Here is a 144179-nt window from a genome sequence, read left to right as displayed (position 1 = left end):
CCCCAGACAGCGCCCAGAAGCCAGCCTTAATGAGCTTTCTTCTCTTCAACCCTGAACACAACAGCCAGGAGTCTTTATGTTGCAACAGGAAGCAAGCCCAACCAACTCAATGAAGCAATTACTGTCCATCCTCAGAAATGAAAAGGCCAGGATAGGATATCCCCAGGACCCAGTTTCTCCATCTTGCCTCATGCTCCTTCTCCTTTGTGCTAACAAGAAAACCAAAAGACCTCATTTTCAAGGTCCTAGGGGCAGAGTATACTGTGGTCCTAATAAATCCAACCAATGTGGTGGTGGGGGGGGTTGTCTTTGGTTCTGATTGACCCATCCCTGTGACCCATGAAGGGAATCACAAAGGGGCTAAGGTGAAAGTTGAGTGTTCCATCTCTGGGGCAGGAATGTCATCTCAACCTGAAGCGAGGGACTGGCAAGTGTGGCAGGGATTGGGCATCCGGGAGTCGGGTGTTGTTAAGACTCTAAAAGGGTCTCCCACTTCCTCACCAGGTAGCCCCAGTGTGAATTTCCAGGAGGAATCACCAGGAAGGGCTGGAGAGATGGTTCAAGAACTAAGAGTGCTTGCTATTATTGCAGAGGTTCAAGTTCTCTTCCTAGCTTCCACATCTGGCAGCTTACAACTACCCATAACTTTAGCTCCAGGGAATTTGATGCCCTCTGCTGGTCTCCTTGGGCACCTGTACACACACACACACACACACACACACACACACACACACACACACACACGTGCGAGAGAGGGGGGATTAGGGAGGGAGAAGGGGGGAGAGAAATAAAATTAAATAAATAACTAAAAAAGACTCGCTGGAGAAAACTGTGGGTATTGGTGCAGGAACACCCAGCAGGCATTATGGCTCTGAGAAACCCCAAGAGGGTCTACCAGGGTAGCACTTGAATTGCACCCCCAAGCCTGGACAGGGGTTAGACTGTGGGGTGGAAGATCTGGGGAAAGAATATGAAGATCAGAAACAGCTGAAGCAAGGGCGGGGGGGGGGGGGTAGGAGACCGACTCAGGAGCACAGAGCCAAGTCTAGTGGTGATCCGGTGGCAGTCTGAGGAATTTGGACCGAATGGGGAGCTACTGAGCTTGTCTGAGTGAGAAAATGTTCTGAAAGGAGGAAGGAGACTGGTTGGTCTCTGCATGAGACAAAAGTGGGAAGGAAAGTAGAAAAACAACTCAGGCAGCATTAAGAATAGGGCCAGTGAGAAGGCTCAGTGGGTGCGGTACCTGCCACCACGCCTGATGATGTGACCCACGTGACCCCTGGGACCTATGTAGTAGCAGGAAAGAACTGATTCTTGTAAGTTGTGCTCTAATGTCCACCCACACGTCATGGCACACGCATGCATGCATGTGCACATACATACGAATGCATAGATAAAATAATGTAATAAAAATTTAGCCCAGCATGATGGTGCACACCTTTAATCCCAGTGTCTGGGAGGCAGAGTCAGGCGGATCTCTGTGAGTTAGAGGCCAGCTTGTCTACATAGTGAGCTTCAGGACAGTTAGAGCTATGTAGTGAGACCTTGTCTCAAAAACAAAAACAAAAAAATTAAAGAAGAGAAAGAAGGAATGTGGCAGGGGATATAACTCATTGGCAGAGTACCTGCTTAGCATGTGTAAGGCCCTGAATCCAATCTCCAGTATTGGCTGGGGGTGGAGTGGGAATGGGGCGTTGAGATGAGGTGAGATAAAGTAAAACCAGGCATAGCATAGTGGCAATTCCTATAAGCCAAGTACTCAGGCTAATGCAAGAGGATCCAATGCCAGCCTAAGCTACAAGTAAGACCCTGCCTCAACAAAAAGGAAATAAGCTAGCTTTGGCATCAGAGCAGCAAGGCAGTGGGGGGGGGGTCAAGAGGAGAAAGGACTAGGTGCTGGGTGGCTGACAGAGCTGCTCACAGAGACTGGACAGTTGGGAGGCAGGGTGCGCTTTCAGCAAAGACAGGGAGCTATGCCCTGAGGTGATGAAATGCCAGGGTTCAGGGGATTTCCAGCCTTCTAGAGAAATACTTTTGAGTCATCTGTTTTGTGTTTTGTTCCAAGATGTGGTTTCTCTGTGTGCCCCAGGCTGGCCTCGAACACACAGACATCCGCCTGCCTCTGCCTCTCAAGTACTGGGACTCAAGATGTGCACCACTACCACCCACCCCTTTGAGTCATGGGAAGAGGTCTGTAATGTAGAGGGCATGAGCGTCTATCACTCTTGCATAGCACTAGAGAAACCAGGAACATTAAACTGGTAGGCTTTTCTCTTCAATGGAAGGGATTTACATCTGTTTTCCACCCAGAATGCTGGCATTGGATGTAGAATAACCTGGCCTTTTACTATCTATAGAGCCAGACCTCACCTGAATCACCCATTCTTAGGGAAGAGGTCACATGTACTTTGCACAAAAAAAAAAAAAAAAAAAAGTCTTCTATTATGCTTACTCCAGACCCTTATCCTGAGTATTGTTTCAAGGTCAATAGAACCCATTTTTATGGAAGAGGTCAAAGGTGTTTTGCAAAGGAGTTTCCATGCAGTCAAGGCTTAAGCTTTGTTGTGATAATTGTTACAAGGAAACGTTTTTTTTCCAAAGTTGTAAGGTGCTTAAATATGTCAAAAGTGAACTGTTGGGGGGCCAGACTCTAGAAGTTTGAACCAACACCGGCTACATAAGTCCCGTTGAACTGGATTTTTCCTGCCTCACATGGGTCATTCCTCTGCCAGCCATAGCAGGGGCCTCCACAATGTAGGCCAGGCCTGCTTAGGTGGCCAGAGTAGAAGGTAAGGCAGATCTGCAAGGCTTGGACAGTGACTTGGGAGGTGTGGATCTTGGAGAATTGAGGAGTCCTAAGAAAGCCTCAAGTTTCTAGAGGAGGTAGCGGGGGATATTCCAGGGCAAAGACCCGAAGAGGAAGGATTGACCTTGTCAAGGGTGCAATCTCAGGTCAGAGCAGAGCATGGACGACAGGAGTTCTCCCCTGAGCAAGTCTCCTGGAAGCTGAGAAGGGAAGGACAGGAAGTCTTGCTCAAGGAACAAGGGAAAGTGGGTTCTGAACCCTGAAGCTGTATGGCCGGGCAACCTTGAACTCCACCCTGTGTCCTCCAGCTGTGGAGGACTCCGCTGCTTCAAAGATCTCTACACTCAGTCAGTAGAAGAAGGTGGCTAAGGATTCCACTCTGGATGCCTCACCATCCTGCAAGCATGCACCAATGTCTCCCTTTCCTGGAGCTCTATAACTCGTCAAAATGAAGACAGACATTGTCTATCTCAGTGAGACTGGATTCAGAGTCTCAAGTGCCACAGCCTAGATTTCCTGTCAAAATGCTGCCCTCCTTGAGACTTGGAGAAGCAGCTACCAGGCTCTGAAAGCCAGGGAAATGCTCACAGCATCTCTTCTGTGGTGTCTGTCTGTCTGTCTGTCTGTCTGTCTGACTGTCTGCCTGTCTTTCTATATGTGCAGTATGTGTGGGGGTAGTGTGTGGGACTGCCTAGAAGCCAGCACAGGAGGTCAACATCACAGTAGGTTCACATAGAAGCCACCTCAGCATCTCTGGGCACCTGGTTCCTCCCTCATAGGGCAACATATAGGCTGGGCACGTACCCAGAGAGTGCCACATGCCTGTCAGGCTGGGGCCTGTCACATGCCTCTTCAGAGACACTGCCAGAAGCCCTGCAGCTGGGTAAACCCAGAATAATGACTCAGGTGAGGGTGGGGGCTAGAGGGAGACTCCCCGGCAGGCCAGATTGCAATACCCCACCTGTCCTGGTTGGCCAAGAACCGAGGAGGGGGTAATGGGAAAATCTTTTTGGCATTCTGGCACTGAGGCTGTCCCAGGCAGCCCCAACAAGGAGTCAGCAACCCCATCCAGACAGTCTCCATCAGCAAAGCCATTCCATGGAGATATAGGGTCAGCCACACTCCAGGCTTGGTGGGTGATCTGCTTTTTAGCCTGACAGGATGAGGGGTATCAGTGGGGCCTGTTTCTTGTACTCTAGACCAATCCGGAGTCTGGTCCCAAGTTGTGTCTGGAAACTCCAGGGGACCCTAGGGAACTAGGAGCTAATAAAACTGCCTGTCAGAGACTCTGGAAACTACTCAATGATATCAGATGCCATTTGTTCAGTACATAAAAGCTTATAAAGCATGGTCACAACTGTCTTTCTGTGTAATCACCTTGTTGACCCTGCTGGAGAAGAAGAATGATTGGACCCACTTCACAGATAAGACAACAGAAAGCCTGGGATTTGTCCAAGGCCACATGAGGGTTAGAGGCAGAGCCGACCCAGGAACCCCACCCACTCCACAGAGCCTTCTTCTGCTCTGGACCTAGCCCAGGTGGGATATGCTACCAGGGGCTGGATGGGGATGGAGATAAAGGCTGGGGGCAAGGGGTGGGTGTTAGGAATAATGCGGCATGGGTTGGGACCACAGATAGTGGGTTCCTGGTCCTGCACTGGGACCACAAGGATCTCAGTCCAGGGCTGGTGATGGACGGGGAAACAGACACATGTAGATGTGACTCATTTTGAAAGTTTTATTGAGGGGGAGGTAAGAAAAGAGGTAAAGAAACACAAAGACCAAAAAAGAGAAGACAGAATCAGGAAAAGTCCTTTTTGCCCCAGGAAAGACAGAGGGAAACAGAATGTAAATGGGCAGGGGTCTTCTTCTTCTTCTTCTTTTTTTTTTAAGGGATCCTTTGCACCTGCATGCAGACTACGCAATCATGGAACCCTAGGCTGATCAGGGGACTGCCTGAGTGTATTCTGCCAGGTGGCAAGGGCAGGTCAGCATAATGCCAGAATCCTTACAGTGGGTCTAAAGACAGGGAGACTGGCGTGGGAACTGTAGCTCAAGAGGTGGGACACAGAGCCTGAAGACACCTGGCCTTACTTTCCTGTTACTAAAGGACCCCCCCATGTCTCCTGTCCCCTTCCAAAGAGTGGCAGGGACAGCTGGAGCCCACCAAGGAAGAAGAGAAAGGGGATCCCAGCTAAGCGCCTCAAGTCTGAACCCTACTGCAGCACCAGGGCCCCCTCCCTCTGTCCCCAGGCCCTCACCCCAGCTGCAGCAGGCTGAGGCTGCTGGGCATCTGGTACTGAGCCATGCAGGCCAGCCCTGGGAGGCAGGGCCCAAAGATAGGATCATGCTGCAGACCTATTCCTGCTCTGAGCACCCTCCTGGACCTATTCCAGCTGCCTTACCTCACTATATATCCACAGTGGGTCCCAAGGGTCTGAGATTTTTCTGAGAAGTTGGCCTTAAAAAAAAAAGGGGGGGGGATTTGTTTATTTTTGTTTTTTTTGTGTATGAATTTGTGCCTGCACACATACCATGTGCTTGCCTCATGCCCTCAGAGGCCAGAAAGAGGTGTCAGATCCCCCTGAAACTGGAGTTACAGACAGTCGTGAGCCACCATGTGGGTGTCAGGCACTGAATCTGGGTCTTGTGCCAGACTAGCACAAGTGCTCTTAACCACCCAGCCATTTCTCCAGCCCATGAATGGTTTTGTTTTGTTTTGCTTTGTTTTATGACAGTCTTATTCTGTAGCCTAGGGTGGCCTAGAACTCACTGTGTAGCCCAGGCTGGCCTCCAACTCCTAAAGATCCTTCTCCCTTCACTCATGCCTGCCAAATTCTGGGATTACAGGCATGACCCATCTTGCTGACTAGAAATCCTGCCTTTTAGTGACCTTCCCTCCCTCTCTCCTTCTCTCTCTTCCTCCCTCCCTTGGTCTCTGCTAGATCCTACCAGGTAGTTCACAATGTTCCAAATGGTCTCCAGCTTGCCTGCTGGAACATTCTTCCCAGTTTCTGCTGGTTATTTTGATTCTGTCCCTTGGGTTAGAAGAGGAAGGTGGGCTTTAGAGCTACATGCTCCTGGACACAAAGCCAGGCCCTGACACTAGCTCTGAGGTCTTGGGGAAACTGGTTCCAAATCCTATCTGAGCTCTTATTCCCTAAGCTGTAAAATGGGGATAATTAGTTACTAACTAGGCAATTTGCTGTGCTACTTAAAGTTAATACTACATGCACAAGGCTGAATCTAGCACAACCCTGTTAAATTATATTTATGAATATAATTATCTCAAATTATCCTTGAGTCACTGTCTCTCCCATCCTGGTATTAGAGGTTCCCCCACAGGAACCTCACCCTGCCCTTCTAGCCTGTCTCCCACCCTCCCTCCTTATGCCAGTCACTGCAGTCAGATTGGGTGACTTGCATCCCTACCACTCCCTCTGCCTACTCTCCATGGGGCCTTAACCCCGCAACCTGCTGCCCACAAGGGCTGCTCTCTGGTACCTGGCATCAGCTGCATCTTTCTGCCTGTACCTGGGTCTCTGTCACATTGCCTCAGAACACCTCAGTACTTTGCATAGGAGGGATTCCATTCAACTTTGGGTCCTTGATTCATATCTTTTAAAAATATCATAAGCTGGGGCTGGAGAGATGGCTTAGTGTTGCTCTTCTAGAGGACCTGAGTTTGAGTTCCATTCCCAGCACCCATGGCAGGTGGCTCACAACTGCCTGTAACTCTAGCTGCCGGCCAGAGCATCTCTGAGAACTATGCATTCATGTGCACATATTTAGACATATATAAAAATACAAACAAACAAAAGCCAGGTGTAGTGGCGCATGCCTTTAATCCCCACACTCAGGAGGCAGAGACACGTGGATTTCTGTGAGTTTGAGGCCAGCCTGGTCTACAGAGTGAGTTCCAGGGCAGCCCAGGACTACATAGTGAGACCCTGTCAATAAATCTTTAAAAAATTATAAGCCAACTCATCTCTGAGGCCCTGTTCATAGTCACTACTCATCCAGACCCCCAGCCCCCTGGGGAAGTGCCCAGAACTCAGAAGGCAGGGAATGCTGTGAGGCTCTCTTCCACCAGGAGGTAACACAGCCTGTGCCTCCCACCTACTTGGTCAACTTCTACTCCAGCCTCACAGCCAAAAGAACTAGCATTGGCTTTCAAGGAGGACCCAGACCCCCAACTGTGCACAGAGACAGATAAAATGAGGGAGCAGAGAGAAACCCAGCCAGCCCCTAGACTTAATCCAGCCTGACACGTTTGGCAGAAGCTGCTGCTGATTGTCCCTCAGGCTCTAGCAAGGCCAGCAGTGTGTTCCTTCCCCCACTCTTGGCTGACATGGAGAAGGAGAAGCCACCCACAGGCACCAATTTGTTAGGCAGACTCGGCCTTGGCCTCTGAGGCAGGAGCTGGGAGGAGAGTATGGGAAGTGAGAGAAAGATGCCCTGGCTGCTGGGCTGGGCTGTGAAGGCTACAGCAGCAGCAGTCTATTTGCTATAGCTCTCCCCACTAACACCTTCCAACCCCCTTTAGAGTCTCCGGGATGCCCCTCCGTGTCTTGCCTGGGCCACAAGCTCCTAGAGAATGGATGGGCTCTTAATAATCTGTCTGTGTGGACGAATGACAATTTGTACAGTCACTCCAAATGTATACAACATGGGTTCTTAACCTGTGGGTCAAGAACCCTTTGAGGTTTACGGAAGTCATCTAAGACCATCCCAAATATCAGATATTTACATTACAATTCATAACAGCAGCAAATTTACTAAGTTAGCAACAAAAATAATTTTATGGTTGGTGTCACTCCAACATGAGGGTGACAGCATTAGGAAGGTTGAGAACACCAGGAACCAGACCACACTAAGGCTGCACAACAGAAGAGGGGCCACCTTGGAGACCCTGGGCTTCCAAATACAGTCAGCTTTCCATAGCTGTGGTTTCTGCAGCCACAGAGTCAACTAATAATGGGTCAAAATCCTTCAAACAACAACAACAAAAAAAAAATGTGAGCCAGCAAAACAGCTCAATGAGTGTGTATGGCCTCAGGCAGTCCCTGCAACCTACACATAATTAAAAACAAGCTCAAAAGCTGGAGTGTGTGGTTTGAGTCTATAATTCTAGCAGTCTTACAGTCAAGTGGAGACAGAGGCAGGAGAACCCTCTGGAAACTAACCTGAGGGCAGGGCAACAGCAGCAAGAGAGGCCCTGCTTCAAAGACAAAAAGCTTGTAGAAGTTGTCCTGTGACCGCCACACTTGCAAAGTGTCACACACACACACACACACACACACACACACACACACACACACACACTGCTTTTAAAGCTGAGCTGTGGTGATGCACACCTTTAGTCACAGCACTCAGGAGGCAAAAGAAGCAGGTGGATCTCAGCCAGTTCGAGGCCAGCCTGGTCTACAAGCAAGTTCCAGGACTCTGTATTAAACAAGTACACAATTTCTTGTCATTATTCCCCCTGAGTATATGGAAATACTCTGTCTTTTCACGGAAAGACTGAACACCCATGTGTATATACCAAAAGACCACACAGATGTTTCTCACAATCCCCATGAGGTGGGGTCTTTGAGGGAAGATGCTGTGACCTAGATTTCCAAAGTTGGGTTGCTTTCAGAGGAAGGCCCCAGGCTCCTATAGTCACCCCAGAAGCCTCCTTCTGGTTTTAATGCAGAACCCTGCATCTCCCTGGTCCTTCAGAAACGTACAGGCCGGAGGTGCAAGTGGCAGACACACAGCCTGGAGGAGCCCACAGGTCGCATCCCAAGTTCTAGCCCTTCACACACTGGGAGGTATCCATAGAGACATAAAGCCCTGTGGGTCCTTATAGCTCCTGTATACAGCAGATGAAGACTGCTTGGGGCAACTTTAAAGACTACCTCTCCCCAGGTTGATGGAAAAGAACTATAGTTTGAATCTGATCAGCTTCAACCTGGTGATAGATAAAGGTCGCACGTGGAGAAGAGATGGACTAAAAGTTGTGGGCTTACTTTAGTGCAGGAAGAGGCTAAGGAACAGGCGGAAGGTGATGTGTGTGTGGGCCATACTGCGAGCGCAGGGGAGCAGGCCTGGACTGGGGGGGGGGGGAGGAGAGATTGTAGAGTTGAGGAAGAGTTGGCATGGGCGGAGAGGCCTGAGGGAGAAGGGAGGTTTGCGTGGGTGGGGGATGGAGGCTGCGTGCCAGGCACAGCAGAGAGAGCCAAGGACTAGGGTGGGAGTGAGGACCCTGGTGCTGACACCCCACATTCTGGACCAGGCTACAGCAGAGAAACCTTAGCCCGTGGGCCCGCCCCCTTCCCAATCCCCTGGTGCTAAAAAGCCCACGACATTTATGACTTCAGAAGGGTAAAGAGCCTGAGAAAAGAATTGCAGACCATATGGATTTGTTTCCTAGGATTTGTGTTTTTTTTTTTTTTTTTTTTTCCTTCTTCTTCAATACATCCAATTAGGCCGGGAAAAGCCATCGGCCTCTGCCTGTCTCGAAGTCCCTGGATTCAATTACTGCCTGGCCTCCATCAATGGGGCTGTGTTGCAGCCTTCCCTGCCCCCTCCATGCGTGGAGGTCAGGGGTGGGTCCCAGGAATGGTGGCCCCAGGGAAAAGTGGGGAATGGAATATACGATGAACAGGTAGTGGGAGACCCGGTCTCTCTATTCGGTTCTGACGAGCCGGTGATTTGAACCCTTAGTGGTTATCCCTGGCCCCTGGCTTCTGGCCCCAGGCAAGCTGAGGTCTAGGAACCCAACCTCCTTGGATTCCCCTCCTCTGTCTGCCAAGAAAAACTTTTCAGAAGGAAATCAAACTGTTGACCAAGTCAACAGATAGAATGAAGGTATTTTCAAACCCTTCCCCCCTTTCTTCCACAGCACAATGCATTTTCTATAATAAATCGAAACATCCCATGGAAAAGCTCTCACCTCTTCCCACCTGTGCGGAGTTCCGGAGTTCCTCTCTGAGAACTGGACCACACCCCCTACCTTCGCCCCACCCCCACCCTCCCCCCATCTATAAACACCCTCTACTTCCCTCACCCTATAAACACCTCCGAGCCTGCCCCTCTCAAACTTCCATCCATCGTCCATCCGCAGTCCCTTCTGCCTTGACAAACCTCAGATTCCAATAAAAGGGAGGTGCACCCCTCTCTCCCTGGAGCCCACAGCCCATGGTGCTACCCCTGCACTCCATCCAGGTTTCCTCTGCTAAACCAGCTGGCCTTCCTCCTCTTAGGATTCATTGGTGGCTTCTAGACCCTACCTTCTCAGCTTCCCTGTGACCCTAGTGGGCTAGATGCTGGGGGTGGCGGGGAGGGCAGGCAGTGAGGGTACATCTCAAGCCAGCAGGACATGAAATCAGCCCTCCACCTGCTCCTTTGCTCACAAGAGAAGTCAGGAGCTTCGGGGAGTCCTCCACCGCCCTTCCCCAGGAGCTGTTCCACTAGTAGTGATCGTGTACTATCCCCACACCAGTTGATCCCCAAGACACTACCTCTCCCTCAGACCTGACTTCCTTTAGGCTACCTTTGTATGCATGCCCAGCTTGTTAGGAGAACCAGTGCTCCCTCTTAAAACCAAACCAATGACAAAAAGAAGCCCCCCACCCCCCGCCTCTAAGCTCTGTGGTTGGCTTTTTATTTATTTGTTTGTTTGCTTGCATATTTATTTAATGTGCATTGGTGTTTGCCTGCTTGTGTGTCTGTGTGAGCTGCCATGTGGGTACCAGAAATTGAACCCATGTCCTCTGGAAGAGCAGCCAGCACTCTTCACCACTGAGCCATTTCTCCAGCCCCTAGCTTTTTATTTTTAATAACCTTTATTTTATTTTTACACAAGTGTTAGGGCCGTGGGGAATCTGGGCAGGAACCATGTCCTCATCTGTCCTTTGAAGATGTGACTTCCTTCAGGGTCAGCGTCTGGCCCCACGGGGCACTTTCCTCACAATCCACAAGCTTAGAGGGATGCATCCAGATCACCATGTTGCTTGTCAGCTGAGGCACTCAACAATTCCACCCAGGACTAGCCGGGCCAACGGGACTGTTGAAAGTACTTGCAGGAGCAGGGATGACTTAAAAGCCACTCCATCTCCAAAAAAGTCCACCCCTGGGGGTGGGGCCTGACTGTTTAATGCTAATTCAAGGTATGGAAGGGTCAAAGGAAGCTGGAAATGTCCATGGGTCCAAGTTTTAGGACAGATGCCAGATGGAAATCCAACACCTGTTGCTTAGAGATGGACAGTTGATAACAGCCAGGCTGGATGATAGAGGACTATGGTCCCAGGACTGACGCACTCATAAGGATGGACATTTAAGGCCAGACTCGACTACAGAGTGATTCAAGGCCCGCCTCCTTAACTAAGTAAACAATATTCACATGAGTGAATGCTGCTATTTACTTATTTTTAAAAGATGTGTCAGTTTTGTTATGTGGGTACCTAAGTACATGTATGTGTGTCACATTTGCAAAGTGCCCCCAGTTGCGTAAGAAGAGAGCTTTGGATCCCTGGAATTGGAGTTAGAGGTGAAAAGTTCTACACCCTGATAAGCCTCTCCACCAATGCAACAATCCTAATCAGACCAAACCAAACCAAAATTTTTTGAGCCCTCGTTTAATGTATACAACACTCCCAGATGATTTTCCAGCCCCCCAGAGAGAAAACGATAAGAGAAACCACCCATCTGTTTTTGGGGAGCAGTTCAAATACCTTGTGGGAGTGGTCTTGAGCATCTCTGGGGGAGGGGCCATCATTTGTCCGGTTTTCTGAGATGCAGCAGGGTTTGGAGAGAGATGAGATACTCTTTGGGTATATAGATACCAGGGCCTGAAGTGGTTGTAAGCTGTTCAATTTAGGTGCTGGGAACCAAATGCTCTTACAAGAACAGTAAGTGCTCTTAACCAGTGAGCCATCTCTCCAGCCTCCTAACTGGATCAATTCTCTCTCTCCTCTCTCTCTCTCTCTCTCTCTCTCTCTCTCTCTCTCTCTCTCTCTCTCTCTCTCTCTAAGACAGGGTTTCTCTGTGTATTTTTTCAGGCTTGTCTCAAACTCAGAGATCTGCCTGCCTCTGCCTCCTGGGTGCTGGGATTAAAGGCCACCAACAGCCAGCCCTGAATTAACTTTTGAACAAATATCAGAAGGCAAATGTTAGTGGCCTGGTGTCAAAATTACAGCTCCTGATAACCAGGAGGTCAGTATCCAGGGAGTCAGAGAAAAGGGACATGGGACCAGTAACTTCACCTCTGCAGTAAAGAATCAGGAGCCACCACCAAAGCAGAGCCTGGTGACACAGGTCTGTGATCCCAGCTAATGGGAAGGCCAAAGCTGGAGGATCACAAGTTCAGGGCCTGTCTGGGGTACATAGAAAATTCAAGGACAGCCTAGGCATCTTTATGAAATCTTGTTTCAAAACAAAAAGTAAAAAGAGAGCTTGGGCTACAACTCAGTTTTAGAGGACTTGCTTAGCCTGCATAAATCAAAACACATGGAAAAAATAGCATCCACGATGGGCTGAACAGGGAGTGGAGGGTCTTGTGTGAGACTTGATATTACAAGTAGAGCTATGAGCACTCGACTTCAGTCTCTGTTTGGGCATGCATGTTTTCTTAGGAATGGAACGGTTGTGTCATAGGTCTATGTTTAACTTGTAAGAAACTCTCCTCCAGAATGGTTGTACCATTTTATGTCCTTCCCCAATAGTGCATGGTAGTCCCAGCCCCCGACACCATTGCCATCACTCAGTGCAACGCATCCCTATTTTTGCCATTGACACTAGTACATAAACTGCGGCATCTCAGTGCAGATTTAATGAATATTTCCCTGTGACTAATGCTAGTTAAGCATCTTTACCTGTACCAGTTTGCCATCTGTGCATCTTCCTTAGCAAAACATTGACTCAGATCTTTGGCTCATTTACGTTTTCAGCACAAAGAATTAAATCTGAGCCCCAAGCATGTTAGGCAACTCCTCCAAGCCTGGGCTACATCTCCAGCAGATTTTTGCCCGCTTTTTGTTTGTTTTCTTCTGTAAAAATATTGTTTTGTTTTGTTTTTTTCTGAGCCAGGCATAGTGATGCATATCTATGTGAGCACTTGGAAGGTTGAGGCGTGAATTCAAAGTTATTCTTAGATACATAAGAAGTTAGGAACCAGCTTGGGCTATTCGAGACCCTATCTCAAGCAAAACAAAACAAAGAAGGCTTATTTTTCGGTCTGAATTTTTACTTTCCCCTCTATTTTTCTTAGGATATGATTGACAAAAATTGTATTTACAATGTATAACAATGATCTGTATAAAAACTAGAAAATGACTAAAACAATGAACACGTAGAACATTCATTAGTTTGTTGAATTTTCAGAGTTCTTCATATATTTATGGATATAAGTCCTACATGTGTGTAGTATTGCTGTCTATAGCTTCTTGTTTCTAAATTAAAAAAAAAATCCTCCTGGAACTTACTTTGTAGACCAGGCTGGCCTCTAACTCACCATGCCTGGACGATCATTTGGTTATATGACTGGATTCAGAGATGTTTTAGTTTATTTGTGGGATATGATTTATCATGATATTGCTTAAAATTTTTTTCAAGGGGGGGTCTCATACATCTCAGGCCATTCTTTGAACACATTATGCAGCCAAGGATGACCTTGAATTTCTGATCCTCCTGCCTCCACCTCCTGAGTGCTGAAATGTGCCTTCACGTGCAATTTATATAGTGCTGGGAATCAAAGCCCGGAGCTGCATGTTGATAGGTGAGCAGCCTACCAGAGAAACAGCATCCCCACCCCAACACTACTTAATTCTGTCCCTTAAATTTTCCACGATTGGATTGGGGCGTGGTGCTGTATACCTGTAATACCAATCCTGGAGGACACGGGGCTGGAAGATGACAAATGTAAAGTCTGCCTGGGCTACAGAGTGACACTCTGTCTCAAAAAGTCAAGACAGGAAAAACCGACATCCATGATTACCCATGAAAAGTGTCTTTAGAAGCTCTTTCGGTTGGCTCCCAAGGCCTCTCAGCGTGGCTGTGGGGCTTTGTGTCTGACTCAAGCACATACTTACCTCTGACACTACAGAAACTCCAGGACCATCTTTGTGTTCCCTGCTGAAGTCCTCAGCCCAGTCATTTTTCTAAGGGCTCCAGTTTCCTTTTGCTGAATTTATTATTAGAAAACAAGATGTAGGCATAAAATATGCTCATATCCCACAGAATATGAGGGCTCCTAGGCCTTAGCAGATAGAGTAAGAAAATGCAAGTGTGTATGTTAGTGTATGCAACATAGAGATGTATGTGGTAAATATGCCTGTGTGTAATCTGCATATAATCCACCGATCATTACTGCACAGTAAGAAACATGGTTCCTGCCATTTGCCAATCCCCTAACTATTTAGCTCGGGTTTGTTTGTAGGGCAGTATCAGGATGTTAGTCCACACCTCACAGCAAATGACTTCATCAGTGAAAGTGTAGCACCATGGGCAAGCTGCTGCCTTTATCTCATACGCACTGCTCATTTCCCAGGGCACGTGGATCCACACCTTTCCCCTCATTCTCCCCATTGAGGGCAGTTCGGATTTGTGATAGTTGGACTGCATCATCACATTCTGTTTCTCCCTTGTGGTCTCCAAACCCCTATATTTAGAAATATGCATTCTGGCAGGACAGTGGTGGCCCACACCTTTAATCCCAGAACTCCAGAGGCAGAGGCAGGAGGGTCTCTGTGAGTTCAGGGCCAGCCTGGTCTATATAGTGAGTTCCAGGACAGTCAGACAGTCAGGCCTATACAGAGATACCCTATCTCAAAAAAAAAAAAGAAAGAAAGAAAGAAAAGTAGGAGAGAAAAGCAAAAGGAAATACACATTTTGATCCCCCAGTGTCTTTTTATCACTGAATAATCTGAATGGTATTATAATATTTGCTGGATGAATATACCTGATTTGTTTATCCATTGCCTACAGAAACATCTTGGTTGCCTCCCATTCTTGACAATAGTTATAAAGTTGCTAAAAACATGTGCATTGAGGACATAAGTTTTCAAATCAGATGAGCAAACGCTTAGTATGATTTTAGGGTCCTTGTGTTAACATGAACAGCATCTACCCATCCCACACTGGGCACCAGCAACAAACGAGAGAAACCATTCCTTCCCAGGCTGGGTTGGTGAACCTGGGAGTTCATTGTCCTTCCTTTCAGAAGCACAGTTAAAGAGCTGCTTATGGGATCGTGGGTGATTACAACAGCTGTGTCACCAAATGCTCCACAGCTGCAGAGGTTAGCTTCCTATCTCTATACTTTATCACTTTCCCAGACCAGGTGAAACTATGGCAGAATTACACACAGCTGGGGTGGGGGTGGGGTGGGGTGGAGATGCTCAGGTGGAAGGGAGTGGCTGGGACCTTGCGGGGAGGGTCTAGTGATCCTTGATAGCCCCTTTCTGCAAGGGAATGTCAACAGACCTGACCTTGATCAGATGCTCTTACAGTAATCACAGCTGCTGGAATTAAGTTGGTAATAATGGAGACGGGGCTGGAGAGATGGCTCATTGGTTAAGAGCATCAGCTAAAGGATCCTGGTTCCGTTCCCAGCAACCACCCAACAGCTCACAGCTGCCTATAACTCCAGTTCCAGGGGATCTGGCACCCTCAAACAGACAGACATACATGCAGGCAAAACATCAACACACACACAGAGAAGAAAATAAATCTTAAAAAAAAAAAAAAAAAAAAAGGATAGTAATAATGGCTGTTGAGCTCATGTCGAGCTCATGTTGATCTCAGAGGGCAACACCCCTGGACAGTTCCGTATGTTAGATTTGTGTACAGCTACCAACCGTCTTCCGAAGTGTTTTCAGCACTTGCCATTCCCATCGGTGGTGAAGGAGCCCTTCCCTGCTCTGTGTCTCATTGCACTCGATATGGTCACTGCTTTCAGTTCCCGCCACTCACTGTTTAAAGTTCCACACCCCTGGCACACCCTGCTGAGTGCCGTCAGGAGTCTTTCTCCATCCCACCAGCCAGCTCTCAGATAATGACACAGAGACTTCTTATTAATTATGACAGCTTGGCCTATACCTTAGACTTGTCCCACTAGTGTTTATAACTTAACCCATTTATATTAATCTACATTTTGCCCTGTGACTTTTTACCTCTCTTCCATCTTGCACCTCCTGGTTCCTCTCTGAATCCTCTGGCCTCCCTGCCATGCTTAGATTCGTCTCCCTTTCTCCCTCTGCCTAACTTCTTCCTGCCTACCTGTTGGCTATTCAGCTCTTTATTAAATCCATGAGAAGGCGCCTGGGCAAAGACACATCTCCACAGTGTACAAAAGATTATTCCAGAACAGAGAGCTTCTGATGGTTATTTTCCATCTCTGCCGGTTCTCTAGGTGTCTTATTCAGATCTTTTACTTCTCTTTTCTGTCTTTGTGCATGTATGTGTATGCGTGTTTGTGTGTGGAGGATGTGGGTACACCACCCTGTGCTGAAGCTACAAACCCAGGATGCCCCGCTCTTCCAGCTTCAGGTTGCATAGTTAAGATCTTCCGAAGGTCTCTAGGCTCAACATGAGTCTCCCTTTACACTACGAGGGGGGTGGGGGACAGGTGAAGAGCGGTCTGTGCAAGAGAGATGGGGGCAGGCACCTGTGAAAAGGGAATGGAAGAGAAGTTACCTCAGAGGAGGGGCCATCCCATGGTCGGAAGACAAAAAAGAGGAGCTGGCGGGTCAGTGAAGAGCTGAGAAGTGGAAACCAAGGAGCCTCATGAGCTACCCCAGAACATAAGCGGGTACATGGTATGTGGGGGCCGAGCTGCGACTCCAACTCTGAACTGCTTGTGAGCCTGCCTGGTCTGCGTGCCTGGCACAAAAGATAGAGCCGAGCTAGGCTTGGCTACAGCCCACGCTTATAACCCAGGCTTGGGAGGCTGAAGCAGGAGGTTCCAGAATTCCAGGCTAGCCTGAGCCACAAGGCAAGGTCCTGTCTCAAAATAAACTAACGACAACAGCAAAGAAGCAACGAGCAAGCCATAAAGGAAGATGGAGGAAAAGAAGCAAAGGCGGTGGCGCTTGGTCCAGGGGGCGGTACCTGAGACCTCCCCACCCCTAGGGTCAGAAAAGGAAGGTGGGTGGGTCTCCCTTGGGTACACCCCTTCACAGGACTAAGGGAGGCTCTGCAGTGTGGGGGGTCTCAGTGTTCAGAGCCCTGCAGGATGCAATACCTGCTGGCTGCATTTGTACTCCTTGAGATTCTGGAAGATATCTGGGTGTAGTAGTGCACACCTTTAATCCCAGCAGAGGCAGGCGGATCTCTGAGTTTGAGGCCAACCTGGTCTACAGAGTGAGTTCCTGGACAGCCAGGACTGTTACACAGAGAAACCCTGTTTTGGAGCCCCACCCCGAAAACAAAACCAAAAGACAAACAAAATAAAACAAAAGATTCTGGGGTGGAGAGAATGCAGACTGCTGAGTTGGGAGGTGAGAAAGGGAGCATTCTCAGGTGATGATGTTACAATAGGTGGTCCAGGCTTACACTGCACCTTTCCCATAGGGCCACCAGGAGAGTGGAGAGCAGATACATAGGTTCCTGCTCTGAGAGCAGTGGGGACCTAGGAGGGAGGAAGGCCAGGGCTGGCGGAGGAGGGGAGCCCTCAGGTAGGCAGTCAGAAGTGAGCTTGGGGCTGGGAGGTGTCTGTCTATCGGCACTTTCAAGTCATCTCTTCTGAGGCCCCTTTCCATCCCAGATCTTATCTCTGGGTGCCTGTCCCTGGATGGAGCCTAGTCCTGCAGCACACAGTACCCTGGGAAAAGAAGAGGGGCAGATCAAAGGGCAAGCAGGCCTGGACCAGGGAACCTGAGATACTTTCTTTGTCTGCACCCTGGAGATCCCTGGCCTAGAAGGGGGTGGGGGGATGGGGGGGAAATGGAGCCTTGGGCCAGGGCCTGGGAGGGGAGGGGTCCTCACAGAAACCAAATCCTGTGCATTCACTGTGGACAAAGGAAGGTGTTGGAGAGGGGTCAGCCTCTTCTCTTCAGCTGCTTTAGCTGGAGGCTTCTGGCCAGGGACACCTGGGGCAGGCAAGATCCGGAGGAAGGGGTGGTTTGCACCTGTATTCATTGAAAACCCAGGGCAACTCATCAAACCTGCCTGTTAGCTGATTCTCAATTATACTTGGGGACTGAGGCTAAGAATAGGGTATGAAACACACACACACACACACACACACACCACACATACACACCACACCCCATACACACTACACACACACATATAGACATACACACACACATCCCCACATACATATAGACATATACACACACACACCACACACACACACCACACACACACATATAGACATATACGCACACCACACCCCATACACACAGACACACACACACACCACATACACATATATAGACATATATACACTCACCACACCACACACACACACATACCACACCCAATACACACACAGACACACACACATACCACACCCAATACACACACAGACACACACACACACACACACACATCACACCACCTAGCTCCATTCCCAGACATTGTAATCATCTCTGTGTCCTTGAAGAAGCTAGCAGGCCATTTGGATGTAACCCTATCCCATATTCTGGGCTCCCCCAAATCTGGACTCCCCCAGCTGCTGGCCTACCCTGGTGGCTGTGAACTCTTCCCCCACAGCTGGGCTAGGGCAAGAAGCAGAGAAGAGCTGAAGAGGGCAGCTGCTGTCTGGGCTCTCTAAGCTTCAGGTGGCGCCATCCCTGTAAGGGGGGTGATGAGGACAGGGGTGAAGTGTCATTTGGGACCTTGCAGTTGGCTCTGGGATTGGGGTGTGCTTGGAACAGGTTTAGCATTGTCTCTGTGTTGCCCTGGAGTCTGGGAATCCCAAACCCTGCGATCCGCAAATCACCACTAAGACTAGCTGGTGTCTGTACAAGTTAACTGGGTTAAACACTTCAGGTACCAGGCTGGGCCTTGTGTTGGAGATAGTGGGGAAGGGGTGGATAAAACTGGGAGGGGGCAGCATGGGCAGATTGGAGTTGAGTCTCCTGTTCTCTTTGGTCACTCTGTGACTCTGCTGTCCCCATGATCAGGTCTCTGGGACTGCCATTTTTTTAGGCTTCCCTGTGTCCACTGCTGAGTAAGCAATCCCAAAACCCCACCGTTCAAAATGACACCCATGTGACATGACAATCATACAGTTCCCTTGGATAAACAGATGAGGTCTCTATTCAGAGTACAGGTGTGGTGTTCAGGGTCCCCCTCCAAGGTCACGTGGTCATTGGCATATTTAGAATCTTCTGGATTCTAAGCCTAGAGCCTAGAGCTGCCCTTAGCTCTTAGGGACTAAGACCACACCTGTCCCTCGCCTTGAGGCATCTCTGGGCTCCCTCGAGCAGGGAGAGTTACTTATTCAGGCCCAGCAGGGGCACCTCTGATCTTAGGGAGAACCTCTGTCCTCTTCTTCACCTGGTGAAGTCAGGTCCACTCAGAGCCACCTCCTCTGATGACTTTGGACCCCATCTCACCATCACAGCCATCACCTGGGACACATTCCATTGCTGGAAGCAAGTTACAGGTTCTGTCACATCAAGGGGGAGGGGATTACATGAAGTTGTGACCCAGTAGAGGGTTACCTTAGTATCTATGCCACGCACCAAGGCCATTGTCACCTCTGGACAGCTCCTTCCACAGACTTCTGCACTCTTGGACTGAGAGACTGGCTGACATTATGATTCACCTCACCCCCAGGAGAAGGCTGGGTCTGGACAATCTCCTTCAGCTCAGACCCAGTAAAGGGTATTGAAGTACCCCAGGTACTGTGGAGCTATTCAGGAAACAGTGTCTGACCTCTGAGCTCTGGGGTCTCCCTTCTTTCTTATGGGGGAATCCAAGCCTCACCTACCTAAGTCACCTTTGGGCTCAGGGTGTAGTTCGGTGGGAGAGTGCTTGCCTGGTGTACAGGAGGTCATGGGTTCAATCCCCAGCAATATATACACAGACAGACATAGCACTTTAAGTTTGGTTGGGGTTGGGAGGGGAGAGAGCTAGTCCAGCAAAATGACAACTTAAGCATCTTACATCTGGGACACAGAGTCTACGATAACACTGAGGAGCAGGTAGGGGCATCAGGAAGGCGTGGACATTTGACCCTGAAGCAAATGATAATATCTCATCTCTAAGACTTCCCAAGAATCCTACCAAATGTTCCTTCTTCTACAACAACCTGAATACTGTGTTGCAGGGCGAAGGCTATGCTGAGTCATCAGAGAGGGGACTTGGGGATCTTAGAGATCATCCAGGGATGGAGGTTAGCAGCTACAGGTGGACTGGACACAAGAAAGGAAGGCAGGGTCTTGTAAACACGAAGAGCTGGGTATTGAACTCGGAGGCCTGCACAAAAGGAGTCAGTCTGAGTGAGGCTGTACCCCGTGGGTGGCACCCTGGAGTTTTTTTCCATGTGGTCAGTCTGGAAGCCGCTTCTTTCTTCGTTATTCTTATTTTCTTTCTCCAACAAGGGCCCCAGCATCTTCCCACAATCCATCATTTTGAAAGAAAAGCAATCACGGGTCCCCCTTCCCAGGAGCTGGCAGGATAACTGCATGTTTCCAGACTGCAGAAGTTCCTGGGTGGTTCACCTCACAGAGGGGAATTCAGGAGCCCAGGGGCCCTGTCTTACTGCCTCAATGGCCAGATGTCCTCACACCCCCACAGCGCCAGTCAGCCTCGCAGTTGGACTGGCTAGCCATGGATAGCTGAGGAAGAAGGGCAAGGAGGGGACATCTCAGAAAAATAAGCAGACTTGCAGAGGGTGGCTTAACCCTCTCTCTCCCAGTGTGGACCCAAGGAGTCCCCTGTAATACTTGTCATTCCCTGCCCCCACTGGGAGCGACCCTGGCAGACATCTCAGCAGGGACTACCCTGTTTGCTCAGGTTCATTCATTCATTCTCACAGAATCATAAGACACGGACCCCACCCCCACCCAGGGGCCTGCGTCTGGAGGTTGTTGTCTGGTCAATGGTTTCCCCTCTGATTTCCAATTCTCCTCAATTCTGAAACAGAAACAGGAAATGAATATGGTTGGAACCACAGGATAAATAGCTGTGGCAGGGTGTGGGAGAGACCCCAAAGGCAGCCCAGTTCCAGTCCCAGCTTCCCACTCATGTCCATGTCCCTGGACAAGGTGTCTGCTTTCTTATAAAATGACCATGAGCACACAGCTACCAACAAAGTGTCCTGGGAGCCTAAAGGGAGGTGACGGATACCTGCAGACATGCAGGAACTGCCCCTGAGCACTGCCAGCTGTGGCTGTGACAACAGGGTCACTCTGGCGTGTAACGGGGCCCAGCCATCTGGAGCTCGTGCTGAACACACAAGCAAATCACCAACAAGTCTGTCCTGATGTGAGGCGTGATAGGAGGGACCGGGCTGCAAAGGAGGCAGGGAAGGGAGGGCTGGGCTGTGTGTGGGGTCTGTTCCAGCTGAGTACAAGACCCTGTTCCAGAACCATGCAATCTGACACATGCTGAGAGATACACAGGATTAACAGCAGCACAGAGCAGGGGCCTTGGGCAGGCAAGGGACAAGAGGCATGGGATTGGGAGGATGGGTGGGGAAGTGCGTAGGACGAGAAGTAAGAGCTGGGAATGCCACATGGGGAACTGGGCACCCTCAAGGGCAGTAGGGAGCCATGGAAAGTGTGAGGCCCTGAAGAGAATGTTCAGCTGTGAGTTTGGAGGGGAGGAATCGGAAGGGCAAGTGTGTGAGGCCTGGAAGGGTAAAGAGACCCTGGTGACTGACCTACTGAAGACGACGGAACAGTACTCTCCCTGGATCTGGACTGCAGTTCTCAAACCACACGGTTCATTCCACATGGTTCGCGAACATCTGCCACAGGCTGGGCTCCACACACACTGAGTGCAAGGGGCAGTCTAGAACTCACCAGATGAGAGTCTCAGGGACCCCAGGCTACTGGAGACAGACCAACACCAACTGTCGAAAAGGCAGTGATGGCTATGGAAGAGTGAGCAGGGCTGTCCCCCTTGGGTCCCTGAGAACAGGGGCCATATTTCCCTTGCACAGTGGTGTTGCCTGAGGCCAGAGCTGGGCACACCCCACGAAGCTGAGCCCCTGAGAAGAAGGGACAGTTTCCTGATGCTGCTGGGGCTGAGGTCTTCACCAGGTCCTGTTTCTCATCAGCTCCCAAGGGGCCAGGACAAAAGCAAGCAGCTCTGTGGTCCCCAGCATTCCCCAGCCTCCTGTGTATCCTGCCAGGAGCCTGTGGCTCTGGGGAGTGGCCAGGGGATATCACCTCAGAAGCATCTCTCAGGGGTGGCTTCCCAACTGAGGATCCCTGAAGCTCTCACTATCCTCTCCCAATTCCAGCTGTGTCTATTGGCCCTGCCCCTCAGCTCACCCAGCTGCAAATGCCATGGTGACTGTTGACTGGCACCAGGGCCAGCACTGAGCCAGTTCACTCTTCTTGGAGAGTGAGCAGGAATAGGCCAGGGACCAGAAAACATGTAGGAGGGAGCCTAAGCCAGAGACGGGGACTCAGGCTTTGTTCTCACTTCCCGTGGGCCATTGACAAGCTATGTCCGTGCTATCAGTCTCAGTTTCCCCAAGCTATGATGGGCATGGGGTAGTCATTACAGCCTCTTCTGCATTTGATGTTTTTCTTGAATTTCAGCAGGGCCTTTAGTTAGGTCCTGGGTGAATCAGGGTATCTGTCTGCTGTCCCGGACCAAAGGACAGTACTGCCTTTAAAAGCTTCCTGTGTGGCCGTGGAGACAGCCATTGCTCTTGAGAACTCCAGTCTGAGGGAGTACACAGCTCCTGCCTGCTTCCAGGGGCCTCGAGTGAAGAAAAGAATTGCAGCCTCTGCCTGAGGGAAGAGAAATGCCACATGAAGAAACGGATCCCCAACTTTACAGGCCGCTGGACCCCCAGCTGTGTGTGAATCGGAAACCGGATTTACAGCATGGGGAGCAGAGCATGTGGGGTCTAGACACCAAGCGCACCGCCCCCCCCAAACCAGCGTGGGAACGTGGAACGAGGCCCTGCTAGAACTGGAGCCCATTTGCGGGCAGCTCTTCAGACGCTGCACCCAGGCCCTGGAGGCTGGGCATCAAGGCTTGGGGAGGGGAGGGTGTAGCTGCTGAACTCGCACCACGGACGATGTAGACTGCGGGTAAGGGCTGGCACGTGCACTGCCCGTGGAGCACGTGTGTTGGAGTCAGGCAGCGTCCTCCTTGGCACAGGCACAAACAATCGAGGGCACAGCCCTGGCCCCATGGCTGTGCTGAGCCATCGCAGGTCCTCTATAGACAGGGAGTCAGGGAGGGCGAGAAAGGTCCTCCATCTCCGTGCTCTGTGCTCTGAAAGCCTGCAAGCCCATCTCGGGGCCCTGTTTACCCTTGATCCCTCACCCTGGCGCCCCAACAACTGGGCCTGACTAGTGAATGTAGGCTTGGCCAGCTGTCACTGTGACATCCATTCTCCCCGGTAGAGTCTGGGAGCTCCTTTCCCCTCTTTCCACCCTCCCCCACCGCCACCTCACAGCTGGGAACCAGGCTTCGCAGCAGCTGGAATCCTCCCATGGGACCCCTGGGTCTTGTGAAGTTTTGAGACTGAGCCCACAGATTTTCTGCAGCTCTTGCCTCCAGGGCTCCAGGAAGATTTCCGAGGGCCCTGCTTATTTACATATCACTTACATCTGATTTGCATGTGTTTCCTAGTTGGCCATTTCTAGGCAACCCTAGAATTGTAAATGCACAGGATGCTGAACTTTTCTGGTCCTACCTTGAACAGAATGCCTCCTAAGATACCAGCCTCACACACACACACACACACAGTCTCACACTTCCTTTTGTACCATTGCAGACTATGCACGAACAGGTGCAGAGCACCCAGGTTTGTGCACATGTGAAAACAGGGTCACGGGCACCCACCTTTGCACTCATATGTCCCGTGGGTTTCTCACTTGTGCCAAGGCCTGTGGTCATATGTCTTCACACACACGTTTGTCTATGCCCAAACTCAGACATGAACCCAGAGTCTCTAGTGCATTTTGCACACACAAGTGAGCAGAGCGTGAGCATAGACATCTCGGAAGCCCACAGGCTTGTTGAGGTGATCTAAGCTGCAGCCCCTTCCCACCCCATCTGAGCAGTCCAGGCAGTGGCCATCCTGGGTGACAACAGATTCAATGGCTGCCCCAGTGGTGGGCGGACAGGGGGTCCCTGGAATTCCAGTCAGAGTGGCTGCCCTTGAATCAGAGGTTTGCTCACCTCCAGCCTGCACTCAGTTGTAACCCACTGTCCTCTCCTTCGAGTCCCCTTCAAACCCTCAAACACAACTTTTTATTGTTGTTAATTGAATCATGCATGTGGGGGTCAGAGGACAATGTTCTGGAGTTGGTCCTCTCCTCCCAACTTTGTGTGGGTTCTGGGCCTTGAACTTGGATTGTCGAGACTTTGTAACAAGAACCTTTGCCTACTGAACCATCTTGCTGGCCCCTAGGCTTGGGATTCTTATTTTATGTAGTATTTTATTTTTATTTTCTTTATATGTATTCATGTGCAGGTTTACCCAAAATCTCCACCAGATTTCTATATCCAAACCATAGCAGGGGCCTGCCTTCTGTGGAGAGCTCCCTGCTCCATCCACCTCCAGTTCTCGAACCTCTATACCTCATGTTCTTCCCTCTGGATTTCCTTTTGTGTCTCCTGGAAAACTCCTACACATCCTTCAAATCCCACTTCAGTGGGTTGACTCTCCCAGCCTTACCCACAAAACTCACTGTTGCTCAATCTGCATCCAAGTCAGGAGAATACAATGGGAGGCCCCTGCCCTCTCCCAGGGCTCGCAGGCTGTAGTCCTCCACTAATAAAGAAGAACACAATCTCCTGGCATTTGTACTTACAGGGCAAGCACTTGGTTTGCATGACACTGTGTTTATTTCTGGAGAAGAGCGTGGGCCAGACAATACTGCTTCCCTCCCTCTCTGCTGTGTGCCTTTGGGTAAGTGTCACAGCCTCTCTAGGCCTTGATTCCCTGCCCAGGGACTCACCAGATGAATTAAGAGGATTCAGTGAGCATTTTAGCATTTGTGATCTGAATTCTGGATGCTTGCTTTGTGCTGCACCTCAACACCCAGGGGCGATCTCTATCCACACAATGGGGCTAGAGCAGACCTGAGCTTGTGAATCAGTCTATGAGACACAGTCAGAGGAGCTTCCTTCCCCGACACCGCACAGACTCAGCCTTCACAGCTGCTCCATCATTCCACGGCTGTTGCCCTTTCTGCAGGTAGGGAATGTGAGGCTTGGAAGATATAGGGGCTTCCTGGCCACAGTTGTACAGTAAGCAAGTTTTTGTCAGAGTCATAACCACCGTGCCCTCCTGTCACCCAGGTCCAGGTCAGCATGGCCCTGGGCATGGTCTGATGCCTAACCCAGGACTTCCTGGTAGGGTCTGTCTGCACAGGTCCATGCCGCTCCCTCATCCATCTCATGTTTCAACAGCTTGTGATGTTGCCCATTGGTCTGCTCCTCACAGCTAACAGACAGAACTGCACAGAAGGGCAGAGGCAAGGGGAGCTCTTGTGGGTGTCTGTGCACTAGTCCAGGGTGCTGGTGGCTTGGCCCCTCCAACAGGTTATGTGTATAAGTTTTGCTTGCTCGCGTGCGCGCGTGTGTGTGTGTATGTGTGCGCGCGTGCGCGTGCGCATGGGAATAGAAGACATCGGAGTTCCTCTAACTGGAGTTACAGACAATTGTAAGTTCTGGGAATTGAACCCAGGTCCTCTAGAAGAGCAGTACCTGCTCTTAACCACTGAGCCATTCCTCCAGCCCCACCCCCACCCCCACCCCCACTCCCACCCCCACTCCCACCCCCACATCCATTCTGCTACAGACACTTTCTGCTCCACGTGCCACACAGCTGGGGATGCTGGCTGCTCTTCCTGGGAAGCTGGTCCTGGAACACCCTTCCCAGCTTCCCCAGTGGTCTGGCCTCACGCCCATGGATCTCCCACACTCTGACTCTGGGGAGCAGTCTAACACAGCCCTCAGTCCTTGGCAGAGAGAGGTGTGAGGCAGCAGAAGGTCAGGCGCTCAGGGTCACATGTGTTCCCTTGATATCTGGGCATCAGCCAGAGGTCTCCCCTCTAAGACACACAGCAAGGCTGAGAGCTCAACCATGAGGGAGAGGAGTCCCAGGCTGCTCTGCCGTTGTCCTGGTCCCACCAGTGTGCCCAGGGAACTCCAGGGAAGGTCACCAAAATAGTGAGAATGTCAGGAAGTACAAATTGGGCAACTGAGACGGGACAGAGCTTCCTTTGCCCTTGGGACAAAATAGATACCCAAGGGACAGGGATGTAGGTGCTTGTCTCGCACACAGGAATCCCCAGCACGGCATAAAATCGGATACTGTGGTGCAAGTCTGTGGTCCTAGCACTTGGGACAGATTATGGAGGCAGGAGTATCAGAAATTTGACAGTCACCCTCAGTCACATAACGAGTCCAAGGCCTGGACTACCTGAGACACTGTCTGAGAAGAGAACTCTGGGGAAGACAGAGATAGAGACAGAGAGAGAGACCCAAGACTCTGCCAGGCCTGGGACGGCAGAACCAATGAGTTGTGCGGTAGGGAAAGGGAGTTAGACAGGACCCGGAGCAAGAGGGCTGCAGGTTCGGAATGATCCAGCATATAACCTCTCCTAGACCAACTCTGGAATATTGGAAGGGACTGCAGTCACACTGGGAGGACTAGCCTTGGGCTCATCTGCCTAAGTAAGACAAAGCAGTAAGTTTTGAGCATCCAGGCAGGAGCCACTCTAGCCCGGTTCCTTTGCGCACTGTGTGTGTGTGTGGGGGGGGGGGGGGGGGGGGGGGGGGGGGGAGCTCTCATTTCAGCTGTCCTGCCACAGGAGAGGAGGTCGCAGTCTGGGCTGTGGACTAGAAGGCTTGGATAGGGGAGCCTCTAGGACAGAAGGGACTGTGATTGATCTCTGGGGGCTTCTACATTTCAGAAAACAGTCCACGAGACTTTTCAGCTGCTGCGAGAAAGATTATTGGATGAACGAACACCTAGAAACTGCGCCATGAGCAAAGACTGCAGAGCAGGGAGAGCCAGAGAGACCTGGCGGCGAAACTCCGCGAGGAGGCTGGGGCATGGAAGGAATGACTTCTGAACAGGCTCCTGACCTAGCTTCATCTCTTTGGCCCAGACACTGGAGTGCTGCTGGACTCCAGTTGCAACTGAGCGTGGAAGCAAAGATCCCGCGAGTAGGTAGTGTCGCGCCCAGACCGGAACAGAGCGATGCCGCGGTATCTCAGCGCCCCCTGCTGGCCAGAGGCGGAGCCTTGTACTGGTGAACCTCTGTAACAGCGCCCTTTAAGAAAGCATCCATGCTGGAAGACTCTTGGACTGTTGTACGGTTAACCCCCATTTTATAGCTGGGGAAATGAGATATGACTAACCTTAAAAGGCTCTGGGGACACGGACATGTATGTATACGTACCACGGGCTGTCCGCGTTTCAGTAGCGGTGTCCCGGGATGGAGGGTCCTTGCCACCTCCACAAGCCCCACCTCACTTCGCAATAAGCCCCCTGAAGTCCACTCCACAAACGCAGCTCCGACGGCTCTCAGTCTCAACCTCGCCTCTAACGCCGCTAGCATATTTCAGTCCCACAGTCTCAATTCCAACACCTCCCTGTCTCCTCACCCCTCCACTCTCCCACCCCCTCCAGCGCTCTACACTCCTCCAATCCCCGCCCTTCCCCACTCCCGCCTCAGACACCTGTACTCCTTCCTACTGCCTTCTTGTTTAGTCCCCAGGAAATGAAAACTTTAATTTCTTTTTTTATTAACTTTATTGGATTTTCTTTTTAATTATAAGCCAACGTAGTACATGCTCTTTTGCAATCACTTAACAAACTGGAGGAGTCTAAGAACAGAGTTGCTAGCTTCCCCACCCCACCCCGCCCCCTTTCCAGCTCACAGCAGAGAGCAGGCTGCCTCTGGGGGCTGTTCCACCAAGAGGCTCCCACCGCCCTCCACCGCAAATTCTCTGAGGAATCTGTGGGCAGATGGGTGGGGACGGAAGGGTCTGGGACAGGGGCTACTGCCTCAAGTGGGACTCTTTGAGAAAGAACATTTGACTGGAAGCTCAGTGGGTTGGAAGGCACAATGTTCTTCGATGGGCACAGGAAAGCCACTGAAGGCAGGGTAGAGACTTCTCTGGATCTGTTGCCTTGGACACTAGGGTATCCACTGTGTGGAGACTAGCTAGAAGTAGGCGCAGTGTGGCTGCCAAGTGACAAATGAGATGGATGGATATCGATCCCCTCTTTGTAAAAAAGACATGGTCTGGGACTTCCATCGCTCTCCTTTTGGCCTTTGATTTTCCGAAGCTTCCAGGTCCGGGTTTCCAGTTCCACCCCCCCCCCCCGAATGATCAGTGTTAGCTGTCAACTTGACAGGATCTAAAATCATTTGTGGGGACCTGGGGGTGCCCGAGGGAGGGAGGTGATTATCTTGATTTAGTAACTTGAGGTGAGAAGACCTGCCCACTGCGGGTGGGACCATTTCCTGGGATTCTGGACTGTCTAAAGAAAGGAGCCTAGCAGCAGCATCCCTTCATCCCTCCTCCTGGCTGTGGACAATGTGACAAGGTACATCAAGCTCCTGACTTCTACGGAGATGGACTATAGCTTGAACTGTGAGCTATAATAAACTTTTTCTCTATTAAGCTGCTTTTGCCAGAGTGTTTTCTTTAAATTACGATCTATTTACTTTCTGTATATTAGTGTTATGCCTCATGTATATGCACAGTGTTCCTGACGCCTGAGGAGATGGGAAGAGGGAAATAGATCCCCTGAACCTGGAGGGCAAGAGCCACAAGTGCCCTTAACCACTGCGCCATCTCTCCAGCCCCTACCAGGGAGCATAGCATCAGGAAAAGAAACAAAACAATCCCCAGAGTGAGCAATATTCACTCTCTGAGCCACCATCCCTGACTATTGGTTAGTCTCTGGACTCTTCCAATCTGAATGTAAACAACACATTACAGCGAGCAGTAAAATGAAAGTAGGGGAAGACTGGATCAGAACCCAGTGTAACCATAAATATCCGCACATGCATATTGACACCAGAAGTGCCTGGCTACATCAGTAAGTGGGGCAGAGTTCTAAACAAATGACACAGATGTCTTAAAGAGGGAGGAGTTTGCCATGCCCGCCCCTTACCCGTGAACTACAGATCCACCTTTTTCTCTAAACCAGAGGTTCTCAACCCATGGGTCACGAGCCCCATGGATTTGTGTAGTAGATATTTATATTATGATTCAGAACTGCAGCAAAATTACAGTTATGATATAGCAACTAAATAATTTTATGGTTGGGGGGTCATTATAACATGAGGAGAAATTGAGTATCGTTTGGAGGGAAGAGGGACTTCACAGTGAGGAAACCTGGCAAACTACCTCAGGTGACCATGTTCATATCACTCAGAGCTGAGGAAAGTGTGGCCCCTAGAAACAGTATGAGACAAATTCCCATCTCAAGTCAGGCCTAGTGATGCAGACAGACCTGTGATCTCAGCTGAGGCAGAAGGACTGCAAGTTCAAGGAGTGAGTTCAAGGCTAGCCTTGGCTACAGAGTGAGTTCAAGGCTAGCCTGAGCAACTTAGTAAGACACTACTATGTCAGAATAGAAAGCAAAAATATCAGAGACACAGTGACATGAACATTCATTAGATCAAGGAGGAAAGTGTAGGGAGAGGAGAAGGAGGGGTAATATCAGATATCAAATTCCAACACACACTCTCTTATGCACGCACATGCACAAACACACTCACAAGCACACACACAGGCACACGCGTGTGAGTGCACACATGCTCTAGTGCGTGCCCACACACACACACATGGCCTGAGCAACACACCTCAAACCATTAGATCATCAAAACGAAGGAAGATCTGAAAAACAGGCCTAGGTCAGCAAGAGGAGTGCCAGGAAATGAGTACCACATGTCACAGTGGGTCCTGGGACAGAAATAGGACACTAGGCACACACTATGAAAATTTAAACAAACTGTGGACTTTAATCGCCATATATCAACACTGGCTCATTGCTCATAGCAAATCAACCATGCCGATGTAAATGGTTCCTGGGGTGACGAGGCACACCAGGGAACAAGCTGTGCTAGCTGATCAGGGGTTTTATTATTTGTTCTTAGTTTTTTTTTTTTTTTTCTTCTCTAAGTGCAGAGCTGTTTGTTTTTGTTTTGTTTTAATAAAGTCCATTAATTTTTAAAATTAATTCATTTTTGGTCTTCCAAGAAAGAGACTCACTATGTAGCCCACACTGTCCTGGAACTTGCAATGACCCCCTTGGTCTGCTTCCTGAGTGCTCAGAAAAGAGGCTTGCTGGGCCACACCTGGCTGCCCACTCCTTTCTGAGATCCCCTCCTCTGACTCCTGGGGGGTGGAGCCCCCTCCTGCAGATCTGTATCCACTTGCCCCTCTGCCTGATTTTTATTTTTGCCTCTTATTGGTATATAGTTTATTCTTATAGAAATTATAGTAATTGTTTTTACATATATTGCAACCTATTGTTTTTTTATCCATGAAGCCTATGTCAAATACTTTTTCATAAACAAATTATCTTTCTCTCTCCTTCCTTCCACCATTCTCCCTCCGGCCCCTTTCCTTCCCTCCCTCTGTCTTCCTGTCTGTCTCAGCTTCGAAATTACCAGTCTTACTTAGGAAGAGAGTCTCAAAGACTGGAGAACTGGATCAGCCATTAAGATATTGGCTTTCTTTCAGAGGACCCAGGTTTAATCCCAGCACCCACATGGTGGCTCACAGCCACCTACAACTCCAGTTCCAGGCAATCTGATGCCCTCTATGGCCTCCACAGGAGCACAGTGGCACACAGAAACATGCAGGCAGGCGAAACACCCACACACATTTAAAGAAAGGAAGGAAGGAAGGAAGAAAGGAAGGGAGGAAGGGAAGAAGGAGGGAAGGAAAGACTTTAGTAACTGTGCTTTGTGACGCTCACCTGTAACCCTGAGCCTGGAAAGTGGAAGAGGATGGTCACACATTCAAGGCCATTCTCAAGTTCATAATGAATTTTACACCGTTCTGTAAATAAGATCCTGTCCCCAGAAACAAAACCAAAGGAAAGGTCTGGGGTGACAGCTCAGTTGGTAAAGAGCTTGCCTCAAAAGCAGGAGGCACCCAGGCGAAAAGCTGGACTTGGCGGCCTGCATGTGTAATTCCAGAGCTGGGAAGGCACAGACAGAGGACCCTAGGGATTCACTGGCCAGCCAGCCTGGTGCAATCAGCAAGCCTAGATCCCAGTGAAAGACCTGGTCTCAAAAGACAGGGCTCCTGAGGGATAATACCAGGTTGAACTCTGGCCCCTCACACATACTTCTGAATCCACACCCCAACATGCCCCACTCCTGAATCCACACCCCAACACACACCCTTGAGCCCACACCACAACATGCCCCCATTCCTGAATCCACACCCCAACACACACCCTTGAGCCCACACCACAACATGCCCCCACCTCTGAACCCACATTCCAACACACACACTCCTGAACCCACACCCCAACATGCCTCCCACTCCTGAACCCGCATCCCAACACACACACACACCTGAACCCACACCCCAACACACACATACACTCCTGAACCCACACCCCAACACACACATACACTCCTGAACCCACACCCCAACACACACAATTTTTAAAAAGTTATCTCATCCTGCAAGTTAAAGAATTAGTGTTCTGGGGGCTGAAGAGATGGCTCAGTGGTCAGGAGCACTGGCTACTCTTACAGAGGACCAAGGTTTGGGTCCCAGCACCCCCACGGCAACCCTCTATAACTCCATTTAGAGGGGAGTTGGCTTCCACTTCTGTCCTCCCTTACATACACACAGACAAAACATGCACACATAAAATAAGAATAAATAAACCTTTATGCAATTACTCCTAGATTTTCTTCTAATGTTTTTAGTTTCTTCTGATGCACTTAATTTTTCGCTTAGGTCGTTAAGTCCCCTTGGATCTGTTTTGTAGGTGGTGTCAGATGGTAGGAGGAAGCATTTGGCTTCGTTTCCTACCAGATGGATCACAATATGGCAGCCTTATTTACTAGACAAATTGATTTCCCCTAAACCAACCAGCATTTCCCCTTGACAGGTGATTCCCCGGGGAGACGGTCCTTCCTCAGTTTCCCATGCTGCCGTGAGAACTCAGCTCAGAAGTCCACACTCTCCTCCCCAACCACACAGATCTGGAACTCACCTCTCTTGCTGTGAATTCCCACGGAACTCACTCCTTCCTCCTGGTGTGGAGTGCCCTCATGGCCGAAGTTCACCACACAGCCCCTTCCTCTAGTAGAAGACCCCACGAGCAGCCATACTTGAGAGCAGGGACTCAGGTCCAATGGTGGGAGGCAGATCTTTCCATTTAAGAAAAGCCTTGGTTTGGGGGCTGCTGGTGAGATATGCCTGCTGTCAAGCCTGAAAGATTTATCATTTATTTATTTTTGTTTTTAATGTATTTTGCCTGCCTGTGTGTTTGCATGTGGATAACAGGTGCCCTGGAACAGGAGTTACAGACAGTTGTGAGCTGCCATGTGGGTGCTGAGAATTGAACCTGGGTCCTCTGGGAGGACAGCCAGTGCTCTCAACCACTGGGCCATCTCTCCAGTCCCCAGGTGTGATGACTTTAGCTCAGTCCCCTAGACAAGCTGTTCTTTGACCTTGACACTGCTGTCCCACACAAACGAGTAAGTAAATAAATAATAAATGACTAAATAAATGTAATTTTGAAATAAGCTGGTGGAATCCGACTAAAAGGAACCCAGGGCTTTTCTTTCTTAATTGCTTTTTAAACATTTTTATATTTTACTTTTGCCTGTGGGGTGCATAGGTGTGTGCTACCACATCTCTGTGGAGGCCAGAGGGTAACTTGAGGGGGTACATTCTCTCCTCCCACCAGGAGGGCTCTGGGATTGAACTCAGGTCCTCAGATTTGGTGGCAAGTGCCATCTCACCGGCCTAAGCATTTGTCGTTATTCGTCTTCTAGATGACTTCTGGTTTGGGGAGCAGGCTGAGATGGATCTCAGGGTAGTTTTTCTTAGTACCTCTCTGGTGGATGGTGATGTTGAACATGCGTTCATGCGTGCATCGGCCATTTGTAGTTCACCATCTGAGAACTGTCCGCTCGCTTTGTTAGCTTATTTTTTAAGTTGGAGCGTTCCCTTTTTTGCTGGTCTAGTTTTTTGATTTTTTTTTTTTTTTTTTTTTTGCATATTCTGGGTTCAAACCCTCTGTCATCTTTCCAGCTAACAGAGATCTCCTCCCATGTGTAGGCTCTCTCCACTCTTCTGTTTCATTCTCTGTATAGACAACTTTCATCTCACGGGCTCCCACTTGTCATTTGTCAATGCTGTTTCCTTCGCGCCTGGTCCTGGTTAGAAAACCCTCGCCTGTGCTAATAGATGGACGTGCTCCCCCTATTGCCTCCTCCAACAGTTCCAGAGTCTCTGTCTTACATTACCATCTTTGACCAATTGGAGCTGATTTTCATGTAGGCTGAGGTATAGGCAGCTAGCCTCAGTCAACATTTGGATACCTAGTTTTGCTAACAGCATTTGCTGAAGAAGCCGCCACTGTGCATTTTTAATATCTTTGTTAAGAATCAGGTGGCTCTGGCTGGGTGGGTTTATACCCGGCCCTCTGTTCTCTTCCACTGGTCTGTGTGTCTGTTTTTATGACAGTGCAGTGCTGTTTTTCTTACCACGGCTCTGTAGGACAACTTGCAGTCCAGTAAGTAGGCCCAGCACTTTGGAAATCAATATGACCCTCCCAAAGAAAATTAAAAATAGATCTACCAGCTATACCTTACCTTCGCCTTTACCCTCAAAGACTCCAAGCCAGCAAAGTGCAGAGATGTTTACACATCAATGTCTATTGCAGTCCTACTCACAATAGCTAAGTTACAGAGCCAGCCTAAGCATCCATCAACAGCCAGGCAGTGGTGGCACACGCCTTTAATCCCAGCACTGGGGAGGCAGAGGCAGGTGGCTCTCTGTGAGTTCGAGGCCAGCCTGGTTGATCTACAAAGCAAGTTCTAGGACAGGATCCAAAGCTACACAGAAAAACCTTGTGTCTTAACCTCTGAATGACCATAAACTCTCCTGTCTCGAAAGATTGTCTCAAAAAACAAAAACAAAACAAGCAACCAAACAAACAGAGGAATGAACAAAGACATTGTGGTTTATATACACAATAGAATTTTCTCAACCATTAAGAAGAATGGGGTTGTTTTCATTTTTTAAAAAATGGATATTAGATAGTCATATTAAATGAATTGTCAGCAGAGACAAATACCACATTTTCTAGCATTTGCAGCCTAAACTTTACAGGTGCATAAAATCACAGAAGTATAGCAGGGCTGGAGAGATGGCTCAGCCGTTAACGGCTAGGCTCACAACCAAAATTATAAGTATAGTTAACATGAAAGTAGAAATGAAACCATGTAAATGAGCAATGTTAGGTGATATTGAGACAGAATAGTGTATTGGAGGAAGGTGAGGAAATACTCAGGGTACGTTATATAATTATCTAATTATATGTTTGCATGAAAATAGACTTATGTAACCCTGTAATGAAATGTAAAGCCTTGGCAAGAGTCAAGTTCTCAACTAGATTTTGCCTCCAAAGGTGAGCAGGTGTGTGCCCATCAGCCAAGCAGAGGAAGAGGTCAGGTAGAGGGCACAGTGTGGCAACATCAGGGAGAGCCTGGTAGCGGTGGCGGCAGTGGCTCAGAGGCCAGGCAGAGGCAGTGAGGGGAAGGCAAGGCAAGCCTGAGATGTCCAGATGAACAGGGTCCGAGCATCCGGAAGCAAGTCACTGTGATGGAGACACACCTTTGGCGAATCCGGAGACTGAAGATAGACAGCCCACTCTGGATGGAACAGCAGGGTCTCCTGGGCTGGGGTTCCAGACTGAATAAAAAGGCAAAAAGGGAGCTGAGCACAGGCACCCTCTCTCTGGCTTCCTGACCGTGAAGGCAACACACCCAGCCCTCCCCCACCCCTGCCACAGCTAGGGCTTTCCCTGTTGCCACAGCTCCCCTACAGTGATGACCCCAGCTCTCAAACCCGAGCCAAAATAAGCCCTGAAGTAGCTTTTTGTTAAAGCTTTTGACAAAACAACAGGAAAAGTAATTAATACAGCAGCTAAAGATCTCCTGCTCCCCCCTCCCAGTAGCAGGGACTGCTGGGACATGCCACATGCTGCCTGCACATGTGTGTGCCCATGTGTATGTGTCTGTGTGTCCACCTGTTTTGTGTGTGCATGTGCTGGTGTGTGCCAGTGTGTGTGTGTGCCAGTGTGTGCCTCTGTGTGTGTATGTGTGCCAGTGTGTGCCTCTGTGTGTTTGTGTGTGCCAGTGTGTGTGTGTGCCAGTGTGTGCCAGTGTGTGTGCGCCTCTGAGTGTGTGTGCCTGTGTGTGTGCCTCTGTGTGTGTGTGTGCCTCTGTGTGTGTGTGCCTCTGTGTGTGTGTGTGCCTCTGTGTGTGTGTGTGCCTCTGTGTGTGTGTGTGCCTCTGAGTGTGTGTGCCTGTGTGTGTGCGCCTCTGAGTGTGTGTGCCTGTGTGTGTGTGTGTGTGCCTCTGTGTGTGTGTGTGCCTCTGTGTGTGTGTGTGCGTGCCTGTGTGTGTGTGCCAGTGTGTGTGTGCCTCTGTGTGTGTGTATGCCTCTGAGTGTGTGTGCCTCTGTGTGTGTGCCTCTGTGTATGTGTGTGCCTCTGTGTGTGTGTGTGCCTGTGTGTGTGTGCCAGTGTATGTGTGCCAGTGTGTGTGCCTCTGTGTGTGTGTGCCAGTGTGTGCGCACACGCATGCCCATACCGCCACGAACCTAGCACTTCTCCTTGAGTTAAGCACTGTTGTCCCCAGACAATGTTAATTATTTGTTTATTTTGTGGATCTCTGTTTTGATTGTTTACTCTTACTTGTTGAGATAGGGCCTCAGGAAGCCTGGGCTGGGCTCAAACTCCCAGTTTCGAATCAGCCTTCCAAGTACTGGGATTCTATCTTTCACCAGTATGCCCAGCCCCAAACAAATTACCTTTAACATACATAAAGACAAAATACCCATACACATTAAATAATTAATAAATGTCAATAAGTGGATAAAGAGATACCTTGTGTCATAAGTGGAAAAATCAATACCCCTTGCCATAAATAAAACAAATGTAAAACCTTAAGATATCCATTCTGTGGTGGAGAGATGGCTCAGTGATTAGAACGGGTACAGCTCTTAGCAGAGGACCAGAGTGGATCACATCTGTAACTCCAGCTACAGGGGATCTCACACCTCTGGCTCCCCCAGAAACCTGCACTCCCGTGCAGACACACCCACACACACATGTTTACACTTAGTTTTAAAAGAATAAAAATATGGTTCTTGGGCCTTTGTCTCATCCTTCCATGCCTTGGTGCTCTCATATGTAAAATGTGGCAGGAGTGGGCGGGACCTGTCTCTTTGGGTTGGACAGACAGATGAGAAAATGCAGACAGTGTTTACTAACGGCTTGGCAAGTTCCAGACATCAGGAAGACAACTACATGGGGCCTACCCCTCTGATTGCATTCCCAAACTCTGACTCCCTCTTGCTTGGGTTGGAAAAGGCTGGGGTGGGTGTGGGGGCAAACCAGGCAGTGCTTGCATGCGCGTGCACGCGCACACGCACACGCGCACACGCGTGCACACACACACACACGCCCCACCCTGTGAACAGCAGTGGAGTCCTGCAGCCTGCCCTGTCATGCATTGGATACAGGAGCTGGAAGGAGCAGAGACAAAGTTTTCATGGGGGTGAATACAGGCATCTTCAGGCCACTGGCCGTCAACCATGACATGCATGGCTTTCACCTCAATCTGGGAAAGTCAGTACTCACTAGAGAGGGGCTGGCTCAGCAGAGGAGTGTAAGACTCTGGCCTTCCACCAGCTGCAGGGCCCTGGCAGGTGGTGCCGACTTTGATTGAAATAGGTGTTGGTAACCATACTCCCATGGTGACCCAGGACCCATCAGAGACGGAAGAGCCAGGTCCAGCTGTCGGTGTCCTTCCTGCTGTCCCTTACTTAACCCTCTACTCATCCCTTAGGCCCCATGGCTGACACGCCAGGAAGCAGCCTGCACTGGGATTTTTACAGGCTGTGGCCATTCCTAAGCTTATCCACCTTTGTCTCACGTACTGTCACTGAGACCGTTAGGGGCTGTGTGCTAGATTTTTGACAACTTGACACAGAAGAGGGAAGCTCAAATGAGAAACCACTTCCACCAGGCTGGCCTGTAAGCATTTTCTTGACTCAATTTATGTAAGAGGGCTCACTATGGGTTGTGGTTGTGGGGTATAAGAAAAGATAGCTGAACACGAACCTGGGAAGCAAGCCAGTAAGCAGCATCCCTCCATGGTCTCTTCCCTGACTCCTCTCAGTGATGGACAGTGACCTGGGAAGGGTTACATAAAATAGACCTTTTCCTCCCCATATCGCTTTTTGATCATGGTGTGTATCATAGCAACAGAAAAACGAACTAGGATAGGCTGGTAATTGCCAGAAAGGGAACAATGATGACCCCCAAATAATTTATAGAGTCAAAAGTAGATATCCTTCCCTCTGAGGACCTAATGTCTCTGGCTACCACCCACAGCCAGCCCTGCTCCTTCCTGGGGTCCCTAACCCCTTCTGCCAGGTCTTAGATGGTATTTGGAATCCTATAGTCATAGATGTCATCTGCCCAGTAGAAGCCCCAGTCAAGGCTACTCTGGAGAGTCCTTGTGACCCCAGGATCCCGTGGAAGTGTCTGCTGCTTCCCTTGGCCATTATCCAAGGCTGCCTGCCCAGCAGGACCCCACCCAGAAGGGCCTCTCAGCTTGCTGGCAAAAGCGTGCAGATGATGGCACAGTTATTCTTCCTTTGGTCGCCAGGCGTCGCTACAAGCCTGGATATGGAAGGTGCAGCCAGGCGTGTCAGCTCTCCTGGGGAGTGGCCCCCGGAATTATAGAAGCTCCTAGACAGGCCTGCCAGGTGATAAGAATTGATCTGTGGTAAAAGCTACCACTTGGGGTTCTTGCAGTAAGGTTCAGCGGGGGTCCTAACAGCCTCGTGCCCCTGAGTTCCGGCTGGCGTGGCTGCAACCCACAAGGAAAACCCCACGACGACCCTGGAAATTAGATTTGCTATAGGACCCTGGGAGCCCCATGTCCTCTCCATGCAAAAGGAGTAAAATTCCTCTCTTCAGGCGACCCTTTCCACAATGAGAAGCCTGAGGCTTTGTGCGCCCCGAGATATACGGTTGGATCCGTCCATCATCTTCCCAACAGACAGCCATTGACAGCGTTGCCTCCATCATGAGCACCTCAGTGACATTTGGGATTTTGTGCTCGGATGACAAATCAGAATAGTACAATAGCTAGCACTCATTGAGCTCTTGTCTGCCTGACGTAGTTACTACCACCATGAAGAACACAGAAGTGAAATAACCTGCCCAAGATGGTGAATAAATCCAGGCTAGGGACCAAGCGATCTGTCTTTGGAGCTCAGGTTTACAGCACCCCCATCCTACCATTTTGGGGGGCATGTAGGGCACAGGAGTTCGACCTGCCTTCACCAACTATGTGATGGCCGTTCATTTTTTAATGTGTGAGGGGCACTAGACTGGCAATACACCGCAGCGGGAGGCAAGGGGGCCTTGCCTTTCCCAAATTTCCCACCAGGTGGCGCACAACGACACACGCATCCTCGCACCACACCCGCGCTCAGTCTCATCATCGCCCCCTGTAAGGCTCTCATTAACCACAGTGACTTGGGTCCAGCCGACAGGTGGCTGAGGGGGTTGCCACTGACCTGGTGCCAGATGTTGGCTCCTCTCCAGATGCCTATTTTATCCTCTTCACCTCCCAAGATGCTGGAATGAAACGGGAAGGATCCCCGGCACTCCTTTTGTTCAGTTTACAAAGCACCTTCACCAGCTACATCCAGACAAAGACCCGGAGAGAGGACGGCTGAAGCGCTCCACATCCTCAAGAAGCTGAGATCTAGGAAGAGAAGAGACCGACCAAGATGGCGAGGGGTGGGATCTGACCTAGACACCTAAGCAGAGCAAACAGACTTTGCTTTATTCCAGGGGAAGGTCCCTTTGGCTGGTGAAGGCTTGTGAGGCACTTGAAGTAACCCCCCAACCCTGGAGCCCAAGGCATGCACAGTTTGGGACCTTACAGCCTCCCTGGGGCATTCCAAGTGGAAGGCCCGCTGAGGTCCTCTCTCTCCTCGTTACTTCCTGCACAGCGGCCACCGTGGGCCCATTGTGTGCCTGCCCTGGCGCTCTGCCCTTTGTGAGCAATGCCCGCTCTCACTCTGGTGAACACTAGTCTGCTTGCTGCAGTCTGACCTCCACTGTCGTTTTCACAGTACCCGAGTTCCAAATACCTGCAGGCACATCGCATCCCACACCTGTTCCCTAGGACACAGAGCCGGGGGCCAATTCTGACATCTGTCATTGCATTGGACTCCTCCATCCTTCCCCTTGGACACTTTTTCAGAGCCAACCTCTCTTGTCCCCACTCCCCCTTTCCTCACTGACCTAATTCAGGCTACTACCACCTCCTGGCCCCCACATTCACCCCAGCTCTCAGCTCCGCCCTTACAAAGACCAGGGTGCTCTTCAGGGTGCTGTCTCCAGAGTGTAAAGCCAAGAAGAGTATTCACGAGCCACCCACTGAGACCCCAGAGGTCTGCACTCACATCCCAGCTACAACCTGTCCCTGTCGCCCTTCCCTGAGCTCCCTCTTCCTGTCTGCTACACACTTGCCTCCTCCAGTCTCTCCCTTCTTGAAGCTCCCTATACTCAGGAGGTTAATCCTCTATCCCTTTGCCTAGAGGCCCCACCCCTACCCTCTGACAGCCCCAGGCCCCCTCATCCTTTGGACCACGGTTAATTATGACCCTTCTCTCTTCCTGTCCCTTGGAAGTCGTTCTGTGCCAGCTTCTCAGAGCCTGGGCCTTCCCCTCTTATGTCTCCCATGTCTCCCTCCCAGCTCACATTCTCCATGTAAATGAGAACTGCAATCTCCTGTCCAGACCCATACTGCACACCAGCCAGGACCTGACATAAAAGTAGACACTTGATAACTATTCACGGAACAAATGACTCTTTCATCCGGGCCCCTCAGCACCCCACTCCTGGGCTGTCTTTCATCTGCGGCTTTACCATTTCTGCTTCATCTGCCTAGAAGGTTCTCTCCTACCACGCCACATATCATTTCCCACTCATCTCTCTGGGATTCATGTTCAGCCCCCCTATTTAAGTTTGGTTTCTTTTCCCCCTGGGTCTCCCCAATACATAGCTCTCTATCCCAGCTCTTTAAAATTGCAAATTGCCAGCTAAACGGGAGAGATTATCGCCAATTATGAGCTAGCCTCCCCTCTCCCTCAGACCACTACAGACAGTGGTTTAAGGGCAGCCACTGATGACGGCCTTTCAAACAGTCAGGAACTCCATCTCTGGCTCGTTGGCAGAGCACACTCGGGCCCACGGTGCTGCTTTGCTGGGGCTGCACTGGGGAGGCAAGGAGGAAACAGCACACAGAGGACTTTTCCAGAAGCAGACAAGAGCACAGGGAGGTGAGGAGCAAATGCTGGACCAGGAGCATTTGTGTGCAGAGAGAGGGTGCTGGGGGCTGCAGGCCTTGGCCACTCAGCCACTCTCCCTTCGTTGAGTACCTACTGTGTGCAAGGAATGCAACGGGAAGGACTAGGAGCACACAGAGATGTGGTCCTGGGTGAAAGATACACATTGGGAACGGCCACCTATGTCACCTCCACGGTGCTAGCTAGGTGCACAGGGAGCACTGTGTCAGCTGACAGGCTTCCGATGCCTCAGGGGTCACTTTTCTCCTCCCCTTCCCAGCATTCCTTTGCTCTTTTGTGCTGTGGCTCATTCCCTCCTTTCCAGCATTCTGCATAACAGAGTTTTTGCTTTCTCTCTCTCCTTTTAGACAGGGTTTTACTACATAGACCAGACTGGCCTCAGTCACATAGAGACCTGCCTGTGTCGCCCTCCCAAGCGCCTGCACTATTGCACCCAGTCTTCCTTCCTACTTGAGATATGGTCTTGGGTAGCTAGGGCTGGCTTCAAAATCACTACGCAGGGGTTGGAGAGTTAGGCTGGGTGGCATCTGACTTTAATCCCAGCACTGGAGAAGTCAAGGCAGGAGGATCTCAGAGGGTTTGAGGCTAGTCTTCGTCTACATAACCAGTTCCAGGTCAGCCACAGCTACATTGTGAGACCTTGTCTCAAAAGTCAAAACCAAAACAAGACCAAAAAAAAAAAAAAAAAAAAAAAAAAAACAGCAAAAAGAGCACTAAAGGCAGAGGCAGGCAGATCTCTGTGAGTTCGAGGCCAACCTGGTCTACAGAACAAGTTCTAGGACAGGCTGCAAAGCTACACAGAGAAACCGTCTCAAAAAACAAAACAAAACAAAAACAACAACATTGGTTGCTCTTCCACAGGACTCAAGTTCAATTCAATTCCCACAGCAGCCTACAGCTGTCTGGACTCCAGTTCCAGGGATCAAACACCCTCTTCTGGTCTCTACACTAGGCAAACAGGTAGTGAGCAGACAGATATACATGCAGGCAAATGTGAACAACAAAATTAAAAAAAAAATCACCATGTAGCTGAGGGTAGCCTTAGACATCTGATCTGTCTGCTTCCACCTCCCAAGTGCCGGAATTACAGCTGTGTGTACCACCGTGCCTTGTTTATGGAGTGCTAGAGATGGAACCTGGAGTTTTACATATGCTAGGCAAGCATTTACCAACAGAGTTCCATCCATATTTTTAGATGGTTAGAGGCCACTTTACTCTGTCTGTGTCCCCTGGTTGGGGGTTAAAGGCTTGTAAAAATATACAGTATTGGGTTCCTAGTCCCCCAATGAGGAGACTTGGGGCCAGCATGAAGGCTGTCACTCTGCCCTTCTGCTTGGCACAATCAGGTGGGAGAGTCCCTGTTCCTTCAGCTTCCAGCAGGGGCCTCATGGCCCACTTTGCTCCTGATTGCCTCCTCTGCCCATGAGCACCTGGGAATTTATCTTCCTTTGCCTACTTTTTAAAGGTCAGGCTGCCAGGGACTCCTGTGCCTTACAACTTCTCCAGTACCCTCCACCCCCCAGGACAGACCTTCCGGTACCCTTCGATGACGAGGCATTCTGCTCTGTCCACCAGGGCACCACCCCCACCCTTATCCAGCAACCTGGCACCTATGCCCCTCCCTGCACCCAGCACCCCAGCAACAGCCAAAGCCTGGCTGGTTTTGTTTTCCAGGCTTGCCAGCTGATGTCTTCAGGCCCCCGACCCTGATCTTTTAATTGCTTCCCCTCCCCCTCCTCTTTCTAGTGAATTCAACAAAAGCTGTCCAAAATGCAAGCTGGACTGTAACCAGTCCTTTAAAAACCTTCCCAGGTCCCCCACAAACATGGATCGAGACCCCTTCAGCTGACAGGTAAGCCCCCTATGGCAGATGCCGGCCTCTGGTCTTAACCTGGAAGAGGCACTCTCAGAGAACAGCAAGCTGCTCTCATTGCTAACTTCCTGCACCCCCTGCCAGGGATAGCCCTTGACAGACCTACCTCTCCTGACCTCCTAGACATGACTGCCCTTAGAAAGTCAGCCCTGACCTTCCTGTCCCTCCCCCACCTTCCCTGGTGCATCCTCAAGGCTTTATGGGGACTGTGTCATTGCACTCACCGCAGTGAGTTATAATGATCGATTTTCACACACAGGGCGAGGAGATCCTTGAGGGCAGGGATGGTGTCCCATTCATCTCTGTAGCCCAGGCTCTGGCCTGGTGCCTGGTACCGAGGACAGGCCCCACCAGTGGCTGATGGATGAAGGCAAAGAAGAAAGTTGGAGGAAGTGGGAGCCAGGACTGTCCAAGAGGGGAGTGAGGGCAAGCCTGGCAGGAAGAACAGCCACAAATGTGTGGGCAGTGCAAAAGCGAGCCCTTCCATTTACTTCACTCCCACGATGCCCGCGAGCCATGCTGCCTGCTCAGGGTTTATACATTGTGTCTCCTCTAAATGACAGATCTGGAAACTGACATCAGAAGAGGGAAGAACCTATCCAAGGTCATACAGTGTGTAGGGGGCTGGAGTGGGGTCTGAAAACAGTAGTCCTACTGCTGGGCCACACTGCTGTTCTGGGGGTAGAACTTGGAATGGGCAAGGAGTGGACCCAGCTACACTACACCTCTGCCCAGCTGAGAGCGGGAACTAGCTGCCCACGCTCAGACTGACAGCATCTTCCTCCCAGCTGGACCAGAGGCTCCAAGGCCACACAAAAATTTACCTGCTTCCCCCCCCTCCACACCACCCCCGGCTTTGGGAATCACACACACACACACACACACACACACACACACACACACACACACACATGCAAACGGCCTAGGGCACCCCGGAGACAAGGGGCTCATCCAGACTACCTCCTTCTGCAGTCTCTCCCTCTTTGCACTTGGCCCAGGCTGATATTAAGATTCATCTGCATTCCTAGCACAACGCCTGGCAGATGGTGGGGGAGGAGGCTGGGTGTGAGCTGGGGGCTGCAGCCAGGGACCACACTGGATCTCAGAGGGGCCCCAGGAGAGTGTGGAGAGCCCACCACCAGCCCAGCCCTACGCTAGGGCCACTCCAAATGCCTCCAATGGGTCGGAGGATGTGACCTTTTGTTTTTCTCAAGACTAAAGGAGTCCTAGAGAGGTAGGAAGGAGGTCCATCCTTTAATGGTGGGAGTGATGGAAAGTGACTCTGTACCATCGGGAATCTCTTGTCTAGGTCAGTCCCTCCTTGCTCTGGAGATCTGAACAGACCAGAGCAACCTGGGACCCTACTGGGGTGGGCCCCTACTCAGCCTGGTGAGCACCTGTGTCGCAGAGAATGGGGAGGGAAGCCTCTGAGAGGTCTTGTTCATCCCATTCACATCTCTATTTCTCGCGAGGCAAACCCTTACCCCAACCCCAGAATCCAGTCAGGCCCCTACTGGTCTCTCTTCAGGCCAGGGCCTCAACCAAACGCTTCATGAGGAAGAAAACGAACAGCCGTGCTAAGAAAAGGGGCGCGAGCTAGACACTTAGAAGAACTTCCCTCAGCACCCTCAAGTCTTTCAGGAACCAGCAGCTGTGAGCTGCTGTTGATATCATTGCACCCTTAAAATGGATTTGGACAGAATTAATTTCTTTCCAAATTCCAGGACTTCTAGGGGTAGGTGTAGGTAGGGCGACAGATCCCCGATGCCCTCTACAGAAAATAAGGCGCGCTGCCAGAAGGGCGAAAAAGCTGGTGTCCCCATCGGCTGTCTTCCAGCCTCTCGCCTCCTCTCCCAGAGCTCCTCCGCCCACCTCCTGTCCCCTACGCTGGAAAGTCGGCGTCCCAGGTCCCTAGGCTGCGGGCCGGCAGGGGAGGAGTTAACTCCGGAGGTACCGACTGGGCTCACGGTACCTGCCGCCGCCGCCGCCGCCGCCAGTGGGAGGGACGAGGAAGCGGGAGCCGCCTGGGCGCCAGGAGCGCTCCAGTCTGGCGGGGCGCAGCGCGGGGAGCGGGCGGCCGCGACTCGGCTTGGCCCGGGGCGTCCGCCAGGGGGCGCGCCACGTCGGGGCGGGAGGGGCCGTCTGGTCTGGGGAATTAGCACCGGGGACGGACGCGCGCGCAGGTCCCCAGCACATCTGGGCGAGAGCCGAGCCTCTGGAAGCGAGCGGGGCGCCGAGCGCCTGTCTGGAGAGGCAGAGCCACCGCGCAGCCAGAGCTCCTTCGAGACGCTCCGGGCTCACATCTGGGACTGGGAGAAGGGACCGCGCGGCGCGCAGCTGGACGCGGGGAGGGGGCGGCGGCTACACAGCTGGACCGAAGGGGGCGGGGTCGGTCCCAGCGACCGGCATAGGGGAGGGCCGCGAGCCACCGGGGACGGGAGCATGGGACAGCGCGCCTGAAGGAGCAGTCCAGGGAAGAGGGGGACTGGGACCCCGAAAAGAAAAGAGAGACGGGTGAGAGCGGAGGAGGAAGATGCAACTGACCCGCTGCTGCTTCGTGTTTCTAGTGCAGGGCAGCCTCTATCTGGTGAGTGGTCCGCGGGGAGCGGCGCAGGGCGGGGGCCAGAGGATGGGGAGAGCGCGGGAAGCTGCGGAGCCCTGAAACTTTCTCCCTCCCCCCCTTACCCTGACATCCCGGGGATACGGGCGAACGCTGGAGGCTGGGGGAGAGGGCGGGTCCGAGGCCGGAGGCCGGACAGGAAGGGTTAATAGGGGCGGGGAGGAGGGTGCTTGGCTGGCCCACCCACTCCGCGGCTGATGGCGGGAGGTGTGAGCGACACTAGGGGAAAGGCCCCTCGGAGCTGAGTCGCCAAGGATTACCCGACCTCTCCTAGCATCCCAGGACGCGCGGAACGGGGGTGGGGCAGGTGACCTGCCCGCTCAGGGGACGCAGGCTTCTCCTCTGACCTCTGGAGCCCAGAGAACCCCAAACTGTGGGCCCTGGCGCGCCAAGCCCGGGCGAACTGGGGGCGGCCCCCGCGTCCCTTCCTCCCGCCGTCCCTCCCGCTCCCTCCCTCCTCGCCTGTTGTTTTCCTCGCCTCTCCCGGCTGCGCGCAGCCCGAGCCCCACAGGACCTGGGCAGGCGGCTCCCGCCCCAGGCGCTCATAGCAGCTGAGCTGAGAGCCCAGAGCCCGCTCCCCCGCGGCTCAGGATGCCCTGGAACCCTATTCCGGACCCTACCCTAGAGCTTAACTCCCCCGCGACCCATGCCCGCCGCCCCACATCTGTCCTCGACCCCAATCCTGTCCTGGGGAAGCCTCAGCACCACGGAACTGCCCCCTTCCTCAAAACAATTCCCATTGACAGCAACCCTCCACCACTGCTGGGGAGGAAGCCTCCCCTGCCTGGCCCTTACCTGTGGCCCTGATCACTACTGAGCTATTGATTATCTCAACCACTCAATTAAACCCTACAGCCAGGTACGAACAAGTGGGCAGGCAACCTTGAACCCTAAGAGCCTCCCTTCCTGCCTATCCTGACCCTGGGGACACTGGGAACCTGGAAAGCAGGGCTAGCTTTAGCTTTGGGACAGATACTGGCTTGGTCACAGTACCCAGCCTTAGGCACAGCCAAGGCCAGAGCAAGAGGCATAAAGATGGAACCCTTTTGGAATCTCCCATCCCAGCTCCTCAGGAATCCCTCTGCCTCGCCCATGTCATCATCAGTCCAGATGTTGTAGTTGAGCTGTTGTCTCCTCGCTGGTGACACAGACACACTGGTAAGAACTTGGTCCCAGAAACTGAGCAAACACTTCCAGGCCATTGAGTCTAGGGAGTCAGGTAACCTCCCCTGCTGGCTCATTCTGCTCATTCTCCAGGAAGCCTCCCCAAGGTGTGGCCTGTCACCATAGCCGAGCCTGCCGAAGTGGAGAAAGCCCTGGCAGAGTTTGACAGGACATTCCAGGTGGAAACAGGGCTTCAGTTAAAGCCTTGTGCAAAGGGACATCTGGTCTGTGCCTTGTGATGGGGACAGTTGTGGCCTGTGTCTTGTGGTGATGTACCCTGCACACACACCCTGATGTCCTCACCTGTGAGGTGAGACTCACGAGAATTGGTCCCTCAACATACAAGTGCCCTCTTGGCTTGTCATCACCAGGGTTCCCCAGAGAAGGGTTTTGCTTCCATAAGCTGGCTATCCTGGGTGTGGCATTCACACCTGAGTCTCCTAAGTCTTAGCAAAACCTGAACCAAACTGGTACCTGCCTAGGACTGTCACAGGGTTCTGGACAGTCTTCTTTTATGTTCTATAGGTTGTCTTTGACTTTAAAGCCAGCAGTTATCCTAGGCTAGGAATGGTGTCTCAGCCAGAAGACTAAAATGTCTTAAACGGCATGAGATGTATGTGCATGTTGACACAAAGGAGTGCCTAAGGTAGGGATGGGGCTCCCTAAATAAATTGCAGCTCCACAACTCCAGATGAAGGACTCCCGGAGGACAGAAATGATGCCTCCCTTGTATCTTGGCCATTTCAAGGCTAGGGATTCTACCTTGCCTTCAGACTGGGGGCTTCTGCAAGACCAGAAGCTGAGCTCTGGCTAGGAGATTGTGGTGCATCTCAGCCCAGTCTACAAAGGGAGTTCCAGGACAGCCAGGACTGTTATGCACAGAAACCCTGTACTGAAAAACAAAACAAACAAACAAAACCAAAAAGAAGCTGAGCCCTTCCCACCTGGCTGGAGAAGAGAACTGTCCCTGATACCCTAGTCCATGAAGGGAGACACTTGCTGGCCATCGTAGGTTTTGAATAGCAGCCAGAGGCAGGGCAGTAAAGTAAGGACAGGAGGTGACTGATGTAATGGAGCATGGGAGTGGATGATGAGACAGAGAGCCAGTGTGTACACCTGACTACAGCACAAGGGAACAAGCAGGTCCCCCTTAGCCCTGCTCAGACAGGGACAGAGACTGTGCAGATGGTGATAGGGTGGTGGACCAGATCTCAAATCTCCTGGATCCTCTGAGGACAAAGCTCTAATTCTCTTTCCAAATCCCTCCATAGGTCATCTGTGGCCAAGATGATGGTCCCCCTGGCTCAGAGGACCCTGAGCATGACGACCATGAGGGCCAGCCTCGGCCTAGGGTACCTCGCAAGCGAGGTCACATCTCACCTAAGTCCCGCCCCTTGGCCAACTCCACCCTCCTAGGGCTGCTGGCCCCACCTGGGGAGGCTTGGGGTGTCCTTGGGCAGCCTCCCAACCGCCCCAAGCAAAGCTCCCTACCCTCGACCAAGGTGAAAAAAATATTTGGATGGGGTGATTTCTACTCCAACATCAAAACAGTTGCCCTGAACCTGCTGGTCACAGGGAAGATCGTGGACCACGGCAACGGAACCTTCAGCGTCCACTTCCGTCACAACGCCACAGGCCAGGGTAACATCTCCATCAGCCTTGTACCCCCCAGCAAAGCTGTAGAGTTTCACCAGGAACAGCAAATCTTCATCGAAGCCAAGGCCTCCAAAATCTTCAACTGCCGGATGGAGTGGGAGAAGGTAGAACGGGGCCGCCGGACCTCGCTCTGTACCCATGACCCAGCCAAGATCTGTTCCCGAGACCATGCTCAGAGCTCGGCCACCTGGAGCTGCTCCCAGCCCTTCAAAGTCGTGTGTGTGTACATTGCTTTCTACAGCACGGACTATAGACTGGTGCAGAAAGTGTGCCCAGATTACAACTACCACAGCGATACCCCCTACTACCCATCTGGGTGACCTAGATGGGCCACACCGGCCTGTGCAGGAGGCTGGCTGTCTGGACACTGGGCAGGGAAGGGATGGGTCTCAGGAAGGGAGGGGGTGGAGCGGACCAGAGGCCAGGTGGGCCAGGGCCAGGCCACGGGTGCTGAGGAAGGGTCCCCAGGGCTGGCCCCAACCTGAGGTGAGAATGTACTTGTTATGGAGGAGGAATGGGCTCTGGGCAGCCTTGCAGAGCTTTCCCAAAGCTGATGCTGGGCCCTGAGGCCCCTGGGCAGGCAGGCCACATGGACCAGATCAAGCCAAGGAGAAGACCTTAACCCTTGGCTCTCCTTGTCACTCAGAAAGAGGGCAATAGTTGACAAAGGGGTGTCGGACTGTGTAGGTCAGCTAGACAACGTAGGACAGACTGGCTCAGTGGCTTCCTCCATGGGGGCTGCCAGTGGGCAGCCCCCTTTTCGGCACTGAGACTGAAGTGAGCTCATCCCCATGCTCAGGTCTTTGCTGTCATGACTACCTGTCACCAGCCAGGCCACCCCTTTCCGAAATCCCCTCTCCCTCCAGCACTCTGCACTGCTTCACTCTCTTGCTGATGGCACACCATCCCGTCCTTCAGCCCAGACAGGACTATCATGCCCTCCTAGCATGAAGGGCATAAGCAGAGCCCTTCCTGTGTGCTGTGTGCCCACCTCTGCCCTAACCCTGCCGAGAGTGCTCCCAACAGCCAGCTCTTCATGTCAGACAGGCCATTCCCAAATAAGGGTGGGGACTCCTCCTCTGGGCCATGGGGCTGTCAGCAGAGTGGGGCTCAGAAGGCTGGAACTGTGCCCTAGTGTTGTCTGTGGGGGTGGGGGGAGGGGTGGGAAGTCTTGTGAAATGCCCTGTCACTTCTGTGTGCGTGCGTGCGGAGTCTTGTCCTTGGAGCAGGGAATAAAGATTTCCCAGGGCACCGTATTCTGAGTTATCCAGGGGAGAGGGACCTGGGCCCCTGTCAGACTAGCATTTTCCAAATAGGGGCCAAAACTGCAAACCTCTTGGAGCTGAGACTCCTTGAGGCTTTGGGGCTGCCTTCTCTCACATTCTTTGCAGGTAAACAAATCCGAGGGCCAGAGGCCCAATCAAACGCTTGGGGGTTGGGCATGGCACCTAAAGGGGCAGCTTTGGGGTGAGAGCCAGCAAAGGAGGTATGTACCAAAATCTTCCTCCCCCTAGTCCTCACTGAGTTGCCACCTCTGGCCCTGCAGGGGGCAGTGGAAGACGCCCAAGGGTGCTCCATCTCTGCCACTGGGTTGTTGTTGTTGTTTTTTATGGCCTGGTCAAGTTCACTGTCCTCAGCTGCCTCTTTCTGTCCCTTCCTCTGTACCATGCAGCGCTTGCACCCGTGAGAGTCACCCCGGGGCTGGTCCTCCAACAGCTTTTAGGGTCATCCCTAACTCAGCAGGAGTGAGTAGGGTCTGTATCTGGGCCCTGGGCCTGGGTGGATGCTGACAGACTTTGAGAACTGCCCAATGACCTCTAAGCAAACTTGGCTCCAGCTCCAGAGGATGAAGAGTCTCTGCCCTCTCCAGCTGTGACTCCCATCTGCCTCTTGGGGGAAAAGGAACAGACTAAGGTGGCATGGGGACAAAGTATGAGAGTAGCCACTTCGTCCTCCTTCTGGAGATGGTATCAGAATACAAGGATGTCCAGGCAAGGGCTTTGGGGATTCAGGGAAGCGAAGGGTGGAGCCCCATGATGATGTCCCCCCTGGAGGCCATTCCAGGTCTATTCTCTTTGGAGGTCAGCACTCCAAAGGTCCCTTTTGGAAGTGTAGCCATAATGTGAAGAGTCCTAGAGTGAGGGCTAGTGGCCTGACCACTTGCAGTCTTTGCCCTCCTGCCCACCAGCTCTGAGCCCAGATGGTTCCTGCTTATATACTGCAGCACACAGCCACCTGGTTGCAGCCCCTCTGTATGTGAAATGACCTAGAAAGCAAGATGGCTGTGGGCAGGGGCAAAGGGGGACACGCTCCCTTTCCAGCTATGCCCTGAATCATCCTGAAGCCATTTCTTCTGAGCAGACTCAAGACAGGCATGCCCCTACACAGCTTTCTCTCTCTGTACCAGTGACTACAGTCAGAGCTGCTTAGGGTTGCCCCCTCCCAGTCCTCCACCCCCACCAAGAGAAACCTTGGCTGCTTGAATCTAGAGGGTTTTCCCACCTGTACCTCTCATCAAACACTGTCCCAGGGCACCTGTGGGGTGTAGCCGCAGCAGCAGAAGAAACCGGAAGGCACCCCCATTCCCACCTCTGAGTGAACACTGAACTTGAGCGGGAACAGGGGCACTCTGACCTGCCCCTCCTACTCTTCTTCCCCTGTGGAGAGCCAGCTGCTGCCGACAGCTGGAGGGCCCGGCCTTTCTGGCACACGGTGCTGCCTGCACAGGGGGTGGGTTCATTTTAATAACTTCATTTCACCCTCGTGCACACTCTGCCTCCTCTTCCCTGCCTATCTGCCTTCCCCGGCAACCAGGCTGAGCTCGGATCAGATCTGGCTAACAAATGCCTTCCCAAATCCTAATTCCTTAGAGGAGCCCTCTGGTCTCTCTGTCTTTTCAGATAGTTTGTGAGCCCCCCCCCCTTGATCATCACAAGGGTGGCAGGTCCACCCAACTTCCCGGGATAAAAGGATACCCATCTCTACCCTTCTGAGAAGCAGCTATGGCATTCCCTGTAAGAGACTCGGACCTCAGGTCCCATAAAGCTCCCTGACCTCTCACTCTGGCCTTGGGAAGCACCCACAGGAGACTGATCTTTTTGAAGGAGCCCTTCAAGAGAAGTAGGTCAGGGTCCTTTGACTTCCCCACAGCACCTTGAGGTCAGTCTACAACCTTCCCAAAATGTTTGGGGACCATGCTTCTGGTCTGTCCTGCCCACCCCTCCCACCCACCCAACTAGTTAAGGGTCTTGTCTCTCCTATAGGGTGTAGCCCCTGGAGAAAGCCTACCAGACCAAGGAGATCTTCAAGGACTTGGCTTATGTGTCCCCACCAGAGTTTTGGGGGGCAGCACCTGGGGGGTAGGGTTGTACCTCCCTCAACAGACTGAACACTATTGAGGAAGAGCTGGGTGACAATTCAGACTGGGGTAAAGGCTGTGTCTCCCTCATCCGATTAGCATCCTCTGGAGGGCAAGAATTGTACTGTGGATGAAAACGAAGTCTTTTCCAAGTGCCAGGATACCAGGAGTTACTTTGCCCTTCAGTGCTACCTGGCTTCAGCGGTCTCTGTAACCTGTGAGCTAGAAGAGGCTCCATGGTCAGCAAGGCTCAGTCCTCCTCCTGGTGAGGCTTAAGGCAAAACTGAATGGGTTTCTGTCCCTCCTCCCTCTCCTTCATTCTCCTTCCCTAGATGAGCAAGCTGGAACTGAGTCACCCCCTTCCCCATCCTTGGCAGGAATGCTGATGACCTTGCATGTGGCAGGCTCCTGTGGCGAGGCCCATTGCTCAGAGATGCACAAGGTGGGTGGGTGGAGAGGGAAGCTGGAGGAAGGGGTTTGTGGGGGTGGAGACAGCTGAAGGTCACAGGGTGATCAGGGACTTGGATCATCGTGTGGGCATTTGCAATGGGTTGAGGGCGAGTCAATTGGAATTGATCCAATGTAATGGCTGGGGGTGGGAGAGAGAAATGTTACTTCCGAACACTTGTAATTCTGTGGTGCTGCCTGGAGAACCGGGGGCTGGGGTGACAGGTGACAGGAGACACCATCAGGCCACTAGGCAGAGGCAAGGTGGGATGGCATTGGCACCTGCCAACTATGCTAAAGTTCCAGAGTGGCAGCGGACAATATCCCCAAGACATAAGTGCCACCAGAGACCTTGATTCCTATTGACAAGCTTTAAAAGCTGGTCCAGAGAGTGCAGCTAAAGTTGCAGAGCTCAAGGCTTCTCAGTTCATTACCTCAGAGCTACCTGGCTAGGTGTCCCCAGGAGGAACGTGTTAATTCCTCCTGAACCACAGAGGCTTCCAAGGAAATGAAAACAGGGTGTGCAAGGAGCTCAAGCTGGTCTCCATTGTGGGATGGATAATCTGGATGATCTTGGATAAAGGACCACCTCTAAGCTCCTCTTTATTTGAATTTTGTTTTGTTGTTTGAGACAGGGTTTCTCTGTATGGCCCTGGTTGTCCTGGAACTCACTCTGTAGGCTGGCCTTGAACTCACAGAGATCTGCCTGCCTCTGCCTCCCAAATACTAGGATTAAAGGCATGTACCCCACTGCCTGGCTTGTTTGAGTATTTTGAGACAGGGTCTCACAATGTAACTTTGGCTGGCCTGGAACTTGCTGAGTAGACCAGACTGACCTTGAACTCAGAGATCCACCTGATTCTGCTTTCTTGTGTTACCTCGCTCAGAGTGCCTCCTTATTTGAAAAAGTGGATGCAACGTGACCAGCTGCCCCACACTCCTGATGCCATCCCTTCCCTGCCATGATGAACTGTGTCTCTTAAACTGTGAGCCAAAACAAACAAACAAACAAACAACCCCTTCCTTCATTTTTGTCAGTTTTTGTTGTTGTCATAGGAACAGGAGAACTGATATACTATCCATTTCCCCTTCCTTCTTAGTAATGGACACCCAGCTGCTTGACATAATCTACTTTTCTCTGCCTCCCCCCTCCCCCACTGCCTTTCACATGTGGTTATGCCACTGAGCTCTGGACAGTGATCTTTAGGCCAAGTGATTATCCAGTAAGTTTCCGTCATCTTAAGATAGAGGTGCTCATCCTTTGTTCCTCCTTTGTCCCACCATCCACTGGCCCTAGCTGCCCTTAGTCTACAGTGGAGATGTCAGGCAGAGGTAGAAGAGTGGTAAGCTGGATGACGATACGATCCCCGAGAGCCCGAAGCTCCTGCAGACTTCTGCATGCGAGAAAAAGGAAATCCCCACCCTCCTTATGCCTCTACTTCAGGCTTCTATTTCCTTTCCTCTTTTCTGAAGCGGGTTCTTGTGTAGCCCAGGCTAGCCTGGCCTGGCTGTATAGAAGTTGGCCTTGAACTCCCTCCAGTCCTCATGTCTGTTTCTCCGAGGGCTAGGATTACAGGCAGGTCCCAGCATGCCCAAGGGTCTCCATTTCTTGGAGCTGTATCTAGTGTCAGAGAACTTCAGTTCCTGTGGATTTGGTCTCCTCATCTGTAGAACTGAGACAAAGCCCGCACATCTCAACACATCTCAGAAATGTGTATAAGACTCCTGGGCAAGAAGGGAAGTGCCACTCTCCCCTCCCTGGCCTCATTTCTGGAGTGCCACAGTTGCTTCTGTTTTTTCAGGGAGCCCCAGGGAGCTTAGGGTTCTTTGCCCCTGTCTGAAGGGGTTCCAGGCTCCAAATTCAGTCCTCACTTGTCTAAGTCCCCATACACATTCTGATGTTGGTGACACACAATCCTCGTTAAGGGCCTGACTGATCCCAGCCAGATGGGATCCTAATTTAATTAAAACCCTTTAATTACCTGCAACAACACTGCTTTGGAAGTCCAAAGGCAGAAGGGGGTGGTGATGGGAGGGGGCACTGTTGACCGAGCAGAGGAGTGGCTAGCCTTTCAGCCCTCTGGGAACTGGCTTTGCCTCCTATGCCTCCCATCGTGGTGGCCACAGAGTGCACAGAATAGCCAGCACAGCCGGAATTCTGGCTTGGTCTATAGGGCACAGCTGAGACATTATGGGAAGTGGTTGTAGCAGAACAGATCCTTGGGAGACAGAGACCCAGGCTCTGAAGCCTGATGCTACCAGTGTTGGCTTTGAGCTGAGAGCAGGACCTGCTGTGTAGGCTGTTTACAGGACCCTGGCCCTGCCCAGGGCACTCTGGGTAGGAGAAAGCATGACTTGGCTTTCTTTCCAATGGTCTGGTTAAAGAAATAGGGGCACCTCTGCAGCTACCAAAGGAAAAATACAGGGTTTTCCTTGGTGTCATTGTCCTAGGTGTGGAATATGAAAAAGAGTCACTTAGGTGGGCTGTGGAGGGGTCATGTGGTTTGACGACTCCTTCCTGTGATGGCAGAATGAGTTTCAGCCAGGCCAGAGCCTGCCAAGCCCTGGCAAGGACAGACTGAAACCTAGACTCGTGAGCTGGGCTATTTATAGCCTTGTGGACATCATCCGTTAATACCCCTTCTGTTCTTTCTTCGTACTTATTCACTCAACAAATATTGTTTAATAAAGCCTCTCAAACTTCCAGCTGGTCTCCACTGGACCAGGAGACCCGGAGAAGAGGTGTTGGTTCACACTGGAGCCATCGCCTCAGAGGAAGTGCCCTATTGGGGTCAATGTGATGCCGGGGGCTGTAACAGAAATAGGAGTCCCAAGAAGCTGCAGCCTTTGTGTGTCTCCCTAAGAGTCCTCTCCTGATGTCCCAGAACCTGCTTCCTCTGCCATCTATCCCTTCTGTCCAGACTCTGAAGAGCCTGATCTGCATGGACATCCCTGATCGACTCAGCTGAGAGAGTGTGCACAGCCCTCTCTGCTATTGGCCTGGAGGCTCCCTGAGACAGGGGATGTGAGAGTCCACCTAAATGGTCTGAGTGGTACTCTCCCTGGAGTGTAATATGAAGCTACCCAAGCATTTTGGCATATCCAGGTCTGTGTGTGAGATCACGCCAGCTAGCTATGCCTGTGGATGCTGTCCATGTGAAGACCTTCATCCTCAGTAGGACAGAGAATGCACCTTTGTCACTCCTGCATCCCTATGAAGAGCCAAAGAGTGAGGGCAGCAGACAAAACACAACGTCAGTGCTGGCACACTTCCTGCCCATCCTTAGTGGATTACGTTGTAATCTCTAGAATGGTCTTAAAAACCCACCAGTTGGGGTGGGGGGGTGGCGCATGTCTTTAATCCCAGCACTCATGAGACAGAGGCAGGCAGATCTCTATGAGTTTAAGGCCAGCCTAATCTACAAACTGAGTTCCAGGACAGCCAGAGCTATCACACAGAGAAATCTTGTCTCAGAAACAAACAAACAAACAAACAAAACAGAAACACCACCACCACCACACCACCACCACCAGTTGGGGGCTGGAGAGATGGCTCAGAGGTTAAGAGCACTGGCTGATCTTTCAGAGGTCCTGAGTTTAATTTCCAGCAACTACATGGTAGCTCACAACTATCTATAATGTGTTCTGGCGCCCTCTTCTGGCATGCATTTCAGGCACACATGCAGGCAGAACACTGTGTACATAATCTTAAACAAACATAAAACAACCAGTGAGCTGTTGGGGGATGGTGATGGATGGGGTCCAGCCTAGGACCATCAGTGTAAGATAAGTAAATCTTCTGGTTCCTGCCAGACTCTATTCGAGGAAGCTTCACCTGGCCTCATTTTGTGGGTTGGGAAAGAACAGTCTCCAAGGTGCCAGGAAAGCTGAGCACTTCTCCCTGGAGTCAGGAGAAGGCTATGTAGAGCCAGCGCATGTCTGAAGGGAGCTGAGTTTCAGTCTTGTCAGGAGATTTTGATGTAGTTCCCTAGCCTCTCCGAGAGGGGGCAGTAATTCTCCCTCAACTACACCTCCTCACATGGTGGCTAGAAGGACTGACCCTACCAGGTGTGAGTGCCATGCCAACGTGGCCAGTTCTGAGTTGTCACTCAGCCACCCACCCGCAACTCATAAGCCTCTCGAGGGAGGAAGGATGGTGTCTCCTTTACTGGGCAGGCTGTGTAGCCCATCAACCGAGGATCAGTTTTGGAGCCAGGATGCCTGAACTCAAATTCTTTCTTGGGGTGCGGGGGCGGTTAAAACAGGGTTTCTCTGTGTAGCCCTGGCTGTCCTGGAACTTGCTCTGTAGACCAGGCTGGCCTCCAACTCAGAGATCGGCCTGCCTCTGCCTCCCAGGTGCTGGGGTTAGAGGTGTGAGCCTCCACTACCCGGCTTGGATTCAAATTCTTGTTCTGACACATCCACACTGCAGACCTCGGACAAGCTGGCAAACACCTTCGTATCTGCATTTCTTTGTTCATGAGATGGGGATGCTCCTTCCCTCTCAGAAGGTTGCTCTTAGAATGAATGAAGTGTCTGGAAATGTGTTTAGCACAGCTACACAGACTATAACAGACTCACTACAGCCATGATCCTGGACGAGAAGCTTGGAGGATGGTAGATGTGGGCTTTAACAGGCCTTGCTCCAGGAAGAATGTGCAAGAAAAAAAAAAAAATCTTAGGGCAGGTCAGAAGGCTGTTTTTTTTTTTTTTTTTTTTTTTTTTCTTTCTTTCTTTCTTTTTTTTTTTTTTTTTTTTTTTTTTACAAAAAATAGGGCCCTTGTTTGCATCCTGTAGCTCCATGGGTCCATCCCCTACTTCTGCTGCCTCTAGAGAAGCCCCATCCAGCATGAGCTGTATAACCCTCCAGGCCTCTACCCACAAAACAATACACAATGCTGAGGGTCTATTTAGGAGTCAACAACCGGAGTGCAGCGCCACGCTCTACTCCCCCCCACCCTCCCACCACACTCTAGGCCTGGGTGTCCTCCTACCCTACTTAGCCAGTCTCAACTTCACTCCAGGCCCCCAGCTGTGCCCTAGTCAGACCCAGACATTTTCCTTTCTCCTTGGCCACCTACATCATCTTCACCCACTTGGGAAAGAATGGTCTCCAAGGTGACCAAATCCTTTTCCTCTGGTCAGGACAAGGCTCTATCCAGCCAGCATGTTTGCAGCTAGTGCGTTACTACTAGCTCATCTGCTTGGATGGCCCCAGGGTCCCTAGCTGGTACCCTCTTCATGTATAAAACACAGCCCTGCCTTGGATAGGACCCTTGAGGGACAGGCCTGTCTGATTGGCCTAATGGTGAGTTCTCTGATGGGCCCTATGTGAGCCATTTCTCCTGCATCCTGGAAGGGCTGAGGACATGGGGTACACAGGAAGTCTCAACCATGGATGAGTCCTGGGATTAGTAGCTATGTGGATGCCTCCCATAGAGACAGAGAAACAACTAGAGGGGCTGTACTCCTCCAGGGTGTTTTTCTAGGACATGCCAGTGTTTTTGGCTAGGGGAAGCACCAAGTTGAGGTACACACGTGTAGAAAGGCACATAACTAGCCCATTTACTAGCCCTGGCAGCTCCCTGGCCTGGGATGGGGGGCTGCCGCCGCTCAGTCAAGCTCTGCCATCTGCCACATCTCCGTGGAGATCAGAACTGAAGGGCTCATTGGAGGCAGCGATTTTTTTCCTTTTTTTTTTTTTTTTTCAATGCAGCAGGATCAGGCTCAAGATGTCACTCTAGTGAGCGGGACCGGAGACGGGAGAGAAATGTCTAGGAAAACAGGGGAGAAATAAATGGAAGCTTCCATGCTCCAGAAGGAGGGAGGGACAGGGAACAGCAAAGACAGGAAAATGAGAAGCAAAGGGAGGAGGATCGTGCAGAGAAGGGCTTGATTTAGCACCCATCCTTCCTGGGCCGCTCCAAGGCAGCAGCCACCGCCCAGGAAGCAGGGCTCTCTGGGCGTCAAGCGACTTCCTCCTGCCAACCCTTATTTTTGTGCAACTACAGGCTGAAGTGGCTCTGTCCTGGCTCTTACCTCCTTCTGGAATGTCTGCTCTCCTGACCTTTGGAAATATCACGAGGACAATGAAGGTCATAGACAGAGAACCCAAAAGTGATCTCTAGGTGACCAAAGATGTCAATGCAGGCTTTTCCCTGGGCCTCCAGTGGCCTTCCTGCCTTGACACACCACAACAGTGAGACACAGGACACAGGCTAGCCAGGCACATCAAGACACTTTTTCTAGAGTGAATTCTGCTGTGGATGATTCCTGCACATCTGGGGGTGCTTGCTTGTCAGTGCCTCACTGTAGAATTGGGTTCTGAGATACCTTGGAAGGAAATGGACTCCAAAAGCCACGTCTGGCACAGGTTAGAAATGGAAACAATCATACAGAAACATCAATAACCCTGCCTGCGGTTTATCTTCCTGGAGGCTTTATTCAATGCCAAGTCCAGTGTTAGGGATGTGACTTTTATTTGCTTACTAACTCCTTAGGCATCTACCTGATATGTCTGTTATACAGGTAAGAAAGGAAGTGTTTACCCTGGTCTACACTCAGGCCAGTGTCACTTAAGGCCCAGATCCCATGTGGCATCACTCAGCAGTGCCAACTTCTTTTCCGCAGCTAGCTCAGACCTTCACTTAAGATGCCACTCTTCCCTGATTGTGGCCATTACCTCATTTCTACTTAACTATAAAAAGCACAGGTCAGGTGTGGTTGCATACTTTTAATCTCAGCACTCAAGAGGCAGAGGCAGGAGGGTCTCTGAGTCCTGGTCTACAGAGCGAGATCCAGGACATCAACAGCTACATAAAGAGACCCCACCTCCACCTCAAAAAAACACAAACAAACAAAACATGAAGTCAGTAGAAACACACAAACTTGCTTACCTTCTCACCAGAGGACAGGCCTGCTTGTGTCTGCATTGCCTGAGCCTGTGCCACCCAGCCCCCCCCCCCCCCGTAGGCTGTCCCCTCTCTACTGAGCTCAGTCGAGCTTCAGTGGTTTCCTCTCTGCTCGGTCACCCCACCACTCCCAGCTCTCAGAGATGACTCAGCAGTTACGAGAAAGTACTACTCTTGCAGAAGACCCAAGTTCAGTCCCTGGCACCCATGTCAGGCCATTCTCAACCACCGGTAACCAGCTCCAAGGGGACCAGCAACCTCAAGGCTACTGCTGCAGACACCTGTACTTATGTGTACACGGACCCCACTCCCAACACAATATGTAATTAAGAATGTGTAGTCACACTTTGACCGCATGAATGTCTGTGTATGTGTGTGCCACATGTCCAGAGAGGCTACACGAGGGCATCAGATCTCCTGGAACTGGAGTTATAGATGGTTGTGAGCTGCCATATGGGTGCAGGGAATTGAACCTAAATCCTCTAGAATAACGGCCAGTGCTTAACTGCTAAGCATCTCTCCATCCCTATACATAATTTTCAAAAATTAAGAATCTTTAAAACATGTTCTCATTCCTCAGAAAACACACGCAAGTGCGCGCGCGTGCGCGCGCACACACACACACACATACACACACACACACACACACAAAACCCATCACACCCTTATGTGCTCCTTTGCCTCTTTTATCCTTCCCATCACAGTCACACCTGGAAGATTTGTCTGGACACCCTGCCCATTATCTACCTGCCTCATTTGCAATCTTGCCCTGAAATGACCATAGTCACCAAGGATTGCTATGTTGCTAGTTCTTGTCTGCACACCACCAGCCAGCGGCCGTGCTGCTGCCAATTCTAATGAACATTTTTACTTTCTCTTGTTGGTACTTCAACATACCTTGTTAAGTTTTCTTCTGGTTATCATCACTTCTTCATTGGTGAATCTTCCTTTAATAAATTTTATTTTTATTTTTTGAGACAGGGTTTCTTTGTATAGCCTTAGCTGTACTGGAACTCATTCTGTAGACCAGGATGGCCTTGAACTCACAGAGATTCACCTGCCTCTGCCTCCTAAATGCTGGGATTAAAGATGTGCACCATTACCACCTGGCTGGTAAAATTTTTTAAGCAGTATTTTGTTAAAACTTTAAGCTCCCATGAGTGCAAGGAACAATTTTACTTGTGGCTGTGTGCCTAGACCAGCATGCTCCTTGGCATACTGTACGTTAGGTCTATAAGTGAGTTATTAGCAGTAAACAGAAACAGTATAAAGCCTTTAGAATAATTTTAATTATAAATATGTGTACAGGTATGTACACATGAATGCAGGTGCTCCGAGGCCAGAAAGAGGTGTTAGATCTTCTTGGAACTAGAGCCATAGGCAGTTGTGACCTGGGTGCTGGGATTCCACCTTGGGTCCTCTGCAAGAGCAGTAAAGCACTGACCCTCCTTTCCAGCTCCCAAAGATTTTCCTTTTCTTTTTGTTTATTTTTTGTGTGTGCATGTGTGTTTATATGCCATGGGTGTGAAGGGCCCCAAACAGGCCAGACGAGAACACTGGGCTCCCTGGGGCTGTAGTTTCTGGGGGTTGAGCTGCCTGAAAGGTGCTGGGAACCTGATGTGGGGTCTTCTGCATGGGCAGTACCTGCTCTTAACCAGAGCAATCATCCCAGCTTTTCTAAAAAGTGAGAACCCTGGGGACCACCCACTGACAGCCGCACATACTCAAATGCCCTTTCTTTTCTAGAGAACTTTGGAAGGATGCACAGTGGAGGCTGAGGCCCTGGAGAACTGCTGGTGATGGTGGGTAATTCCTGGGTGTTGATGCCTGCTCCAATCAACACAGATTTCTAGTACTGGTAAGAGACAGAAATAAAAATGTGTTAATTTACCCAGAGAGATCAAAACGTGTAACATGACTATTGGTTCATGTATCAATGTCAACAGATCTACAGATGAATAAAAACACACTATTTCATTTTGCCATTAAATTATGCAAGTGCATGTTAAATTTATTAATTTTTATTTTGTGGGAAAAGATTTTTGCCTGCACGTGTCTGTGCACCACAAGCATCTTGGTACCCAAGGAGGCTAGAAGACGGTGCTAGGAATTGAACCCAAGTCCTTTGGAAGAGCAACCAGTGCTAACTCCTAAGCCCTCTCTTTAGCCACAAATGCATTGTAAAGTACTGTGAGGCAATATGAAAAAACGAAAAACAAAAAAACAAACAAAACAAAACAAAACAAAACAAACAAACAAAAAAAACCCAGGCAAAGACATCTCAGAGGAAAATCTGAAACCACACCACTGATAAGCTAGAGCTGGTTCACACTGGCTTCTAGAGCCAACTGCTAAAATTCAGGAATCTTGAAAGCTAGCTGTAAAATTGTTAAATAGCCATTACTAAAAATTACAGTTGAGAGGTGGTGGTGCATGTCTTTAATCCCAGCACTTGAGATGCAGAGGCAGGCGGATCTCTCAGTTTGAGGCCAGTTGGTCTACAGAGTGAATTCCAGAACAGCCAGAACTACTGTTATACAGAGAAACCGTTTCAAAAAACCAAATAAATTCTACGATCTTACAATTAGCAAAGGTAGTAAGCACTCAAAATCTCACCCTAATCGTTTCACATCTAACTACTGTCTATGCTCACGAGGTTATTTTCATCTATGGTGTCTCCTACAGGGAGGGTCTAGGAAATGGCACATTGTGCATCTCTTCCCAATCCTCATTCAGTAAGGTCACCTTGAAGACGCGAAGTCAGTTGTGGTGAAAGCATCTGCACTGTGCAGACTGGCAAAGGGCTTCTGTATTTAGGAACCGAGTAACATGCTTTCAGTAGCATACCACTGGTCCATGAAAACATTTAAGGTGTAAAGAAACTTCTCCTTGAAAGATAGGCTTAAAAAGCACAGAGACTGGTCTTTAGGGAATCATTCTCAAAAGAGTGTAGACTGAAGCTGGCTGTTTTCTTCCTCAGCTGAAAGTTACAATTATTCTATGAACATGACTTTCACTACACCACAAATATTGGTCGGTGGCTAAAGTGTTCATGACATCAACCAACCAAGTGAACAACCTGTATACCATTACACACAAGAACAAATGTGCTCATTGACTTCCCTGAACTATGTTGTTAGGGGTTGGTTCTTTTCTTCTCACTGCCAACCTTGTGCCAAGAGTAGCTTGTGCTCAATTTGTTGATTTATCCCGTTAGTTAGCCTTGGCTTCTGCCTCCATCGTGATTGAAAATGCTTTAGGGTAATCACTGTCCTAATGTGTGCTTTCTAGTCCTTAGTTCCAAGGCCTCTCTGGTCTGATTCTGCCTCTACTAGACTTCATTGGTAGAGCAGACACTCTACCTTGGGAAGTGTGGGGAATCTCCGGTGTTATGCAAGCATCTGCTCTCTTAGAGGCCTAAGTTTTAGTCTCTGTCACTTTGGGCACATCTCCTCTTTCCTGGATGTCTGTTTTCTATGACATGAATGGATGAATTTCGTGGCCACCTCCTTCTTCAATTTGGGAAGAAGTAACCGTTAAAACCTCTTCTTTGAGCATTAGTGAACACATCCATGCTACTACCATCAGGCAAATGTGGTTTTTCATCATCTTTGGTTCATGGGTCTAAGCACCAAATATTCCATTGTCCTCTGTTGTTTCTTGGCTCTGGGCCAGGAGGTGTGACCTTGAGGAAGTGAGTGACATTTCCACCTTCCCAACTTACACAACTGGAATGAATGAGAGCCACACAAGACAAACCAGTAAGTACTCAGGATGACTTTGACATCTGTCAGCTGCAGGTACATTCCTATACTGGAGTGGCATGTACTTTATCTTCATAATGTCTTTCCCTAGAGTTGATCCCCTTCAACTCCTTAATCATTTCTGCCGCTTGTATTGAATTCCCTCAAGTCTAGAATTCTTTTTTCTCAGAGTGCAGAAATCAGCAAACAGTACTGCAGATGTCACCTCCTCCAGCATTACAGACAGGATTTGCAGAGGGGAGCACTCATTTCGCTAATGGCTTAAAGATCCCATCAGTCAACAATATTCAAGTTCTGTTCTCATCTGGAGGTCAGAGCTCCTGGTTTTCCCAGCTCATTATCCCAAAGACTGATCTTCCTACATTTTCTTTGTTGCTCACTGTATCCAGGAGGCATCCACACAACAGGTCAAAGGGCCCACAGTGGCACAGTGACCTCTGAAATTAAAAGCGGGAAAGTATAGCTACCTTGTGCATACACGCACACAGCAGGCCAACAATTCTTACCTGAATGCTAGGTTAGTGAGCCAGCCATCAGAAATGAATCTAAACGATGGAGGGCAGAGTACGATGAAAAGTCGTGAGACAAAGGAAACACACGGTCCAGGCTGATTAAAAAGATAATTAGTTGTGGAAAATAAGGTTGTGGAAAATAAGGTTTGTATTTAACAAAGGTATACCAAAACATGCACGGTAGTCATGCTGCATGTTGATTTAGTAGTTCTTTTATAGGAGTTGAAGGACCAGAACAAAGCACCAGTCGGTTTCAAGAGCAGCTCCACCCCCTCCCCAGTTTGTCGTTTGCCACATAGAAGCTGTTTTCCCTTCATCTGCACAGGCTCATCCAATATGGCGGCCCCATAACAGGCAGGAGCCACATTTTAAAAAAATTCTCAGAACACTGGTCCAGCCAGAGATCTTCTGGCCCGTCGTAGGATCTTCATGTTCCTGTCTGGAATTAAAAAGCGAAGCAAAACAGCAGTAGCTCTCAGAGCTCAAGGCCAGCAGCCTTATCAGTGAAAAGGGAAAGAGGGACATTTTTTCCCCTAAACTGTTCAACCCTACAAAGGTCTCCATGCTGCCTGATAACGACAGGTTTAATCTCCACACAGAAAATGGGAAATTTGCCCCCCTCCCCGTGGATGGCCAGAGATGAGGCAGGGGCTGACCACAGGGAGGTGGGGTGATGGGGACACTGCCAGATTCTCTATTTGGTCCCCAAACCACAACTCTGAAGGTTCTGCGGAACTACTTGCCTGAAATATTGTTTTGATAAATAAGCCATATCCTTGTGGAATTGCAATCTCCAACTGTTTCACTGGCACGGGCATCTCTGCAGTGACAGCACATGCCCCAGATTGTGGAGTTAACTTGAATTAAATTTCAGATGTGGGGGAGCTAAGGGAAGAGGTGGTGGCGGTGGGAGGTTTATGAACAGTATGCTGGGGCTCTGATGTTGTCATAACCAGATGGCTTCAACTGTATCATTTAAACAAAAACAAACATGGCCAGAAATAACACAATAACAGGAGAAGCATCGAGCAGCTCCATCTATACCTGAAATTCCATCAGTTTCCAATCCATAGCGAGGCCCACGATGGAAATTCTACAAGTATGGAAAATCCCAGAAGAGACCTTTATCCTGCCAAAAGCCAGATGTCAGGCCAGTTCCCTTCCTGAGAGCACATGCTCTGAGTCCTCCATCCTCATGCCCAGAGCTGTGAGTGAAGTTCAGGAAAGCAAATCCGCTTCACCCTGCTGCCAGAGCTGAAGAACAGGCCAGCAGAGACACCTTTCTGGAGCTTTGTTCTTTCTATTCCCAGAGGAAGCAAGCTTCACTTCCAATTTTGTACCTAGGCACTCCAGAAATGGAACTTCCTCCACTCCTTATGTAATCTTCAGGGTATGACATTAGAGGATCTGGTACCCAGTACTCATGCGACCTTGGGCATGCACCTTCCTCTAGTTTCACCTTTTCCAGCTACAAACCAACACTACCTATCACCTGACCAACCAAACTCATCGTGAGGTTGAGAGGTTCAAAAGGACTCCAGATGAAGGTTTGCTGAGAACTGAGGGTTGTAGAACAAACATAGAGGCAGTATGGGCAAAGGAGATGTGCCCACTGGATCTCTAGGTCTGTGCACCAATTTGGAAAGTGGGAACCAAAGTAGTAGTGGTCAGCAGACAGTATACAGGGAACGAGACATTTCCTTACCCAGGCCACACTTGGAAGGAAACTGGGAAGGGCCACTTATGAAAAAAAAACTTCCGCTAGCCCACACATAACCAGCCCAGTAGTAGGGACAAAATGAAAACCAGAAAATTTGCAAAGAGCAGTCACTGAAAGGAAATGGAATGTGAAAAGGGCAGAGGTTCCATCTAAATAATGCAACCTTAGTCAAACAACGTGTTCCACTGTTTGGCCAGTGCTGTGGAGCTGGGAGCCCCGGGCATTCTTGTGAGCTCACTATAAGTTAAGACTTTAGTTTCCCCAGAAACACATCAGTCAATGACAGGACCCATCAGAGACAACAATTTCCCTTTATTTAATCTCCATATTCATGTCCCCTAAATATATTTTCTTATATTTTGTTAGGAGAAGGGAGATTGGGGGTTAGGTATTAACACACACAGGGTGCAGAAAAAGCCCACTACAATTGCTTGTTTTGGCAGAGTAGGACCTGGTCCCGGTCTCTCATCAGGACATAGTTGGCAGATACTCAAGGAGGACAATTCTGGCAGATGCTCACAAAGGAAACTTGAGATTATGGAGAATAAATAAATTCCTACTGCTTCTTGGACATTTTAGACATAATCCCTGAAAGATGAAGATCAAACCAGGGCTTCAGAAACCCATAAGCAAGAAACTCAGACCCAAGAGATAAGCCAGGTGAATGGAACAAAAGACCAGAGATACCACACAGTACAAAATAGTAATTATTTATATTTTCAAAAAGAAAAAAAATTAACATTTGGAAGTCTGCCCTTTGGAAGAGGGGCTATTCAGAAGTGACAGGACTGGCTCCTACGCAGGCGACAAGTCAGGTACAAACAGTCAGGCAATCTGGGCTGGGATTTTTTTTTCACATAGCAATAATAATAAAATTTTTTCTCTTCTTTTTGTTTTATGTATTTTCTGGATTTGTTTCTTGTTCTTCTTTTCTTTCTTTCTTTTTTTTAGAAAAAGGGAGGGGGAAGGGAAGAAAAAATAAAATCAGAGGAAAAAAAAAAAAAAAAAAAAAAAACCAAAACCATTTCCCACGATATTTAAAAACAGAACTATAGTTCTTGTCAAGACAGTATGAATTCTGGATGAATTATTTTTCCCAGTTTTCAACACCAATAAAGATTTTTGCAAAAGCCACTACCATCAAAACACTCATCTTGCAGATCAAATAACTCCTTCCTCCTTTGCCTTCGCGTGTCACTTTTCATAAGAGGATGAAAGGATGGGCTCTGTTCTTGCAAACAGTAAGTGTGAACGAGAGAGCTCTTCTGATACTTGTATGGTAGTGATGAGTTTTCACAAATATCCAAGGTTTAGCACAGTTGGAAGGACTAAAATTTGCTTCTTTCAACATAAATACTACTGGAATCCACAAACTGATTTTTGAAAAAAATTCTTTCTTCTTTCCTTTTCCCTTCTCTTAAAACTAAATGTCCTTTTTTTTTTTTTTTTTCCTTTTTGCTCCAGGCACCTGACGATTTGTTCTGCTAAGTCAGATGCAGGCAGGTTTCTCCGAAGTAGCACTGCTGGGATGTGCTTGGGGCCAGCGCCTAAACTGAATCCCTCTATCAAACGTGGTCAGGTCAAAGGGAACACGGTGACACGGCAACAGGGTTTTCATTAGGTTGAGTAGCCCCGAGTCCTGGGCCCTTCCCTCCCCCCCGTTCCCCTAAGTTATTTAGTGCTGTTTTAAAGTCTGGGTCATGGTGCAGTCTTTCCCCTGACACAGAGTAAAAGCTCCACAGATTGCGCTGTCTACCTGGTGGTCAGTGGCAGCAACGGTGGCTGCTGCTTCAGGAAAATAAATGGAGTCTCACAATTGACAGGACCTTAGGACTGCTTCAGGCGTTTGCGTGGGGGCCCCAGGAAAGGGCACTGTGCTGAAGCCAGAGAGCGGTATGCTTCAGCCACCAAGTGGGGATGTGACACCACCATGGACTTCCACCCAGAGGTCTCCAAGACATCCGAAGCATGACTAGGAAAAATGTGGAGAGAGAGGTTACCCAAGGGAGTGTGCACATAGACCAAACAGCTACCTAAACAGCCCACTTCTTCAGTGTTTGGTGTAGAGGGTGTAAATGCAATCAACACTACCCAGACAGAGCCCTTAACATGCATCAGAATGTGCTTGCTGGACAATGTGCAGACCAGTGACTGGGCTGTGGCTCTTCTAATTCCCAAAATTTGGACTTTGAGGCTGTTCATCAGACCCAACATTGTTGATGGCATTTATATTCACGGACACTAACAAAAAGAAAGAGCTAGGGCTTCCTTAGATATCCAGTTCTGAGCTCCCATCTGGTGGTGTCATTTACTAGTCTTGTTAACCACAAGGCACATCACAGCCAGGACTTATCTGATGGTCAGAAAAGAGAAGATAACAGCCACTTTTTGCTTAATGGTTGAGTTACCTTCTAAAAAGTAATAAGCAAATATTGAATATATAGTGAGCCCTGAACACAACTGACACTTATTGGTCCTTCCCTTCCCTTTCTGTCTCAGGCTAACACCTTAGAAACAGCCATGTAACTAGACCTAGAAGACATTATTTCCCACAATTGGGTATTTTCCACTCATCTACCTGAACATCTTAGCTTTCTTAATTCCAACTTGCTGTTGTGAGGACATTTTTCCCCTTCCAAATCTCGCTTCCCATCAGGAAAGGAAATAACAGAGTATGTCCCATCGAGAAGGACTAGTTATAGCCTCCTTCACAGTACTATACAAAATGCTGTGGTGAGGTCCTCTGTCACTTGAGTGAAGTAACAGATCTGGTAAACTGTTTTTCAAAATAATCTTAACAATCAGTTACTGTCCATCTCCTCTCTTTCCCTGAGCCCACCAGAAACTCTAAAACATATTTTACTAACTCATAAAAATGAACCTCTCTGTTTTCCTGGACTTTCTTTATCCTTTATTTTGCCAGTGAAAATAAAGTAAGGTTGCTGTCACTCAAGACAGACAACTTTTCCAGGCAAGCAAATTATCACTACTCAGCTCCAACACTGTTTGGAAGTAAGGGGCTTCATTCTTGACTAGGACATCATCCATGCAAGCAAAACCATTTTCATACCGTTGAGCTGAACGGAAAGATGAAAAGTCTCTACCCACTACCAAAGGTTAATGAAGCTACTTGCCCACTTTACTAATTCAAAGTCCCTCTTATTTCTTTATCCCAATTATTCTGAGAGAAGAACTTTGAAGATGCTACTCACTAGTTGATGAAATCCACTGCCTGAGTTTTCAGTTGATCTGCGCTGTGGAGGTCAGCCAGGATGAGAATTTCTGCAGCATTCTCCACGGAAAGGTTACTGCAGAGGGCATCCTCGCACATGACCTTCAAACGCTCCAGGGCATACTGTAAAACAAGCAGCACCGTCATCCAGCAGCGACCACTCAGGGCTGACCACTACTCAAATTGCTCTTTACTGACATTGCTGCATAACTGGGTATCTGGACAGAACTACAGAGGACAGGAAAAGCCACCACCAGTTACAAAACACAACCACACGCTGAAGGCTAGTTGTTTAAGCTTGAAACAAAGACAACTGAAATAAGGTGAGTAGCATCTATCAAATTTCAAAGTTTACCTACTGGAAAATGGCAATCAGAGCAGCTTTTCATCCCAAAGCTCACTGTATCACCTGCCTTCTTAAACAATCACTACCTACCCTGACAATAAGGCATTAGTCAGCTGCAAGCTAGAAGAACATGATATTACAACTTCTGCAGTCCTACTACTTACAGCTGACTGAGCTAAAGCACAGCTCACAGCTCTTTTTGCCTAAGCATTGTCACTACCCTGGCAAGATACCCCAAATGACCCATCAAGCTGGGAAAAGGGATCCTGGGGTGATTTTCACCAGCATCTCTGCCACACATTGTTCCTGAGTGAGGGTGAACCAAGGGCTTCTTTGAAATAGGAAAAGATAAATCAAGTCCTATTTTATTGGGGTTGAGGTTAAGATTTTCAGGGTAACAAGACAAAGCAGCAGAAATCCTGGTTCCAGTTCCAAAACTTCTATTTTCTAAACAAACAACAAAGACACCTGGAAATGGAAGGTCTAGGTTAATGCTGGGCACACTGATCCAGCTGATTAGGTCTGATGCCACTCTGCTACCTGCTCTAATATAGCATGAACTTACTGAAGAATAAAAGAAGGAAAATGCCATTAATTACTTCGCAGGAGAAGCATTTGCTAGGAGGCTTTCCAGGCTCTCTATAGGGCCTTGACCTTCAGGCCTCAGAATTCGATGACACAATGCCCCTCCAGGCTGGATCATGGCAATCAAACCAAGACAATTTTATTATAAATTTCAGGCAAGGAGGCATACCTGCTAGCACTGTGATCTCCTGGAGCCAAAAGGAGCTTTATTGGTTTTGGTGCAGCTTTAATTTCTTACATTTGAGTAACTGGAAAACAGTTTCCATGGGAAAGGGGACTGACACTAGACAAGCAAGAGATGAGGGTGCTGGAGAAGCTGAGTGGATGCTGTCTTTCTGTAGCCACTGAATGGTTCTTCTACCTCCTTTACACATTCTTTCAAAAGGGGTCTGCTGTGAATAGCTCTGATCCCGCCTGCATAATTACACCAAAGTAGCCACTCTTGTCTCTTGGGGGACAAAGTTTTTTTCTTAATTATGCTTCTGAAAACCCTGCCTAATGGCAGTACTTACTCAGGAGATTGAAACTGTGTCTCCCAGGCCTGGCCAGCGTGTTTTGTTTTGTTTTTTGTCTAATTACACATGTCCCCATGAGACTGGAAAGGCTCAGAAGAAGCTGTTTCAGCCTCCAGGGTAAATTCTAGATGTTTAGATCCTTCCATGAAAGATTTTTTACTGTTTTCTAAAACTCATAGCAAGGTATAAAGGTAAAGCATGCTTTCAAATAGGCTTGGAGCAAAGGCTGACCAATGGGAAATTCTGAGTGGAATTTGAAACTGCACCCATTGGTTATTCCCCACCCCCCTCTATTTTCCTGAGACGGGGTTTTCCTCTGTGTAGCCCTGAATGTCCTAGAACTCACTCTGCAGACCAGGCTGACCTTGAACTCAGAGATCCACCTTCCTTTGCCTCCTGAGTGCTGGCATTGAAGGTGTGCACCACCACTGCCCAGCAGCTTCTCATTCATAAATTTGTAGCACTGTTGAAATTCAACTGCTTTCTTTGTTAGAATCAGAAAGAAACATGCATTGAAACCATCACCCATGGCAATTCAGGCTAATTCCCATGCCCCATGCCCCAAAGGTCACCAGAAGCTTTCTGACTAAGAATAAAAACCCACAGACAGAGACGCTTTTAACTTCGGCTCTAAGAATGTGTAACTTTAAGCTTCAGTATTTCTGTCCTCAGGGATAAGAGAACAATGATAGTGACCATTTCACTGGAAACCAGAAGCAGGTCTATGAAAGTGGGCTTGGGCCATACTTGGGAACACACAGCTAAACCCAGTACTCAGGAACTAAGCACAGTAACTGTGAGATCAAAGGCAGCTGGGGCTACAGAGCAAACCCGTCTCAAATTAACCAACAACAAAAACCCAAACAAACAAACAAAAACAGCACTGGACTGTGCTAATCTTACCTACCCATCTTAAAAAGAACACTTTCTTACTATCTTTATCGAAACCAAGTTTCTCCTAGTCAGAAATGAAGTTGACTAGAAGGGTGTGGAGTTTGCATGTTGCCAACTACTAATCAAGTCTCAAAAGGTGATAACAAGAATAGTTACTACTCTAGTCTTCATGAAGAGCAATGATTGGGTCTTTATGCCTCACATTCAGTAATACTCCAAAATGCTGATCAACACAGATAAAAACCACTATTGTAAGTCTAGGCACCCTCCTTTGTCCTCAGACATAAAAGGAGGTATAAGGGGAAGGAGACATTCTCTAGGGCAAAACATGAAAAGGCTCTGGTGCTCCTAGCTAGAGTCACCTTTTCCTCAGAAAAGTACTGGAACTCAAACACAACTCAAACCCCCAGCAAGTATCTGCTTCCTCACAAGGTCTACTGCTGGCAGCTTAAGTAAGCCCTTTACCTCTCCCACGTCAGCTGCTTCCGCCTAATACACAGGGAGCACTTCTACAGGGCAAATATCTATCTTCCTGTTCATCTACAAGTGGCATCCACACAGGCCCCAGGACATAGGCAGGTAGCCTCAGGGCTCCAGCCAATGTGCCTCTACAATGAAGTCAGTTCCCATTGTGTTGTGGGGTCCTCTAATCAGAAGTGATCCTTGAAAAAAATGCTTCCAGGGTCAACTAAGTTGGAGGAATGCTGTCTACTTACTTACTTTCAGAAAACTTTCAGTAAACCAAGTGTGATGGCCCTCACCTTTAATCCCAGCCAGCACTTGGAAGGCAGAGGCAGGATCTCTGTGAGTTAAGAAGCCAACCTGGTTTACATAGTGAGCTCCAGGATAGCCAGAGCTGCAGAGAGAGAGACTCAGACTCAAGCAGGAAAGACAGCAGAAGAGAACAAAGCTTCCAACACATGTTAAGATGCTTTCGATTCTGAGGAATCCTGAAGGAAAATGGTACAATGACCAGATGTTGATAAAGGGATTCCCTCCCACCCAACCCATTTGTTTCTTTTGAGACAGGGTTTCTTTGTGTAGCCTTGTCTGCGTTGGAACTGGCTCTGTAGACCAGGATGGCCTCAAACTCACAACAATCTGCCTGCCTCTGCAAAGGCATGTGCCACTACTGCTTGGGTATTTTCTCTCTTTAAAATTACATTTATTTGACAAAAGATGAAGGTAACAAAACAAAACCAGGTAGTGGTGGTGTATACCTTTAATCCCAGCACTTGGGAGGTTGAGGCAGGCAGATCTCTGTGAGTTTGAGGCCAACCTTATCTACAGAGCAAGTTCTAGAACAGCCAGGGCAACACAGAGAAACTCTATCTGGAAAAAACAGACCAAAAAAAAAAAAAAAAAAAAAAAAAAAAAAAATCACATGTATTTATTTACTTATTTTGTGTGTGGAGGTCAGAGGACAACTTGTGATCATCGGTTCCTACACTCTTGAGTTCTGGAAATTGAATTCAGATTAGATCCTTAGGCAAAGCACCCTTATCCACTGAGCCACCTTATAGGCCCAAGACTATATAGTTTTTTTGTTTTGTTTCTTGGTAAAGTTAATGAAGTAAGAAATGTCTTGAATATTATAAAGTACAGCCCAGATGTTAGCATTACCTGAATCTTTCTTGATGGGGTTAAATGTAGGATAGAATAAGAGGGGTGAATGTCAAACATACCCTTCTATTCCATAGTTAGGGCGACTCGGATAGCTTACCATTCAGAATATGACACCTTCAGTACAGAAAGCTTACTACTGTCATGGAACAATATGTATAAATAAGATTGTCTACGGTATAGCCCATAAGCTCTTTCACAAAACTGAAGAGGCCACAGTAACACCTGGTCTTACCGTTATTTTCCTGTTCTTTCTTATCTTACCTTGTCAGCAGCTGCCAGCAAATCATCAGCCATTTTGTCAAGGTTTGGTGCCTTCCCCGTGTAAATGAAGCACATCATTTCCTTAAAAACTTCAGGCTCCACATCGTTAATCTCAACCCGATTCTATGCCAGAAAAGTCAAAAATGAGAAACTTTCCAAGAGAACAAAATTCCTAAACTATATTCATGATTTTAAGTTTTGGTGAGGAAAGCAGCTTGTTTGAGTTAAAACCTAACATGGGTAGAAAATAACTCCTCACTATTCCCTCTCATGATTGTTTACTATAATAGCTTTCCCATTATTGTATACTACCTTTATCTTACATTCTCAAAGACAGTAGCAAAACAACATGTGTGATTTTTTTTCCCCCTAGTATCTTTAACCCAAGCCACTGAGATAATCTGCTGAACAATACGTCCACTTCACCTGGGACATTCCCAGACCACCCGTCTGCTCTCACAAGGGGTCTGTTCAAGAAATTACTTTAATAACAAGGCAAGGAAAATATAGGAAAATAAATCTGCCAGATAGGGAAAGATCTGACTATAATCACTGGGTTAAAAAAAAAAAAATTACTGGCTGTTACACACCTTTTTGCTCTCTTCCATTTCATGTTCAAACATGGCACTGAAAACTGGAGACCGAGCTACAAAGTGAGAGGGAAACAACGAGGTTATCACATGGGAACTGCTGGACTATCCCAGTAATAACGATGACCTTTGTTCTTCCTGTCTCATTCCCAAGGAAGTGCTCTTGGCCTCAAATCACACCGGAATTATAAAACATTTCTTTGGCTCTATTTTAATCATCTACTTCCAAATACCTGGACTTTGGCTAGAACAATGACTGGCACCTCTATGGAGACCACAGAGGTAAAGGTCAAGAGCTGGGCTCAATGGAATGCACTAGCTCGATGATGAACATTTATGGCAAACTGTCTGTTCCTCCAGCTGTATGTTCTCAGAGAAGTTGTTATCATCCTCAACACTGAAAGAGCCTTAGATGGTATAAAGTTTATGGCCCTTTAAAGCTCCTTTCTGTTTGGTAAAACCATTTTTCTATATATTTAATTTCTTTCATCACTGAGAATTCAGTTTTTCTCTTTGGAAATGAGAATGAAGAAAAAAGGCCAAGAAACAGTGCTGTGGCCCATGTACTTTCTATGAACATCCACGGAACACCACACATACACACAAACAATAAATAAACTTAATTTTAACCATGAAAAGCAATAAGAGAACTCAAATTTTTTTCATGTTGCTGAATAAATCAGGGGCTGGGGTCAAAGCTGAAACACAACCTAGTACCTAAGAGTGGAAGGACAGATAGAGAGTGAGTGGGTAGGAAGGCGGCAGAGACCTAGAACTTTTGGCCTGTAGTTTACACCAGAAAGAACTAATTTTAGCGCTACCATTTTCTAACAATTTTCTTAACCCTCTGAACCATTTACCCCTGCTTCTCATATATGTATGTATGTACACACACAACTTTTTTTTTAAATTTATAAATAAATCAGACATACATATGGCACATACTTATAAGGCAGGAGAATTCTGAGTGAGGTCAGTCTGCATTACATAGCAGAAATTTCTCCCCACTTTTTAGGATTTTAAATGTGAACTTCAGTATTTTAATCTATTTCAGAAGGTTGTTTATTCCCAAGTTCTTATCTCAGAAGAGTTACAGACTATATGGTGGTCAGGGGACTGGTGCTCACTACAAAGGGAAGGGACTACAGCAGCAGGTGGGGCTTAGAAAGCCATCAGTAGGCAGACTGCAGCTGATGCAATGGAACACAACTCCCAATGAAAATAGTGGGAATACTGAGCAGACATTTGAAGGAACAGGTGAAGAGGAAGGGAAGGCACACAGGAGAAATGGCTGGAGCAAGCAGAACATACAGCTCGGTGATGAAGTGCTTGCTTAGCACATGTGGGGTTTAGGGTTCGACATCCGGAACCATAAGGGCAAAGAACAAGGTAGTCAGAGAACCAGGAGGAAACTGGAGCTCGAAGTCAAGCAGTGTATGATCTGCAGCCTCTCAAACTTCGGAACTAGCAGGTAGCTCACATAACTTTGGAAAATTGCTTTCCTGGCAAGGGGGTGAACCGAGGACAGTGTGGGGATAGGAAGCAGACAGCAAATGTGCTAGCTACCTCAAGAAGTATAGCTCAGAGAATGTGGGGAGAAAGAGCACATCCGCTGAGAGGACGAGCTTTCTAGGAAGACAGGACGAGACTCAGAGAGCAGAAGTATACTGAACAATCCATTCTGCAGTTGAGGGAGGGACACCTCCTTGCCACTGAGAAGGCAGCTGAGGGAAAGAAACGTGGGCAAAGGCATCGTTTAGGGGTTGGAGGACACTAGAAGGGAAAGGTAGACGTTTGCAACATCTACTGTTGGAAGAAAAAGGAAGCTGACTGCATTGACAGAAAGATGCACTGGGGGTGGGGGTGGGGGTGAAGAAGCAGACAAAGTGCTTGCTGTACAAAGCATGAGGATCTGTTTGGATCCCTAGTACCCACTTAAAAGCCAGGTGTGCATCTGTAACACCAGCACCGGGTGAGGACATGGGAAGGACACAGTGGACCCCTGGACCGCAATGATCAGTCTGCCCAGTAAAAATAATGAGCTCCATGTCACAGAGAGACCCTATCTCAAAAAGTAAGGCAGAAAGCAATGGAAGAAGACATTTAACCTCTGGCCTCTGTACATATACTTGCAATGTACTTGCATAGACATGTGCAAAAACATGCTTGTACCACACACACAAGCAAGAAACAAACATTAAAAAAAAAAAAAGAGGGAAGGAGGGAGGGAGGGAAGGGGGGGTAAAGAGGGAGGGGGATGGGAAAAGAAAGAAGCATGTTGAGGGCCTCAATGTATAGGCAGACACTAGTCTGAGTTACACACTTTCTTTAGCATTGACAAAAATACTTAGTTGAGGCAGAGAATGGGAAGTGGTCACATTAGACAGCTTGAGCTAATCTCAAGTGTGAACCTTAAAATGATGGAGATGAGACATCTCAACAGAGGAGTCTTGGGAAGAAGTATATTACTTGGAGAGTCACACAATATTCTTATATGCTGTGTTCTGCAGAGCAGTGTGTAACTATTACTCTCCCTTCTATAAAGTGAAGTCAGCCCTCTCTCAGTTCCTCCTCTGGCTGGGTATTTCTGATCTTAAAGATCAAGGACCTGGTAGAACAAGACCCGATCCTCTGTGTCAGTAGCAATCGTCTCATTCTTCTTGTGTATTTATAGTGAAGAGACAGCTTAGCCAGCTGAGGCTTAGGTCTCAGCTTGATAATACCTGGTGCCTTGACCAGAATCCTCCCCACTGCATCCAAAGCCCAACAAGGACCACATGCTCTTAAGTATTCTTGAGAGCTACTTTCCCAGTGCAAAGCTATGTAATACTTTTGTATAACTACTTTTTATACTTTGAAAATGGTAGCTTAAGAGTCAACTCTTGAGACAAAGCAGAATTGCTATTTTTATGGAAAGTAATCTTTTTGCTTATGAGAACTGTCTTCAGAGTATAAAAATACAGTCCAGGTATGGTGGCATATGCCTGTTATTCCAGTACTGGGGTAGAAGTGGGGTTAGGACTGAAAGTTTGAGGACAGTCTGTGCTAACATAGCAAGTTCCAGGTCAGCCTAAGCTACAAAGTAAGACCAAAATGGAAATGAACTTTGAAAATGTATTTTAGGTGCAGAGTTCAAAAGTTGAAGTTCTTCCAAAGGCAATTTCGCAGCCTCTATTTTTTCTATTGCCTCAAAATTATAAAGTGAACCATGAATAAATACCAACCTGCTAGGATAGCCTTGTGAGCCTGGAATTCTTGGCCAGCCACACACAAGCAGCAGTCTGTGAATCGGGAATTCTCCCACAACCCTCCTAACTCATCTGCCAGCCGGCATTCAGGAACCTTTACCATGTTCATGGTATTCTGTCCAGAAATATTGACAGAATCTTGTACTACACTCACCTGTGGAATATAAGGAGACAGAAACAAAGCTTTTGTTACCAGCAGGTAGAGAGAGACCTTCTGTTACAGTGCTATACAAGATTTAGATACATTTTCTTGAAACCACCTCCACAACACAAATCAAGACTTTCTCCTTTGGATCAATTTCGATCAATTTCCCCACTTATTACAATCGCTTTTTTTTTTTTTTTTTTTTTTTTTTTTTAAGTTTTTCAAGCCTGTCCTAGAACTTGCTCTGTAGATCAGGCTGGTTTCTAACTCACAGAGATCCACCTGGCTCTACCTCTGAACACTTGGATTAAAGACATGTGCTGCCGCCACCACCACCTGGCTATAATCACACTACTTTTATACCACACTGTAGGACAATTACAGCCTCACAGAGTAAGTTCTTCTCCAGTTTCTACTAAGTTCAATCTTCTTGCAAACCCAAGCATAGCTACTAAGGAGAACCTGGCAGGAACAAATGCTTAATTTCAAGTATTCCCCTTACCTGTTTTAAAAGAAAAGTTATACATAAAAAAATTGCTATATAAAGCATTGTCTTAGTTAGGGTTTCTATTGCTTTGAAGAGTCACCATGACCCTCTTACACAGGAAAACACGTAATTGAGGTGGCTTATAGTTCAGAGGTTCAGTTTATCATCATGGTGGGACAAGGCAGTGAGTATGCAGGTAGACAGTGCTGGAAAAGTAGCTGAGAGTCTGACATCTCATAGGCAACAGGAAGTGGTCTGTCTCACTGGGTGTGGCTTGAGCATATGAGACTTTAAAGCCCACCTCCACGGTGACACACTTCCACCAACAAGACCATACTCCAACAAAGCCACACTTCCTAATAGTTCCACTCCTTTCAGGGGCCTTTTTTTTTTTTTTAAACTATCACATTCACCATATAAAACTCTCTAAAGAAATCTAGTAACTTAAGACCAAAAACTTAAGCCTAAAAGCATTTTACTTATTTTAGGTCAGAAAACAGATAAAGTATAGTTTCTATAGGGCTTGGTAAGTAGCTGGCATTTCTCAAAAGACATTTGAGTAATGAACATGATGGCCCACTCCCCATAAGGATTGAATTAGGAAGGCATTCCAGCAGGGATAACTGGGTGAGTATACATAAGTTTTACACCTGAATTCAGTCAATAACATCCTACAAAGTAGTCATGCACCCAAAAATTACTGCACTTTATTTCCTACAACACATCATGTTAGAAAGGTTAAGCTAAAGCAGAACTCAAGCCTTGAGAATTAACTCCCTGCTCTTCCACTGCTAAGAATCTGATGAGAAAGACAGTTTAAGAACATCCTTGATGACCCAGATTTCTTTTGACCTTCAAGGTGCAAATCATCTTTCAGCTGTAGTCATAAACCCAGAGGCAAAGTTAATGCTTGATCCAAATGACCTATAATCCCGTTTGTGTAAGAGTGAGATATTTACTACCAGATCAAGAAACTTATTCATTTGTTTAAAACCATTAAGATCTTGTACAAGGAGGCAGTCAAGTTAATCAATTATGAATGTGCTCAGCATTAGAGCACATTTATCAGGGACATATTACAACAATATTTTAATAACTCAAGACCCAGCACAAACCACCCCACAGAGATCTTCTCCTATTCTTTGTAAGATTTCTAATTTGGTTCAACCATTTGCTTGTATTAGCTAGCATCCTTACTTCTTTGATATAATATTAACACTAAAAGTGAAAGTTATCTGTTCCCAGTTATAGTTCTAAATACTAATTTAAAAAAAAAAAAAAGACTAATTAAGTCCAACTTCCTCATAGGGAAAGGCAGGAATCCCCAGGGATGGCCAATGTCGAGAATGGAGAAAGCTTTTGGCACTAGTTTGAATTAAACCAGGCTGACAAGAGCCCAAAATCATTAACACTTAACAGCAATTGAGTAGAATGGGTAAAATGAATTGGCAAAAGCTAAGCTGAATTTGAAATGAACTATGGTTACCAGTGGACTTTCTGCTGGCTAGATACATGCTTGGTATTGAGTGGGGTCCAAAGACTGAGACACCTCTCAGTAGGGCGATTCCTCTCCCTGGACACAGACAGGAACACAGCAGGCAGGAGAATGTACCTTTACTGCCTGAGCCAGGCTTGTTCTGTAGATATATGGATGCTTGGAATCTCCAGAGTCCTGAATGTCTGGCACCTCTTACCAACATTAAAAACGCTTAATTAAAAATAAATTTTAAATGGCACTCAGAAATGAGTCTTTAGAGCCCAAACTTTTAACTTAGAGAGGGATTGTTTTCCTCTGAAAATGATGATGCTAAAATGAGACCATTTTGAGAAAAACGAAAGATTTTTTTCTATGCCTATAAAGTTGACTATGGAGACTCATTCAGAACTGCAGCTGTGAAGATGACGTGACTGTGACATTTATGTCGTCTTATAAATGAATGCATGAAAATGTCTCAGAAAGGCTGTATAATCTCCAAAGTTTCAAGTTATGGGAGGGTCTCACTTTTAAAATTGACTTCTTTTCTTTTCTTTTGGTTTGATTTTTTTGAGGCAGGGTTTCTCTGTGTAATCCTTGCTGTCCTAGAACTCACTCTGTAGACCAGGATGGCCTCAAACACAGAGACCCACCTGCCTCTGCCTCCTAAGTATGGGATTAAAGGTGTAGGCTATTGGGAGATGCAGAGATGGTTCAGTGGTTAAGAGTACTGGCTGCTCTCTCAGAGGATCCAGGTTCGATTCCTAGCACCCACATGGCAGCTCACAACTGTCTGTAACTCCAAGATCTGACACCCTCACACACAGAATGTAATATAGATTGTTTTGAACTTAATGTTTATTCCCATTTTCTCAATTATCAATAAATACAATATAACTTGTGTTCAAAAGGAAAAAAAAAAAAAAAAAAAAAGAAAGAAAGAAAGAAAGAAAGAAAGCAAAGAAGGTGTGGGGTGTGCGTAACCATGCCTGGCTTCAACTTCTCTTAAAGAAAGAAAATTACAAAATAAACAAAAAATTAAAAAGTGAATTCCATAAATGACTAAGGACTGTCATCCACATAAGTAGGGAAATCCATGGAAACATTTAGTACCTATCAAAGACTAAGGACCGTCAAATCTTGTACACTCACCTCCATAAAAGAGAAAAATCCATGAAAATCACTTTAGTGTCTATGCAATTAAAAATGTGAAAAAAAATAAGGAAATACCACACTATTTATTGTGTAGTACATCATTTGAAGCAAAACAGTAGCAGAAACCTACCTCCCAAGTGCTGGGATTAAAGGCGTGTACCACTACCACCCAGCCAAAACCTTAAGAATGTATTGTTCAGGCATATAAACAAACGATAGAGAATATTATAAAAAGTGAAGTGACTTCCAAATGACTTGACAGATTTTGTTGATTCCTCCTGGAAGGCATCACCCTCCCTGTGGAGTGGGGGTGGGGGGATGAGATGAGAGGAGGGTGGGGGGCATGGGAGGGAGAGGGAACTGGGATCAATATGTAAAATAAGAAAAAAAAAGTGAAATGACTGCCTCATTCTTTGGTCAGGGGACAAGTATTCAGTATAAGGAAACAGCACACACAGGTTATCCTCTAGTTACTGAGATTTTAAGAGTGGGTTGAGGGTTTACTACATAAATATGTTTTATAACCTACAAAGATGCTACATATCAGGAAGGAGCCATGGCTCAGCCGTTAAAAGCTAGGCTCACAACCAAAAATATAAAAGATGCTACATATCAAGCTAACATCTTTGTAGGTCAAGAATAATCAAATTAAAAAACAAAACAAATAAATAAATGAACAATCTAATATTGGTTGTTCCATACAGTGCAATTAATGCATACCAACAATTCATTAATTAAAAAGGGAAAAATGAATAGACATATTTATTTAAAATTAGGCAAAAAAAAATATGTATTCCCAGGTAACCAAAAGAATATTCTATGTATGAGAATAGAAAGATATTTCATATGGTGTTTCCCATTTTGTCTTAACTGCCACCTTGCAAAGAGGACTCTTCTACCTGCATAGGCAAAGAGGGAATATATGCACCATCATTGCTAAAGAGTATTTGTTTTATATAAATAACTAGAAAGGGTTAACAGAAGCTGAAATTTTTCACAAAGGTTTTCTATGGCCCAAATTATTAAGGAGAAAATTAAAAATATATTTTAAACATGCTTTGTATTTTCTCCCATTCATTACCAAAGTAAATACTCTTTATTAAGAAAACTTGGGAGATCCCTTGCTCTCTTGGGTGAAAGGCATTCGGCTCCACTTAGTACAGCACAGCAGACAAGAAGTGGGAAATGGAGAGCTGACATGGCCTTGACATTAATTTGCTGTACAATGTTAGAAAAAATTACCTGACCTCCCAAGGCACTGCTTCTCTCGTGTAACAAGAAATGAAGAAAACAGAACTAACCTAGCTTAAAGGATTGTGATAAGGGATGATTCAAAAATGCTTAGAAAATATTTAAATATGTTAATTGAACAAACTCAACTTGGAAGAATTGCTGTATTTCCTAATAGACAAAACTCACTGAGAACTGAAAGCGAGCCCCACATGGCACATTACAAACAAGACCACTCACCTGGTACTTTCAGTTTACTATCTATCTCACTTAAGCATTCAGTAGCAGAAATACCACTGAAATAAAGGCCAAACGGGCACATGCATGGTTCTCAGTCTTTCACTTTCAGATTCCGTGACCTCTGGGAGCACCAAGAATCTTTGAAGCAGCTGCACTTAGTGCACATCTGGATAGCAAAGAAGTGTCTGGGCATAGACTAAGGGAACAATGCAGCACAGTGGGTACTTGCAACTGAATTTCCATGTTTAGAGGTTTCATAAAAACCTCTAAATAATTAAAAAATAATGAAAATAGTAGAACATAAAATATAAGCAGGAATTAAAATAAACGTGTGTATAAATATTCCACTGACATAAGGGAAACAGGTCAAAGGAATAGGACTTACATGGAAAATGGTCTAGCTGTGAAAAGTGCTAAGAACTTGGATGAATTGCAGACATTTTAAAAACCCACACATCCAATACACACCCCCACGCAACTGTCTTGCAGTGTTGAATGCTACTAAGTCCACAGAGAGCCTTGGAACAGGAACGAGTCTCACTAGGCACAAGACCAAGTACGAGAAGCAACACTCAGCACCTGTGGCCAACTGGGAAGTGTGAGAGGAACAGATGGCACACCTGGTTCTATGGCGAGAAACCACGGCATCAGCAGAACCCAGCAGACGTTTCCCCGTTCCACATCTCCTCATTTCCAACGTGTCATCTCACTTCCCTTCTAAGTCAGTAAGGCAAATCTAAACTTAACCACAGGATTTCTCCTAAGAGAATTTCATATGGGAAGTGAAGAGAGGCTGCTGGAACTCAGCCTCAGACCTAACCACAGGATAAGAGTAACCAAGTGAGGGCAGGCCAAACAGTTTCCAAATCACAGATCACAATCCAGGGGTGGGAGCACTGGAACGGTATGGGAAAGAGGAAGCAGCGTACTAGAAAAGGATGGACCCACTATGGACTTGAGAAGGCTGCAATACAGGTCACGGTACTGCCTGAAATGCCACAGGGAATAGTTAGGGAAGATTCTTCAGAGAGAAGCTTGAAGACTGGCTTTCATTTCCAACAAAATTAGAATTTTCCACTGTCTCAAGGTTTTTTTTCCTGAGATAAAAGTCTTCAGCACTCTGGAGGCTAAGCAGGATTGCAGGGGTAAGCTTGAGGCCAGCCTGGGCTACAGAGATACCTGCTTTTAAAAAAACCAAAGGGGAAAAAAAGACAACCCATAAATCCCTATGATGGCAACAGGAAAAGATTGAAACAGATTCTGTTTATATAACATCTAACCTCAAACAAATCCATACAGTTAATTCTCATTGCTCTACTCAGGCAAGTGAGTATAACCTGCAACTAGCAGGACTTACGTGAAATTCACATTTCAAGTTCATTAAACATAAAAGTGTCACAATTCATATATTCATACAGATGCTGATACACTACCATTTCTTTCACTTACGATATACAGTACCAATTTTAATAAGCCCCTTTCAATTGGATCCTGGGTCAAGGAATTTTTCTAAACTTTACCAAAGGCTCTTAGGCCTCTGGTTGAGAGACACTGACCCTTCAATCTGATGACAGCTGACTCCTCCCCCTCTAAGCTATAAGTTTTCACAGCTTTCACCTTAGAAAAAGTGGTCCCTCACTTTCCTATTTCATAATGATCCCTGCAAGATAAACCATGAACACTTAACTCCTGCAAGGAGCCACCTAGTCCAAAAGAGCAGACAAACACTTGCCCCCCAAGAAGGAGCTGGGGAGTTTGAGACACACACACACACACACACACACACACACACACACACACACACATTTAGTTGCAGTTGCTGGCCACTGCTCAGCTTGAAGTGTCAGCCCTTCCACATACTATTTGAACCCTCCCCACTCCCCACAAGTGAGGATCCTGACTCAAACAACTCAAAACTGACAGATACAATCTTTGTTCTTATGAACAGTAACAAGTGGAGAGCCCAGGTGCCCAACAACCTTGAAATCATAAGGCAGTTCAATCAGTCACATAAATAACATTTGTACAGAACCACTCCCCTTGGGGATTTTTCTCATTCCACATCCTTGACATGAAACAATTAAGTCTACCAATACACATCAGGTCAGGGAATTGCCAGTCTCAAAGCAGGGCAAAAGGACTTACCTCGCAGAAGAGGGTGAGCTTGTCATCAGGGAGAAGCCCATTGGCCTCATCCAAGAGAAAATCTCTACGAATGAATTTTTTGAATCCCCAATCTTTGCCTTGCACAAACCTATAAGCTCGCTGACTCTCTGGAATGAAAAAGAGAATCATATTTAGACCAGCTCAAATCTACAACTTAGCAGTGTATGAAGTTACTGGATGTGTAGGTAGAGAAACATTTACCCATAGCTTTGGTTTCTTCTCCCTTGGCATTCAGGATGGAGAACTTGAACTTTGCCCGAACTTCACTCTTTGGACAGCTGACCAATAACAGGTAAAGTGACAGGTAGTCTTTGCTTTCTTCATCTAGCCCTTTTGGGTTTACTCGCAAACACCTGCCCAACACAGAAGCAAATGTGGATCAAAAGAATCCTTATGGCTCCTGAAGTCTAGCATGGAACATCAGAATCCAGAGGAGAAGTGTTTCTGTTGCTGTTGTTGTTAGGTTTTGTTTTTTATAGTCCAAGCCCCTTACCGGGAGACTGATTTAATAGAAACTGGAAAACAACTTTTCTATAACAATTTGGATCAGCTTTTAAAAAATATACAAAAATAAAAGGGCATCCACATCCCTTACATCTCTGCCATTTCCTATATAACTGTCAAATCATTTACCTATCTTAGCTTAAAATATTTAAATTTTTTTTTATTCTTCAATCTCAGAAAAAATAGCCCTTAGTTTCTCATGAAGAAATAAATTTTTAAAGAATCAGAGAGACTTTTAGAAACACGGTGGGAGAAAAATGTATTTGGAAGAAGTATTCACAATACTACATAGTCTCTCTCTCTTTTTTGCTTTTCTTTTCTAAACAGGGGTTTCTCTGTGTTAACAGCCCTGGATGTCCTGAAAAATCTTCTTTATGTAGACCAGGCTGGCCTTGAACTCACAGAGACCCGCTTACTTCTGCCTCACTGAGTGCTGGGATTAAAGGCATGTGTCACCACACCCGGATGATCCATACTCTTTTATAGTTATTTTATCGTATGTATGTATGTGTGCGTGCGTACGTGCGTGCGTGTGTGACATGTCTGTCATCAAAGACATGGGATCCCTCTGGAGCTGGAGTCTGCTGGTTATGAGCCATTCAATGTGTGTGCTAGGAAGCAAACTCAGCTCCTCTGCAAGAGCAGCAAGTATTCTCACCTGCTGAGACACTTCTCTAGCCTCCAGTAATTATATCTTAAGATTTAAAAATAACAGAGGCATTGTGGGAGAAGCAGAGATAAAAGTAAAACTCCTATTTGACAGGAGAATGTTCTTAGCTTGGCTTCTAAATAAGAGTCTGAGGTGCCAATCTGTTAAGGATGATTCAAAACAGAATTTAGACAGAACTTAATAGGCTCAACCGAGTTAAGTTGTAAATGTCATTAGCTGAAATGCATGTAGTTCAGACACTGCTCTACCATACAGATACATAAGCCACAGGTATCTTCAGGTCTTGCCAGGGTTATGTCACCTTTCTCAAACAGGTGGTCCAATTCAGTGTCTCTCTAGGGAGTACAGATGCCAAATATACAATATGCTTGAGAGGTTTAAATATAATACCTAGAATAAACATTTCACTCAGTATTTAGTCTACTGTTTAATGTACAAAATCAGCAAATATTAAATTAATAAACTCTTTAGTGGGTTATCAGAGATCAAAGTGGTGGTTCAGAAACAAAAATGTTTTGATCTTTGCTGGGAACATATGGTTTTATCCTTAACTACCTTCTTCTATTCCTCACAATGACAACTGGTTTCAATTACACTCATCCTCACTCCCAGATCATAGTCACCTTGCAATAGACACTAGTTCAGGTATCACAGACTTAATCCATTCAGTGCATGGATGACATACTCTTGACTGTACAATAAATTCAAAGAAAACACAAAGACTTGCTGGGATGTGGCAGATATACCTATTGTTACTTCAAGCACAGGGAAGCAACACTTAAGACATCTAATAGCATGGAACATGAGCAGGGAAAATGAGGTCTGCAAGTATCAATGTGCCTCCTGGATGAAACTTATCTCCACCCTGCTAATAACAAAAGCAAAATAAATTTCCTTTACTGCTTAAAAGTAAGCTATGATTGTTAGAGACAGGACTTCATGAAGGACAACTTTGAACCACTGACTTGCTCTCCTTTTTGAGAAAGTCTCACTATGTAACCTTGGTTAGCCTGGAACTTGCTATGCAGACCAGGTTGGCATTGAATTCATAGACCCACCTGCCTCTGCCTCCTAAGTGTAGGGATGATAGGTGTGTGCCAACATACCCAGTCTAACCTTGAACTCTTTTTGTTTGTTTTATTTTTTTGAGATAGGGTTTCTCTGTGTGGCCTTGGCTATCCTGGAACTTGCTCTGTAGACCAAGTTGGCCTTGAACTCACATAGACCTATCTGTTCTGCCTCCTGAGTGCTGGGATTAAAGGTATGTGCCACCATCACCTAGTCTAACCTTGAACTCTTGTGAGAGGTAGAGAACCTCTCTCTACCTCTGAGCTGTGGGATTTAAGGTATCCGCCACCATGCCCAGTTTATGAGTTCTGGAGATGGAATCTAAATCTTAGTGTATGGGCAGGCAATGTAAAAGTCAAGATTTTATGTTAAAAAAAACTTACATTTGTTGCTGCATAAGATGGCACATGCCTTTAATCTCAGCACCCAAGAACCAGAGGCAGGTGGACCTTTGTGAGTTAAAGGTCAGTCTAGTCTACATGCTGAGTTTCAGGCCAGTCAACACTACTTAATGAGACCACATCTCCAAACAAACAAAAAGAAACCCACAAAGACTAGACGTATTGCTAGTTTGGTGACAGTTAGCCCTTCTCCACACACAGTTCTAGTTAGCTGAGCTGGGTACCTACCAGCCTTTATATATTTACTGCAGTGCCAAGAACTAACCCCAGAAGCTCACACACACTAGGTGAGCACTTTGCTGCTGAGCTATGTTCCCAGCCTTCTAATACACCTTTAAAAATTTTTAATTACACTTATTAATTTCTTGTGTGTGTGTGTGTGTGTGTGTGTGTGTGTGTGTGTGTGTGTGTGTGTGTGTGTGGTGTGTCTATGCGTGCCATGGTTCTATTGTGGAGGTCAGAGGACAACTTGCAGAAATCAGTTCTTTTCCTTCCACTATGGTAACACTGGTCCTATTTATTCTCCCCACCCCCTTTTCTTTTTCTTTTTGGTTTCTCAAGTCAGGGTTTCTCTGTGTGACCCTGGCTGTCCTGGAACTCGCTCTGTAGACCAGGCTGTCCTCGAACTCACAGAGATCAACCTGCATCTACCTCCCAAGTGCTGGGAATAAAGGCGTGTACCACCACTGCCCGGCCTATTTATTCATTTATATTGCCCTAGAAACTTGAGTTTGCTAAGTTATAATAAAATATTTCAACCACTTATTAGTGAGTACCTACTGTTTCTGACACTATTCTAGGCAATAGGGATAAGAAAAGTAAAGTCCCTGCCTGAAAGAACTTATATTCTGTCCATATCCTATTCAAACCAAGCAAAATAGGCAACTTATGGAACAAGTTTACAACTAGAAGTGTTCTTCCTCACCATTTCAGTTTATCATTGGCTCCTGATGAAAAAGTTGAACTTTTTATGACTTCACCCATTTCCTCCCGGCAAAAACTAAAGTTATTGATGGTCCACATGTAGGAGAATTTCACTACCTTGATCTGTTGACAGAAAATTAGGAAGGAATTAAATAAGATGTGGGGAACCTGGAAAAAACAGGCTGAAGGTCAGACAAGCACCCTCCCTTATCCCCACAGGTAGATAGCAGTTCATTAAGCCCTTCATCCATGTTAGAGAAACCTCAGTGACCTACTGCTTTTATGTTTTCAACTTCTGAAAAAACGGGCTGGAATTGAGAAAAACACACACAGTCAAGGAAAGGATAGCAATAATACAACAAAACATGGACAGGGTAGGAAAATTGGAAACCCTGTGGTCCTAACAGAGCCTGTAACTGAGATGCTGCTGGTACTCCTGGGGCTGTAAATCTAACACTGCTCTGAGCTTTAGAATATACCCCTATCAAGGAGGATGTAAAAAATCTAGACAAAATCTCTGTGAGTTTGAGGCCAGCCTGGTCTACAAATCAAGTTCAAGGACAGCCAGAGCTGTTCACAGAGAAACCCTGTCTCAAAAACAAAAATCTAGCCAAAGATTCCCCCTTCAATCACCATAGAAAAGCACTAGCCTTGGGGATTCTGACTCTACATAAGAAAAACAAGAAATGCAAGGCTAACAAGGACCTCATCTTGTGCAATTTTTGGATTTATGCTCCAGAGAAACCAGGAAACTCAAAGTTGAAAAGTTGGGTTGCTTTGCCCACTAGTGAAAACATGAACTTACCTGTGTATAGCACCAGCTCTCAGCCACGGGACCACTCGACATTTCTGCCGGAGGTGGAGGACTTGGAACCCTTGACATCGCCAGTTTGAAGGTTAAACTGGGTTTCCAAAGTCAGAGGGCAAAGATTTCTGGTTTTTCTTCACCCTGATAAGAACCAAGAAGTAGAACTTATTGTAAGACTTATTAGAGTCTTTCTGATTATTTTTAATGTTAATCTCAATTTTGTTTGTTTTCCGAGACAGGGTTTCTCTGTGTAGTTTTGGAGGCTGTCTTGGAACTCACTCAGTAGAGCAGGCTGGCCTTGAACTCACAGAGATTTGTCTGCATCTGCCTCCCAAGTGCTGGGACTAAAGGCGTGCACCACCAACGCCTGGCCAATCTCAATTTTTATTATTCTTCTCTCATATATTACATCTTGATCTCAGTTCCCCCCCTCCACACCTCCCAGTCTCCCATGCCCCCCCCATATTATCCTATTATTTGTTTGATCTTATAAGATACTGGAAACTTTGTGGCTTGTCTGAAATGTTCTGTCTTGATCTAAACACTAACTTCAGAGAAGACCATGTAGTCTCCTAAGCAAAATTACATTATTATCTAGGCATGGAGGCTCACATTTTTATCTCAGCACTCAGGAGGCAGAGGGAGGTGGATCTCTGAATTAGAGAACTGTATAGAAAGTTTCAGACCAGCCAGGGCTACATAAGACTCTGTCAATAAATGAATTAAATAAATAATTAAATTTCTATTTCTCTTCTGCATAATACTCAATATTATCTTTAAAAACTGAGCAGGGTGTCACATACAACTTTTATCCCAGCACTCTAGAAATAGAGGGTGGATCTCTTGAATTTTAGGCCAAGCTAATCTACAAAGCCAGTATCAAGCCAACATGCGTTGCCTAGTAAAACAACAGAAACAGGCAAATGTAATCAAAGGGTATATTAAAGCACATCTCCGAAAAGGCTGCTTGACAAACAGTCATCATGGCTAATACTAGATACCTCCTTGTTACCAGAACCTTCCCTTAGAACATGAATGCTCTGCTCCGGTGGAAAATGACCTTGGTACCTACCTACCCCTCCAGTTTTCCTGATCGCCTGTGCTTCACTGCAAACTTAAGAGCAGCCTTCTGTTCAACTCCTCTGCCAGCTGCTCTCTTAAAGGGCAACATTTTTACACCTCCCTTCCATGTGTTTCTTCTTCCACAACATCACATCAAATTTTCACCTGACTTTCTAGATTTTTCTTGCTTTCTCTGCTAACCACTCTTCATCCTCAACATCTCCCTCTCTCTCTCTCTCTCCTTCACTCTCTCCCACCACATCTCTTTTGACAAGGTCTCTCTATTATGTAGCTCTGGTTGGCCAGAACTAATTATGTAAATCAGACTACCTGGAACTCAGAGATCTGCCTTCTGCCTCCAGGGTACTGGTATTAAAGGTGTGTGTCACCACTTCTGGCCTTCCTCAATTTCTTTTATTGGATTTTTCTCTTTTACTGTTACTCCCCATGGTTTAATTTTCAATCATTTTCTCAATTTACATTCTCATGGCAACCAATCATTTCAACAGTATCAAATTTCTGCCAGTACACAAATATTCTCAAGTCTCTTTAACTTTATACCTCTTTTATAGCCCCAAGCCTCTTTCAAATAGCTGCAATACATCTTGATGGGATGGATGTACCACTAATAAATAAAATCCAACTCAAATTATTTTTTAAAATTTAGGTCATGGACCTGTATGATGGCTCAGCAGATAAAGGTGCTTGCCACCAAGCCTACTAATGTAAGTTTAAGCCCTGCAATCCACAAAGTAGAAGGAAATAACTAAATCCTACAAAATGTCCATGGCACATGCATGACATCCCAACAAAATAAATATAATAAAATTATTAAAAATGTAAGGCCTGTATCTTAGCACTTGAACTTTAGAAGCATCAGATCTCTGTGAGTTTAAGACTAGCTTGGTCTACATAGAGTTCTAGGCCAATCAGAACTAGAGTTCTAGGCCAGTCAGAACTGTTTCTCAAAAACCAAAACTGAACAAAACAAAACAAGGAAAGTTAAGTCAAGGCCAGTAGGTGGTGCACGCCTTTAATCCCAGCACTCGGGAGGCAGAGGCAGGTGGATCTCTGTAGTTCATGACCAGCCTGGTCTACAAGAGCTAGTTCCAGGACAGGCTCTAAAGCTACAAAGCTACAGAGAAACCCTGGGGGGGGGGGGAGTCAAAGGATGCAAAGTTGCAGAGATACAGGGTAGACATAGAAACTCTTTCCCACTGTTGTAACACCCTAAAATGAGTTTACCATCTGTGTAGGGATTTGGTCATATCTAGCAGAGTTTAAAGTACACACACTACAGAACTTAGCACCCCCACTTGAAGAGAATGCACTGCAACAGAGACTGCCAAGTTAGGAAAGCACAGAATCACCTGTTAAGAAGAATACAGATCCTACCCCTAAGCTTCTGATTCAGCAGTTTGGGATGGGTTCAAGAGTGAACTTCTAGCAAGGTCCCAAGTGATCCTGCAGTGCTACTCCTGGGACCACTGCCCTTGAGAAAGTCTGCACTTATGCACAAAACATGGACTAGAGTGTCAATGTGACACCACAACAGTGAAAAGCTAGAAACAAACTAAATGCCCTTTATTAAGAAACAGGTAAGTAACCTATGTTATTTCCATATAATGGAAAATAAGTTTTAGGATTTAAAATAATAAGTAGATCTGTAACAGCATAGTCCTCAAACACAGTGCCAATGAAAAGAACATGTCTTTGAAACGTGCAGTCATTATTTCTACAAATATAAGTACTGGTCCAAATAAAAGCATACTGTTGAAACAAAATGCTGGGTGGTGGTGGCACACCCCTTTAATCCCAGCACTTGGGAGGCTGAGGCAGGCGGATCTCTGTGAGTTGCTCCCCCATTTTTTAAGACAGGATCTCTCCCTGAAACTGGAGCCAAGATTCAGCTAGGCTAGATGTCCAGTACCCCTAAGCTCCAGGGATCCTCCTGGATCTCTGCCTTCCCAGTGCTGGGATTACAGACATGTACCACCAGGCATAGATTTTCATGGGTGCTGGGAATCAGAACTCAGGCCTTCATGATTTGGCATGTTTATCACCTGAGATGTCTTTCAGTCTGCCTCAAATTCTGGGTAGAAGATGGTACAAATGAATAACAGCAAAATCTTTCAGTAGTATCTCAGGTCATAAACAATTGCTTAAATAGCATTAGCAGGATTAATAAGATATAGCTATACTTATCCAGAAGAAAAATATTTGTAAGTGTAAATAAATGGTCATGATCCTGCCCTAGAAGCATTTATAACTAAAGCATCACCTGCCATCACAGATGAAGTTAGCCATCTTACACACATGGCATGCTGTTTCAAACTACTGCATCCATTGGCTTGTGCAAGTCATAAGACCCAGTCTCACAGGCTTGTTTGTCTAGTAACAAGTTAATATGCCTTAGGCAATTTTACAAATCCCAGTTATCACTGCTGCTTCCAATAAAGTTGCAGATTTCCTACTTCTGGACAGTGCAGCAATGAAGATGTGAATCTTACACATAAGTTAAGAGCTTAAAACCTGGCTTGTGAGGCATGTTGGAGGCTACACTTGACAATGAGTCATCACAAAATACTGATCTGAGCTTATTTTGAAGTTCTTTTTTTTTTTTTTAACCTTCAAATTCATCTAACAATGAACAATTTATAGGGCTAGGGATATAGCTGAGTGGTAGAGTGCTTGCTTATCCCCAGGTTCAACAACTACAAATTTTAAAAGTCTAGCAAGAAGACATGTATTTTTTTTTTTTTCTAATGACATTCTGTTAATTCCTTAGTTTCTTTCCACTGAGTACTACTTCATTATGATCAGGAATAAAAAAATACTATTTTATTGGAGTTGGACAAGTATGTGTTTTAGTGGCTACTTTAATCTAGCAGTATCATGTTTTTATTTGTTTATTACAACAAAGTGGTTTTTTTTAAATAATTAAAACAAAAATGTTTTTAAAGAGAAACACTATTTTGGTCCTGGCCATTTTTCTCCTTTAAAAAAAAAAAAAAAAAAAAAAAATATATATATATATATATATATATATATATATATATATTATTTTTCCTTTTTTTTTAATGCCCAACCGAGCACCTAGGAGAACCGGAGACTCAATCTCAGCTCTGAGCAGCTCTAACCAGACAACCTGCTGGGAGGGAAATTGACTGGGATGGCAGAAGTCTAATTAATTTCACTCATAGTGGGCACCATGGGCAAAGTGTTCATCAGCAAAGTAACCTGGTGCTGCATGAACTCTTCCACACTTCATGCCAACTACTGCAGATGCGCAGCAAGAACAATCTTGGGAAAGAAGAGATCTATTTGAGGGTCATAGTTTGAGAATGTTCGAAAGAGACAATTAGAGCCAAAACATATTGTTCAAGACTTCACACAAGTTAAGACATGATCATCCAAGTTCTCTAAGGAGAAAATTATTTCCCCAAGCTTACCAAACTCTAGTGCACTGACAACTCTTGGTTGAGGATGCCTTTATGCACCATTTATTTTCCTGCTGACTCTGTAAAATTCTGACTTGTAGGGAAAGACCTTCCTGGATTACACACACACACACACACACACACAACACATTTCAGCATATTCCTCTCAATTCTAATAATGGAAGCAGTGTTACTAGCTACTGGCTGTCTCTGATGGGACTAACCGTCTTTTGACAGGAGATTTAAGTCAATAAGTATCATACTATTTCTAACTAGAAGGTTAAACAATGGAAGACAGGATGTAGATAAAAGAGAAACATACAAATACTATCATGTAAAAATAATCTTGGAACTGAGTCTACACTGAATCACCTCTTCCTGCTTTCTTATACACTTAAAAAACATCCAGGTGCCTGTAGTAGGTTTTAAAGTTAAACATAATTTGCATCTGTTCTTTATATCCATTCCTTTATCATCTAATATAGTACCTAGAAACAAAGGTATTATTCACTCAGTAAAAATACTTTGATTAAAACACTTAACTAGTTACATTAACTTAGATAACTTTTCTGTTTTGTTGTTTCTTTTTTGACAGATCTCTAAAATAGGCTTTCAAACAACACTGAGTACATCAGATATGCAATGCAATCACAATCAGTAATTAGTTTTTTTGGATAAATGACAAACATCTCTTAGCCTAACTCTTATCCTATAACATTAAATCCCAGATCTAGTAAAAATTGGATTTTTTTTCAGTATGAAGTGTATCTTCCTTTTATAAAAGAATTTAAAACTTAAGAAATTGACTGTAATTTCGTTTTGGAAACACACATTAAGTGGGCTAATTAATTTGGGTTAGCCAATAATTATTTGGCTTCCTATATAATCAGAACTATTTCAACATACAGACAGATTTTATTAATAATAAACAGAAAAGCCAATTGTTTATGTATGGTATGCACTGAGCTAAGCTACAATTCACTAGAAAAGTACAAAACAGACAGCTTGTATAGCTATTTTGTTTAATATTTCATGAGCATTCCTTTATCATTAATCTACTCATCCAGAGAATTAAAAAAATAAATCAATGTACACAGACATATCTCATACATGCTGCACACATGCTGAGTTAACTTTATATCCACCAGTTTTAAAATGATAGAAATAAAATCATAAAGATACTAAGCTGAACCATGAAACTTGTTTAGTAAGTCAAAATAGGTGCTTAATGGCAATTCCATGTGACACCCAGCAAAAATATAGCAGGAATATAGCATGAGCTAGGAACAGAGCTTTCTACTAGAGAACAGTTAAGAACATTAAAAAGGTCAGGCAGTGGTAGCACATGCCTTTAATCCCAGCACTTGAGAGGCAGAGACAGGTAGATCTCTATGAGTTTGGGTCTACAAAGCTAGTTCCAGGACAGTCAGGGCTGTTAGACAGAGAAACACTGTCTCAAAAATCCAAAAAAACCCCAAAACTTTGGGTATATTCATTTTCAAAAGGCTAATGTGACCTAAAAGGAGTTTCAGTTTCTTCTGTTATGTGTTCAAGCATACTCAGCCTCGGAGGTAACACTTTTTCATTACCTTAGGGACAGCTATTACAGGTCATATTGACATCTTCTGATGCAATATTAGAATGAGATTTTAATATTTATTATAAGTAAATGCTTTGTAGTTTGGTCTAATCTAATGAAATATTAAATGCACTAAGCTTTTTTTTTTTAATGTAGAGACACTTCTTAAAATGAAAGGTTGGAGTTTCTTATCTATCCAGTTCATGTACTGTACAGTCTTATAGGACTACTGCTGTTTTTGTTTTCACCTTAAAAAAAAAATCTTATGTACCTATACAAGCACTTTGTAATATTAAATGGATCTAGGGATCAAAAAGAAACAACAACTTCCAGTGAGGCCACGGTGGCAAATGCAACCACAGATCCACTGCAGTTCCTGCTGCTAGAGCTTGAGGACAACTGTATAGGATCAACAATTCACACTGTGATGAAGAGTGATAAACTGTTGATACACTTCCAGGATTTGATGACTGTCAACATGGTGCTGAAAGATGTCAGAATTTGAAATTATACCAGAAGGAAGATCAGATTTTACTAATGGAAATAATGGAACAATGCTGTTCTTGGAGTAGAAAGTAGAAGGGTATGAAGTATAAATTGATTTCCTTGACTTATGCTAGATTCTGTCCCCCTCCCCCCATTTTTTGTTTGTTTTTTGAGACAGGGTTTTTCTTTGTTGCTTTGGAGCCTGTCCTGGAACTCACTCTATAGACCAGGCTGCCTCGAACTCACAGAGATCTACCTGCCTCTTGAGTGCTATTATTAAGGGTAAGGTGCCACCACCTCCCAGCTAGATTCTGGTTTCTTAAAACAAGAATGAGGACCTGAGTTCAGATCCCCAACACCCTCATAAAAAGCTGAGTATGGCAGTACACATGCATAATCCCAATGTTGGGAAAGCAGAGACAAGTAGATCTCTACAGCCTACTGGATAGCTAGTCTTGCCAAATTGGTGAGTTCCAGGTTCAGTGAAAGACCCTATTTAAAATAATAATAGTAATATTAATAATATTAATAATAATGATGATGATGATGTGAAGGACAAAAGAGAAAGAAACCTGAGGCCTGCCTGCCCACACACACACACACACACACACACACCCCTTTAATAATAAATTTTTAATCCAAATGAGACAAGACACAAATTCTTGGGTGGCTTATGACATTCTGAGTAAAATAGCCTTCTTGCCCTGACTGGACCACCCTGACTCATAATGATGCCTACATTTCTTTTAAACCAGTATGCCTTATTTCTGTTGGCACAAATCACTACTGAGCACATGAACTTTTTATTGAGCCTGGAGAGCTTTCTTTCCTCACATTCTCCCACTATGGGCAGGGTCTCACTCTGTAGCCCAGGCTACATCTCACTGCAATCTTCCTGCCATAGCCTTGCAACTGCTAGGATTACAGGCATGATGCACAGTACCTGGATCCATCAGGTCTTTCTAGCTGACTCCCTCCTGTCACGTAGGTACCCTATAAAAAGCCCTTCCCTGACCAACCTAATCAGGGACAGCCCTCGCTTCTCAGCCTGCTTCTTCCACATTACCTCATTTTTTCCTTTATTGTCACTAAAATTACCTTGCTTCTGTTCCCACACCTATTTAGTCTTCTCCACAAGAATTTATGTTCAACAAGAAAATACTATCCCCCTGTGTCTCCAGTAATAACACGACAGGCATTCAATAAATACTTGTTCCATGATCCTGTTGTTGAGTAGCTAGGTTCTTTGGGATATCTGTTTCCTAAGTGTGTTCAACTTACTAAGTTAAACTGTATGAACCACTGAGTAAATGTAGATATATAAATTCTGGCATACCTTTTTTTATGTGTATATCCATGTGTGGTATGCATCCACGTATACATATGGGTTCACACGTGTGTGTGTGTGTGTGTGTGTGTGTGTGTGTGTGTGTGTGTGTGTGAGAGAGAGAGAGAGAGAGAGAGAGAGAGAGAGAGTGTGAGTGAGCCTGCCCTTATGTGAGCACGTGTGAAGGCCAAACCTGATGGTGAACACCTTCCATCACTCTTCCTTTTATTTACTAAGGCAGGTTCTCTCACGGAATCCAGAAACTTGCCAATTCTGACTAGTCTAATGAGCCAGCTTGTCCCTGGATCCCATTTCTGTCTGTTGGGATTACAGGTGGCTACCACCTGCCTGGCAGGCACTCCATCCAACCCCCCTTGTTTCTCAAGCATACCTTTAAAAAAAAAAAACTCTTCATTCATGCTGGGCAGTGGTGGTGCATGTCTTAATCCCAACACTTGGGAGACAGAGGCAGGAGATCTCTGTGAGTTTGAGATCAGCCTGGTCCACAGAGTGAGTTCTAGGACAGACAAGACTACACTGAGAAACCCTGACTCAAAATCCAAAACAAACAAACAACAACAACAAAAAACAGAAAAAATTTATTTTAGTCATAAACTATTTATTAAATACATCTTAAAACTATAGTCAAAATTCTTTTTATGATCTCAGAAAATAGGAGAAAAGAGAATCTGCAGGGATCTGGGAGAATCCCTGACTCTACAAGATGATACAGAGAGAAGCACACTTCCCAGAACAATTTCTCTCAGAGAAAGTAACATTAACAGGTGCGGGCCTTTAATCCCAGCATCAGGAGGCAGAAACAGGTGGGTCTCTGTGAGTTTGAGGGCAGCCTGGTCTACAGTGACTTCCAGGACAGCCAGGACTACAGAGAGAGACCCCCATCTCTCTCTCTCTCTCTCTCTCTCTCTCTCTCTCTCTCTCTCTCTCTCTCTCTCTCTCTCTCTCTCACACACACACACACACACACACACACAGACTCTCACTCACCAAAACCAAAGCTCCCCCCACAAAAGCCACAAATAAAGTAGCATTACAGTAACTGTCAGGCAGCTAGTCTAAATTTCTAAGTTACTTCAACTGAAATTCTATATAATAAAATTCCAATAAAATAATCAAATTGAGGCAAATAATTAGCATTTACTTAGATTCAATCTATAATTTTCCTATTTGATACAACCTGATCTTAAAACTGACATAAATAAAAAAAACCTGCACTCGGGAGGCAGAGGCAGGCGGATCTTTGTGAGTTCAAGGTCAGCTTGGTCTACAGAGCGAGTTCCAGGACAGACCCCAAAACTACACAAAGAAAGCTTGTCTCAGAAAAGAAAAGAAAAAGGAAAAAAAAAAAAAAAAAAAAAAACAAAAACAAGATAAACATGTACAATGGTAGACACATCTATGGCTGGACACTTAACTAAGTTTCTCTAAAGTTATTTTTTTTTCAAACTATTGTATATGTGGGGAACTCTGAAACAAAGATAGCATTAATATACAAGATTTCCCCAGGCTACAGACATGTCTTAGGCAAGTACAGATTCTGAGACAACTGTGAGGACTTGGATGTTTGCAACTAGAAAGCTACTCTTCCTTCTTCTCTAGTACCAAATAGACTGAGAAGGCTCATGCATACAAAGTTAAACTGGCAACAAACAAGAATTTATATGAAAGACTATCAAGTCTTTCCCAAAAATACAATAGGTTAACAGCAGAATGTGCCCACTCATTCCCAAGCTTCAGGGTATGCTGGGAGTTTACAGTGTTATTGCCTTCTTTACAAGGCAGTAAGTTATAAATAACCACAAACTGTCCTTGTCCCTAAGGAGATCTAGCAGCCAGCTCAAAGGCTAAAATATGGAACAATTTTCACTTTAGATATACAACTTTTCCAGATAGCCAAAAATAAAAAAGCAAAAAATAAATAAAAATTGTTTGCCAATTTAAGGGTCTGGAAGGAATTTCCTTCCCCTCAAATCTACCCCACTTTAAGAGTTACTGGTACAGATAGATACACTGGCATCATCCTCTACCCTCAAAATAACACTGGGAGAAGACAACACATCTACACGCCAAATTCCAAAGCTTGCCCTGGAGAGGAGATTCTATTCAACTACTCTGGAGGACTGAAAAACTTCAGACATTAGAAAGACGTTTGGAGTTCTGTTTTGCTTTTTAATATAGGCAAAAATAGATATGAAACAAAATACATGCAAATAACAGCATATGAGGGGAAAAAAATCCACTTTCACTTGGATGGAGGAATCCAGAAAAATACATGTCCGAAACAAGCATAGGTTTCACAAGGCTTAGGCTAAAACCAGCAGGTGAAATGCTGCTTTTGTTAACTACAAAACTCCCACTGGGAAACAAAACTCCACCAGCTGCTTAAAAAACAAAACAAAACAAACAAACAAAAAAAACCCCAGCATATCAGAATAAGCTCTCCACACACATCAATTTCAGATCCATCATTGAGAGATGTCTAACTAAAATGGAGCAACACAAATTCAAATCAAAATTAAATTTGCTCATAAAGGAGCTGTTTCACTTTAAAGTGGACTTTTCCTTATGACTCTATTTTCATAAATAAATTAAAATCATGTGCCACTTCCAATGAATGGCATGAGCAAAGCCTTCCAAGACCACAATGAGCAAACTTGGTAGAGGTAAAGATTTTAACATCTCCCACATGTCAAAGATTTCTCTTCTGGAAAGTAATAAAAAAAAAAAAAAATTAATAGGAGAAAGTAGTAAGAAAATTCTATGGTTAAGTAGACTCTAGTACTAGTTATACGCCCAAAGCTCATCACATATGTGACCCCCCCACACACACACACATACAAGATAAACAAAATGTATAAAGTTTGGTTTTTTGAGACAGGGTTTCTCTGTGTAGCTTTGCAGACCAGGCTGGCCTCGAACTCACAGAGATCCACCTGCCTCTGCCTCCTGAGTGCTGGTATTAAAGACATGAGCCACCAGCGCCCAGCATAGTTGAATGAAGAATGGGAAGATCATAATTTCAAGTCTAAACAAGTTTGGGGATTTTGATACTTCTAACAAAAATTTTGCATTTATTTAGTTAGTGTTTATGAGGGTGCATGAATAGCAGGGCTCCTGTATGAAGGCACAGGGCAAACTATGGGAGTTGGTTCTCTCCTTCTACCATGCAGTTTCTAAGGATCCAAATCTTTTGGATCATCAACATGGGGACAAGTGCCTTTACCCACTAGCCACCTAGCTAGCTGACCTAAAACTTTATACACAAGTAAACAAGCTAAAGAGATAACTCAGCAATTAAGATCATAATGCTCTTAGAGAAGACCCAAGTTTGGTTCCCAGCACCCATCTCAGGTGCCTCACAACCCCCTGTAATCCTGGCTCCAGAGGGAAATCCAAGCATCTGACTTCCACAGGCTTCTGCACTTACATGTACATACTCATACATAGACAAACACACACCTACACAATACTTTTTTAAAAAAAAAATCTTTAAACCATAAATAGACAAAAGAGTAGATCTAATACTATGTATGTGTGTCCAGCATGCAAGAAATTAAAAAACTGAAATCATTTTATTTAACAAAAAGAGCTGCCTATTATAACCCACAGTGTCCACTGGCCTTATAAGAAGAAACTATTTAAAATATTTATTGCTAATAAAAATTGACCAGATAGGGAACCCAAGGAATGAATATAAAAGAGTTAGAATCAGTACTGGGATATAGAGTGAAGAGTAAATTCATTATCTTGGAAACAGAAAAGCCTTACCTGCTCCAGGGCATTTACCATGCTACAAAACCAACCATTATGTTCTCCATTAACCACTACAACCTATCAGGGAACTCAATTTTCCTCAGAAATACTTTTTGAAAGGAAAAGCCCTACCCCTTCCAACAAGACAAGGAAGTACTCTACCACAGAGCTACCTGCCCAGCCCTTTCCCCCTCCCTCCCTCCCTTCCTCCCTCCCTCCTTCTCTCTCTCTCTCTCCCTCTCTCTCTCTCTCTGTGTGTGTGTGTGTGTGTGTGTGAGAGAGAGAGAGAGAGAGAGAGAGAGAGAGAGAGAGAGAGAGAGAGATCTTTTAGGGTCTTAACTGAACACATCTCCTGATTAAATGAAGCAAGGTGCCTTATCTAGAAACTAAACACAGAAAATAAATTCCTTCTGAAAAATAACAAATTCAGCCAGGCAGTGGGGGCACACACTTTTAATCCCTGCAGGCAGGGGGAATCTATGTAAGTTTGAGGTCAGCCTGGTCTACAAAATCAGTTCCAGGATAGCTAGAGCTGTTACACAGAGAAACCCTGCTCGAAAAACTAAACAAGCAAAACACCCAAGTTCTGGCATGGGCATGGAGTGTAGTTGGTGGAGTTCCTGCCTAGAATACAGGAAATCCTGGGTTTGATTTCCAGCACCACATAAACTGGGCATAATAGCACATGTCTGTGATCTCTGCATTTGGGAAATGGCAGGAGAAAAAACAAGTGGTAAAAAGGTCATCCTGGTCATACAGTTTGAGGCCAAGAATAAATGAGACCCTATATTGGTGTCTGCTAGGGGGGATGAGGGAGGGCAGAGAGGAGGAAGACAGAGATAGAGGGAGCATTCACAAGGAGATGGTTCTTTGGGTAAAGTGTTGTCAGAGACATAAACTGGAAACCTCTGCACTTGGAGGTAGAGTCTTGGGAGCTTAATGGGTAACCAGTCTAGCTAGGCAATGACCTATGTTAAGGATCGAAATAAACTCCACAGAGAAAAGGAAAACAAGAAAGTTCTCAGTCTCCAGTGTGCATTCCAAATTCTTGACTCAAGGGGAAAGTAAAACACACATAAGCAGACAAAACAAGAAAGTTGAACAGGATGTCTATCTCAAGAGAATGTCCTTAGTTCCTGATGACCTTTGTCTGAAAAGATTAAAATGCAGTAACACCATTTGCCCACTAAGACTCTGTAAAAGTATACATAGAGGTTTGAGGCATAAATCAGAGCACAGAGTAAACACTTGAAGAGAGCCATTTTGGTAGCAAGATTTTAAGTCAACATTAAAGAACTAAGTTGTAAGGTACAATACAAAAAGGTAAAAAGCTCAAAATTCAAACTCCTTATACAGACCAAAAATGCCACCACACTGCTTACAGCTTTTTGCTTTATAAACTGTAATCCTAACCCTCAAAGGAGCTCTTCTTACTCTGTTTCCATATCATGTATTATCAACCCTTGATTAAAAATTTAAACCCAGCTGGGACTGCTGGTGTACTCCTATAATAACATTTGAGAGGGCTGAGGCAAAAGGATGATGAGTTTGAGGCCTGCTTATGCGATACAGATCATCACTGTATCTTAAAAAAAAAAAAAAGAAAGAAAAAAATTACATTCAAATACAATTGCTTCCCCCATCATCTGTATGTATAATCTTTTCCTAGTATATATTAGTCACCAAAATAGATATGACTAAAAGATTCTAGTTTATTCCCAGTAGGGATATTTAGAATAAAACCTTATTAATGTCATTTACAAAAATGTGTCTTTGGGTTGGGCTGGGGAGATAGCTCAGTTGATAAAACACCTTGTAAGAACAAGGACCTGAGTTCAAGCCCCAGAATCCACATAAAGCTAGGCATGGTGGCACTTACTTGTAATCCAGAGAGACAGGGGATCCCTGGGACTCACTGGCTAGCCAGTTTATCCTAATTGGTAACTCCAGGCCAATAAGACACCCTTGTCTCAAAGGAGGTGGATACTGTTGCTGAGGATGACAGACTACTCTCCACATGCACACTGGTGCACACTCAAACATTACATACACATTAAAAAGAAAATCACATGTTTTCCTTATATGACTTCAATTTTACCTTCAATATGCACTAAAATCGGGAACAGTAGATTGCACAAAAGAGGTACATTTTTCAATCACAATAAATTTTCTGTCTATCTCATTCTGCTTTACCCCTTCCTGATTAAACTGTATAAATAAAACTACATAAAACTCACCAAGTCAAATCAGTAGGAAAACTCTAATTTGTCTTGTCTAGCAGGAAATCTCTGTTGGAAATAGAGATGATGAGTCAGCTTAACTAGATTCTGAGTCTCATATACCTCTTACTTTGGCTGTTCTCAAAAGGGAAAAGTTCACAAAAATCAGGTGATACATTTGCAATGAAATGACTGATAAAAGGACTTACTAGACAAAATTACTATTCTAATACTCTAGCCTAAATGATCTACTTTTTATTCAGCTCAAAAAGGGTATACTTGAAAGTTTAGAAGACCATGTGGTTCTAATACTCTTGCGTATAAGCTAAAAGAAACATCATTTGCCCCATGTCAATATTGTTGAGAAACAAATTACTATAAAGTATATAACATCGGAGGGGAGTCCACAAAAGACCAGGTTATTAATACTGATTATGCAAGGGAGAAAAAGGAGTTTGTGTTGAAGATCAGTGAGGTTATCTTGACTGCTGTCTACAGCACAACTGTTTAATAATCTGTCACATATCCTACAAAGGGAATTGGGCTTGTAGGAACAGAAGCTAGGTAAAAACAGATACAACAGATCCTATTTTCCTTTAAAAGGGGAAAATGAGGCACTATGTAAATCACTGCTTAGCCTTCAAATCTCTCAAATGTGTACATATGAACTTTAACACACTGATTCACACTGATTTTCCTCAGACTGCAGTAGATTTTGGTAAAACCAAACGTGGTTACTATTAGTAACAGAAATAACCATCACCCTAAACAGGACACACTAAACAGGATGCTAAAGCAGGACATCTTTAATCAAAGACCAAAAATTATAACTTAGAAAAATCCCACAAAGTTCTATCAAGGAGCAGCAGTCAGCTCAAATCCATTCAACAAATATGGTGGTGAGCACCACTGTACAAGGCATTATTTGAAATGGAGGTAGTCAAGGGGACACACAGTTCTGGACACCTTAAAGGCAGGAAGATAAATGCCTTAAAGTGTTAACTTCCAGGCAGCAGAAGATATCCAACTCTTTGAAATGAAAACGTGTGAATTTTTTTTTTTTTTTTTTTTTTTTTTTTTTTTTTTTGAGACAGGGTTTCTCTGTGTAGCTTTGGAGCCTATCCTGGAACTTGCTCTGTAGACCAGGCTGGCCTTGAATTCACAGAGATCCACCTGTCTCTGCCTTCCAAGTGCTGGGATTAAAAGTGTGTGCCATCACCTTCTGGCTTTTTACTATGTAGCTCTGGTTGTCGTGGAACTCACAAAGTAGAACAGGCTGGCCTTGAATTACAGAAACCCACCTGCCTCTGCAAGCTGAGATTAAAGGAATGAGCCACTACACGAAGCTTATTCATGTGATTCTTGAAGTAGAAACCTTTAGTTCTTTTCTCACTTTTTCTTAAGTTTCTAGATTTTTGTCTTCAATTAATTTTCCAGAATTAGCATTTTTAGGTCACATTCACTGGAAAAGGTTAAAGTATAGATGATACCGCCCCTCAACTGTTTAACAGTGAACAAAAGGTCTCCTACAGAACACACCTTTGACTTTGCTTTTTCCAAAGATAATAATTCAGGATTGAGAACTCTATAATAAGCAGGGTCAAGTCACCCAAGAATAAATACTTACAGATCAATATCCTATCATATTATCTAAAATTTAATTTTAAAATATAAGACCTGTATTTCAGGAGTTTCTTCTATTGACATGTGTTGAAATCTAACATGTGTGACTATTCTCTAGGAGCCATCACTTAACACTCCGATTACATGAGAGACAAAGCTTCTGAAATGACCAAGATCAGGACATCTGTATTTTCTTTTGCTTTGTGGAATGTCACAACAGTCGAGGGAACTTCCAGTCACCCCATCTCACTCTGAGGAAAAGCCACAGTCTGTACAATGGCGCAAAGGGGCCTGCAAAAGCGGTGGGCACTCTATTACCTCTCTGACCTCCTCTCCTAAGCGCACTGTGCTCCAATCATGCCACTTTACTTTGTTGTAGTTCCTCACAGCACAGGCTCATTCCTGTCTCGGGGCTTTGTGCTTGCAGTTTGCTGTCTGGGTAATGTTCTCCAGTCCCTGAGAGATTATCAGGGCACACACCCCGCTACTGCTGATTCCTTAATTGTCACCATCTCTGTGAGAGCTTTCCCTGACACCCTTATAATGCAATCCTCTCTCCCAGCCAGTCATACTCCTGCCTCATTATTTTTTCTATCCTAGATAAAGTCATCTAGCATACTATATTTTTTTACAATCTGTTTCTTGTAACTGAAAAATAAGCTGTACAAAGGTAGATTTATGTGTTTTGTTGCTGCACCTAGACAGTGTCTGGCACATGGAAGGCCAGAAATAAACCTATTTAATAAATGACTGAATTAAACTTTCCTTCCTTTAACGTTTTCACAGTAATTCTATACATGCCTGTGGTGGCACATGCCTGTTACCCAGCACATGGAAACAAGGCTTGAGGATAAGTTTGAGGTCAGTAAAAGTCACAGACTAAAGCTCCAGGCCAGCTTGGAATACATACAATACCCTTTTTCAAAACATACAAAACATTTGCCTCTATAAATTAGCAATTTATAGAGGTCAGGGTTTCTCCATGTAGCTCTGGATGTTCTGGAACAGGCTGGCCTTGAACTCAGGAGGCAGAGGCAGGCGGATCTCTGTGAGTTCGAGGTCAGGCTGGTCTACAGAGTGAACTCCAGGACAGGCTCCAAAGCTACACAGAGAAACCCTGCTTTGAAAAACAAAACAATGATAAGAAAAATGTATGTGCTAACAGTGGTGGTGCATGCTTTTGATCCTAGCACTTGGGAGGCAGAGGCAGGTGGGAGGATTTCTGTGAACTCATGGCCAGCCTGGTCTACACAGCATTCCAGGTGAGCCAGGGCTATATAATGACTGTCTCAAAAAGCCAAAAAGAAAAGAAAGAACAATTCCTTTTGTGATTTTTAAAATTATTTTTATTTTATATTCATTGGTGGTTTACCTGCATGATTGTCTGTGTGAGGGTGTCAGATCTTGGAGTTACAGACAGTTGTGAGCTGCCATGTGGGTCCTGAGAATTGAGCCTGGGTCCTCTAGGGGGGACAGCCAGGACTCTTAACCACTAAGCCATCTATCTCTCCAGCCCCTAAGTACTATATTTTTGAAGATTTACTTTATATTCATAAAGTTTTTGCCTACATGTACGTATATGTGCTGTGCCTGCCAGAGACCAGAAGAGAGCACTCAATCACCTGGTCTGCAGTTAACAGACAATTGTAAGCCACTACTTGGGGCTGGGAACGGAAACCCATGCAATTTCTTCAACACCAAGAAAAAGCAGCCCCTGCCTGCATTTACTTATGTGTGAACATGCACATGACAGTGGATGTGTGGAAAGGACAATGGCAGGAGCACATTCTATCCTTCTACCATGTGGGTCCCAGGTCATTAGGCTTGGCAGCATGCACCTTTGCCACCCACTGCTTATTGGCCTTGAGAAGAAAAGTCTTTATATTATATTCTGATTGCCACAAAATGATAGATGCTGTTTTGTATCTAGATGAAAACAGACCACGAGGATGACTATAGTTAAAAAATATATTTTTTGACTAAAAAAAGACTCATAGCAATTTCTAGAAGAGAAAGAAAACTCCATTGCTTTAGTGGTTTGTTTGTTTGGTTTTGTTTTTTTGAGATAGGGTTTTTCTGTGTAGCCCTGTTTGCCCTACCCTGGAACTCTCTCACTCTCTGTAGAGCAGGCTGGCCTTGAACTCACAAAGGTCCGCCTGCCTCCAGAGTGCTGAGATTAAAGGCATGTGCAACCACCCCACCCAGAAAGAAAATCAATATTTTTTAAAGATTTATTTTATGGATATGCGTGTTTTGCCTGCATGTATGTATATGCCCCATATGCATGCCTGGTGCCTGTGGCAGTCAGAGAAGGCATCAGATTCCCTGGAACTGGAGTTATATAGATGGTTACAAACTACCATATAGATGCTGAATCCAAACCTGAGTCTTCTGCAAAAGCAGCAAGCACTCTTAACTGCTGAGCTATCTTTCTAGCCCTTAAAATTTTTGATTTTGAGACAAGATCTTGCTAATTCTTACAGGCTGGCCTTGAACTTACACTGTAGCCCAGACTGGTCTTGAACTCATCACTTGGCTAGTGTTAGTGTTCTAAAGATTTAAGATAAGAACATGTCTGTACACTGGTCAGACAGCTCAGTGGTCAAAAGCAAGTAATATTCTTGCAGAGGACTCAGGTTTGTTTTCCAGCACCCACATTAGACAGCTCACAAGCACCTACCTGTAACACCTGCTTCAGGGGAATCTGATGACTCTGGACTCCAAACTACTCACAGATTTAACTACATTTAAGCAACAGAACAAACAACATTATCTTTGCAACATAAAGTGGAAAATGTGGAGCTGATGTGACAAAGAATAGGCTACCAATTTCACTCCAACTCCATGATTACCAAGGCATAAGGAAGAATATTCACTAAATAAGACTGCCTAGTAAATGACATGAGACATATATTTCAGCATATAGAAAACATTTGTTATTTTGCTTTTTTAGGTTTTTTTTTTTTTTTCCTTCTTTTTTGACAGGGTGTAGCTGTTTAGCCCAGGTTTATCTAAAACTCTCCACTCTCCTCCAGCCTTCCAAGTGCTCGGATTACAGGCTGGCAGCAAGACTCACTGCATTTGCACTTTTGACGAAATACTTCATCCACATAAAAGTGAGAATATGCCTGGATCTAAGGTACTTATGACTTGATCCACACCCTAAGATGAGAACACATCTGAAAGGACACAGACATCTCAGACTCCAGTTTTATTAACATGGTTTCCAATTCAAGGTCATACTGGTTGTTTTAAAAAAATACTCAGTATATAAATTCTTCCCAAATTCTTAAAGATAGTTCATATATTCATGAGATGGGTTGCTGCCCAAAAAGTCCCACTTGACACTTGCAACAGGCAGTGTGTGTTATTAGAGAAGAGTAACAGTTTTCATTGTAACACTTCTAGATTCCAAGTGCTGAAATCTCTGAATAAGACTTGGGTTTAAAGGGGGAAAAACATGCTGGGTGCAAATTAAAAATATACTCAACCTCTCAAAAACAAAGCACAGCAAAGTAAAGACCACAAATAAAAATTTTAAAGTGAAAATCATTGGTCACTAAAATATATGATCCCTACGACAAAATTTATATAAAATAATTCTAAACTAATACCAATATAAAAAAGTATCTTAAAAATGCTACCCTTGGGCTGGGTGGTGATGACACACTCCTTTAATCCCTGCATTGGGTGGGGTTGAGGGGGGCAGGCAGATCTCTGTGAGTTTGAGCCCAGCCTGGTCTACAAAGAAACTATGTCTCGAAAAACAAAACAAAACAAAAAAAGCTATCCTTGTCTGTAGCCATATAGTCATTAAATTTGAGGGAGGCAGAGGGATGAGGAAAACCTTCCATAATTAAGAATATTGGTCCTCTTTTACTAGGGCGAGGCTCTGAAATTTTCTTTACTTACAAATTCCTCTCTAAAAATCTGGTAACATGATAGCATTGTGTTGTTTTGGTTTGGTTTTTTGTTTTGAAGGCAGGGTTTCTCTGTGTAGCTTTGTAGTCCAGGCTGGCCTTGAACCCACTGAGATCCACCTACCTCTGCCTCCCAAGTGCTGGCATTAAAGGTGTACCACCACCCGGCTAGCTTACAACTGTGTATTATTCCAATTAGTTCCAGGAGATCTGATACTTTCATAAAGACAACATGCAGGCAAAACACCAATGCACATAAAAACAAATCTTTAAAAAAGATTTTAAAGACAATAAAACATAAAATATTAAAATGCAAAGCTGTCATTATTAAATTCTACACAGACTCCATAGGAAAGAAAATTTTCAGCACTTTACACACCAGTAAAAAAAGAGAGAAGCATTAAAATTATATAAAGGTTTTTCTTCATTCCTCTTCCCCCTTCAAGTAACACACACACACACACACACACACACACACACACACACACACGATACTTATATTCTTTGATGTTTTTGTCTGTAATGGCAAATTAAAAAGCCATCAACAGAGTAGTGATACTATCAAATAAAAATAGTATTGTTAGAACATGAAGCCTAGGGCCAGGCATGGTGGTATATGTTTTTAACTCAGGAGGTAGAAGTAGGCAGATCTCTGTCAGTTCAAGGCCAACCTGGTCTACATAGTGGGTTTCAGACCAGCCAAGGCCACATAGTGAGACCCTGTCTCAAAAACAAAACAAACAAAATATGAATGGCTGAGCATATATATGCATATATATATATATATATATATATATATATATATATATCAATCAACATGGTTAGAGGGCAGAAAATAAGAATAAATTAAAAACTGATTGCTATAGGATCTTCAGCTAGTGTGGTGCACATCTTTAGTCCTAGCACTTGAGAGGCAGAGGCAAAAGTATCTCTTTGAATTTGAGGCAGGAATGATCATATATTGATATCTATATGATAGTTCCAGGACAGCCAGGACTACATAGAGCCTGTCTAGAAAAAAGAAAAAGAATTTTCATATATATACAGTATGCATACATAAGTACTTAGAAATCCATATAAAATTTACTATATAAAGACTGAACACATAAGCAATACATTTTCTTACATTCTCTGTGGAGCAAGGATGGTAAAACTAAAGATGATTTCTTTAAATGATAGTATTTTTCACAATCTCTCTTTATTTGGCTTTGTAAAAAACTTTGATCAAGCCAGGCATTGGTAGCACACGCCTTTTGTGCCAGCACTTGGGAGGCAGAGGCAGGTAGATCTCTGTGAGTTCGAAGACACCCTGATCTACAGAGCTAGTTCCAGGACAGGCTCCAAAGCAATACAGAGAAACCCTGTCTCAAAACACAAAAAAAACAAACAAACAAAAAAAAAAAAGCAAAAAAGATTAAAATTCAGGGGATTCAGGGGAAATGGAGAATTAGAAAAGGTAAAAGAGTAATCTTTTAAACAGACAATAATGTAGTCTAAATGACGTCCCACCATACCCCAGAAGCCAATGCATCTAAGCAGATCTCATTTGTGAAAACCTGTTTGTTAGCAAAATACCTTCCCTGTGATTGATGAATATAGCATTAGGTGCTTAAGCAAAGAGGAGAAAGGCACTGACTCCCACACTTTAGTAAGCTTACAGAAGTATTCTCATAGTAACCCAACAAGCCTTTAGAAAGACTTTGGTCCCAGTAAGGAATGTTTTTCATAGTGCACCTCCTCATCCTTCTCTACCAAGCCACTCTCAAAAACGACCCTCCCCCCACAAGACCAATCCCTCCTCTTCTAATGACCTCGGATTTTAGTGTGTGAAAACTCAAAAAGATTTCCCAAAAACCACTAGAGACTTTTTTTTTTGAAGGGAGAGAGGACTTCTTTGAAATATTTTAAGTCTTTTTTCTTTCTAATATTTCTCCTTCCTTAACTTTTTCTGTTTGTTTGGTCTCAGGCATATTTGTACTTTTCACTTCTTGAGGGAAAATACAATTCCAAATAAATTTCCACTTCATAGCCCAAATCTAAAATAAAGGCAGAAAAGGTATGAAAGTAAGAAAAAACAAAACAAACAAACAAAAAAACAACAAAAACTAACCTTATGTTATTGTCTTAGAAATAAAGTTCTAATTTTTCAAGTAAGGGAGTGAAATCAAACTTACTCATACATCATAAACCTTCAATTAATTTGGAGTCACTTGAATAGGTCTATACAACTGACCACTACAGAAGAATCTATAACTTCAAAATTCAGAGCTGTGATACAATCTATGTATCCCTACCTCATCCTCCTGGTCTTCCCTCCAAGGCTTCCCAAGGACCTGTTTAGTTCAGTGTTTTGGGCTATATAAGGACTCCTTCAAAACCAGAAAAGCATTCAGCGCTAAGTGGCTTCAGTTGTTTTTAAAGCACTCTGACATTCATGATCTTATTTGGGATTTTTACCAACTTAGTGAAGCATGCAGAATAAGCATTTTACAAACAAGGAAATAAGCTTCCCAGCTGGCCAGGTCACATGGTTATTAAGGAGCTTAAGTTAGACTACAAGCCTTTTAACTACTAATCTAATAGTCTAATTCTTTGACTTCCTGATTCTTATATAATGTTATATGTAAGAATGCATGTTATGTATTTTTTATTCAACATGTAAAAAACTAGGGAATTATCTCACAGAAAGCATGTTTATATACTCTAGCTTGCAATTTAATTTGATTTGATTAATTTTCTTTTTCTTTTCTAGCTAGGATGATCTTATGAGCAAAATCACTATGTAGCCAAAGATGGCTCTGTAACTCTGATTCTTCTGACTTGGCCTCCTCAGCACTGGAATGTGCCATTGTGCTTGGCTCAATCTCACTTTTAACTGACAACTCTGCAGAAATGGTCTTAGGTTCTAATGAATTCTGAACAACACACACACACACACACACACACACACAGTTTATTTGTTTTGGTTTTTCAAAACAAGGGTTCTTTGTAGCTTTGGCTGTCTTGGAACTCACAGAAATCCACCTGCCTCTGCTTCCCAAATGCTGGGATTAAAGGCATGTATCACCATCACCACCACAGCATCTGAGCATCATTATTAATGAAGACATCAGCAAGCCATTGATTGGGTTCATACCTTTCTCTAAGACTGGGTGGGGGAACAGATACTATGCACCTAATTCTTCTAGGATGACTTTTCACACATTAACAATTCATCCATCAGTTCTTTAAAATAAACTGTTTACTATTGCAACCTGTCAGAATAATATTCTACTGTTTCCAAGAAGCCAGTGCTTTTTCTTCTAAAGACCTCTATTGTTCCTTTGCCACAAGTCACAGAATTAAAAAGCAGAATTCCTGCAGTTCTTTTAATTACATTTGTGGTGTCTAGCAAAACTACAACATTAGCTGCCACTATGTTCAACGCAGTTGCTCAGGCCAAACCCATGTGTTTGCATATCCCACCAAATATCAAGTCAAACTAGGCTCCTTTTCTCCCTATTCACTAAGTCCAAAAGTCATAGTGTTCTCTCCCCTGAACAGTGTTACCTGGCTCCTAACTCATCTCCTGGTAGCTACAGTAAACTTTTTAAAAATGCTAACCAGATCATGCCACTTTTCCTCTTAACCAAACTTAAAATAAAATTCAGCCTCTATAACAGACCCTATGGGATCCTTATATATGGGATCCAGCTCATGTTAAATTCATGGCTTATCCCTCTTCCCTGTCTTTTGACTCCAAACACACTGGCTTCAATAAACAAGTCAAGCTTGTTTCCATCTCAGGCCTTTGACTCTCTCTTCCTTGTGGAGAAGTTCCTTAAAGATCATTTACATTGCTAGCGCCTTTTTGTTGTTGTTTTGTCTTTTGAGACAGGTTCTTACTATATAGCCCGGGATGGCCTGGAAGTCTATGTTGACTACACTTTCCTATTTAGACCTGGTTGGTCTCATAAGAGATCCCCCTGACACTGCCTCTGCCTCCACTGCTGGGACTAAATGAGCATCACCACACTGGCTCATTGCTAGCTTCTTATTACTTAACTCAAGATACCTCTTAAGAGGTAGGAAAAAAGAGACAGGATGGGGGTAAGGGAAGTCTCCTTTTTATAGACTTTGTAACCCTCAATCAAAAGTAACAGTCCAGTCCCCTACTCCTTGGATGACTTGTTTCATGTGCATTAACCCACTATGCTGTTTACAGTTTACAGCCCAATCATCTTCTAGTCAGTTGTGGTGACACATGCCTGCAATTCTAGTTCTCTAGAGACAAGAATTCAAGGACAGCTTAAGCTATGTAGCCAGACCTTATACTAATAAACAAAAAGCAAAAACAACAAAGACATTCTGTTCCTAGAGCTCAGAAGCACGGACAGGAGGAACTCCTGAGAAAATGTTCCTTTTCAACAGTGAATCGCTTCTTTTCTTTTTGGCACCCAACAGGATTCTCTCTCTATTATGGTCATAAACTTTTTTTAAACAAGGCCACAGATATATGATACAGATTAGATACATTTTTTTGAGGCAGTGAACCATTATGCTAGCCAGTGAATCTCCCTCCTACTTTAGCTTCCTGAGTAGCTGAAGACTGGCCCATGCCACTATGCCCAACTCTAGGCCATACTTAATCTCAGAAAATCCCTTATACAATTATTTAGGTCTGACTTAAAATACATATAGTGTCTGTATTTTGTCTCTCTCTTTTAACCCATTGAGTCCAATTAGTGCTGTCCATATGCACAGAGACACGAGGAACCTACCAGTGAGTTAGAGTGGTAGGGCCTCTTGAGCTGCTGCAGCTGCTCTTCTCTGACTGTGTGTGTATGTGCACGCACAAACAAATGCAGGTACACATATGTCACAGAGTGCAATGGAAGTCAAAGGACGTCTTTCAGGAGTCAGTTCTCTCCTTCCAACTTGAGTTCTATGGATAGAACACTCAGGTTGCTAGGCTGCAGAGAAAGTGATTTTGCACACTAGTCATCTAGTTGGCCTCTGCCCCACCCCTCCACTTCAAGAGAGATCACTAGTTTAGGGCTGAGGGCATAGCTTCATGGTAGAGTTCTTCCCTAGCACTTGAGAGGCCCTGGACTCATCCCCTATCACAGATAGAACGGAGGAAGAATGAAGGCAGGAAGGAGGGAAAGGAAGACTAGTTTTCTGACCACTGAATATTTTATTTTTGTGTATGCCTATTTTGACTTCAAGTATGTCTGTACACATGTGCATGCCTCATGCCCAAGGGTACCAGAGAAGGCATAAAATCCCCTGGGTTGTAGTTACAAACAAAGGGCCATGAACTGCCATGTAGATACTGTAAATATCCTGGACCTCTGCAAGAGCAACCAGTGCTCTTAACTGTTGAGTGTTGAGTCACTTCTCCAGTCCTCTAACCATTAACTTTAACTCTATAGACCTATATAGTGGGTTCCAGGCCAGCCAGGGCTACACAGTGATACCATCTCAAAAAAAAAAAAAAGAAAGAAAAAGAAAGAAAACAACTAATCATAATGGGACCTGATAATAACACTGGCATTTTCCAAGATGGAAAATTGTTTATAAATAGAGTGGTAGGGAGAGGTACTGACATGAGTATTTTGGGAGATTCTGTCTCTAGATTCATATTCTCTCCTCTCTCCCTATCTCTTCTCCCTCCTCTCGTCCCTCCTTCCCTCCTAACCCACTGGATCTAATTAGTGCTGTCCATATGCACACAGGCATGGATCAATCACTGGAGCACGAGAACCAAACTGTGACCACACTTGTAAAGAAAACTGACTCTCACTCCTGTATCAATCATTTTAACAAATATAAAGTGAAAATTGAATTTGCTAATACTAATTTTTCAGAAGTAAAAAACTAAATTGATCTGAAGAAAGCAAAGGAAGTCCCTTGAAATGAGCCCAACTATTCTCTTGAGGGAAACGGACTGTATCCAGAGTATCTTATACTATGCCTGACACATAGAATGAGCCCCATAAATGTTTGATTAATTAATAAAATCACTCTGAAGATATATCTACAAACATAATTTTGTACTAAAGATCAGAGAGCTGAACTCCAAAGCAACTTAGTGGCTTTTGCCAAATGTGACATTGACACTGAAGCCAATAGCAGAGCTGAGATCAAACAGTTACATTGGGAAAAGGAAACACTGAGCTGAAGGATTTCAAAGTGCAAATGAAAGATAACACACTGATGATATACCATCTGACTGTAGCTAAGAACAATAGAGCCAGTAGTGATAGACAAATAAAGCAACACCACAAAGACTCTGGTGAGGTATTAGTTACCCAGTACATAGAGTACAGAAGGACTCAACAAAGTCTCTCCATTATGAGGAAAGATAACTATAAACAAACCACAAAACAAATGAAACACTGCCATTGCCTAGCCTAGCTTTCCAGTCATTTAATGTGACTGCTCTACTTAGGTCAACTGCTAAGCTGCCCAATCCACTGCTCAGTCACACCCACAACAAAATTAAGGTAGGTTTGCAAACTGAATTCCTCCCTAAGGATATGGAATGATAAATTTGAAAATCTCTTTGTTCTTGACTCCAGTAGCCCTTTCCTCCTATAACTCAACAAATCATTACTGATTAAAACAGCACCTACATAGTTTGACTTTGATGCTCAAAACACAAAAGGGCTTTTCCCTCAAAACTCTCTTTCAAAACAGAACCATCCTCTCACCTAAATCAATTTTTTAAAATTATTATCAATATTTAGAGATCCCATTTGAGACAGGGCTCTAATTCACTTAAGTTTTATAAAAACTTCCCCCACACCTACTAGTAGTAAGGTTACAAGGTAGATTTTTTTTTAAACCCTAAAGCTAACTAACTGTAACATTAGTAAATGTGTTTATACTGCTTAAGCCCTAAAGTCAATCAACCATAAAATATTTATTGAAGTCTCGAGAGATGTCTCAAAGATTAAGAACACTGGATTAAGAGACCCAGGTTCAATTCCAGTACCCACATGGTAACTCACAACCATCTGCTAACTCCAATCCAATGTCTTCTTCTGGCCTCCTCAGGCACCAGGCACATACATGGTGCATAGACATACAGGCAGACAAAACACTCATACCCACATAATTTTAAAAAATTAATTTATTGACTATAATCTGAATGTCCAGTCCCATACTGAGCTATCAACCTCACCATTGTTTATTTCCCTGCTAGGCATAAACAGAAAATGCTTTTGGCCTTGAAGAAGTAGGAAAAGACTCAAGGTATAGTTAAAAGATATATATTTTCAAAGACTAAGAGCTTCTCCATTACATATGTATGTTGTCCTCTTAAACAGCAAGTCATTTAAAAATCAAAGAATTTGCCCTGGAATTTGAGATTTAACTTTTTAAAACACTGTAAAATATAAACATTTAGAATAGTTAGCTAGGTGTTCAATAAAAAAAAGGAAGCACTAGACTTTAGACAAATTCCATTTCAAATAATACATAATGTAATGAGTCATTTTATGTTCCACAAGCCAGCTCCCAAATAATGACATGGAGACTTCTTATTAATTATGAAATTTTGACCTATAACTTAGGCTTGTTCCTACCTAGATCTTATATTTAAATTAACCTATTTATGTTAATCTACATTCTATCACATGGCATTACCTCTCTTCCATCTCGCAACTCCTGTTTCCTCTCTGTGCCTCCTGGTGTCTTTTCCTTTCTTCTTCCCAGAGTTCCCTTTGTTCCCAAAAGTCCTGCCTAGGCCTCTTGTCTACCTATTGGCTGTCCAGCCTTTTATCACACCAATCAGCAATATACCTTCACACAGTGTACAAATACCCCACAACAATATAAGGATCTCACAAGTACATTCACCTTTAAGGGGTCACTTGAGTTCCTCACACTTATAAAACATGGGGAGGAGTTAATACCATTTAATCACACTTGGAAGAGGCAGTTACTTTAAAAATTGTCTTGTAGGTCAACATTTTACTGGGTCTTCCAAAAATGTAGCTCTTTACAAATGAGAAACAGGCATCAGTTAAATAAACTTAGAAGAAAACTAGAGTTGCCAATATATTCATCAGCTATTGTTCTGGCACCTGAATTCTAATGCAGCTTTACACATAGATTCCTAAATCTGAATTTTCTCTTTTCTAAACTAAGGGCAACAGTGTAAGAATGCCACAAAATAGTCACAAAGTCTATCATATCTATTCACCCCTGGATATGAAATGAAATAGAAACAGTAAAATCAATTTTTAAAATCTAGACTAGTCAGGTATTAAAGTTCATCTGATTTCCAGTAGTAAATTTCTGTGCCCTTTGGAAATAATGTAAAGATTGTTACCTGGCTCCCTTTATGGAATGAGTGTTAAAGCAGTTCCTATGATGCAGTGCATACAATGCAAAGTTTTAAGAAGCATGGTGGCCTAAGTCTGTAATCTCTGTAATCCCTGCACTTGGGAAACTGAGGCAGGGGAACTAAGTTTGAGGCCAGTCTGGGCAATACAGTAATATATATTCTGGGGAGGGAGGAAAGGAGGAGAAAGAGAGAGACAACACACAGCGAGAGAGAGAGAGAGAGAGAGAGAGAGAGAGAGAGAGAGAGAGAGAGAGAGAGAGAGAATATGTGTTACAGGAAGCTATAATCCAAATCTGTATACTCTCTAAGGCTCACCAAACCTGACCATCCAAGTCAAACCAGTTTTGGCACATTGTCCTTGGACCTCCATTGTTAGTATTCAGGCATCTATACTGGCCTGCCTTTGGGGTTCTAACAAGATATGTCCTCAAATGTAGCCACTAAGAGCATCTCCTGTGTACATTCACTACATTCCCTTTTAAAAGGGCTCTGCCCATCTCCCCCTTCCCCCTCTCTCTGTTCCTTTCTTTCTCTCTCTCTCTGCTCCTCTGCCTGTCTGTCCCTGTCCCCACCACCCCTTTTCTGTTCTGCTGCTCCTGTCTTCAGAGTCTGGTCTTCCCTATCCCTCCACGCTTTTCCTATAGCACAAATTCTTATAGCACAAATAAAAACTTAAGAGTTAGATATTGGGGTTAATGCTGAAGATCAGAAAAGCAAAGCACCAGCCACTAGAGAGTTCTCACCTCTACCAATGCTCAGACTGTGTCCTCTGACTGCTTAGACTGCACTGCTTTTCATATTGCCTGCTCAGACTGCCTAGACTGCTATGAGCTCCTGCCTCCTCCCACTTTATATCCTTCTCCACCCAGTCATATCACTCCTGTCTCCACCTCCCTAGTGCTAAGATTAAAGGCGTGTGATTTCAAGTGCTGAGATCACCTTTGTGTGAGCTCTGATTCTCTTTCATGTAGCCCAGAGTGGCCATGAACACACACATGCAGGCACACATAAATAAAAATGGTAAGAGGGTAAGTAACTGAGCTCAAGGCCAGCCTGGTCTACATAGTGAGTTACAGGACTGCCAACGCTACACACACACACACACACACACACACACAGTCTCAAAAAACAAAGCAATAAAAACCTAAACAAACAACAAAAACTAACCATGCTAAGACCAGTGCAGACAGCCAGAACTCTCTCGTTATTAAGTTTGTCTTTTAGCCCTTGTTCTGATTATGTCAGTACAAGGCCCAACGTGACATGGACTCACAGCAAATAGTTCTAGGCACCCAAAGAGACATCAATAGGTGTATTAATTCAATGGAATACCAAATAAGGGGTTAGATGATGCCTTAATCAGTAAAGTGCTTGCTTTATAAACATGAGTTCCTAAGTTCAATTCCCAGTATCCATGCTTGTTTGTTTGGGATTTTGGGGGTAGGTTATATTCTTTTAAATGCCCAAAGTGGTGGCACATGTTTGTAATTCATACATTGGGAAGGCAGAGAAAGGCACATCCCTGGGGCTCACTAGCCAACCATCCTAATGTTATCAATGAGCCTCCAGTACTAGCAAAGATTCTATCTCAAAAAACAAGGTGGATCAGGTCCTGAGGAATGATACCAAAGTTGACCTCTGGTGTCCATACACATGTGTACCCAGATACACAAAAGGAAGTCAATACCAGACAGACACCTTTAATCCCAGCACTTAGAAGGCAGATGCAGATGAATCTCTGTGAGTTCAAGGCCAGCCTGACCTACATAATAAGGTCCAGGACAACCAGATACATAGCAAGAACCTGCCTTTACAAAACAAAAAGTCAACTAAGGTTTACTTGAAAAATATTTAACAAAAAGTGTGTATGGTCCCCAAATTCTGAGACTATTAAGCCTTGACCTATAGGTTTATGACTTGGGAGGCTCTTTAAAATTGACTATAAGATGAAGTAAAAATCAAGTCTTATAGGTGTTTTGGTAAACTTTTTTTTTTTTTTTTTTTTAAGATTTATTTACACAGTGTTCTGTCTGTATGTAAGCCTGCAGGCCAGAAGAGAGCACCAGACTTTATTACAGATGGCTGTGAGCCACCAACCAAGGTACAAAACAATATGGAGGTAAATTTCAGGACAACCACCTAAGTAAGAGTGAACTAAAAGCATTTATTCTCGTAGGAATATTTTTTTAACCAAGTTTGAAGCAGATAAAGCAGGATCTAAAACTCTGGCCCAGAGGCAGGCATTACATACCTTTAACGCCAGCATTCAGCAGGCAGAACTCTGTGTTTCAGGCTAGCCAGGATACTTCATAGTAAGATCCTGTCTCAACATTTATATTAATAAAATAAAAATCTGAGTGAGGATTCCATGAAAAGAGAGGAATGGTCCATTCTCTACTTCTAATACTATTTCCTCCTCAGTTCAAACTACCCATTTCACTGAGTTGCAAGCTTGCCTAACTCTTTATACTGTAACTTCCTGCTACTAAAATATCTTTTCCCCCCTCTGTTTTTTCAAGACAGGGTTTCTCTGTATTGCTTTGGAGTCTGTCCTGGAACTAGTTCTGTAAATCAGGCTGGCCTCGAACTCAGATCTGCCTGCCTCTGTATCCCGAGCACTGGGATTAAAGGCATGCACTACCACTGTCCAGAGAATAAAAACCTAGCATCAGCCTCATACCAAACAAAACAAAACAAACAAAACAAAAAACTGATCACCATTGGGTGGTGGTGGTGGTGGTGGTGGTGGTGGTGGTGGTGGTAGTGGTGGTGGTGCATGCCTTTAATCCCAACACTCAGGAAACAGAGGCAGGTGGACCTTTGTGAGTTTGAGGTCAGCATAGTCTACAAAGGGAGTTCCAAGACAGCCAGGGACCAGGGCTGTTACACAGAGAAACCCTGTCTCAAAAAAAAAAAAAAAAAACCCAAACAAACAAACTGATGACCTTCCACAATGATTCTACTATACATTCAAGTGTTCAACTCAGACCTGATGGAGCACACCTTTAATCCCAGCACTCTAGGGACAGAGGAAAGATCTCTGTGAGTTCAGGACAGGCAGAACTATAGAGATCCTGTCTCAGAAAACTAAAAACCAAAACAACAAAAGCTCACAATATAGTCAAACTAAAAACCCAGGAGTCAGCCTTCACTCCTCACTCTCTTCTCTACCTCAATTTCCCACCTCCAATTCTAGTCAATATTATCTTAAAAATACATCCCTTTCTTGATCTCCACATCAGTAAGGAACTGTGGTAAGCTATGTAAAATTAAGTTTATATTTTGTTATATTGTGTTAAATGTTTCCACTTATAATATTTTATGCACATTATTTTTTACCATATTCTATGTATGTATACTTTTCCTGTATTCAAGACATTTTGTATATTGATACAATTTGGGATATTTATCTTGCTGCCCTTTATAGTTCTACCTCTTGTCTTGACACTTATACTCTACCTCTATTTTAGGGATTTACATGTAGGTATATGTAAATAGTTATATTGTTTAAGTATTTGTTCCTGCTTTACTCAGGAAAGTTTTAATCAGTCTTTTTAGCTAAGTTCCCGAGTATTACAGATTATCTTCACTCACATTTCCTGTACCTATGAGATTAGTCAGATATAGATGCTTAATCTTCAATCACTTCATAGACATGCAGAACATGGCATTTAAATGTTTTAATATTAGTACTCCATTGACATGAGACACTGTTGCTCCTGACAGCACCGTGCACTTTCCCGAAAATATGTTGGACACTGTTGTTGCTCCTGCTGGAGTTCAATCTCGCCTCAGCTAATGGCCTGTTGGGCATAGAATTGCCCCCACCTTGACCACTGATTTGGACATGCAGTCCTATGTACTTGCAGGAGACAAATATAGAAGACTGCTTGACCTTGCCAAGTCAGGGTAAGACAGCCATTCTATTTCCCTGCTGTTGTTGTGGTCTGTCAAGTTCTCTTGGCCTTAGCCAAATCTGGGTGTACCAACGTCGCTGTGAGACCTAGGGTGACTGTTCAGGTGGCTTGCTGTTTCTGTCCTTGCTGCACCTTTTGGAAGTTGTCCATCCGCATTTCCTGTCTACTCTAGTATTGTTAATTTCCTTCTCAGGTCTTGATAAGGTTGAAGATTAAACTATCACAACTATTATTCTCTCTTCCTAGTTAGATATATTAGGTACTAGACTTACGTTTTCCAGCTTAGGACAACTCTATTGTAAACTCCATTATGCCCTCACCCTAGGACTAGATATGTAGGTCATTTTGTTCTCGATTTTCCTTTTCTTAGAGCACACTTGTTATTCACTGTTTTGTATATAGTTTTGTATTAAGCCTAAATCTTTTCTTTAGACTAAAAGGGGAATTGTAGTGAGGTAGTCCTTCTGTAGCACTGACCACGCCCATTGGGGGGTGGAGCGATGGGCGGAGAGGACCTGAGGAAGGAGGTCGGAGGGGCCCAGGAAGGCGCTCTCGCTTGCTGGCGTGACTCGGACAGGAGAGGATCGGGTTGAATTTCCTGGTGTTCATCTGTCTAGGTTGTAAGTTATTTCTCCCTGAATAAACATCTATTCGGCCTATTTGTTTATCCTGATCCTTATTTACCGCAATAAGGAACCATCAATATACTGGAATATTATTTTAATTGCAATTCTATACTCTCCCATTCCTATTATCAGTGAACTCATTTTTAATATGACATCTTTAAATGTTTTTCTTCTACCAAGAATGCTTCTCCCTCATCTTTGCAAATACCTACTGAAATTTTTCCAAGGAAAATTAAATGCTTCCTCCTTCCTCTCAATGTGTAGATCTCTTGCTGTTGTAATTATTATTATTCTTTCCCACTAGACGAGACTCCCTGGAGAGCACCTTAGAAAGTCTGGATTTTAGGCAGTACCCAGCACATTGTAGGTACTTAATAAATATTTGAAAAAATAACAAGTTGTGTACATCATGATTTAGATAAATCAGTCTCTAGGCCATTCTCTTTCCTAGCTAAGATTTCAGGCTTATCATATAGTAATGATCTTTTGTTTGTTTTTTGAGACAGGGATTTTCTGTGTAACAGTACTGGCTGCCCTGAAACTTGGTTTTGTTGATCAGGTTAGCCTTGAACATAGATCTACCTGCTACTGCCTTCCAGGTGCTGGGATTAAAGGCATGTGTCACCACCTCTCACCTAGTAATGACTTTTTTTTATTATTACAGCAGAGAATATTAGTTATAAAATTTCAGATGAGTTACTTAAAATCCTTTCTGTGTGTTCACTTACCTGTAAAATACAGAGGAAACTATCTTATTAGTGTTATGAACATTGAATGAGTTAAACACATGTAAAATGTCTAGTGCAATACTTGATATGTATGCTCAAATATTAGAATTATTATTTTTAGTACTACTGTGTCTCTAGGAAAAGAAAGGACTGACAGAGATGTGCTCTCTGTCACAGAAAAGAACACTCTTCAACATTCATGGCAAAATGCTATTCTAGTTTTTCTGTCATTCCCTGTGAGTTTAGTTACCTAAGAATTCTGGTACATTTATCAACAAAGCTGAGGAATGGAGTTTGAATCTGAAAGACCCCACTAAGTTAACAGCATCCTGAGACAACCTATCAAAAGAGGTATTACTCACTTTCTAACCCTTATGTTGATTCTCCCTACAATCAATATTTTGGCCAAAAGTAGTATTGTTCAGTTTTTTTTGTTGTTGTTGTTGTTGTTTTTGTTTTAGCAAAGAAATAAAGTACACCACAAAATAGCTCTCAGTATTATATACTGGGGGTTTTTTGTTTTGTTTTGTTTTCCGAGATAGAGTTTCTCAATGTAGCCCTGGCTGTCCTAGAACTAGCCCTTTTTACCAGGCTGGCCTCAAATTCAGAAATCTGCTTGCCTCTGAATGGAGGGCTGGGATTAAAGGCATAATGTGTTGAAAGTTCTTGTGTTTAAAAATTACTATTATTGGCAGGGTGGTATACATCTTTAATCCCAGCACTTGGGAGTCAGAGGCAGGTGGATCTCTGTGAGTTTAAGGCTAGCCTGAACTACAGATAGAGTTCCAGGACAGCTAGAGCTACATACAGAGAAACCCTGTCTTGAGGTTCAAAATAAAACAAAATAAAATTACTATTATCATCCTACTGAGTTTTAAAAATATATGAGTAACTAAATAGTAAAAAAAAACTTAACATTTTACTTTCAAATGAACTAACATAATTCTTCCTAAAGATTTACATTCAAAATTATCTCCTCAATGAAATAATAATTTACATATCCTTGATCTATATTAAAGATATCATGGGGATAAACAAAACAAGAAGCCAGCATGAGTAACTTGAAAACAATTATATAACAATTCCCTTTGACCTCCTACTGTCTTCTTGTTGCTTATTCTTAGCCATAGACACTAAAATGAAAACCTCTAGGCCAGCAAGAGGGCTCAATGGGTAGGTTCATCTGTCACCAATTCTGAGGATCTAAGTTAGAGTCCTGTCACCCACATGGTAGGACAGAACTCCTACAAGTCTGTCTTCTGAGCACCACTCTCCAACCACGGCATGTGCATGCACGTGAAAACACACATACACACACACACACGTGTGCAATTTAAATAATATGAAAAAATTTAAATCTCTAAAAGGCATTTAAAAAAGAGATGAGAAGAACCAAGTTGCATGGAGCAGTACTGTGTCTAAAAAACCAGAAATGGGTACCAACATGAATATAAATAGCTCCCTTATTCTTGAATGGTTCTGTAATAATTTTACTGTCAAAAAAAATTAAACCCTTTAATTTTATAGGAGAGTTAAGATACAGAATAGTTGCAATATGCCTATCAAACTAATTAGTAAAGTAAGTATTTGTTATTGGTAAGTTTACTGTTTAAGTAATGTACACATACATAACCCCTAATCCTTATTCTTGTAAAAAGTAACTATACTGTTTCTAGTTTGTTTAAAATTAGGCCATAGCTGTCTACTTTGTCTTATACTTCTACACATACAACTTAAAATGTACTAAAAATAAAAGCAGTCCTCTGCGATACAACGTAGCTCTCATAAAGCCTTTCAACTACATCACAAATAAACTCCCCTCTCCAACTGAATAACTATGGCCTCTTTGTTATCTCACTAAGCTGCCTTCCTCAAATTGATTCATAGCACTCTGCAGAATACTACTTTTCTAGATCCAGGTCAAGTTCTAACTTGCTGACCCAGTTCACTCTGAATACCTACACACTTACTGTAACTAAACGCTATTTAGAACTCAGGAGCTGACAATTAACTAGAATATCTTTCCTAAATCTCTACTTTTTAAAGATTTTATGTATCTGAGTGTTTGCCTGCATATATATATATATACACATGTATATATGTATATCATGTCTTAGGAGGTGCTAGGAGGGCAGAAGAAGGTGTAAGATCCCCTGGAATTAAAATTATGGACAATTGTTAGTTGCCATGTAGGTGCTGGGAACTAAAACCCAGTCCTTTGCTTAAGAAAAAAATAAAAAAGCTAGGGCCAGACAGATGACTCAGCAGTCAGTCTTAGCAGTAGGCACCTTTATCTACTGAGCCATTCATTTCATGGATCCTGTGCACACACTTTCACAAAATAACGACACTTCAGAAATCAATCCCAAGAGATCTGATCAGCATATAAAGATTTATGTACAAGAATGTCCATGGCAATATAATTTATACATAAAGCTAGAGAATAAAGTTTAATTAAGAGTTGGTTAAATGAAATATTATGTATTCAGGGACTAGGGATGTAGCTAAGTTAGTGGAGTATTTGGCTAGCATGCACAAAGCCCTGGGTTCTATTCTGAGAACCACATAAACCAGACATGATGGCACATGTCTATACTCCCAGTACTTGAGAGTTAGAGATAAAAGAATCAGAAGTTCAAAGTTACTCTTGGTTACACAGCAAGTTCCAAACCAGTTGACATGATACCCTGTCTAAAAACAAACAAAACCCAACTAACTTTAAAAAAACATAAGCAAACAAAACCTCCCTAACTAAACAAAACAGTAATGTATTATGTATCTGTACAACAGACTTTTATGATTTGTGGTTTGTCTGTGCATATGGGTTGGGAAATATTATTTTCAGGTGTGTGACTTTTGTTTATACTTCATTTGTTTGACTATGCGAAGCTGTGCTTCTTGGCCTGTCTAGAACACCTGATTGTCTTAATGAAGAATGGCTGGTCAATATAGGTGGAGCTGGCAGGCAGAGAGAATAAATAGGAGATACTAAGACAAGAAGAACAGCAAGAGGAGAGGACAACGTCAGAGGCCTGTTACCCAGCCAGACACAGAGTAAGAAGGAATGTGAGATATACAGAAGTAAAGATAAAAGCCCGGAGGGAAAAGATAGGTGGGTTAATTTATGTTAAGAAAAGCTGGCAACAAGCTAAGTTAAGGCTGGGTACTCATAACAAAAATAAGCCTCCATGTGTGATTTATTTGGGAACTGGGTGGTAGGCCCCTCAAAAAGACAAAAGACCAAAACCATCACAACGTATATGTGTGTTCTGTGTGTGGTGCGTGCACCTGAGAATGTGGGTCTGAGCACTAGTGTGAGCATAGTGAGAGGCCAGATGAGGATGTTAGGTCTTGTTCTCTGTGACTCTGCTTTCCTTCAGACGGTGTCTCTCATTGAATCAGAAGATCATTGTTTTCCTTAGGCTGACAAACTAGTAAGCTCCCGAGATCCACCCGTCTCCACTTCCCAATGATGATGGAGTTTTAGGCATACATAGCCATGTGCAGGTTTTGTTTTTTTTTTTTTTGTTTTTTTTTTTTTTTTTTTTTTTTGAGTTCTTGGAATTTGAACTAGGGTCTTCATACTTGCCCAGGAAACATTCTTCCCACCAAACCATCTCCTCAGCCCTATTTTTGTTTGTTTGTTTGTTTTCCATCTAAGATGGGATCTCATGTAACCCAGGCTGGCCTTAAAAGTTCCTATATGGCTAATGCTGGGTTTGAACTCATCATCCTGCCTCTATTCCTCATGTTGAGCTTACAAGAGTTTGTCATTATACACTATGGAATTACTTAAAAGATCATGTTTGCACCAACATGGGGAAAATACTGATTTTTTTTTTTTTTTTTTTTTGAGATTTAATTTTATTTATTTGGTTTTTGGAGACAAGAGTTTCTCTGTGTAACAGCCCTGGCTGCCCTGGAACTAGCTCTGTAGATCAGGCTGGTCTCAAACTCAGAGATCAATGTGCCTCTGCCTCCTGAGTGCTGAGATTAAAGGTGTGTGCCACCACCACCTACCTGAGGTTTTATTTTTGTCTGTATGAGTGTTTTTACCTGGAATGTACACATAGTGCTCATGGAGACCAGAAGAGGCCACTGGATCCCCTGGAACTGGAGTTACAGTTGTAAGTCACCATGTGGGTGGTGGGAGTTGAACCCAGGTCTCTAAAAGAACAGCCAGTGTTTTTAACAGATAAGTAAGTCAACCCTGCAGCCCCAATACAGTGAATTTTCAAAGCACCATTTTTTTTTTTTTTTTTGGTTAAGGGGAGGCAGTTCTCACTATGTAGCCCTAACTGACCTCTTACTCACAGAGATCAGCCTGCCTCTGTCTTCTGAGCCCTGGAATTACAGGCATGTGCCAACACGCCTGACTATGGAAGCAAATTTAAAAATACCTAATAATTCAACTTTTGTAAAGACATAAATATATCTTTATATAAATACATAACAAAAGCCAGGAGACGGCGCACACCTTTAATACCAGCACTTGGGAGACAGGGGCAGGCAGATTTCTATGAGCTTCAGGTCAGCCTGGTCTACAAAATGAATTCCAGGACTACTACACAGAGAAACCCTGTAACGGAAAAAACATACACATGGATTTTTTTTTTTTTTTTTTTTTTTGGGCTTGTGAGACAACTCAGTGGGTAAAACTTGATTATTTCAATCACTTAAAAAAGGAAAAGGAGGCTGGAGAGATGGCTTGGTGTTCAAGTGTTACAAGGCTGCTCTCAATGTCGTGTAACTCAAGCTCCAGTGGGATCCGATGCCTCTGGCCTTTGAGAGTACCTGAATTCATGTGAACAAACACGCACAGAGACATACATATAATCCTACTGACTCTACTACTCCTTCTGCTCTTACTGTGAGATGAGAGACTGAGAATGGAAAATCAACCCGAAGCTCATGGACCAGCTACCATAGTGTACACAGAGTGGCAGAAACAAGACAGATCCTGCCTTAACAAAGTAGAAGATGAAAACAGACTCCTGAAAATTGTCCTTTATCCTCCACATGCCCTCAGTGGCATGCACAGCCCACACTCACACACCTGCACTTACACACAAACAGTAACAAACAGTTTAGAAAAATGAAAATGTCAACTGTTGGGTCTTGGAGTGATTTTTTTTCCACTTTAGTATTTTTTCATGAACTATTTTATAATGAAAAAAAGAGAATACCTTTACTCTAGGGGGAAAAGGTTTTTCGTTTGTTTGTTTGTTTGTTTTTGGGGTTGTTTTTTTGAAACGGGGTTTCTCTGTATAGTGTTGGCTGTCCTGGAGCTCACTTTGTAAACAAGGCTGGCCTTGAACTCACAGAGATCCTCCTGTCTGTGCTTCCCGAGTGCTGGGATCACTACTAGGATTAAAGGCGTGAGCCACCACCGCCCAGTGGATTTTTAATTCTTTAAGGACTAGTGTATGGGTTCATTACTTCATTACTATCATCAGTATTACTTAAGGAGTGACAAAATAGCTCATAAAAAGTTATTTTCACCAACAATGAAATCACTAACAGTAAAAATCACTAACAGTGAATCAAAATTGGTTTAACTAAATTCTCAGCTGTGTTTGTTTGTTTGTTTTACATGCAGTCCATGATGGCTTTGAACTTACTATGTAGCCAAGGATGCCGTTGAACTCCTGATCTGCCTGCCCCTATACCTCACTTACAGGGATACATCACCATACCCAATTTATGTGGTATGGGGATCAACCCCAGAGGTTGCAAGCACTCTGGCAACTGAGCTACATACCCAGATACCTTCTTTATAGTATTTCCAGAAATTTCTAAAATAACTTAGTCACTCTCACTAAAGGGAGTTTCTTGCCTCTGCAGAATTGACTTCCATAAACAGTAACAGGATGGATGACCATGAGTCAAGTCATCACTGAATCAACTTATATTCCAAAGGTTAACCATCTCCGCCATCCTATTGCTTTGTGATCTCTTATCAAAAGAGAACACTGAGACCATCACGGTGTGGTTGTGTTGCCAGGGCTTCAACTTCTTCAGTTTTCATAGCCACTCCATTTCAAATACTGACCTGAACTACCATATCTTTCTCTTTTTTAAGAATCATTTTATTTATGCGTTTGAATGTATGCATACGTGTGTGTGTGTTTGCATACATCTATGTACACATGAAGGTCAGAAGAGGGTGTTAGACCCCTCAGATCTCCAGTTACAAGTGTCTGTGGGGTGCCTAGCTTGTTACCTGGGTACTGGAATCTGAACTTCAGTTCTCATAATGCACTGTGCTTCAAGCCCTTTAACCACTGAGCCATCTCTTCTGCCCCTACTCCCATCTTCCTTTAGGAACGTTCTCCACTTCTCATATACTAACTTCTGAATTCTTCTGTCTGTATTCCCTATCCCTTTTGTCAGAGAAAAAGAAGAATCAAGATGAAGGGGGGAAAAAAGAGTATAAAAGCTACAAGGGAAGAATTAACTAGGGATACTACAAATACAGGAATAAAGAGAATACATCTCAGGTATGATGACCAAAGAGAAACACTACATTACACAAAACAGCCAAGGATACATGACAGACAACCTAACACATCAAATTTGACTGTAGATGTTACCATATTTATAAATCTTGGTGAATCAACTTTATATAGGTGAAACTGTTTCATGGAAATGAATTTCTAGAATAATGTTTTGAACTTCATTTGCCTTTCCAAAATCCACTACAAAAAAATCCAAACTGCCCGCTGCTGGGAATACTTCTTCTAAATGGTAACCCATCTAACGCCAACCATTTCTGAAACCCGCTCCTTCTGACTCCAGGCTCGGCATTCCAAAGCTAACTTCAGTTCCTTGCCCACTGCCCACCTCCACTGAATACAGTTCCATAGGTTCCCAGATGTCCAACCTATTGTGTACTCTATCCACCCAACACAGTCCTCATCCACACTAGCACCACTTCGTGTTCAGATTAACTGCGAGAGGCTAACTAGTTCCCATGTAAAATGTCATTTAGACATTTTAAAGACCATCAATAAGCAGATGGCATACAAATGTATTACCTTAAGATCTGATTTCATTTGAAGCTCCGCTCATATATCTCCCTGCTTAACATATTTATACTTAGCCTCATTCACATCCCAAACTTGACATATCTAAAACTGAACTCTTGATTTTTGATCTTCCCTCCAAATCCCACACCTACTCCCATTTCTCTTTATCTCTCATCCTCGTCTCAGTAAGTGACACCTCTACCCATCCAGTCGCTTGAGCCAGGAAACCTGGAATCATTCATGACACTTTCCTTTCCCTCAGCCTCCACATTCAATCTATAATTAAATGGATTCCATTTTGACATACTTCTCAAACACAGTCACTTCTCTCCCTCTCCTCTGCCACAGTCCCACCTACAAAGATTCCTATTTAGTGGTACAGGTACAACCCAGGAATTAGGACTCTTGCAGGCTCCCTAAGTGTACTATCCTAACAAACTGCTAGCTATAGGAACCAGGTGTCATTAAACTCTCTCACTTCATTTCTACTTTGTCTCTTGTTCACTTAATTCTGCTGGCCTCCTTGCTGGATCTTTGAACACACCAGACACAAGCATGCCTCATAGTTTTTGCCCCTGTTTGTCTCTTTGACCTCCAACAACATTTTCTTAAACCATATCTTTACAGTGTTTCAAGAAGCCCTCTCTAACTAGATCTAGGATTACAACCCAATACTCTCTATCCCTTCTCCATCTCATAGTTCTACTTCTGGCTTCTTCTGCCTGAATCTCTCTTCTCTGCCAATCAAAATTCTACACTTTTTTTTTTATTCTTAAGACCTACATGGTGGAAGGAGAGAACTGCCTTCCCTGAAAACTGTCTCTGACTTCTATACACACATGTGCAAACATAAAAATTTACTTTAAACTTTTTAATGTTTGAAAAAAATGTTAAATTGTATACTGCAATACATAAATGATATATTATTAAAATAGTTTATACCAAGATTATACATGCTTGAAAGAATATCTAGCTGAAAAGCTTAATCCCTTAAAGTCTGGGGTTTGGAAATGCTAATTCCTAGGATGTATTTCTAAGCAAGAAATCCAAAACATTTTATGCTCTTTTAAAATATAGCATTCATTTTGATATCATATTAAGCAACTCAAAGTGACTATTCTAGCAATCCAGTAAGATTACACCATGAAGGCCAGGTGGTGGTAGCACACACCTTTAATTTCAATACTTGAAAGGCAGAGGTAGGTGGATCTTTGTGAGTTTGAGACCACCTAGTTTACAGGACAGGCTTGCAAGTTACATAGAGAAATCCTGTCTCAAAAAACCAACAAAACAAAAATTTGGGGCTGGAGAGATGGCTACATGATTAAGAGCACTGGCTGCTCTTCCAGAGGTCCTGAGTTCAATTCCCAGCAACAACAAGGTGGCTCACAACCATCTGTAATGAGATCTGGTGCCCTCGTCTGGTCTGCAGGCATGCATACAGACAGAATACTGTACACATAATAAATAAATAAATCTTTAAAAAAAATTACACTATATTACACTATGAAGCACTTTTATCTCCTCATAAGATTGCAGTTCTCAAAGTGTGATGTGTCAATGCCTGGCAGGCCCTTTCAAAAGGTCTCAAAGTCATAAGTTTTCAAGAAGAAAGAAGAAGTTGTTTAGCTTTATGAATATGTTGACATTTGTTCTGATTACACAAAGTAAAAACTGTTGTGTCTAGCATAAAGCAAGTTAAATGACTTTAAATTAGTATTAATCTTTGGAATGTTGTCCACTGATGATTTAGAAATAAAGTCAACTGCACTAAAAATGTTTATTTGGCTTTTTTTGAGACGCGGTCTCATGTAGCCCATGGTAACTTTCAACTAAACTGCAGATCCTCTTCCTCCACCACTCAAATACTAGCATTACAGATGTGGGTCACCATGCCTGACTCAAGAATGTTCTTGATGAAGTAATAAAAATAAACCTATGAATGTTTTGTGAACAGAAACATGAGGTATGCATAAAGTGCTTCTCAGTATCCTCGAGAACAATGGTTTCGAGGAAAAGCACTTGTAACTGGGTTTTGAGCTCAACCAGCCTCTTTTTTCATAAACACTACTTTTTCTTGGAAAAAGAACAAACTGGTTATTCAGACATAAATATCTAGCAGACATTTTCTTGAAAATGAAGTAAGTCTGTCACATTAAGGAAAACAACTGACAGTATTTGTTGCCAATGATAAAATCTGAGTGTTTAATGAAAAAAAATTTACAATTTTGGATTATTGTAGCTGCTTGACATCTTCCCAACATGATTTTTTTCCCCATGAAAAAAGGGGGGGGGTGATGATCATAACAAGGGTTTTTTTTTAAAATAATGAGATGATTTAGAAGATCTGCTGAACTCAGTGAGTCGATAATTTTCCAAATGACCAGTGCTTGATACTACTGGTCAAATCCATTCTCGTGCGTACTTGCTCCAGCTATTCAGGAAGTTAAGACTGGGGAATCTCTTAAACAAAATTTTGGAACCAGCTTGGGCAACACAGGAAGATTCTATCTCTTTAAATATATAATCCATTCAAATGCAAGACATACCAACATATGTCAATATAACAGTTGCATCAATATAATTCCAGATCAACACTGTAAACTAACTTACAAGGAAACTAACATTTGTCAATTTTTATTATAATATCAAATGTATCTGATTGTCTGAAATGGCTATAAAATATTTCTCCCTTTTCTAACTGTCCTCTGAGACTACATTTCAATCAAAATTATCTATCACAGATTGAATGTAGAAGCAGAGGGTCAAGAACATGGCTCAGTTGGTGAAAGTACTTGACTGGAAGGCCTGACAACCTTGAGTTTGATCCCTGGAACATATGTAAAAGGAGCCCAATAGGTGGCAGACATCTGTAATCCTCGTACTGTGATGGGGAGATGGGCGAAGCTCAGAGGCTCAGAAGCTGGCTAAAATTTAGTATGCCACACTGCAGGAACAAAAGAGGCTCTGCCTCAAAAACAAGGTGGAAGACAGGAAATGACCTCTGAAAGTTATCCTCTGACCCTTGTATACTCACAGGAGCACATCTGTGCTCACATTCCCTGCCCCTTCCCCACCCTGCCACACACACACCACATACAGACATCAATAATTAAAGGATATAGAATGTTGGGAGTGGTCACACCTTTAATCCAGCGCTTGGAAGACAGTGGCAGGAGGTTCTCTGTAAGTTCGAGGCCAGCCTGGTCTACCTCTGATCTACATAGTGAATAGTGAGTTCTAGGATAGCTACAGCTACATGAAAGACTGTCTCAAAAACAAAACAAAAATCAAAGACTATAGACCCAGATATGAAAATTTAGCGTAGCTGTCTTCTATTAAGCTAGACATTTAAGGAACTTACAAAAATGTAAAAATGCCAACCTCACTAATTTTTCAAGTTTTTTAAAAATATTATTTCATAAAGAAAGAAAGGAAGAAAGGAAGGAAGGAGGGAAGGGAGGAAGGAAGGCAGGAAGTAAGAAAGGAAGAAAGAAAGAAAAGCTAGGCAGTGGTGGCCCATGCTTTTAATCTCAACACTCAAGAGGCAGAGGCAGGAAGAATCTCTGCCTGATCTATAGGGCAAGTTCCAGGATAGCCAGGGCTACACAGAAAAACCCCGTCTCAAAAAATAAATAAACAAAATAAATAAATAAATAAATAAATAAAAATACTATTTGGTTTAATATGAGATGGAGGAGTTTGGTTTGTTTGGTTGTTTTGAGACAGGGTCTCACTATATGGTCTTGGCTGGCCTAGAACTCACTAACTAGGCCAGGCTGGCCTCAAGTTCAAGAGCTCTACCTGCCTGAGTACTGGGATTAAAGTCATGCCTGGTGACGTGACTTTACTTTTTTAAAGAAAAATAACATCCTTAAAATGTTTTTTTTTTTTTTGATGTTTTCTTTTAAATTTATTACATGTATTTAGAGTATTGCATGCTGTGGCATGCAAAGTGGAGGTCAGAAGACAACTTACAGGGGTCAATTCTCTTTTTCCACCATGGTGATGGTAAACACCCCTACCTGCTAAGCCATCTCTCCAGCCATGTATTCTAAGTTCTAATTTGGTAATGGACAATAAGTACAACCCATATTTAATAAAAAGAAAACAAAACTCTTTAAAGCACTCAGTAATTTTTAAGATTGTAAGGAGTCCTAAGATACATCATTTCCCAAAGAAACCTGTCTCTAATTCCAGCAATTCCCCAAATTTCTATTTATATCAAACTTCCCCTTCTCCATAAATAACTGGAGTTGAACCTGGGGGCACATATGAGGCCCACGGGAAATCACGCCTTGACCTGACCAAATCAGATCTCCCTTAGGAATTTGAATTAAGCCTCATGGAAACTAAAGTTTATTTATAGAGCACCAGAGTCCACCAGTTCTTACTGCTGAAGTCCCTGCAACACTTTGGTTCCAGGACATTCTGAAACCTGATTGTTTAGCTTTTCCTGTACTATACAGCTACTATATATCTTTTTGATAATCTCTTTGTTTTACATAAGTTCCGTTTCCTCATGATCAAGATTTTAACACTATGGGGCAGGGTGACTCACATTTGTAACCCCAGCATTTAGGAGGTTGAATCAGGAAGATTGCCACAAGCTGGAAGCCAGTCTGAGAGAAACTGAGATCATGCCTCAAAAATAACAAACGAAAGATGAAGAGAAAGAAAGGAAGAAATCCTTAACACCATCAAGTTCAATATCAATGCCATTACCAAAACTGCTTTATTGGTATCCTTAAACAATCATTAACAGGTCACTTTTCAAGTGAAGATCTGATCTCTATATAAAAATGAAAACTACAGAAAGCTAAAAAGGGAATTGGAATTATAAACTCATTCAGAACAAGTAATTAGTTGCTTGAAAAGGAAGGAAGGCTTAACTCCCCCACCCCTTCTTGGAGGCCATGCTATATCACATGAACATACTTCAACAGCAAATGACTACGTTAACATGTACCAACTGACTGGACAGGGTTTTTCAAGGAGCTTTATGAATATAAAGAGGTACTAAGCCTCGCTTATCAGATAAGAACAATCACTTTAAGTTTCTGATAATGAAAGCAGTATAGTAACAGCACAAGACAGGCAAGCTGACCAATGGCACAGAAAAGAACAGACAGGCAACCCTCCTATACACAGACAAACACAAATGACATTTTAACAGGAGGAGGGAACAGATGGATTATCTAAAACATGGGGCTGGGTCACTGGATTACTATCTTCATGGGAAATTAGATCCACACTTTAGATCATTTTATCTTTTCCACACTGAATATCAAAATCAATTAAAGGTAGAGACCTATATGTAAAAAGCAAAACTATAAAGTTCATAGGAGAAAACAGGACTTAATTTGCCCCTAATTTAAAAGAGAATTACACACACACAAAAAAAAAAAAAAAAAAAAAAAAAACAGGTGTGGTGGCATATGTCTACAATCTTAGCACTCAGTAAGTAGCCTGAAGTAGAAAGATCACAAGTTTGAAGCCAGCCTGGATTATACTGCCAGCAAGACTCTGTTTCAAACAAACATCAAAAGGAGAACAAAATAAATCTGATTGTTGTAAAGTTTATGCTGGTCATGATGACTCATATTTATAATCTAGAATCTAGCATTTGGGAGACTAAGGAAGGAAGGTGATGAGTTTTAAGCCAGCATAGGCTACAGAGTACAACTATGTCTCAAAAACATCTTGGGGACTAAGGAGATGACTCGACAGTTAATGCAGTAAAGAGCACACACTGATCCTCCAGAAAACCAAAGATGGTTCCCACATTAGGTGGCTCAAAACCACCTGTAACTCCAGCCCCAAGGATCTGACACCCTTTTCGGGCCTTCATGGGCTCCTGCATACTCAAAAGCATACAGACACATAGACATAAACAAAATTATAGTGAATCTTTAAGAAGTTAAAAATAAATAAAACTTGAAACTCAGCTTCAGTAAAAGATAAAGCTAAAAAAGGATTCAACAACACCCGTTAGGATGCCACTACCAAGCAGAAAAAAATTGTTGGTAAGGATCTGGAGAACTTGGAATGTCTATGTACTGTTGAAGGGAATGTAAAATGGTACAAGCACCATGGAAAACGGAATAAAGGAGCTTGAAAAAATTAAAAATAGAATTCCCATATGATCTAGCAATTCTAACTCTAGATATATACACTAAAAGATTGAAAGCAGCATTTTAAAGAGAAGTTTGTATACCTATTATCAGAACATTTATAAGTTAGATTCCGAAAATCAGTATAACACTGTCAGGCACAGGCTGGAGAAATAAATAGCTCAGCTGTTAAAAACACTAGCTGTTCTTCAGGGAACTAGTGTTTGGGTCCCAGCACCTACATGGCAATTGGCAACTACCTGTAATTTCTGCTCCATGTGATCCAATATCCTCTTCTGGCCTCTGCAGACACACATGGTACACACACATACTTGCAGGCAAACACTCATAAACATAAACTAAAACTAAATAGAACTTTTAAATAAAAGACTTTTTTAAAAAGGCTGGGAACATGGTTCAGGTTTATAATCCAATGCTAGGGAGACAATAGGATCCCAGGATGGGGCAGCTTGCCAGCCAACCAATATATACCAAGTGCTAAACTCCAGGTCAGTAAGAGACCTTGTCTCAAAGAAGGTGGCCAATGTTCCTAGCAATGATAACCTAAGTTGTCCTCTGGCCTCCACACACATCGATACACACATAAAAATAGATTTTGTATAATTGGGTGATGGTATACGAATGACATTATCCCCTATACTTTTCTATATGTTTAAAGTATTTTATATTTAAGATTATTATTTTGGGGGTAGTGAATGTGGGTGCATGTGGAAGCAAAGGTCAACATCAGGTTGACCTTCCTCAATCACTTCACCTTGTTTTTTGAGACAGGGTCTTTGACTGAACTTGGAGTTCACTGATTTGGCTAGACTGGCTGGCCAGGAAACCCGGGGAATCCTCCTGTCTCTGCCTCCCAGCAATGGGATTATGGGAACAAGGTGCCATGCTGGCTTTCTAGTGGGTGCTAGAGATCCTAATTCAGTTGACCAACTGAATTCTCTCCAGCCCCTATTTTTGTGCTTTTAAGGCAAGATCTCACCATGAAGCCCTATCTGGCCTAGACCTCCATACATAGACTGGCCTTGAATTTGAGGCAATCCTGCTCTGCTGCCTCTACCTTTCTTCCAACTACTAGAACTACGGGTATATACCACTACACCCAACTTCTAATTTAAAATTTTAAGTCAGGCAACATAAATAATGTCCTATGTAGAAAAGCTTATTTTTATGTTTAGTAAACTTCTACATGGCTGTGTTTTTTAAAAAATCAAGTAAAAGAATATGTACATCTCAATTTAAGCAGATAAATAATTACAAGTACATTTCCCCTCTTACAAATGAAAAAGCAGATCTGCAGACAGGAGAAATTAGAAATTTTTGAAAAATTCATGCAAGCCCTCTCTAAGGTATATGATGTTATTTTCTTTATGATCTAGAAATAAACTGTGCCTGAAGATCAGAGTGCAAAACTAGCCACAGCCATACAAGCCAGGCAGTAATGGTACACACCTTTAATCCCAGGACTCAGGAGACAAGCAGGCAGATCTCTGTTAGTTCAAGGCCACCCTGAGCTACACAAAATTGATTCAGTCTAAAAGAGAAACAGCTCACACAAAGGTGATCTCAGTACTTGGAATCCCACACCTTTAATCCCAGCATTAGAGAGGAATATAAGGCAGGAGGAGACAGAATTCATTGCAGTCTAAATGTAGTCTGAAGCAATCTGAGGTTCAGTGGATTGCGCCTTTGATCTGAGCATTGGTAGAGGTGAAGACAACTCTCTAATAGTTGCCCACTTTGCTTCTCTCATCTTCAGCTTTAACCCCAATAACTGTCTCTGGATTTTTATTAATCATGTTACAAGGGTAGCTGATGATGGCAGGAAAACTTCTGACAGTAGCTTCTCAGGACAAAGGTCTCTGCATCAAGGAAGACTTTCCACTTGAGGTCTGAATCTAGTTTCCCTAAGCTGCACAACCAATTTTGCTATACACAGAGAGCACCTGGGCAACTGCTGGCTAATTCTCTGGAAATGTGCTTAACAGACCTATGAGATGGCTCAGTTGGTAAAGGCACTTGTCACCATGCCTGACAACTGGAGTTACATCCCTGGGATCAACTCTTGCAGATTGCACTCTGACCTCCACACACGCACTGTAGAACACATATATGCACATGTTTACACACACACACTCAAATAACTGTAATTCAAAAATAAATAAATGTTGACTATAGTAATAAGAATGATGACCTAAGCATTCCTTCAAAATTCTACTTTTAAAGTATTTTCCTGTAATGTAAGCTTTACAAAAGTGAAAAAAGCAACCGGAACCAATTTATTAGCAAATGTGTTCACACAGCCTTTCAGAACAATTTTACCATGCCTGAAAACAAACACAAGAAACAGGTGTGCTTCCTCAAATACACAAGCAGAATTTAATGTGGAGCCAGTATTGTTATGAAACCAGATTGAGAATAAATAACATTGTAAATATGACAAGATGGTAAAAAGAACTTGGAAAATGGATTTCAGATAAATATCAAAATACTGTTATTGTCTGGCTTTGAGTAACCTGAAATCAGTGATATTATTCAAAATATCACTGCATGGGAAGAGTCTAATTAAACATTTTTTTACTAAGGCAAGAATTAGTCTAAACCCCAAGACCAGCTACAAAATGTGGTTCTATTGTATCTCTTATTTGTGTGACAGTAGTGTGCCTTCATTAGTGTGACAGAGTTGCAGAAAGCACTTGGATGAGCAGACATTTCTCCTGAGTCTATAATATACAATATCACAGGATGTAGCAATGTTCCAGACCCTGAGTTAAGACAACTGGGAGTCAGAGGTCATGGTTTGGTTGAAAATTTTCCCTAATTAATTGTCTTGCTCCTTTTGAAAGATAAAAATCTAATGATAATGAAAAAATATGCTGTAACAGCAGAATCTTACATAACATTCTTGTAGAGCAATAGGTGTGGAAAATTTAAAAGAAATGCTTTAACTGAGGAAAAGGAAAGAAAAACAAATATGTACATATATACCCACAAAAGTTTCTTTTATATAATGTAAGAACAACATGCTCCCTGTGTAGCTGGGGATGCCTTAAACTTCTAATCCTGTTTCTACATCCCAAGTGCTTGGACCTGGTGTGGGCCAGGATGTCCCGTGTATGGGGTGCCAGGAGTCAAATCCAAGGCTTCCTGCACACTAGGCAAACACTCTAAACACTGAGCTACATCCCAGTCCTCATTTCCTATATTTCACCTCAGTAAAAAAGCAACATTGCTCATGTAAACAAAACAAAAAAAAAAACACTCTAGTATTTTCTATAGCCAACTTTATGTTCACATGAAAGTTAGCAATGTGTCCCTTGGGACACTTAACTTTATGTTCAGGTGGAAGACAGCAATGTGTCCTTTGGGACTACCCATCTTTCACAAAGAATATTCAAGACAAAGAAGTTATGAGTTCTAAAAATCTAGACCCCAGCAATGTCACAGCACAGAAGTAAGTCAAAACACTAGGTAAACAGAGTTAAAATAAAGGTAACTTTGTTCTTTTATGATTTAGCTGCACAGCCCTATAAAAGACACAACCAACCTCATTTATGGAAAGGAAAGACACAGAAAGGAAAAGTGGGGGGGTGCTAGAGAGATAGCTGATTGGCTAAGTACCTTGGCTACTCTTCCAGAGGACCTGAGTTCAATTCCAAGCACCCACACAACAGTTCATTATTGTTCAAGGGATTCCCTCTTGTGGCCTCCAAAGACACTGCATTCACATGGTGCACAGACACATAAAGGCAAAACACCACACACATAAAATAAAGGCTAAAATTATTTAAATTAAAAAAAAAAGGTAAAGTGAGGCCTGCACATCTGGGACAAAAAAATATACAAAGAGTCAGAAACTTCTTGTGCCAGAAAGCAAGATGCACTCATATGCTGAGCTGAGAGGACTCCAGAGGCCAAACAGGGAACATCCTGTGCATCATAAAAAATATTGTAACTGTTGGTAAGACACAATACATTAAAACCCATGTGTGCAAGATGATACTAACAGAAAGAAAAAGAAACTGTTCATTTGCTACCAGTAAAGATGATTATTTGAGCTATGGGGATAACCCAAGGTAAAGCACTTTTCTTGCTTCCCATGTTCCAGGCCTTTAATAAGTCCCCAGGACTGCCATTTGTCTGTAGCCTTTCTAACTGCCTATTAATTATACTACCTCCTTACTCGGAAAATATTAAATGGAAAGATTCATCTCAACTTTTTGTAGAAATTATAATTTATCAACCCGTAAGGAAAAGCTTTATAAAAAAAAAACAAAAAACAAAAAACAAAAAACAAAAACAAAAACTAGTCAAAGGAAAAGAATGGCAGAATTTTAAAAATCACCATTTTGCAACTACTGAATTAAGTGACTAAGGTAAGGACCATCATCTGAGGAGAAAGGCTGTTGGTAAAACAATAGTACAGTGCCAGAGGGGAACCTCTCCAGAGTACCTGATAATTACAAAGGGAGGAAATTTCACTGAGGAGTCTGGGCTTCATCATCTTAAAACATATACACAAACCCCACATCATTAACAGACAGCTCTGGTCCTATGCTTCCTAAAACTGTTAAATGGAATCTAACCAAGCCATTAGGTCTCAATATCAGCCTGTACCGATAAAAGAACAAATTACTGGGAGAAAAAAAAGTCAGAAAATTCCAAGAGATGGTTTCTTCAAAAAGCAAAAGCCACTAATCTTGAGTAGCTTCAAACAGTTCTGAGACTAAAGAGACATATTTGAAGGAGGAAAAAAAATATAAATAATAGCAGGTGTGGTGGTACTTGCCTTTGATTCCAGGACTTGAGAGGCAGAGGCAGGGGGTTCTCTATGAATTTAAGGACCGTCTGGTCTATATAGTGAACTCTAGTCCAGCCAGGACTAGACAGTGAAACCATCTCAAGATATAAAATTTAAAATTACTCATAATTGACTTGTGACAAATACTGTAACAATAACTGAGTAAAACAATGTATTTCAAGGAGATGCATCTAAAGGGTGAAACATATCTGCAATAAATAAAAGTTTGTATATTACACATCCTAACATATATCACATATAAATTTTAAAATACAATTGGCAGTAGTGGTGCATGCCTTTAATTCCAGTACTTCAGAGGCAGAGGCAGGCAGAACTCCTGATCTACATAGTGAGGCAAAGCCTGATCTACATAGTAAGTTCTAGGACAGCCAGTCTACATAGAAAAACCCTGTCTGAAAAAACAAAATAAAATACAATAAAAATACAAACAATTGCAGTGATAGACAGAAGGGTAATAACTATACCATCCTTTCTACTTTTCTATATGTTTTAGCTTTCAACAGTTGGGAAAAAACAAAAACTTCAAAATACAGTTCTTCCAGAAAGCCCTCCAAAACAAACTTTGTTTCAACCCTTAATCACTCTTATGCAGGTCTTCTCAGCACAGAACACAAACATACTATTATTTACATTTTATTTTCTAACTCTTATTATTTCATATATTCAGTACATCTTGTTTTCCAGTGACCAAAATATACTTTAGGCACAGAAATCTTTTCATTCATTCTTTCTTCTTTTAGATGGGGAGGTTGTTGGGGTAGGGGAGTCTCACTATGAAGTTCTGGCTGGCCTGGAACTAACTATGTAGATTAGGCTGGCCCTAAACCCACAGAGATATGCCTGCCTCTGCCTCCTAAGTACTGGGATTAAAGGTATGCTCCAACATACCCAAGATGTTCATTTCTTTACAGCTCACAATAAGGTATTCTGCAATCAGAAGACTGCTAAGACCAACATTCTGGTGAAGATAATAGACAGTACCTTAACAACTGAGTTACCTTTTCAACACAACAAAAAGCAGCTTACTTGCTTTCACTCATAGCTACCAAAAGATCACAAAACATCACATACGCTTTTGGAGTTCCACAGAAAGAAACAGAATCTTAGTGAAAAGGAAGAAATTGAAATACAGGTCTTATATGCCTTCCTACTACTGTCATGGGTTTACTGTTACCCAGGCATATGACTTCACTGTAATTGCACTGTTCTTTGATCCAGGCATATTCTATAATACCCTTGACATACAGAACAGTGACAGAATTCGTCCACAACAACTCAATATAATGAAACTTATGGAGCTATATAATGAACTTAAAGTCTCAGAGAAAACACTACTTAAAATTTACTTTTAAATCATGATAGTGTTGGTTAGGAAACGAGCAGATGAGCAGTTGGCAATAATATAAATTCATAAACCTCTATAGAAAACAATTCAGTAATATTGCCAACATTAAAAATGCATACATCCATTGATCTGGCACATTCACAAAAAATTTAATCCAGTAGACACCTAAGTACACGTAAAAAAATGAATTGTGGCTCTAGAAACCTACAGTTAAGAATTGGCTAAATAACTTATCATATACAATGCAACCCTTGCCACTGTTTAAAAAAGAGATACTACACATACTCTATGAAATGATTACCAAGATAAATTGAGTGGAAACGTAAAAAAATGGATATAGTGTCTCACCATTTGTGAAAAACAGACACCAAAGGACATGTAGGTGTATGTATTTATAATGGATATACTCTGGAAGAAGATGCTGCCTTTGAGAAGGGTAACTTGATGGACAGGAGGAGAATGACAGATGGTTTTTCATTCTCACTATGTACCTTTTGAATATTTTGTTCCACATTTGTATTGCCTTTTATTTTTTAAACAAATTTGGGCACCAATATAAATTAATTAATAACTTACCTTAATCCTAAAACTGTTCCCTGCTTTTGTACCATCAAAAATTTAAATAAGGCTTAAGTGAATTCAGAAATGAATGCTTCCAGATAAGAACAAAGCATCCTAGATGAAGAAAGCATTGCCTCAATAGTTTCACTTCTAGATTCTATAAGAGCCTGGTCCAAGTACAGAGGAAGGCCACAATAAGTATTTCCAACTACCAAACTAGCCACTGCAATAACTCCTTTAAAAGTGTAGTCACCAAAATACCAGAAGGACAACTGTCCTGATCCTCAATGTGGTTATCACAATAATTTATACTGTTGGTGGGGGGAGCTGAGTATCCAGCCCTTTCCAACACAGGATGACATATGTTCCCTCAATCCCCAAACCCCTGTGCTTCCTGGGTCATCCCTTGGCTCCAAGTGCAACATGGCAACCAGAAACAGCACAATAGCCAGCTGAACCACATAAAGGCCAGTGTTAAATGAGGAAGTGAATAGTGTATTTACACGTTAAAGCCCAAGAACATAAGGTCCTAAAGTTAACATGGCAACCAAAGTAAGGCTCGTGAGAATACCAAAGAAAGAACACAAAGGCAAGGAAATTTCAAAATAAGGCTGATTTATGTCCCACTCCCAAGAGTCTAGCTGAGACATAAGGTTAGCCAGACAACCAAAAATCAGAAAATGCCCCTCCCTTTTCCATTCTCCCCACCAAACAACAATTTAGCTATTCATTTCAACACAATTCAGCAAACCTCTTTGCTAGTAAATAGTTTATCTTTGTGACCACACGTTTTGGTGTACACCAAACACTCAGGAGGCATCGGCAAGCAGATCTCTGTAACTCCAGTCTTGAGACCAGCCTGGTGTGCACAGGAGTTCCAGGCCAGCCATGGCTACATGAGACCCCAATTGTCTCAAAACAAAACAATCCTCCCCACCCCCATGGTAGAGATAAGAGAAAGTTTCTAAGAGTGACAATACAGCAGCAAACTAAAGAACCCAGTATAATCTGTCGACTGAAATTCCAAGTCCTAAGTCACTAAAATATTCTTGTAAAGTTCCTCAGTTTAATCTTTTTGGAATTTGCCCATATAAAAGAAACTTCACTCATTATTTAAAATTAATAGTTCTGGACAAGCTGTTCAATTGTTTCAAGTTGCCTCTGTTTTCATATGGTCACAGAACATCAGTAATGTTCGCTAAACTGAAACACTATAGAAGAATTCTGACTCCCACCCCCACCATCAATCACCACCCTCTATAAAGAACCTAACAGATCACACAAAGTTGGCTGATCTCTTCATTTCCGTTCTGCTGCTGTTGTTTCTCAAGCCTTAAACTGTGTGTGGCACTTATCCCTTTCTTACCTAATACTGTAAAAGCAACTCAGAATTTAACTAAAAAGGAATTCCCACTTTAGTTTCTTTTTTATGCTCCTTAGTCCTTCTTGACATGGCTATCAAAATCCCCTGCCAGAATACATGCGTTGGACTTACTCCTAAATTTTGGGGAAGTTTGTATTGAGGGTTCAGTACGACGACCAGAGTGGTAGAAAGGGAAGTAATTCTAGAACTAGAAGTTGCAGTCAGTTTCAAAAGGAGGGTCAGCGTGGGACACGTTGGCTCTAGAAGGCGTTCGTAGCCTGGGAGTCTCTAGGGCAACACCAGAAACGAATAGTGCTTTGTCCTTAAATCCCTCGCATAATTTAAATTCTCCCTCTCGCATCGGAGCGACAAGCCCACTATTGGGTGGAAAGTCTAGCATTGCCTGGGAAGAAGGCGGGCGCGTGGTCAAGGGGCTCTTTATCCCGCAGGTCCCTGCAACACAGCAATGCGCATGCGTCCTGAGGCAGCGAACAGGCACCCCGAGCTCCTTCACATTCGAGCATGCGCAGTCCTCCATCTCGCCGCAGGCGACAGCTCACTATTTGGCAAGGGGGATGGGGCTGGGGTATGATGGTGAGGGAGGTTGGAGGCAGGGGGCGCGTTTGTGTTTCCTGAATGCTTGAGGTAGGAAGAACAGACGGCTGATAGGCTCTGGCTTCCTCAGGCCATGAAACCAGGGTGTAGGAAATGGGGCAGAGAATAATACATGAGGGGAAGTGTGTGTGTGTGGCGGGGGTCAGTCACTTCTCAAGGAAAACCCCCGCACCCCGACAGGCCAACCCCCTTCCTCGACTCTTGACACACACACTCACCTGAGAACGGCGGCGACAGCTGCTGGTCCCGGTCCCCCTGCGCTCGCCTCATACTGCCCGCAACATCCGGGACCTGCGGGACCGCCGATACACAAATACACACTCTCGGAGCGCGCACACACATACAAACACACACATACACACACACACACACATACACACCGACACACACCGGCCTGGGCGTCCTGTCGTCAGCACGTCGACGCAGCGAGCGCGTACCCGCCGGGCCCCACCCCGCGCGGCCTCCTCCCCCGCCTTCCCGCCCCGCCCCGCCTGACCCCGCCCCGTTCGGCCCCGCCCCGATCAAGGCTCTCCAGCTCCTCCTCCTTTAAGACTCCGCCTACCTCCCTTAGTGCGCAAGCGTCGCGAGGCGGTGCCAGAGCCCGGGGATTTGAGCGAAGGCGGAGCCAGAGTGGAAAGAGGCGGGAACTCGGAGGGGGTCTCGTGCAGTGCACGGAAGATCGCGCCGAGGTGCGAGGCTGGAATGGAAGAGGCTGAGAGCCAGGGACCGGGTGGGTGGGGCCACAACAGGCATTTCACAACTGAAACCTAGATGTGCAAGTTGTGGATTAAAGATGACTTTGCTCTTATTTTCTTTTTTAGCCAACTCTCAGTAAAAATGTTTTCTGGTTTAATGATTGCTAGAGACTTTTTAAAAAGGAACTTTTACATTTTGTGTTGTTTGCTTTGTTTCTTGAGATAGGGTCTCACTATGTAGCATTGGCTGGCTTGGCACTCTCTTAATGGACAGGCTGGCCTCAGATTCATAGAGAATCATGCTCAGCAAGTCTAGCCTACAAGTGCTAACATTTATAAAGTTCTTTACTTGGGTGCTGTGTGGCACTCAGGAGGCAGAGGCAGGAGGAGTTCTGTGAGTTTAAGTCCAGCTCGGTCTACATACTGAGTTCCAGGCTAGCCAGAATTACATGGCCTCAAAAAACTAGATAAGTAAATTAGCATCTGAAAATAAAAACCAAAGGACCGTTCTTTCTGGGAAAGGCAGAAGGTATGTGTGCGCGCACGTGTGTGTGTGTGTGTGTGAGAGAGAGAGAGAGAGAGAGAGAGAGAGAGAGAGAGAGAGAGAGAGAGAGAGAGAGAGAGAGAGAGAGAGAGACCAAACGGGAAAGAAGCTGAGTCTGTGACAATTTATTGGCTAGGACACCTGGGGTCCTAGTTTGTCTCATGTCTTAGCTCCTATGGGCCAAACATAATTCAGGAATTGAGTAGAATTGTTTCAGAGCGTCTTGGCCCTGGAAGAAAACAGTCATCTTTGCGTTGAAATAATGAAATCAGCAATGAAATATTTGTTATGTTCTTTGCTTACCTTAAACGCTAAGAAAAAAAAATATTGCTGAATCAAGCCTCTCCAAATCTAAAGCAGATTCTGTCTCTCTTGCATGCACAAATCGCACGTGCACTTAGCGCTGGACACAAGAGAGCAACCCCATGACTCAGTAGGTCCTGAGGTAGGTAACAAGGTTTCAGCCTGTTTGGGGAATGGCTTCCTGGAGCCCTCCTGCTTTCCAGGTCTGTGGGACAGTCTCCAGGAGACTGTGCTTCTGTCTCTTGCCACATGATTCTTAGCACCACATGGCTGGTGAGCCTGTTCATCAGGGGAGGCTGGCAGCCCATGAGCCAGGCCATGGAGATTGGAAAGAACCCTTAACAATGCCATGCTGCCTCCCATGAGATCCGGAATCCCAGTTTTAAATGTCTTAGGAATCACGGGCAAAACTTCCCCAAACCCCCAGGACTTATACAACCAATGTTCCACATAAAGTTATTATTGTTGTTTATTTTCTGCTTTGTTTTGGGGTTTTGGTTCTTGCTTTAAGACGATCTCACATAGGTCCAGCTAGCCCCAAACTCACTATGTAACAGAGGCTGGCT

At 44.6% G+C, this 144179-nt stretch overlaps 2 protein-coding genes across 3 annotated transcripts; one reads left to right on the top strand and one right to left on the bottom strand.

Annotated features, from left to right (window-relative positions):
* The first annotated feature begins 44480 nt into the window (after positions 1-44480).
* On the top strand, positions 44481-48437 carry Nxph3 (neurexophilin 3). Its single transcript, XM_051206838.1, has 2 exons — positions 44481-45036; positions 47505-48437. Exons 1-2 carry the CDS (start codon positions 44983-44985, stop codon positions 48207-48209), a joined length of 759 nt encoding a protein of 252 aa, XP_051062795.1. The 5' UTR covers positions 44481-44982; the 3' UTR covers positions 48210-48437.
* A 16456-nt stretch (positions 48438-64893) lies between these two features.
* Positions 64894-142513, bottom strand: Spop (speckle type BTB/POZ protein). 2 transcript variants are annotated; one of them, XM_051205715.1, is made up of 11 exons: positions 142290-142513; positions 101076-101126; positions 87168-87311; positions 86364-86485; positions 82997-83148; positions 82775-82902; positions 75875-76052; positions 72651-72706; positions 72061-72183; positions 67814-67956; positions 64894-66573 (listed from the first exon to the last, which is right to left on the bottom strand). In XM_051205715.1, exons 3-11 carry the CDS (start codon positions 87243-87245, stop codon positions 66429-66431), a joined length of 1125 nt encoding a protein of 374 aa, XP_051061672.1. In that variant the 5' UTR covers positions 87246-87311; positions 101076-101126; positions 142290-142513; the 3' UTR covers positions 64894-66428. The 2 variants fall into 2 exon arrangements, with proteins under 2 accessions (XP_051061672.1, XP_051061597.1); XM_051205640.1 differs by lacking the exon at positions 101076-101126.
* Positions 142514-144179: the final 1666 nt, after the last annotated feature.

Source organism: Phodopus roborovskii, unplaced genomic scaffold (genome assembly GCF_943737965.1).
Source record: "Phodopus roborovskii unplaced genomic scaffold, PHOROB, whole genome shotgun sequence".
Classification (NCBI taxonomy): Eukaryota; Metazoa; Chordata; class Mammalia; order Rodentia; family Cricetidae; genus Phodopus; species Phodopus roborovskii.
The sequence above is the reverse complement of the archived record's forward strand: the minus strand, read 5'-3'. Positions and strand labels throughout refer to the sequence as shown.

Bases quoted from the DNA above. Each gene is read 5' to 3' on its own strand.
- Nxph3 (XM_051206838.1), top strand. From the start codon at position 44,983: ATGCAACTGACCCGCTGCTGCTTCGTGTTTCTAGTGCAGGGCAGCCTC. The intron at 45,037-47,504 runs GTGAGTGGTCCG...ATCCCTCCATAG, and splicing joins TGCAGGGCAGCCTCTATCTG to GTCATCTGTGGCCAAGATGA.
- Spop (XM_051205715.1), bottom strand. From the start codon at position 87,245: ATGTCAAGGGTTCCAAGTCCTCCACCTCCGGCAGAAATGTCGAGTGGT. The intron at 86,486-87,167 runs GTAAGTTCATGT...TTCTGTCAACAG, and splicing joins AGAGCTGGTGCTATACACAG to ATCAAGGTAGTGAAATTCTC. The intron at 82,903-82,996 runs GTAAATGTTTCT...TTTTCATTCCAG, and splicing joins AGAAGAAACCAAAGCTATGG to AGAGTCAGCGAGCTTATAGG.